At 42.8% G+C, this 144,179-nt stretch overlaps 2 protein-coding genes and 3 long non-coding RNA genes across 11 annotated transcripts; 3 read left to right on the top strand and 2 right to left on the bottom strand.

Annotated features, from left to right (window-relative positions):
* Positions 1 to 33,763: 33,763 nt before the first annotated feature.
* On the bottom strand, positions 33,764 to 43,442 carry LOC310660107. 2 transcript variants are annotated; one of them, XR_014503191.1, is made up of 3 exons: positions 42,975 to 43,442; positions 40,924 to 41,021; positions 33,764 to 34,768 (listed from the first exon to the last, which is right to left on the bottom strand). It is a non-coding gene; the product is annotated as an uncharacterized lncRNA (long non-coding RNA). The 2 variants fall into 2 exon arrangements; XR_014503192.1 differs by lacking the exon at positions 40,924 to 41,021 and having other exon boundaries at positions 42,975 to 43,105.
* NFIL3 (nuclear factor, interleukin 3 regulated) lies at positions 43,237 to 65,210 on the top strand. Of its 2 annotated transcripts, none has more exons than XM_083404157.1 (2): positions 43,237 to 43,374; positions 63,316 to 65,210. In XM_083404157.1, the coding sequence occupies exon 2, from the start codon at positions 63,515 to 63,517 to the stop codon at positions 64,901 to 64,903; it is 1,389 nt and encodes a 462-aa protein (XP_083260283.1). In that variant the 5' UTR covers positions 43,237 to 43,374; positions 63,316 to 63,514; the 3' UTR covers positions 64,904 to 65,210. The 2 variants fall into 2 exon arrangements, with proteins under 2 accessions (XP_083260283.1, XP_083260284.1); XM_083404158.1 differs by lacking the exon at positions 43,237 to 43,374 and adding an exon at positions 43,951 to 44,061.
* Positions 54,566 to 91,180, bottom strand: LOC310660076. Of its 4 annotated transcripts, XR_014503132.1 has the most exons (4): positions 83,519 to 87,002; positions 83,250 to 83,354; positions 78,425 to 82,470; positions 77,288 to 77,966 (listed from the first exon to the last, which is right to left on the bottom strand). It is a non-coding gene; the product is annotated as an uncharacterized lncRNA (long non-coding RNA). The 4 variants fall into 4 exon arrangements; XR_014503129.1 differs by lacking the exons at positions 77,288 to 77,966; positions 83,250 to 83,354; positions 83,519 to 87,002 and adding exons at positions 54,566 to 56,063; positions 91,042 to 91,180 and having other exon boundaries at positions 78,425 to 78,584; XR_014503130.1 differs by lacking the exons at positions 83,250 to 83,354; positions 83,519 to 87,002 and adding an exon at positions 91,042 to 91,170 and having other exon boundaries at positions 78,425 to 78,584.
* A 31-nt stretch (positions 91,181 to 91,211) lies between these two features.
* On the top strand, positions 91,212 to 124,710 carry AUH (AU RNA binding methylglutaconyl-CoA hydratase). Of its 2 annotated transcripts, XM_083404277.1 has the most exons (12): positions 91,248 to 91,560; positions 94,794 to 94,861; positions 94,944 to 95,031; positions 97,930 to 98,016; positions 104,169 to 104,261; positions 106,095 to 106,151; positions 112,469 to 112,656; positions 113,057 to 113,207; positions 115,790 to 115,840; positions 119,579 to 119,626; positions 121,098 to 122,259; positions 122,431 to 124,710. In XM_083404277.1, the coding sequence occupies exons 1-8, from the start codon at positions 91,281 to 91,283 to the stop codon at positions 113,081 to 113,083; spliced, it is 888 nt and encodes a 295-aa protein (XP_083260403.1). In that variant the 5' UTR covers positions 91,248 to 91,280; the 3' UTR covers positions 113,084 to 113,207; positions 115,790 to 115,840; positions 119,579 to 119,626; positions 121,098 to 122,259; positions 122,431 to 124,710. The 2 variants fall into 2 exon arrangements, with proteins under 2 accessions (XP_083260402.1, XP_083260403.1); XM_083404276.1 differs by lacking the exon at positions 113,057 to 113,207 and having other exon boundaries at positions 91,212 to 91,560.
* Positions 98,023 to 98,778, top strand: LOC310660169. Its single transcript, XR_014503267.1, has 2 exons — positions 98,023 to 98,680; positions 98,711 to 98,778. It is a non-coding gene; the product is annotated as an uncharacterized lncRNA (long non-coding RNA).
* Positions 124,711 to 144,179: the final 19,469 nt, after the last annotated feature.

Raw genomic sequence — 144,179 nt, 5'->3', positions numbered from 1 at the left:
CTGGACCTAATTGTCAGGGGTCCCTTTACCTTTACCTTTATATTTGAAAGGCTTTGGGTCCAAGTCCAGTTATTGGAAAACAACACTATACTGTATACAGGAGGACTCTCCGGAGTGAGTGCTTGTGGGCCCTGCTTTTGCCACCTACCATCTGGCCTGGGGCGGGGCCTGAAGCCTCACAAGGACTGCTTGCTGCTTGCTGCCTGCTGCCCAGGAGGACTCTCCGGAGTGAGTGCTTGTGGGCCCTGCTTTTGCCACCTACCATCTGGCCTGGGGCGGGGCCTGAAGCCTCACAAGGACTGCTTGCTGCTTGCGGCCTGCTGCCCAGGAGGACTCTCCGGAGTGAGTGCTTGTGGGCCCTGCTTTTGCCACCTACCATCTGGCCTGGGGCGGGGCCTGAAGCCTCACAAGGACTGCTTGCTGCTTGCTGCCTGCTGCCCAGGAGGACTCTCCGGAGTGAGTGCTTGTGGGCCCTGCTTTTGCCACCTACCATCTGGCCTGGGGCGGGGCCTGAAGCCTCACAAGGACTGCTTGCTGCTTGCGGCCTGCTGCCCAGGAGGACTTCCCTGAGTGAGTGCCTGAGGGCCCTGCTCCTTTCTGCCACTTACCACCTGGCCTAGGGCGGGGCCTGACGGGCCTCACAAGGACTGTTCCTGCCACCTACTATCTGGCCCAGGGTGGGGCCTCACAAGGACAGTTGTTGCCTCTGATGCTGCTACTGCCCAGGAGGACCCGGAGGGGTCCAGAGTTCTTTTTAACATGTTTTTAAATCTCCCTTTCCTTTTAGATTTTTTATATATGGGGGTGGGATGGATGTTTGGGTGGGCTTGGGAATTTGTTAGTTTTTGACGAATCTGTAATTTTGGCAGTTTTTATTTGTATTGTTTTATTGTTTCTGGGCTGTTTTTGTTTTTTGTACTTATTGTTTTAAGGTTTTATTGTGTTAGGCTGCGGAAGAATAACATTAATTGCCATCAATGGAGGCCACTATGAGGCTTGGGATTCCTACCGTGGAGGGGCGAGGGAGGTATGGCGGTGGGGGCAGATATTATAGGCGAAGGGGATCGAGATACGGATATGCTCGTACCCCTTCCAATCTGCGCCCCATCCCGAGAGACGAGGGTAGGGTGAGCAAGGATTACTCACCTCCGTCACTGGTGTTGTGCAATGCCAGGTCTATAGGCAACAAAACCGCCACCCTGCGAGATTTCTTTATCTCGCAGGGGGTCGACCTGGCTTGTGTGACGGAGACCTGGGTGCGCGAAGGGGCAACAGTTACCTTGCGAGAGATGGCGCCCCCGGGTTTCTCTGTCCTCCACCAGTCACGGACTGTGGGCCGGGGGGGAGGGGTGGCATTATTAATCCGGGAAGATTGTCCTTTCAGGGCTCTACCATCGCCATCGATCCCCGGCATTGAATGTGTTGGCCTAGTGTGGGGCTCCGAGGAGAGCTTGGCTGTCTGGCTGGTGTACCGGCCACCTAGCGCACCAGCAGCCACCCTGTCAGGCCTATTGGAGGCGGTGGCCGGCTGGGCCTTGGAGTTCCCTAACCTATTGGTATTGGGGGACTTCAACACCCATGCTGATGCCACTCCCTCCTCACAGGCTCTGGACCTGGTGTCTTCCATGGCGACACTAGGGCTCTCCCAGTTCGTTTCGGGCCCCACACATCAAGCAGGTCACACGCTGGATTTGATCTTTGGCGTAGGTATAGATGTGATCATGTCTCCTTCGATGAAGGTACCATGGTCTGATCACTACGCTCTGAAAGCCAGGATTGACTTTCCACCCCCACCCTGCTTAGGTGGCGAGCCAATTTGGGCTCGCCCGCAGAGGCTGATGGACCCTGATAGATTCCGCCAAGCCTTGCGGGACCTTGCTCCCCCTGGCGACTCATTGACTGAGCTTGTTGAGGGCTGGAATATCCAGCTCCTGGCAGCCATCGATGAGATCGCACCTAAGCGCCCTCTGCGACCCCGCAGAAACCGGGCTCCCTGGTTTACCGAGGAGCTCCGGAAAATGAAGCGGGACCTCAGACGGCTAGAGCGAGTATGGCGGGGTGCCCGTGACGGAGCCTCAAGAACATCTTATAGGGCTTTTATGAAAACCTACGAGATGGCGGTGAAGGCTGCTAAGAAGTCTTACTTCTCGGCCTCCATTGCATCCGCTAGCTCTCGCCCGGCGCAATTATTTAGGATAATCAGGTCTTTAACGTCCCTTGAGGGGCAGCCAAATTTAAATAACAATTTGACACATAGCTGTGAGGCATTTGCGAGCTTTTTTGCGGAGAAGGTCTTGTTGCTCCGCCATGACCTCCCTGCCAATTTGGATACAATAAAGGAACTGGAGGCCCCTCGACTGTCCTCGGGTCCAGTATTGGACCACTTCAACCGGATATCCCCAGCCGATGTGGACAGACTCCTCCGAGCTGGAAAGCCCACCACCTGTCCTCTCGACCCGTGCCCGTCTTGGCTGATTAGAGCGTGTCCAGACGAGGTGCGGGCCCTCCTGGGGGATATCATCAATTTGTCCCTTGGCACGGGGACATTCCCAGGAGAATTGAAAGAGGCAGTGGTGCGCCCGCTCTTAAAGAAAACATCATTAGACCCTTTAGATCTATCCAATTACCGCCCAGTTTCGAATCTTCCGTTCCTGGGTAAGGTGATTGAGAGAGCGGTTGCTGAACAGCTTGGTGGGTTTCTGGATGAAACATCGGCTCTCGACCCATTCCAGTCCGGCTTCCGCGCTGGTCATGGGACCGAGACGGCTCTGGTTGCCCTAACAGATGATCTTCGTAGACAGCTGGATCGAGGTGGGTCGGGGCTGCTGATTCTTCTAGATCTGTCAGCAGCTTTTGACATGGTCGACCACGAACTTCTGGACCACCGCCTTGCCGACGTGGGGATTCAGGGCACAGCCCTTCAATGGCTGCGCTCGTTTCTCTCTGGTCGGGGACAGAGGGTGGTGCTTAGGGGGGAATTGTCATCGCGCCACTCCTTGGTGTGTGGAGTACCTCAGGGTGCGATACTCTCCCCGATGCTTTTCAACATCTTTATGCGCCCCCTCGCCCAGCTTGTCCGGAGTTTTGGGCTGGGTTGCCATCAGTATGCTGATGACACCCAACTCTATCTGTTGATGGATGGCCATCCTGACTCGGCCCCAGACACACTGACCAGATGTCTGGAAGCTGTGGCTGGATGGCTACGTGGGAGCCGGTTGAAGTTAAATCCTTCGAAGACAGAGGTCCTGTGGCTGGGACGGGACGATATGGGATTGAGGGGGCAACTCCCATCTCTTGCGGGGGTGCAATTAGTGCCAGCACCGTCCGTTAAGAGTTTGGGTGTAATCTTCGACACCTCCCTTTCAATGGAGGCGCAGATTGCAGCTACAACAAAGGCGGCATTTTTCCATCTCCGCCAAGCTAAGCAGTTGGCTCCTTACCTCTCTCGCCCTGACCTAGCCACTGTGATCCACGCGACGGTCACCTCCAGACTGGATTATTGTAACTCGCTCTACGTGGGGCTGCCCTTGAGACTGACCCAGAAACTCCAGCGGGTGCAGAATGCTGCAGCGAGACTCCTTACGGGGTCTTCGCTGCGAGATCACATTCACCCGGTGCTATACCAGCTGCACTGGCTCCCGGTGGAGTACAGGATCAGGTTTAAGGTGCTGGTTTTAACCTTTAAAGCCCTATACGGCCTAGGACCCTCGTACCTACGGGACCGCCTCTCCTGGTATGCCCCACAGAGAAACTTACGGTCTTCAAATAAAAACATCTTGAAGGTCCCAGGCCACAGAGAAGTTAGGCTGGCCTCAACTAGAGCCAGGGCTTTTTCGGCCGTGGCTCCGATCTGGTGGAACACTCTGTCACAAGAGACCAGGGCCCTGCGGGACTTAACATCTTTCCGCAGGGCCTGCAAGACAGAACTGTTCCACCAGGCCTTTGGCCAGGGCACAGCCTGACTCCCTCCATTGGCAATCTTCGCAGAGCTCTGGCCCAATGGTTGCCAGTGGCTTGAATTAATTAATTTTATAATGAATGATTTTAAAGTGTTGTTTGTGCTGTTCTACTGTTGTTAGCCGCCCTGAGCCCGGCTTCGGCTGGGGAGGGCGGGATATAAATAAAATTTATTATTATTATTATTATTACTCTCTCTCCCTCTCTCTCATATCATAAAACAAAAAGATGTAAATATATCAGAAGATGGTGCATTGGTTAAATGCCCATTTAACTCTTGGGGTTTTTTTTCAATCCCATCTACCTAATCTAGCGTGTCACTGTTGGTAGACCCTCAGCCTAAATTGTCTATGATGGCAAGGTGCTTCTTCTAAGCTATTTTGGAAGGCCTTCAAACCAGGGACTTTTCAACCATCTAGAAATCCTTTTGAGTGAGCTCTGCTTATTTGCATCATTTAAGAACTAGGGCAGTCTGGACTGAAATGGAGAGACAGTCAACAGACTCGCCCAGGTGAAGCTTTCACAACACTGCTTTTAATCAAAGCCTAATTGCTGCTCATTAAGTGAATCCAGAAGCATTGGCTGATGTAAGACACTAGCAGACTTGAGAACTGAAACCTTCTGAGATCACAGCAGATCCAGAACGAGAAGGACATGGCCATATTTCCCTATGTATCTCAGAGCCATACTTGACACGGGCCCCCCAGATGTTGTTGGATTACAACTCCCATGACCATTGACTGTGGTGATAGGGCTGCCATACGTCCAGGAATTCCTGGACATGTCCTCTTTGGGGGGTCCTGACGCGGGTGGCGCTGTGGTCTAAACCCCTGAGCCTCTTGGGCTTGCCGATTGGAAAGGTTGGCAGTTCGAATTCATGCGATGAGGTGAGCTCCCGTTGCTCTGTCCCAGCTCCTGCCAACCTAGGTACTGCTCCGGTGGGAAGGTAAATGGAGTTTCCGTGTGCTGCTCTGGTTCACCAGAAGTGGTTTAGTCCTGCTGGCCACATGACCCGGAAAGCTGTCTGTGGACAAATGCCAGCTCCCTTGACCTGAAGTGAGATGAGCGCCACAACCCTGTAGTAACCTTTGACTGGATTTAACCATCCAGGGGTCCTCTCCCTTTACCTTTTTAGTACTTGGGCATCTTTAGCCTAGTTCTCACTTGCCACTCATTTGCAGGGGTGTTACCTGAGTACTGAGGGGTGTGGCCCTTCCCCTAGTATCAGGCATGCTCCCTGACCATATCTGCCCTGTTTGTGTGGCCGTCTGCAAGTGAAAAGCCTTTCCTCATTTTAGTGTAGTATTAGTATAATTTCAATTTATTACCTGCCGTTCGCTGTAAGATCCCAGTGCATCTAAGAGTCTATTATGCCGCTATTCACCATTAGGCCCCAGAGATGTTTACACTTGTAAAAAACATTAAACAATACAACAGAATTCAAATCAAATATAATTAAAACAATTCTTTGACTCCAACACAAAGAATAATATTTTAAATGGCAGCATTGAGTTGTTAATCAATTCTGCATAAATCTGACTGTAAAAAGCTAACAGTTCATTTCCTCAGCTGAAAGAGGTTTGCATTAATCTCTTTTCTAAAAGTGCATAATGAAGAGGTCAGATGTACCTCAGTAGAATGGGGGGGACTATGAAGTAAGCCCTTCCCTAGGTCCCCATGCTGTATATTATACTTGTACTCCGCCTGCATCAAATTCCATGCCAAACCATCCACTGACATCAAAAACTTATTGACAATGGCAGGAAATCGCTTTACTCTTAAACTATGAGTCTTCTTCTAGTAGGTCCGAACAAGAGATTTCAGAAGGCATCCCATTCGGTTCTGCTTTGTATTCATTGCATGCAGCACTGTTTCCTTTCCACTGCAATTCATCTCCCACCAAAAAAGAAAGCATTGTTTGCCATGCTGCCTGCGATGGTAAAGCTACATAACTTATATAATCAATTGCAATAGATTACATTGTTGTTGCTTGATTCCAATGGAAAGGGTGGTGTCATTAATTGCGTGGCATTTGCAGACCGAAAGCAACAACAAGAGCGAGAGCCGTTTGCATTCAGTGGATTCCCTTTCAGACATGGGACAAATATGTTCCCTTTCAGTTTCCCTTTCAGACATGGGACAAATATGTGGCCATTTCTGCTGCTGTTTCCATTTTTGTCACAGTTATCCCACACCCCTATCTAGGAGCCATGAATGGATAAAAAACAGTAAGATACCCCTGGACAGTTAAGTTATGGTTACCAGATTTTTTTCAATGAATCCAGGGAAACTTTTTTTTTTTTTTAAGCTGAGCAGCAACAGGGAGTCAGTAGTGGGGATGGTGAGGCAAAAGACTCTGGGCCCAAGCACACATGGATATTGTATAAAGGTGCAAAGCGCTTCTTTTGCACCCTGTGAAACATAAACGCGCAGAGTTTTTAAAAAACTGGGCAACGGCCGCCCACCCACAACTCCTGAGCCTCCCCCGATCTCCTCCCCCCTCCCCCCTTTGTTTTGCCTGATCTGGGGAGGCTCAGGAGTTGCAGGTGGGTGGGCGTTGCCCAGTTTTTTTAAAAAAAAAAATCCTGCACATTTATGTTTCACAGGGTGCAAAAGAAGCGCTTTGCACCTTTATACAATATCCATGTGTGCTTGGGCAGGATTTTTTTTTTAAAAAATGTGCAGGATTTTTTTCTGGGTCATGTGGCCAGCAGGACTAAACCACTTCTGGTGCAACGGAACACCGTGACGGAAGCCAGAGTGCATGGAAATGCCGTTGACCTTCCCACCGGAGCGGTACCTATTTATCTACTTGCACTGGCATGCTTTTGAACTGCTAGGTTGGCAGGAGCTGGGACAGAGCAACAGGAGCTCACCCCATTACACGGATTTGAACTGCTGACCCTCTGATCAGCAAGCCCAAGAGGCTCAGTGGTTTAGACCACAGCGCCACCCGCATCCCATGACTGGATAACAGCCCCACCAATGGAAGAGTGAGATTATAGCCTCAGGCCCACTAGCTGTTCTCCCCTATCACCACCCTTCTTTGGGGGGACAAAGCTTTGTGTGCCATGCAGTCCATTCTGGGTCTGGGTCTGAAAAGGCTGGAGACTTCTGCTTTAAACCACAGGTCTACATATAGCACAAAATACAGAACCACCCACATGGCTTTTACTAAGGCTGCCATACATCCGGGTTTTCTGATTTTCAGCAATTAGACAAAAATGTCCGGGGAAACTCGGACGTGGGGCAAGGGGTGATAATATTTTCAGGAAAAGCATTTAAAAATACAAAAAAGGCATGGAAAATGAGCGAGGTCCCAACTAAAGAAGAATGGCAACTTAAACTGATGGAATATGCACAGTTTGCAGATCTAACATACAGAAGAAAACAAGAACATATGTTTAAAGAAGACTGGAAAATGTTTATTGACTATATGGGGGAAATTATGTACACTTGAAAACACTGGCAGCATTAAGATAAATTCAACAGTATAAGTAAGTTTTGATGGATGTAATAATGGAATACTGAATGGTTTGGTTTATGAAAAATATGCAGGAATTTATGGTATGCAAAATGAACCATGGAAAGAAGAAGGGGAGTCATTGATATTTTAAGGTTGTTTAAATGAATATTCTAAAATGTAAAACAGAAAATATAATAAAAATTATAGGAAAAAAACAACAAAGGCCAAAACTCTAGATTTTGGGGGGAGATGCTCTCCAAAAAAGCTCAGCAACTTAGAGCAAAAACAAACCAAACAACAAAACTCAACCTCTTAGTCTGGGTTTTCACTTGGGGGAATAAGGCAACCCTACTTTTACAGAATGTCACTCTCAGTCGAAAGCTACAAACAGAGAGTTGGCATGAAAGATGTAGAGACGCTCAACTTCAAACGTTTGTACTGGTGCCAACAAAAACAGCACTGTGTGTGTCAGAATGCACGCATTGCATCAGTGTTTATTCAGTGCTCTTAAATAAAAATAAAACATAAAAAAAAAGTTGGGCCAGAGCCAGCCCTGAAAGAAGCAGGCTAAATACCAGGAATATTAGTAGTGCTGCCCACATTTCTATCAAAACAGAATTAAGAGAACTATGCTTAAAACGGGTTTTAAAGGTTACAAAGGGTTTTGAATGGGCTGTACTTAAGACTTGTCTTAACTCCCACAGTTGATTCTTGGGTGTGAACTGAGAAAGGAGTGTCAGGTGTAATTTTGAAGGCAACACAAAGGATTGGTAAAACAGGCAGCAGCTAGGCATGTCGGGTGTGGGTGTTCTTCAGTCAGAATAAGATTGCTGGGAATGATCAGGCCAAACATAGTACAGTGGTACCTCGGGTGGGGGCCAACCATACCTGGAGCACTTTACAGCATGTTATGGTCTAATAGAAAATTATATAAAAATGATTTATTGATGGTATCTAACACTGAGTAAGTTAGCAAAAATGTATAAATCAAAATCAAATAAGTGTTGGAAATGTAATGAGAATGAAGGTTCTTTTTATCATATGTGGTGGTCTTGTTGTAAGGTTAAAGCTTACTGTGAAATGATATATAATGAAATGAAAAGGATATTTAAAATAAACTTTGTAAAAAAAAAAAAAAAAAAAACACCAGAAAGCTTTTCTTTTGGGAATTATAGGGACAGAGCTACCTAAACTGTATAGAAACTTATTCATATATGCTTCTACAGCAGCAAGAATGTTACTTGCCCCAAAATGGAAAGAAGCAGAACTCCCAGCAAAGGAAAAATGGATACAACAGCTTATGGAATATTTAGAAATGGTGAAACTTACTGGGAAAATAAGAAATCAAGATAACAAAAAAAATTTAATAAAAGAATGAAAATGGTTTATTGAATATTTATAAATTTATAAATTATAAACAGATAAATCATTGACAGGCTTACAGTGGTACCTCGGGTTACAGACGCTTCAGGTTACAGACGCTTCAGGTTACAGACTCCGCTAACCCAGAAATAGTACCTCAGGTTAAGAACTTTGCTTCAGGATGAGAACAGAAATTGTGCGGTGGAGGCGCGGCAGCAGTGGGAGGCCCCATTAGCTAAAGTGGTACCTCAGGTTAAGAACAGTTTCAGGTTAAGAACGGACCTCCAGAATGAATTAAGTTCTTAACCCGAGGTACCATTGTACCTGCCAGGGTTTCAGACAACCTTACAGAATCACTGAACCCCTTATATTTCAACACCAAACCACCAATCATTTCCCAGTCATTAGGTAACGTTGTAAGGTAATGGTACACTTAGCCAATAAAGACACAAAACTAATTAAAACTAATTATTAGTCTTTGAGAGCAGCGTGAAGCTAGAAGCAGCTGTACAGGGAGCAGCCAGTGAAAAGAGTACATGACTCAGCCTTTCTTCTTAAATTCTGAGCACTGTCATGACACCTTTGCCATCAAGTCGATAACAGTAAAAGATGCAATAAAGGGAGAAGCAAAAATTCCGGAACATTTGCTTGTGCTTTTTGTACATTTAGTGTGTGAGTCAAATAAAAGACCCACCAAAATAAATATTCTTTCTTGTAACTTGAAGCCATTGCCTCGAGTCCAGGGGCACAGCTAGCTGCTCCTAGTGTGGGGCCCCAAGCAACCGCATCACTCCCAGGGCATGCAGCAGGCCAGGCCCCGCAGTAAGTGCCCCCCCGTGTTGTGCCATTTTGTCACACACCCCCCCCAGGGATGACACCCAGGGCTGCCCACACCCCCCGCACCCCCCTTCCTAAGCCCCTACTCGAGTCCTACCCTTCACAGCAGGAGAAAACAAGCATGCTTGTTTGTGTTTGTTTGTGGTGCGAGACGTAAGCATATTTTATTTTATTTTGTCACTTCATGTTAAGAGTCAGATATACTGCCAGGAGGGGATGCGGGTGGCACTGTGATCTAAACCCCTAAGCCTCTTGGGGTTGCCTATCAGAGGGTCGGTAGTTCGAATCCGTGCGATGGGGTGAGCTCCCATTGCCCTGTCCCAGCTCCTGCCAACCTAGCAGTTGGAAAGCACACCAGTGTAAGTAGATAAATAGGTACTGCTGCGGCAGGAAGGTCAATGGCATTTCCGTGCACTTTGGTTTCTGTCATGGTGTCCCATTGTCCCAGAAGCTACTGTTAGGACCATCATGAGATGTCCGCTAGCTTCCAACCACGGATACCAGCAGCCTTCAAGCAAGCAAACTTGCCTTATTGTCGCTCCCTAGCATCCCACTGCCAGAGGATTGCCTCCTTCCATTCACCAGTTTGCCTCCTTCAAGTGGAAGAAACCGGGGCAGTGCTGAATGTCACATCCATTGCCATATGTGTGTCCTGCTGGAAATAAAAAAGGGCTTTCCCCTTGGCCTGCCTTTATATCCACTCAGTTGCCAAGTGCTTTTGTGACATCACAAGAAACCCACAGCCAATGGCAACAGCTGAGGAGGCATCATCTTCATTGCTTTGAGCCTCACAATGGCTGGTGGACCTATCAGTGATTGTGTGCTTGTTTATTTGGGACACAGATGGCACTGTGGTCTAAACCACTAAGCCTTTTGGGCTTGCCGAACAGGAGGTTGGCAGTTCAGATCCCCACAGCGGGCTGAACTCCCGTTGCTCTGTCCCAGCTCCTGCTAACCTAGCAGCTCAAAAGCACACCAGTGCAAGTAGATAAATAGTTACTGCTGCGGTGGGGTGGTAAACGGCATTTCCTTGCGCTCTGGTTTCCGTCACAGTGTCCTGTTGTGCCAGAAGCAGTTTAGTCATGCTGGCCACATGACCCAGAATGCTGTTTGTGGACAAACGCTGGCTTCCTTGGTCTCCAAAGCAAGATGAGAGCTGCAACCCCATAGTCAATTTCAACTAAATTTAACTGCCCAGGGGTCCTTTACCTTTACCTTATACTACATTGTGGAGACGCGGGTGGCTCTGTGGGTTAAAGCCTCAGCACCTAGGACTTGCCGATCGAAAGGTCGGCGGTTCGAATCCCCGCGGCGGGGTGCGCTCCCGTCGTTCGGTCCCAGCGCCTGCCAACCTAGCAGTTCGAAAGCACCTCCGGGTGCAAGTAGATAAATAGGGACCGCTTACCAGCGGGAAGGTAAACGGCGTTCCGTGTGCTGCGCTGGCTCGCCAGATGCAGCTTGTCACGCTGACCACGTGACCCGGAAGTGTCTTCGGACAGCGCTGGCAGTGAGATGAGCGCACAACCCTAGAGTCTGGCAAGACTGGCCCGTACGGGCAGGGGTACCTTTACCTTTATACTACATTGTAGAAATGCAGGAACAATGGGCATGTGAGACGGATCAGTGGCAACGGGAAGGTTCCTGGAATTCTAAATCTCTGGTCTTCAATTGATATGTTGGGACCCACAACCCAATCCAAGGAGCACAACTACCACGCAATTAAGAAATGGGTCAAGGCGGGTCCTTGGTCTGAAAAGTTTTGAAGATACCTGTTTTAAATCATGTGAGACATTGTGCCAGCTACAATTGTGTTGAAGAAACAGAAACTGATTCAAGCTATGTACCAACTAGGAATGGGTGAATCTGTCATTTTTCATTTCTCTCAGTTTCTACTTTTTTCCAGTCAAGTTCAGTTCTGCACATTAGTTTTCATTAAAAAAAAATCTTCCTGGAATTCCTCAGCATCTTAGTGTGAATTTCTATTAATATACACATGTTTGTGTGCAATTTTGGCTACATTTTTTGGAAAGCATTTTCCAAATTAATTTTGTGTTTGTTATTTTTACTAATATATGCATTTTTAAGAAATAAATTTATTTATTTGGATTTTCAAATTAAAATTTTACAGAGATATCAAACATAAATCATAAAAACAAGATTCCAAGGAATCTCCTGGACTTCCATCCTCCCCTTTGTGTGTCCTATTATTAATCATTTCCTCCCACATCTTTTATGATAGTCCAAATTCTTTACATCTCCACTGTGTCCAGAATTCAACCTTAAACCACAAGTGGTATTCCAGTCCTGCTAATGATTTTAACTGTTTACAATGGTCTTCAAGATAAGCTATAAATTTCCCCCATTCCTTATTAAAATTTTGGTCTTCCTGGTTCCAGTCATCGGCATAGTCCATACTAATATGTGCATTTTGATGGGATTTTATTCTTCTTTTATTTTGGAAGGTGTGATTTAGAGATGTTAGCCTATAAATGTGAACAGAATCATATTTCCTCCCCATCCCTAGGCACCATTTGATGATCAGCAGCTTACCCAAGAAGGAATCAAATTATCGACAAAGTTTGTAATGAGAGTTGCATGGGCAAGTTATGGTGCCCAAGTTGACACTGTTGATAGAAATGATGGCATCCGTCTGCCTCTGGAGACAATGGAAGAGTGTGCCTTTGTGGGTGAAGTCAACCTGTTGGAGAGCTACAGCGCTTGCTGTGGCTGTAGTGGCCAATACAGCAGACATGAGGTCCAGCGCCGAGGGCCTTCTGGCGGTTCCCTCATTGCGAGAAGCAAAGCTACAGGGAACCAGGCAGAGGGCCTTCTCGGTAGTGGCGCCTGCCCTGTGGAACGCCCTTCCAGCAGATGTCAAAGCGCTAAACAACTACCTGACATTCAGAAGACATCTTAAGGCAGCCCTGTTCAGGGAAGTTTTTAACGTGTGATATTTTACTGTATTTTTGGTTTCTATGGAAGCCGCCAGAAGCTGGGGAGGCCCAGCCAGATGGGCGGGGTATAAATAAATTATTATTGTTGTTGTTGTTGTTGTTGCAGCTGGGGCAGATGAAGGCATCCAGTTTGCTGCTGCAGCAGGACTGTCCATGCCACAGCTGATATCTGTTCTCAACATGTTGCATGGGAGCTCTCAGAAGAAGAAAAATGCTCAAGACTCAGCAGCAAAAATTAAAAGATACCACAGCTTTTTGCTGGAACTGAGGCCAAACAGAAAAAGACGATGAAGATCAAAGAACACACATTTGTAAATTTGATGAAGGCAGAAGATCTGTGATTTTGGAAAATTATGAAGCTTTCATCCACTTTGTGGATGGTGTTTCTGGCATTTGATATATAGGAAATTCCAGCGTGGGCTTGTTTGCATTCCAAAGGAAATCACAAAACCCTCCGGAAATCAACCAGTTCCAAACATCATTACAGATTGTACAGAAATAATGAAGAGATCTGTCAAAATAGCCGAGGGTATGCTTATTATTCTGACTTATCATTTGCCGTTGCATTTACAATACAAGCAAATGAAAAGTCCCAGATTTGACATAATGTTTGGCAGATTTGACATCTGCATGGCATGTATCAAGGCTGCGCTTTTGGGAGAAATCTGGAGGCAGAAGTTGAAGTGCTTGCTGAAAGATCACTGAAGGGCTCAGTACAGGTGCCCACTTCAGGAGATGTAGCTGCAGCTATAGAAAATCTGTCCCAGTTGCAACATGCTTTCAGAAATAGTCAAGGAGCTTTGCTGTTTTGTGACACGCCTTCAGAATTCAAGCTCTGACTGATGAAACGAAACAGTGCATATGTGAAATTCTAAGTAAAACTGAGTCAGGGGTGGAGAAACTCCCTTACGAGAAAAGGTTACAGTATTTGGGGTTTCTTATTTTAAAGAAAAGATGAGTAAGAGGCAACATGAGAGAAGTGAATAAAATTTTGCAGGGTGCAGAGAAAAGGCTATAGAGAAATGTTTTGCTCCCTCTCTCTCTTGGAATGCGCTGGTGTCAGGGGTTCAGGAGCAGAGGCACAGGAAAGGGAGGAAATAGAGAGCGAGGGGGAGGAGTCCGAAGGAAATGTTAGCGATGACAGCGGTCCGAGGTCTCTGAGTCTTTCCAGCGAATCGGAAGATTCACAGAAAGGGGCTCCCATGGTCAGGGCAAGGGGGGTGCCTAGGGGGACACCCCAGGAAGAAGGGGCCAGAGGGGACTCAGAGAGCAGCAGTTGGAAATCAGGACCAGCGTCCACACCAGAGTGCAGTAGGGGGGAGGAGTCCCAGGCATCGGGATCAGGCGGCGCACTGCCAGCGGGAGGACATGAGTCAGGATTGGCCACGCCTCCATCGGGGAGCGAGGAAAAGGTCGAGAGGAAGGTTGAAGGCTGGGCGCGCGTGCCAAGTTCAAATGTACAGGAGGGCGGCACAGTTGGCAGCCCGGATAGGGAGCCAGGTCCCAAAGCCCGCCGAAAAGAGCGGGAGGAGTCAGGGGGGTCAACGTCAGCGTCAGAAGAATCCAGGAAGGAAGGGACCCCGGGGGGTAGCAGGACCCAGAGGAGAAAGGAGAGACGGAAGAGGTGGAGTAAGGCTAGGATCTTAAACTGGTGTACAGGGGGCGGAGATTCAGATGGAGCTTCGCTGATCTAACCCTAGACGTAGAGCTGGGGCGCTGCGGATTGATAATGGAAACTGTACTTCAATAAAGACTTTTGCACATTACTACCGGCTAGTGTTGGTCCTCTGTGAGCTGGGACCTGGAGCCAGCTCTGACAGCTGGCATCTGATACAGCAGAATGTTGGAAGGCTTGGGACAGACAAAAGGAAGTATTCAATGCAGTGCACAGTTCAAAGATGGAAGCTGCTCTCAAAACAGGCCACCAACTCTGATGGCTTCAAAAGAGGATTAGACAAATTCATGGAGGATATCAACGGCAACTAGCCACAATGGCTTTGCTCTGCCTCCACAGTTTGAGACAATAAAACTTCTGAGTGCTTGTCACCGGAAACCACAGGAAGAGAGAGTGCTGTTGTACTCAAATCCTGTACCTGCACAATTCCATACCTGGACAAAATCATAGCTGATGTCAGGGACCATGCTGCAGAGGGCTGCACTGGGGAGGAATGGTGGGAGCCTACCCCTCCCCCTACCCCTGCTCCTGCTCCAGATCCTGAATCTTCACAGGAGCCAGGAGGACAGTATAGATTTGGAACAGTGGTTTGCAGAGGGACATTGTTCAGAAGGCAGAAGCTGGGAAATACTGGATGGGGAACAGCTAGGAGAAGAGGAAACAATGGGAGAAAGAAGGTTAACAGATTCACTGTCTCTGGACAGCATTCCTCTGTCCTCCCCAAGGTCAAGAAGAGCTCAGAAAGAGGCAGAACAGAAAGCACACAAAGTACAGAGGGTACAAAATCAGATTACAAGACTAGGAATGACGTGGATTAATAGGGACATAAGGGGGTGGGATTCTTAATTGGGAGCACCGCCATTACTAGGATAGGAGATGTGTTCTTTGTTCTCTCACTGTGATTATTAGAGTTTCTAACTGGTAAGAAGACTCCTTTTCCTTTGTTCTGCTTATCTACTGCCATGGGCGGGTGGGGAGGCAATTCTGACAGCTGATCATGAAACAAAAGTTGACAGCAAGGTGTGCCATACACTATTGAGATAATTTAGGGCTAGCATTTACAGATGGCTCAAGTCACAGAAGAATATGAAACTACCCATCCAACAACAACAAAAACCCAGAGACACCATATTATCTGATACAAGTGAATCAACGGTGGTGATTGGTGGAAGAGAAGACTATTAAGTCTTTCCTGTCCTTTCCTCCAGAATCTGGTAAGCGGTTCAATTTTAGGAGTGAAAGCAAAGTCCATCTGTTGAAGACTGGTTTTATATTAACCTATGAGCAATGGCAATTTCTCTGCTGATTGATACATGTTCTTCCTTCTAAGAACAGCAAAACTCTAAGACTGAAAAAGAATGTGGTGAACCACATAAGAAGTTTTAAAAACTCGTGTAGGCAGTTCCTCATAATGAGTCATGCACACTGCTAATATGCAAGTAACATACCTAATTAAGTTCGTTACTTAATACATTCATAACTGTTTTACAAGGCGTACTGCTTGCACACTGGGAAGTCCTATCACGCTGTTAAGTACATAGACCATGATGAGTTATATGGCTGTCACACAGCACGCCTCTTGACTAAAAGGTAAATTTCACGAGAAAAACTAGCATTGTTCAGATTCAGGAGTTTCATAGAACAGGCCAGGAGGTGCCCATTTGATGGGCAAAGGCCCCTTTCTGTCTCCAGTAAACCCACACGGCCATGACTTCAGCATCGCCGTGCCCCACCCCAGTCCTATCCAAAGTCTAGTCTTAAATACATATCATTCCATGACAGCCATGGGCTGATTCAAACAGTCATACTCCAAGAAGATATAACCATCTTATGGGTCAGTACCACTTCAGCGCTGGGTGGCGCTGTGGTCTCAACCACTAAGCCTCTTGGGCTTGCCAATCAGAAGGTTGGCGGTTCGAATCCGTGTGACAGGGTGAGCTCCTGTTGCTGTGTTTCAGCTTCTGCCAATGTAACAGTTCAAAAGCACACCAGTGCAAGTAGATAAATAGGTACTGCTATGGCGGGAAGGTAAATGGCGTTTCCGTGTGCTCTGGTTTCCGTCATGGTGTTCCGTTGCACCAGAAGTGGTTTAGTCATGCTGGCCACATGACCTGGAAAGCTGTCAGTGGATAAATGCCAGCTCCCTTGGCCTGAAAGTGAGATGAGCGCCACATCCCCATAGTTGCCTTTGGCTGGACTTAACCGTCCAAGGGGTTCTACTACCTCAGCAGAAAAGTTGTTTTCAATCTTATCCAGCTGCGAACGTCGATTTCCAAGCCTTCTCTCTGTGGTGGTGAATCTAGACATATAACACTGTATGCTTTTGACTCTCCACAGGTAAAACGATCACACTGCAAACATTTTCAGCCGGTCAGTGTTTGAATTGCCTCAAATTGTGACCCTGTCTTCTTTCTGTCATCACATACCAGAATAATGAACTTACAGACTCCCGTAAAGAGGAGTCGGTGAGATATTTTCTGTGCTTGCAGACAAGCCATCTATTAAGGTTTTGGCACAAACCTCGTTTCATGGACATTTGCAAAATATATATATTTCTCTGTGAAAATATATCACCCGCTCCCAGATAATCCAACAACATGATTTTGCCAACTTCAAGGATGCAGCAGTGAGTATGAGGCCACCTATGTCCAAACTTCCAGAATTTTTATTTAACAGGATTTGAATAACACTTAATTATCAAAGCCTCCTAGCAGTTTACATAAAAGTTCCTGGTTCCACAGAGATCCCTGTAAGGAGGAGGAGCTCATATTTGCTCCTTTCACTGACGTGGATGAAAGACAGCCCCCTTTTGGTCCATATTGGTCCCCCTGCCCAACACAATGGCTAAGGAGTTATGGGCCTGATAGAGGCAGAATCCCACGTAGGCAGAGTGTCTGTGTCTGTGTCCCCAGAGTGCCAGAAAAATGACAATGCTTGGAATGCAAGCCAGAAAAGGGAAAGCCTGGGGGAAAGAGGGGGGTGGGAATATTGTTTAGGACAGGGGTCAGCAACCTTTTTCAGCTGTGGGCTGGTCCATTGTCCCTCAGACCTTGTGGTGGGCCGGACTATATTTTTTTGGGCGGGGTGTGAACGAATTCCTACACCCCACAAATAACCCAGAGATGCATTTTAAATAAAAGCACACATTAAATAAAAGCACACATAAAAGCAAGAATACTTATTGCAAAGTATTGGAAGACACAAGATCTACCCACCTTGGAAGAATGGCAGATGAAGGTGATGGACTATATGGAATTGGCGGAAATGACCAGCAGAATCTGAGACCAGGGAGAAGAGTTGGTGGAAGAAGATTGGAAGAAATTTAAAGACTACTTACAGAAATATTGCAAAATTAATGAATGTTAGAATGATGTTGGATTGAGGTTAAGTGGTTTTTAGTAATAATGTTATGAAGGAATATGTAAAAACGGATTGTTAACAGGTGAAAATTCAAAGTTACAATATATTAAGATCAAAGATAAGGATAAAAGTAAAGAGGGAAAGGATTTGCTGAATAAATAAATTGAACTGGAATACAAAGAGGGGAGGTGTGGGGAGGTCCGGGAAACAAGCAAATGCAAGATAAGTTATGAAAGATCGAATTGTTTTTAATTGTTTTTATTTTTGTATTTTTCTTCTTTTTCTTTTTCTTTTTGTAATGTTCTGAAAATCTTAATAAAACACTTTAAAAAAATAAAAATAAAATAAAAGCACACATTCTACTCATGTAAAAACACGCTGATTCCCGGACCATCCGCAGGCCGGATTTCTGAAGGCGATTGGGCCACATCCAGCCCCCGGGCCTTAGGTTGCCTACCCCTGGCTTAGGACAATAGTGGATGACTTCAGAGGCTACGAAGCAGAGCTGAACTAGCTTTGAGAGATGAGAAACTGTAGCATCGGAACTGATAGATTCTACGGGTAGTTTCTATCCTCTCCCTGCTTATGTGGTGGAGCAGAGGCTTAGTGATACCCACAAATGTCCACAGGATATTTTGGGGTAGGGGGCAAACACAGAAAATGGGGAGCAGGCTACTTTCTCACAAGCAATGAGAATAGTTCTTTACCACAGGTTCTACAAATGCTGGACACTCACTCTCCTTAAGAAATACCGTATTGGCTCATGTATAAGCCGCACCCGAATATAAGCGGCACCTTTAAAATTGGAGGGGGGTGGGAAGATAAAAAGAAAAGAAATACCCGAATATAAGTCACTCTATTCCTTGCTGCTCCTGGCTGCATACGGGGGGGGGGGGGGCTCTGTGTTGCTGGCGGCCTTTTCCCTTCCCTGCTCTCTCCCTTCCCGGCCTTGGGGGAGAGGATGGGGGGGGGCTGCGTGTGGGGCAGGAGCCACGTTCCTGGTGCTGTTTACCCCATGCTCCCCCCCCCCATTTTTTAAAAATTAATTTTCACAAAATTATAAACAAACAAAACACACAAACAAACATAAATCAGAACCTTATTAAAATTACACTTATTAACATTGTTAAGTGACTTCCTCACTTCCCCTTGGTTGAATTTCCATGCATATCCTTATAACGGCTTTCCAAATCCTAATTCTTATAAACTTAACTTACTGCATTAACATCCTTATATCTTTTCAATTCCAAATTGTACTTGTTAAACATCACTTAACTGACATAAATTCCTAAGCCAATCTGTTGCCTGCAAGCTATTTCCAATTAGTTTAACTTAACAAACTTAGCTAAATAATCGTTAAATTTTGTCCCTTCTTCCTGATGTTTGCCCCACGCTCCTGGCTGCATACCGTAAGGTGGCAAATATAAGCCACACTTTAACTTTTCACAGTCAGAATTTGGGGCAAAAAGTGAGGCTTATATTCAAGCCAATACGGTGAATAAATAAATGCTGGGAATCTGAGGATCATGGTTGATCCAGGGGGACAATTGCCCTGCTCCCTGTGGACACCCATGTTCATCCCTGGCAAGGTACTTTGTGTGTGCGGGGAGCGCACACGAGGAAATGAGAGATAAAAAGGGAACTTGATAGGTTTGTCGAGTTACAACTCCGTTCAGTATCTCACTTTCCTCCCCTTTAAAGCGAAGCTTGCAGGACCATCTGTCTGACAAGTGTGAATTAAGCCTGGGTCTGTTGCAGTTGGTTAGCTAACTTAATGATTCTGAGACCTAGAGCACAATTAAAAGCTTGAAAAATAAGAGAGTGGCAAAGGAGAATGAGACAGCTGCTTAAACTGGGGAAAAAGAGCAGCATATCGGATATTAAGGGTGAAATCCCGCAGTGCAGTTATGCCAGCTGAGGGCCCCTCGGATATTGCAGAAGCTCCACTGTGACAGCACAATGCCACTGACATTGCAGCTATGCCAATGGAACTCCCCCGATATGGCAGTGGAGCATTCCAATGGCAGAACCAGCCAAGATACACTAGGGGAAGGGCAGCCCAAACAGGAGAGAGACATGGGTGGGTACAGGAGAGGAGCAGACTTACACTACATCCCATGCTCCTCCTCCAGATTATGGCTGGGTCCTAGTCAATGGCACAACTTTAGGTCAGTCCTTGGATCTGGTGCAGGAAGGTTCCCTTGCATGTACTTCAAGGGGACGCCTGAAGTATGCTTGTGGAACATGGACCACTTATAAATGCCATCTCCAACTCCTCGAACGATTCAATCAACGGTGTCTCCCAAAAATGTACACATCACTTGGGAAGACAGGCAAACTAACGCCAGTGTACTGTGGTACCTCGAGTTACAACCGCCTCAGGTTACAAACGCTTCAGGTTACAAACTCTGCTAACCTGGAAGAGTTGCCTCGAGCTGAGAACTTTGCCCCAGGATGAGAGCAGAAATCGTGTGCCATCGGTGAAGCGGCAGCAAGAGGCCCCATTAGCGAAAACACGCCTCTAGTTAAGAACAGTTTCAGGTTAAGAATGGACCTCCAGAACGAATTTAGCTCGTAACTAGAGGTACCACTGTACTTGGAAGAAGCAAAGATCACCAGTGTTGAAGAAATTGTTCTTCAATATCAGCTTCGTTGGACTGGGCATGTTGTTTGGATGCCTGATTATTGTCTTCCAAAGTAACTACTCTATTCCAAACTTAAAAATGGAAAGCATAATGCTGGTGGTCAACAAAAGAGGTTTAAAGAATCTCTCAAGGCATTTTTTTAAAAAAAATGTAGTATAAACAATTGGGAAACAGTGGCCTGTGAATGCTCCAATTGGAGAACAGCCTTTACCAAAGGTGCCATGGGCTTTGAAGACGCTCAAACTCAGGACAAAAGGGAGAAATGTGTTAAGAGGAAGGCATGCTTGGCAAACCCTCACTGCCATCAACTCCCTCCTGGAAACCTATGTCCCCACTGTGGAAGGATGTGTGGATCCAGAATTGGCCTCCACAGTCACTTACAGACTCACTGATAAGACCATGTTCATGGAAGACAATCTTGCTTGATGGTCACCAAAGAAGAAGACTGCCATTCTAAGAGAATGAGGGTGAGTTCATGGTGAGTTCTGGCACCTCTTTTTCTAGATTTCTAAAAATCAAGTACCTAGTCCTTAAGTATACAACAATACATTGGTACCTCAGGTAACAGACGCTTCAGTTTACAGACTCCGCTAACCCAGAAATAGTACCTCGGGTTAAGAACTTTGCTTCAGGATGAGAACAGAAATCACGCGGTGGCAGCGGTGTGGGGGCAGCGGGAGGCACCATTAGCTAAAGTGGTACGTCAGGTTAAGTTTCAGGTTCAGAACGGACCTCCAGAACGAATTAATTTCTTAACCCGAGGTACCACTGTAGTCCAAAACTAGCAATGCCTGCTGAAGCTTGAGCAAGCTGCAGAGCCAAAAAGGAATCCTAGTGTGTCGTAACACTTTGTCCCTCCCCCTTACGACTAGCAGAATTCAGCAAAACAAGGTCATAGACGCTGATTTGCATGACACACACAGTTTCTGCAATTCAACTTTTACCTTTGCCCTAGAATTGGGGTCATCTTTGGGTAATGGTTGTAAGTAGTTTTGGGTCGCCCTGGGCAAAATAAAGTGACTAATACATTTAATAAATAATAATAGTATTTTGGCAGAAGGTTTAATTTTGTTTCTCAAGAAAAGGATATACAGTGGAACCTCGGTTTAAGTACTTAATTCGTTCCGGAGGTCCGTTCTTAACCTGAAACTGTTCTTAACCTGAAGCACCACTTTAGCTAATGGGGCCTCCCGCTGCCGCCGCGCCACCAGAGCACGATTTCTGTTCTCATCCTGAAGCAAAGTTCTTAACCCGAGGTACTACTTCCGAGTCTGTAACCTGAAGCGTATGTAACCCGAGGTACCACTGTATAGCTGTAGCTGTATTTTTGTTCATTCAATTGCTCCTATACAAGAGGCAGAGAAGCATCCTAAATATATTGATATGGCATGTATGGTGTACACACACACACACACACACAAAATGATATTGCTGTTATTTCAGGCAGCTCTTTAGAACAGACTTTACTACTGTGAGATTCAGAGCTGACTGTGTGCCAGCATGCGGCTTTCTTGATAAGGGTGGAAATATCACAAATAAGAGGCTTTGATTGCCTCCCCTCCCTCCTTCCTCATCCCTTGCCTCATCATCTTTGTATGAATCACACGGGATGAGTTGACAGCACGTCTGAGACGAAGATCCCACCAAGACGATATTAGCAGTGCTGCTTGCCCACAAGGGTTATTATTAAAAGCTACAATATTAGAGACATGTGCAGAGCTCTCATTCTTCCCCTGCCAACACTGGGGGGTGGGGGTAGGGGAATAAAAGGAAAGAGAAAGTGTTTTTTGCGGCATATTGGAACAAGCCCTGGGTTTTATGCAGCAGATGCTCTTCCAGCCACGCAGCATGGATGATTTCATAGATGAGTTTACTCATCGCCAATCACACAGGCTGCATCGCCCCCCCCCCTGCCAGCCAGCCAGCACTGAGTCATCACTCCTCAAGTGGAGGCTTTCAACGGCAAACTAGAACTCTACAGCTACAGTCATGGTGACCTTTTCTGTCATTCACCAAAACGATTCCCCCTCCCTCTGTTTTAGTTCCAAGCTAAACCTCTTGTGCTTTTAAAAAAAAATATTAAAAAAAAATCTGGGATTATTTCTGTAACTTGTACTGCCGTCATCAAAAGGCATTTGCCACCTTTCAGGATTCGTGCCTGAATAATTGCTTGCCTTAAAGGCACTCGTTCCTTCCCAGCTGCCTACGTATAAATCCAAAAATTATCAAGGCAGTAAACAATTTTCAAAATAAATAAACAGGAAGGAAGGAACGTGTCGCCTCGCTTTCGTGCTTTATCTAACTCTGTTTTGGGGAAGTGTTTCTTTTCCACTTGTTTTTTTTTTTTAAAGTAATGTTTATTGCTTTTCCAACACTTACAAAGAAGAAGTAAAAGGAAAAAAAGAAGAGAAAAAAAGAAGAGAGAAAAAGAACAATACAATACAATACAGTACAATACAATACAAAGACAATTTAAAATACATCAAACACATCCAATAATTTCAATATTTTATCTTTCATTCACTTATTTCCACGACCTCCTCATGCCTCCCTTTTTGTATTCCACTTCCATTAATTATTTCAGCAATTCCTTTCCATCTTCCTCTGTTTTCTATCCTGTAATCATAATACATTCTAACCTTAATTTTCCCTTTAATACTCTATTAATCTATTTACACTTAATTCCTTATAACATTTCTACTAAAGCCATGTTACTTCATTCCAACATTTTTCTAACATTCATAGTTTTACAATATTTCTATAAATAGTCTTTAAACTTTTTCCAATCTTCTTCCACCGACTCTTCTACCTGGTCCCGGATTCTGCCAGTCCTTTCCGCCCATTCCATATAGTCCATCAACCTTCTTCATATTTAAAGAAGAACTTTACTTTTCCACTTGGTGGCAGGACATCCGTGCTTGTGCCCCGAAATGAGTGTGACCTCTTGTACATCACACACAAATGTGTAGGACACATATAGGCACATGCAAGACCTGGGGCTCGCTCCTTAGCTGATTTGTGGAAATCAGCGCAATATGGGGGTTGTCGCCTCCTCCTTGCTCATCAAATAACCTGATGACCCAAGAGTGGGGGCAATAAACCTCTCCACCCATCCCAGTCCCATATTGGCTTTATTGCTTTTTCTCCTTGTCACTGCCAGAATGGGTGAGTCCTTTTGGAGTAATTTGCTTAGTGGAGGGCAGCTTGGGCTGGTGGTTGACAACCCCTGGACTAAACAAAACAGTAGGAATTATTTTTACTAACTCTGGTGGCAGTGGATTGGGTTCTCCACAAGCAGAACTCTGCTTATGCAATGAAACTTCCCTTTCCTCCCCTCTGTGGGATGGGTTTTAAAAGGTAGGGGAGAATATATTAATTTCAATTTATCCCTCCAGGCACCCATGTGTATGGGTTGAAAAGAGTTCCAAAATCCCATCCTAGGCAGCAAAATTGAAAACACAGGAATTAGGCTAAAAAACATTGTATTGAGCAAGTCCGGCTAACAAAGGATTCTGGCTTCCCCCTTCTTCCCCTGCTTAACAAACAATAAGGCAACAACTTGCAAAGTAAGCTTAAAAATAAGATTTACCAACTTTATAATCATGAATTGGTGTGTTGCAGTGGCAGCAGTAAAAACTATGCAGGCAAAATACTTATATGTCAGGGAGTGGCTGGATGAAGAGGAGTGTTGGGAGACACCAGCTGGGGAACCCTCAAAGGGAGCCTGAGGAGGAAGGCTTAGAGCCCAGGGAGTGGTGGTGGGACACTGAGGACAGGTCAGAATGAGAAGGAAGAGAGGAATGGTTGGATGCTGAAGAGGCAACAGGCTTTAGTGAGCAAGAGGAGCCGGGTGCAGAAAGCAGTTCAGAGTCAGCTGATGAAGCAGAGGAGGAGGGCGGACAGCTGCTGCAAAAGCATCGCAGGCGCTTGCTACTCGTACTGTACTAAGCTCCCCTACCCCTTTGTCTCCAAGGACACAGTGTGTGTGTAGCACAGGGATCAGCAAACTTTTTCAGCAGGAGGCCGGTCAACTGTCCCTCAGACCTTGTGGGGGGCCAGACTATATTTTTTTAAAAAAAAAAAATATGAACGAATTCCTATGCCCCACAAATAACCCAGAGATGCATTTTAAATAAAAGGACACATTCTACTCATGCAAAAACGCCAGGCAGGCCCCACAAATAACTCAGAGATGCATTTTAAATAAAAGGACACATTCTACTCATGTAAAAACAGCTGATTCCTGGACCATCCACAGGCCAGATTTAGAAGGTGATTGGGCCAGATCTGGCCCCCGGGCCTTAGTTTGCCTACCCATGGTAGCAGAACAATGGGCACAGATCCCACCCCCTGGTGTAGTTTGAGGCTGCTTGGAAAACATCCGGCTGGGGAGGAGACTTAGAGGGAAGTAGAATGCAAAGACCTTCAGTCTTAGCAACGGTTTTATAGGGGCCAGTCCTGTTTGTAGGGATTGCTGCCTTGTATGCTGTTTTCTTGAATAAAGAGATAGCTTTTCAGCTTGTCTCTGCGTCTTGAATGCCGAGCTGCATCTGACTGAGCCGTAACATTATATTTACAGTATAACCAACTTGTGCCTGAAGCTGGGGCAAGCACAGAACACTCATGGCTGCTAGAAAAAAAAGAGAAAAGAACAGGAAGTACTATATGCTCCTTCCTCTCCAGGCAGGCCAAATGACATCACACAGAGCCCTCTCTACCAATTGTGTTTCTATGGTCTGAGTTTTTGCCTGTCAACAATAAAGCTCTGTGGACTGAGCCCCTTCTCATGCTAACTAGCAAGAATATGCATTTCTTAGATTTGGCTGCTAATCTCCACACCCTCCCCGAAATCTGCTTCACTCCACAAGCAGAAGTCTCTTGTGTTAGTGGAACAGGAACATTGACTACTATCAAGGAGCACTACATATAAAAACTAGTCAGCATCGTTTAAGCAAAGCCTTAGAAAACCAATATTACATAAACTCTCTCAAAAAAAGAGAGAGGAGCATTCCATTTGTTTTTTTTTAAGGGGGGTTGTATCTTGAACTCTGTTTTTGATAACTTGTGGTTGGAAGCACAGAGTCTGCATGCAGGGAAAGCAAAGCAAAACACCAGGAGTCAGAAGCCAATTTATATCCTTTCGTCAGTCGAAATGAGACAGTACAAACTGTTTAACTCAGCTGTGGAGCTACAGCCAGCATGGCACATACAAACTAATCACTGTTCACAGTTGGTGTGAGATGATGTCTGTTTGCTTCTGCTTCCTGATTCTGGTGCACGGTGATCTGGGTCAAGTGGTTTAATCAGGCTGGATTGATGGGCAAGATGTGCTGCTTTCTAGCAGGTAGTTGGCGATGACTGTCTGCTATCTTGTAGCTCTAAGATTCTATTTTTAAAATGTATCCCAACTGGGGAAGAGCTGTAGATCGGTGCTGCGATGTGTTTTGTATCTTAAAATCTGAAGCCCAAATCAAATACGATATGAGTGGCATGGCAGTGATCCTGAAAAATGCCTAGGAGTGGGTGGAGCTGCATTATTTTAGGGCAGCCTGGTACATAAGCCCACAGAGTTGCTAGCCTACTCAAAAAATATATATATAAAAAAATGCCAGCCTGCTAAAAGTCCAGTAGCTTCATTTCCAGGGTGTAAACAGAGGCTAGCACCTTTTACAAGAATTGCCTTCTACCAAGTCAACTAATGGAGGAGAGTGTGTGTGATTCATTCCCTTGTCCAACTATTAGATTTCCTCTGCAGCTACCATGGGAATCAAGTGAGCTGGCAGAGAAAGGGTGGAACAATTCATCCCTCCTTTACCAATTTGCTAAACTTACCTGGATGGAACTCCAGGTCACCTATGCCAGGCATAGGCAAACTTGGCCCGCCATATGTTTTTTTGGGACTACAATTCCCATCATCCCTGACCACTGGTCCTGTTAGCTAGGGATCATGGGAGTTGTAGTCCCAAAACACCTGGCAGGCTGAGTTTGCCTATACCTGACCTATGCTTTTTAGTTGAGCAGGGCCGGCCCTACTATTAAGCAGAGTGAGATAGCCTCCTCAGACGGCAAGTTTTAGGTGACATGAAAAGGCCAGCATAATGTTTGTTATTGAATTACTGTTATATTCTTACTGCCAGGGAGGAGGAGAGGAGCTTGTGCCATTTTCTACCTCAAGTGCCAAAATAATTGGATTGGCCTCAGACGTCATGAACCTTGGCTTGGAGTGGCAAACAGAGCACCATTGGCTGCTTCAAGCAGCAAATGTCATGGTCCATCCCAGCAGGGGAGCTGTTAGATAATCTAGTGTCATATTTGTAAACAATGTTTGGGTGCTACCTTGTCCCCTCCATGCTTAGAGCAGCCACAAGGTGCAGCATGGCAGTGGCATAGCATGGGGGGTGCAGGGGGGCCCGGCCGCACTGGGCGCAACATCGGGGGGGGGGCGCGCTTGCGCTCGCAGCTCTCTGCCCCTACCTGGCTTACTCACACTCTCTCACTGCAGTGCTGGCTGTGCGAATCCGATCCGAGCCGCCGGGTCGCTGCCCACTGTGGTGGGGAGGGTGCCAGGTGTGCGGTGCGGTGCGGAGAGAGAGCGAGGGACTATCTGGAGGAGGGACAGTGCAGTGGGGGGGGGCGCAAATTACTTGCCTTGCCCCAGGTGCTGACAACCCACGCTACGCCACTGCAGCATGGCATAGGACCAAGTCCACATCGTAACACCAAACCATGTCATTCTCTGTCTGTAAAGAGGACATTTCCATCCATACTGCTAGGATGAAAAAGTTGGAGGAAATCTGCCCGTACTTCTAGAGACCAGCAATGTCGACAAAGAGCCCAGTTTCTCTCTGTCAGAGAATAACAACATTGTTTGATATCAGTGCCAGGCCACAGATTCATACTTGGACCATCATGTGCAGATTTGTTTGAAAGTTCTGGATTAAATGGACCATCGGTCTGGCTCAGTATAGTCTCTGGCTCTGATATATGGACCAAAACACCTTTGACCAAATGTACATAATTGCTTATGTTTGCAGTCACCATTTCCTTTGCCTCCCAACTGAGCCCAACTTCGGGTCCAATGGTTCATCTGATTTGTTTGGCAGAAACTGTGGCGGGTGTGTGTGTGTGTGTGTGTGTGTGTGCATGTGCTACTGTTCAACACACTAAAGCCAGATCTTCACATTTAGCCAAATTTAGTTAAACTCATATAAATAATGTCTATGTTCAAACAGAACAGAAGTGGTTCACAGGTCACTCACACTAGTATTCTCCCCCAGAAGGAATGCATCAATAGGACATGGAACAATCGTCAATTTAATTTTCTTTATTAAATTTATTTCTTTGGTTTTTCAGATTAAAATGTTACAGTCACATGTCCAACATACAACATAAAAACAAGATTCCAAGGAATCTCTTGGATCTCCCTCCTCCCCTTTGTGGGTCCTATTCGTAATCATTTCCTCAAGCATCTTTTATAATACTCCAAATCTTTTACCTCTCTATTGTGTCCAAAATTCACCTTTAAACTACAAGTGATATTCCAATACTACTAGCAATTTTAACTGTTTACAATGGTCTTTAAGTTACAATGTCAATTTAATTTTCAAAAACCCTAGAGCCCATTTATGGCGTCATTATTGTTGTTTTCATATTTCTGTTATCTGCATTATGATGTCACACTGTTCCACACTGTGCGTGTTCAAAAATGCATACCATATTTTTTGCTCTATAGGACGCACTTTCCCCCTTCCAAAAATGATGGGGAAATGTGTGTGCGTCCTATGGAGCGAATGCAGGTTTTCGCACTGACCCCTCTCGCTCCCCGGGCTTCGGGCAGCTATCCGCAAGACTTCGGAGCGCGGTGGGAGTTCCCGCCAGGCTCCGAAGGCTTGCGGATAGCAGCCTGAAGCCCGGGGAGCGCAGTGCCAACTCCCGCTGTGCTCCCCGGGCTTCAGGCAGCTATCCGCAAACCTTTGGAGCACTCCCCCAGCCCCGCAAGCTCCGGGAGCGGCAGCAAAGCTGCATGCAACCTTGCCGCCGCTCCTGGACCTGTTCTGGGGGCTGGGGTCGGGGGTAGCTCGGGCTTCCCCCGCCCCAGCCCCGCGGCTAAAAACGAAGTTAAGACAGCGAACGGGATCCATCCCACTCGCTGTCTTGGCTTCTGCCAAAGCTGTGCACAGCCTCTCCCGGCTGGAGAGGTTGTGTGTGGCTAAAGAGGAAGCCAAGACAGCCAGCGGGATGGATCCCGCTGGCTGTCTTGGCTTCTTTGCTCTTTGGGGCTGGGGGGGGGGAATAATAATTCCCTTTATTTCCCCCCCTAAAAACTAGGTGCGCCCTATGATCCGATGCGCCCTATGGAGCGAAAAATACAGTACGTCATTCACTATTTTTTTACTAAGGAACAGGCCAACCCCGGACACACGCACCCAAGAAAGAAAAGCAGGGTGCTGTATTTTTTTCCTAAGGCAAAAGATTATTATCAGCAGCAGACAGCATCTGTTCATCAGCAAGCACATCTGCCAGTTCACACAGATTAAATAATCACATTTCTAGTCATTATAATTTTTTTTAATGTCTTCTCCACAACCCCCCCCCCAAAACTGGCCTGGTCCCAGCACCCGAGAACGGAGCTGTGGCGCTAATTGCACTAATCCTTGTATTGTGTATTTACTGCTTTATTGAGTATTTTAATTATGGACGGTTATATTTTAATGTTTGTGCAATTAGCTTAGAAGCCCAATTTGGTATTAAGTGGAATATAAATTAATAAATAATAAAATTTCTGCATGCACAACATATAGAAACCATTGTCTGGTCTTACTGTGCCAATGTCATAGATGTTCTCAGGAAAAAAAGGACCAACTTGATTTCTTTCTTCCATTGCTGCATTTGTTTTGGAGGTTGATGAGGACATGAAAAGGCTCAGGCTTATGAGTTTAGGTGCTTCCAGATGGCTGTTTATTCTGGACTCTTCGTACAGACAAGTTTTTTTGCAGTATCCACACAATGCCAGTGTCTCCCAACAACAACAAAATTAAAATCTGGATTTTACCTTTCCAGGGAAAATTTGATGAATAACCCATTGCAAATTAACTGTTTGCAATACCTGAGCAACTCATTTACAATATTAAGCCCTCGTCTGTAAGCACCCTTTTTTTTTTTTTACAATACTTTTTATTAGTTTCCAATTACAACAATCCAATGATAGCCTCATTTTAGCAATGCCAGATTATAATACAATTACTAATCCCAATCATTCAAATGCCAAATTATAGAATTTAATTTAGGTGGCCTCCCACGTGCTAGAATTGATGGTTTGATGATTTACTTTATTTCTGCATCCCAAAATCTTTTTCATCTCAATTACCCTCCAATCAAAACAGCAATCCTTTATACAACAACTAAAATATTAATGACATCCATTCGTATTAAATATTAAATGATTATCTGTATTAAATTCATATTAAATATTTGTATTAAATATTAAATGATTATCTATAAGCACCTTTAGACACTCTTGATTCCACACTGCTACAGTGAGTGTTTGAAACCAGCTCTCTGCCCCTAGGCTGCTTGACATCCAAGGCCCTATTTCAAGAATTCACTGATATCTTTTGTTAGCCAACTTGAGACAGGTTGAACCTGACAGAAGCCTGTGGATAATGGCAGCATATGGTGATTTAAACGATGCTCCCAATTTTGTGGATCTCTGGAGGAAACCTGATAGGTGCTGAGGAACATCTGGTTCCAAATGACTCATTCATTAGAGATGATGTTCTTCAATGCGTTGTGTCCTCTGGCAACGAACGCATAGAAATTAAGGGGAGCGAAAGTGTCAGAGGGAAAATTACACACCAAGGGGGCATTTAATGGAACGCAACATGTATAGGTGATTATATGCAAATACCAGAAACTACAATGCCATGCAGAGTGATCTGAGCTGTCTGGTGCCAAAGGAAAAATAGTGGGGATGTTAGCAATCTACTGGTTTGCTAATCAGCAGAACAGAGTCATTCTTGGACATGAAATCTCTAGACAAATAGTGGTCACATATATCTAAGAAGGGGTAGGTTCCCATAGGTTTGGAAATGGACTGCATGCTGACTGGGGCTGATGGGAATTGTAGTCCAAAACATTTGGATGGCACGAGTGGCGCTGCGGGTTAAACCACAGAGCCTAGGACTTGCCGATCAGAAGGTCGTCAGCTCGAATCCCCGTGACGGGTGGAGCTCCCATTGCTCGGCCCCTGCTCCTGCCAACCTAGCAGTTTGAAAGCACATCAATGTGCAAGTAGATAAATAGATACCGCTCCAGCGGGAAGGTAAACGGCGTTTCCGTGTGCTGCTCTGGTTCGCCAGAAGCGGCTTAGTCATGCTGGCCACATGACCCAGAAGCTGTACGCCGGCTCCCTCGGCCGATAAAGTGAGATGAGCGCCACAACCCCAGAGTCGGCCACGACTGGACCTAATGCTCAAGGGTCCCTTTACTTTTACCTTAGACTGGTGAAGGCTATTTGAGAGGGTGTTTATTTTTCCAGTGGGTTTATAACAGCAAGCAAAAATCTCCTTTTATAAGTTACTGCAGTGAGTGCAAAAATGAACCCTGCTCTAAATTTGACACTTAAAAAATTATTTCAGGAACCTTTTTAAAAATACCACATTTTCCCGTGTATAACATGCCCCTATGTATAATTTGGGGACTCCAAATTAAGAAAACGGGGGGAGATTGCCCCAAATTGCTGAGGTTTTTTTTAAGGGGGAATTGACGAAAATCGCTCACCCTGGACTTACATCCTCCCCTTTGTGGGTCCTATTGTGAATCATTTCCTCCTGCATATTTTATGATAATCCAAATCTTTTACCTCTCCATTGTGTCCAAAATTCACCCTTAAACTACAAGCGTTGTTCCAATCCTACTAGCGATTTTAATTGTTTACAATGGTTTTTAAGATAAATTATAATTCCCCCCCCCCATTCCTTATTAAAATTTTGGTCTTCCTGATTTCTGATTCTTACCGTCATTTTTGCCATTTCGGCATAATCCATCAACTTTATCTGTCATTCTTCTTAGGTAGGGACTTTATCTTCTTTCCATCTGTGGGCCAATAACATCCACACAGCTGTGGTCACATACATAAATAGTATTTTCTGTTCCCTTGCGATTTCGGCACCTAGAATTCCTAGGGTGTTTTTTTTAAAGAAAAAGTTATTTTAAACATTTTTTTCAACTCATTATACGATATATCATTTCCCAAAATTATTTTACTACCTTACATTTCCACCAGTGATTTCCACTGTGGCTTTTGTCGTAATTTTTTTCATTGAGAGGCACCAATACAGTTCCTTGCTAAGGGCACAAGGGACCCTAGATGTCTGTGCTCATTCTCTGCCTCTAATCCAATGGTGGGGATGAAGAGAAACACACACACAAACAAATACTATCTACCGTATAGCTTTTTGGTTTCTTTCCATCTCTATTCCCAGCACTTCCTCTGAGTCACAGATTGAAGAAAATGGAACGGTGCCACTACACTGCCAGCAAAATATTGAACAAAATTAAATGAATCAGTTCAACCAAAAGGAAAAAAAGAAAGTAAACAAGTCTGTCAGATCTCTTCTGGATATATGGCAGCCTCACTTCCACTTTTAGTTGGAATTAGCCTTCCCATTTGGTTTTGCTAGGCAATCTCAAATCCCTTTCCATCCAGATGGATTCCTTTAGGAAAGTCTTTTGAGGACCACATTAACTCTTCCGAACCTGCTTCTCCTACACTAACTAAGTGTGTTTCAGGGCCCTCCTCCATCCCTGTCTTATAGGTAAAGTTAAAGGTAAAGGACGCCTGGATGGTTAAGTCCAGTCAAAGGCGACTATGGGATTGTGGTGCTCATCTTGCTTTCAGGTCAAGGGAGCCGGCATTTGTCCACAGACAGCTTTCCGGGTCATGTGGCCAGCATGACTAAACCACTTCTGGCACAACGGGACACCATGACGGAAACCAGAGCATATGAAAATGCCATTTACCTTCCTGCCACCACGGCACCTATGTATCTACTTCCACTGGCATGCTTTCAATCTGTGAGATTGGCAGGAGCTGGGACAGAGCAGTGGGAGCTCACCCTGTCGCGTGGCTTTGAACCGTTGACCTTCTGATTGGCAAGCCCAAGAGGCTCAGTGCTTTAGACCACAGCACCACCTCCTTCCCAAATAAACAAGCACACAATCACTGATAGGTCCACTCACCATTGTGAGGCTCAAAGCAATGAAGATGATGCCTCCCCAGCTGTTGCCATTGGCTGAGGTTTTCTTGTGATGTCACAAAAGCACTTGGCAACTGAGTGGATATAAAGGCAGGCCAAGGGGAAAGCCCTTTTCTATTTCCAGCAGGACACACCTGGCAATGGATGTGACATTCAGCACTGCCCAGGTTTCTTCCACTTGGAGGAGGCAAAGTGGTGAATGGAAGGAGGCAATCCTCTGGCAGTGGGATGCCAGGGAGCAATAATAAGGCAAGTTTGCTTGCTTGAAGGCTGCTGTATCTGTGGTTGGAAGCTGGCGGACGTCTCATGATGGACCTAACAGTAGCTTCTGACACAACGGGACACCATGATGGAAACCAGAGCGCACAGAAACAGTTTTCCCTTCCTGCTGCAAAGGTACTTATTTATCTACTCACGCTGCTGTGCTTTCAAACTGCTAGGTTGGCAGGAGCTGGGACAGAGCCATGGGAGCTCACCCCATTGCATGGATTCGAACCTCCGACCTTCCGATCGGCAAGCCCAAGAGGCTGAGGGGTTTAGATCATAGCATCACCCGCATCCCTGTCTTATATTGCTCATTGCGCAAGGATTGTGCCATTCCTCTGTTCAAAGCACACCACTGGCATTACATAAAAAGAGCAGTGGAAGCAGTAATGTGGTGCTTCATTTCCCAAACACCTGGGGTATCAAACCTGCTGTGAAGTCATGCCCTCTGATCCAGCATAATTTCTCCCCAATCTTTCATCCCTGATCAGATAGGTGACGGTGGGTATTCAATGAACAAGCTCCAGTTCAATCTCGTGTTCATTTTTCAGTCTCACTTCCGAAACATTGACACCTGAAAGCAAACTACTGAGATAGCTCAGTTGGTAGAGCAGGAGATTATTAATCTCAGGGTTATGGGTTCAAACCCCCACATTGGGCAAATGTTTCCTGCATTGCAGGAGGTTCAACTCGATGACCCTTGTAGTCCCTTCCATCTCTACAATTCTATGTTTATAAGTAATAGAGAGCTCTGACTCAAACTGAGCTCTAGATCTTAGGTACATCAAGCATGAAGTCCAATGAAAGTATGTCATATACATAGTGTTACTTCAAAGTGAATCAGGGTGACTCATTTTATGCTACCCCAATACAAGTAATGTTTCTGTGGAAATGAATGCAGGGATGGGGTGCGGGGATAAGAAGAGTGATGATAGGTTTGTCCAAAGCACACAGTGTCTTTCTCTCTCTCTCTCTCTCTTTCTCTCTTTCTTTCTTTCTTTCTTTCTTTTCCTTCCTTTATAATTTTCAGTTTTATACATTTCAATAATTTTACAATCATTTAGACATTTCAAAACTCGACTTTTTCCCCCCTCTTTCTGCGGTTCCTTAAATTTATTTTATTTTCTGCATATTCCAAATTAACTTAATTTTGCTCATTTATTCATCTACTTTAAATATATACTCTTATAAAACTATAGGTTATTATAATAATCCTGCCAATGTTCTTATCTGTTTACAGTTTATTTGTAAATATCAATAAACTATTTCCATTCCTTTAAAAAAAGTTTGTTACCTTGATTGCTTATTTTTCCGGTAAGTTTTGCCATTTCTGCATATTCCATAAGTTTTTGTATCCATTCTTCTTTTGCTGGGACTTCTTCTTTCCATTTTTGGGCAAGTAACATTCTTGCCACTGTAGTCGCATACATGAATAAATTTCTATACAGTTTGCGTAGTTCTGTCCCTTTAATTCCCAAAACAAAGGCTACTGGGGGTTTTTACAAACATTATTTTAAACATCTTTTTCAATTCATTATATATCATTTCCCAGTAAGCATTAACAAGACCACCACATATGATAAAAAGAACCTTCTTTCTCTTTACATTTCCAACACTTATTTGATTTTGATTTATACATTTTTGCCAATTTACTCGGTGTTAGGTACCATCGATATAACATACAGCATACAGTTTCTAATGGATGTATAAATATCAGTGTGCTTGTTTGTGTGTGTGTCAGCACATGCATGAGCCTGCTCTTCCGCAATCCATAATCATGGATATGTTGTCTGAATAAGGCTGTGGAAACACCATAATTCAAAACACATGACGTCCCCCCTAAGAATCTTGGGAACTATAGATAGTGGCATAGCATGGGTTACCAGTGTCCAGGGCCGTGCAGACGTGGAGAGGGAGAAGGGGAGAAATGGATGGAGTATTCATGCACATTCAACTGCCAAATGGCATCTGGGTCACCCAGGAGATTGCAGCTGCAAAGATAAGAAGAGTCATTCTGTTGTCTGGAGAAGTCACTTCCTGGTTTGCATGGAGAAGCCGTTTTAAATAGAGCCCAGTGGTGGAAGCGCACAGAGGCGGCACCGGGTGTCTAATTTTTGCACCCCTAACAATTTTACAGGGACTCAGGTGGCGTTGTGGGTAAAAGCCTCAGCGCCTAGGGCTTGCCGATCGAAAGGTCGGCGGTTCGAATCCCCGCGGCGGGGTGCGCTCCCGTTGTTCGGTCCCAGCGCCTGCCAACCTAGCAGTTCGAAAGCACTCTCGGGTGCAAGTAGATAAATAGGGACCACTTACTAGCGGGAAGGTAAACGGCGTTTCTGTGTGCGGCTCTGGCTCGCCAGAACAGCGATGGCACGCTGGCTACGTGACCCGGAAGTGTCTCCGGACAGCGCTGGCCCCCGGCCTCTTGAGTGAGATGGGCGCACAACCCTAGAGTCTGGCAAGACTGGCCCGTACGGGCAGGGGTACCTTTACCTTTACCTTTAACAATTTTGCACCCAGAGAACTGCCCCTGTGGACCCCATGCTATGCCACTGGTTAAGGGTACTAGGAATTGTAGCTTTGTGAGGAGTAAACAACAGTTCTCGTGATTCTTTGGAGAAAGCCATGTACTTTAAAGGTATGGTGTTCATGCAACCTAAGGCTACTATCTTGCTAAAGTAAGAGAGAAACATTTCAAGATAAATTGGAGACAATGCAAAGCTTGCATTAGGTGGCCAACTCCCAAGAGACTACGATCTACTCACAGAGTTACAAGCTGGCAGTGATCTACCCCATTTTTGGGGGGAGCCAGTGATCTACCAATGATCTGCCACAGATGTCCAGTGATCTATCGGTAGATCATGATATACCTGTTGGACATGCCATATAGTTATTTTATCAATGCCAATGTAAGATTTTCATGCCAAAAATTCTTAGGAACACACAATGCAAGCCCAAGGCACAGAAACACCCTTTGCTGGTTTCATCCCTGTGGAAATCAGTTTGGTTTGGCACCAGAGCTTCTTAGCCAGCTTGACAATTCTATCACATTCGTTACGAGTTCCAGATTACTCTTGACACATTCATCTGAATTTAAGTCTGGGGATCAGATTGCTTTTGCTGGCCCTGGCCCAGGTTCACATTTAGTGGAAGGTGCGAACGAGATTTCATATGCCCAAGCCGTACATATGTCGCGTTCATCTGCACCATTGGGGAATCTTTGCAGGGTTCCTGATCACATGATTGCAGTCTGTGCAGGCACAATTTGAACATACGGAGACCCTTTCCCAACTTTGGCCAAATGTGCGCACAAGGCAGCAACAGACACAAGTGGATGCAATGCTGCCTGCCTCCTGTAGGCACATTCATATGAACATGTAAATAGGGTTGGGTTAAGCTACTCATTAGGGATGCGGGTGGCGCTGTGCTGTAAGCCACTGAGCCTAGGGCTTGCTGATCGGAAGGTCGGAGGTTCGAATCCCCACGACAGAGTGAGCTCCCGTTACTCGGTCCCTGCTCCTGCCCACCTAGCAGTTCAAAAGCACAGAGAGTCCATTCTTATTGTCCTTTTGTAAGGTTCCATGTGCTGGGTATATAATCCAAGAGGGTATATAATTTAGAATAAGGTTACCAGATTTTTTTTCAATGAATCCGGGGACACTTTCAACTTCAGTAGGAATGATAGGATTTTGTCAGGGGACTGATCTGTAAATCTGGGGACTGTCCCTGGGAAACGGGGACGCCTGGTAAACTTAATTTAGACTATCCTGGGATGATTTCCTGAGTGTTATTGCAGGGGGACTTCCTGCTGAATGGCACCCATAGCTTTCAGCAGTGGTGGGTTTTGGGCTCTCAAATTTCAGCTGTGTTCTGTGTGATGCTAAAATTTGACATTGTGCTTGTGTCGCCCCCTGTGGCACCACGGCCAAGTGCGGCTGAACCAGTTATGCTACTCTAAAACTGCCTCTGCGATTATCTGACCACTATTACAGTTTAAAAGCCAATCTCTTTGCTTTCCCCACCATAGCTGGCTTATAAACAAATGTTATTAAATGAGTTTGCTCTTTAAAAATTATTCCACACATCTAGCGTCATTAGACAAATTGCTTTCCTTACTCCGGTGGTCAAGGGTGAAAGAAAGCCAAACATTTAGGTGCAAATTCAAAAGCACTTAATTACTGCAGTTCAGCGCTGCAAACCTTTGTTCGTCTTGAGTTTGTAATTCCCGGAGAATTACATGGCTAAATGATTTGTGAGGTTTAAAGGTTTGTAAATTCAGGGTGGACCAATGAAAAGCAAGCATACAACTTTAATAACCAGACACAATTCACCACTGCCATGTTAAATGTTAAAAACTATTGACCCTCTGGTAACTCAATATCAGCGTTGGCCACCTCATTTAGGGGGTGAAAATGTTTGCAAATTTCTCCCATAAGGTCTTTACTTTGTAAAGGTACCCCTGCCCGTACGGGCCAGTCTTGACAGACTCTAGGGTTGTGCGCTCATCTCACTCTAGAGGCCGGGAGCCAGCGCTGTCCGCAGACACTTCCGGGTCACGTGGCCAGCATGACAAGCTGCATCTGGTGAGCCAGCGCAGCACACGGAACGCCATTTACCTTCCCGCTAGTAAGCGGTCCCTATTTATCTACTTGCACCCGAAGGTGCTTTCGAACTGCTAGGTTGGCAGGCGCTGGGACTGAACGACGGGAGCGCACCCCGCCGCGGGGATTCGAACCGCCGACCTTCCGATCGGCAAGTCCTAGGCGCTGAGGCTTTAACCCACAGCGCCACCTGCGTCCCTTAAAAAAAAACAAAACTACTGACCCTCTGGTGACTCAATATCAGCGTTGCCCACCACATTTAGGGGGTGAAAATTTTTGCAAATTTCTCCCACAAGGGGTCTTTAAAAAATATGTTTCTGGGTGTGAGGAATTCAAATTTGCCAATATATTTGTGATTGGACAGTATTTAACTTGGTAAGTCAATGTTTGGGGAAGAAGCACATAAACTGCTTTTGGAAAACCAAAGAATTTTAACTTTACCTTCTGAAAATGTCAGGTAATGCTAAATAATTATAATAATAAATAAATATATTAATATATAAGTGCAAGTACTTTGCAATCATTTTTAATGATTTCTATGTACATTTTACTTACCAAGCAACACTAAATTATATCGATTTATATCAATTTAACAAAAATACCTTTTGAATTCCCAAGTCATTATACAACTTTTTAGCACCTATCATTTTTGGAATTTGAAAGTTGAAAAATTCAGCACACGTGAATTCAGCAGGTGGCCGGAGGCTGAGGTAAAATAGGAGTTTTGTTAACGGAGGGCTGAACACCAAATTTCTACTCACTGAATAACACTTTATTTTACTTTTTTTCGTTTCTGCCTCTGCCAGAGAAAAAAACTAAACAGCAAGCTTGAATCAGGAGATTCCTCAACTAAAGCTTGAACTGTTTAAACTGGTGATGGCCAATATTAACCAGCACATTGTGTGTTGGGGTGCTGTTGCTACTTTGCAACTTAGTGCCGTCAGTCTGGATGCTCTCTTATATGTATATTTTGTAGGTATCACAAATCCACCATATGTCCCATGTGCTTTCTTATCCAAAAGGAAATTTCTCACGCTTGGGGAAGTGGAGAGCACATATCAATAGATACAGGCTTTCCTTTTTCATTCTGTGCAGTTATTGTGCAATGTTTGATGTTTCTTCACACTCAGCAGCCCCAGTAAACAAGTATTGCCTCATGTACAGTTCAGTTACAATGTAACCATCAATTTATTTCGGCTTGCTACTAGTAAACATACATTAAGAGAACAAACAGTACCCATTTGGCTTTAGCAGTGTCCCAGATGTGGACTGATGCTATGTTTAATCTTATTAACAACTGTTAGACTAGGTCAATTTCCAGTTGGCTGTATGCAATAAATGCTATTTTGAGCCGTACGTCTTCTTATTCCGTAATGCTAGGAATCATTTTTGTTAGGGGATTTCCTGAGAAAGTTGGTTACCTTCAGTCATTTTAATACCAGTGTCTTGCCTCGGTAATGGACTGGGTGAGAGCCTACAAACTGAAGCTCAATCCAGATAAGACAGAGACACTGTTAGTGGGTGGTTCCCTAGACCAGATGGCTGGGAGGTCGCTTGCTCTTGATGGGGTTACACTTCCTCTGAAGGAGCAGGTTTGTAGCTTGGGGGTACTCCTGGATCCTTTGCTGTCACTCGAGGCTCAGGTAGCCTCAGTGGCCCAGAGTGCCTTCCATCAGCTTCAGCTGGTGGCCCAGCTACACCCTGATCTGGACAATGATAGCGTAACTACTGTTGTCTATGCCCTGGTAATATCAAGGTTAGATTATTGCAATGTGTTATACGTAGGGCTGCCTCTGAAGAAGGTTTGGAAACTTCAGCTAGTGCAGAATTCAGCTGCCAGGTTGCTCAACCGGTGCAAGACGGTTTGAGCATATTACACAGATCCTGGTCTGACTGCACTGCCTACCAATTAGTTTCTGGGCCCAATTCAAAGTGCTGCTTTTGACCTTAAAAGCCTTAAACGGCTCAGGGCTGCAATACCTCAGGGACCGCCTCTTTCCATATGAACCTACCCATCTTCTGAGACCCTATTTCATGTGCCTCCTCCTCATGAGGTCCACAGGGTGGCAACACGAGAACGGGGCCTTCTCTGCAGTGGCTCCCCGTCTGTGGAATGTTCGCCCCCAGGGAAGTCCACCTGGCACCTTCATGATACACTTTTAGGCGCCAGGCAAAAATGTTCCTTTTTAACCAGGCCTTTGGTTGTCCTGATCGACATCCTATGCCCTTTTACAATGTGTTTTGCGGGGGGCTATTGGGTTGTTGTTTTATTTTTATTATGTATTTTGTGGTTTTATATCTTGATTTTATTCTGTGAATGGTCCTGAGACCCCAGGGTATAGGGCAGTATATAAATTCAATAAATACCACTACTACTACTACTACTAATACACTAAATATTTGAGACACAATACATCTGTGACATAAATCCATAATGTTATCTAGTTATAAATATTGGTATCATCTCAGCATATAATTTTCATGAAGAGACTCGAAAGTAAATGCTACATGGTATATACAATGCTACATTTGTATGAAACTTCAGTATGATTTCTATTAGTTTGATTACAACATCCTTTCGCACAGTTTTGCTGGTTTCTGTTACGCTGCATCTTTTCTATCCTTCTTTAACAGAACTAAATTTAAGATCCAGCAGGCACCACAGGAACATCAGATTATTTATTTATTTTACTGCCAAACAATGTGCTCCTATTGAAAGTCAGTCAAGGGATGCTTTTGCAGCCTTCTGACTAGTCCTGGAGGTGATGATTCTAGGGGCAAATGTTGGCTGCAGCCAAAGGAATTGCAGATCTGCAGCCACAATTTCCATAGGTAAAGTTAAAGGACCCCTGGATGGTTAAGTCCAGTCAAAAGCGATTATGGGGTTATGGGGTTCATCTCACTTTCAGGCCAAGGGAGCTGGCGTTTGTCCACGGACAGCTTTCTGGGCCATGTGTCTGGCATGACTAAACCGCTTCTGGCACAACAGAACACTGTGATGGAAGCCTGAGCACACAGAAATGCCATTTACCTTCCTGCCACGGTGGTACCTATTTATCTACTTGCACTGGCATGCTTTTGAACTGCTAGGTTGGCAGGAGCTGGGACAGAGCAACAGGAGCTCACTCTTTCATGGGGATTCGAACTTCCGACCTTCTGAGCAGCAAGCCCAAGAGGCTTGGTGGTTTAGACCACAGTGCCACCCGTGTCATAGCAGCTGGTGGGAGGAATATTAGGCTGGGAGAGAGGAAGAAGATGGCGCGCTTCCCCTGCCATGCAAAGTCACCATCAGTTAGTCCTAATGAGCTGGTCTAACCATGCTTTTTTATAAGGCATTAGTGGCAAGGCTGCTTTATGCTAAATTACAGAAAAGAAACGAAACCCCTTGCTTAAAATAATGACTTTTCCCCAGTGCAATGCTGTTTAAGAGGTTGAATGGCCTGATTGGTGTCAGCTAAACCTATGCGTCCAAAATACGGTAATTAAATACTAAACATCATTTGGGATTGATTTGCAGTAGTAACTGAGAATGCTGAAGCTTCACATACCGGTTCCAATCCCTCGTCTACACAGTTCTTAGTAATTCATGGGAGTGATTCACATGCCAGATCCCATGATGGAAGTTAGTGCCTTCATGAGTCATTCTCTAAACACAAAGATGTACGAAAGCATCACTCAAAATAGATTTGCAGTTAACTTAATACACAATATTTGTGGGTCCAAAATGGGCTGTCTGTTCCTGCTCATTCCTGCTTTTCAGGTTGTGACAACCAACCCTTCAGCTCCAACTGCCATGCTTTCCTTAATGTTCTGAGGTTGTATTGAACTTTTGTGAGCCATGTCCCAGTGTGAGTGGGGAAGCCCCAAGACTGGGCGGAGGAACCTTGCATTGCTCATGCAAGCAAGGCTCCAAGTATGGGGTGTTTTTTTGCTTTATGACATTTTTCAAAATGGAAAGTTAACAGAAATGCAGGCCCAGATGACACCATCTTATTTTGTAGATTATCTTTTTACATTTTGGTGAGTGATTCACTGTACAACCATAGCAGATTGGGGTTTCATCTGCCTATTTTTTTTTAAGGGAGAAAAAAAGGATCCTATCACAAAATTAACAATATGCATTGATTTCCTAGCTCAGTGATGTGATGATGTTTTCATTCTGCAAATGTAATGGCTGTGTTGCGAGAAATTAGGTCAGTGGAACTTAAATTAGCAGAATCCTTCATCCTTGTAGTTCACTGAATAAAGACGCTAGGTCTACTCTCATGCATACATTATAGGCTTTTTCGCCTGTAGCATAAAGTGCCAGCTGACATAACAGCAGGAAACACACCAAGCAGTCTATCTTCAGTAGGCTTCTTTGGTAACCAAAGGTAAACCTAATTCACTGGCACATTACCCATCTGCCCTGCCTTGGTGGCAAATATGCATGGATAATGACAAACCATGCAGCGCAGCATCTTGCGCAATATAATTTCTCACTTGCAATATAATTTCCATCTCGTGTTTACAGGCACATGCTCCAATATTCTAGGTAGTGACATTTGGGTTCCTTTTGAAACTTAGTTTAGATGTTAAACAGAAGGATCAGAATATAAAACAAAAGCTCCATTTGCTCTCGTTTTGGTTGATTGCTTCTGGAGCTAACATTTTCTTTCACACGATGGGAAGCAGAACCAGTATCAAAGAGATATACCTTGTTACATGCCCATATCCAACACCCACCCATTTTACACGATGGTGGAATTTTAGACTCTGGACTGAATAGTTCTACAGAAAATGCCCCTTTAGATGGCAACTGTGTGTATTACCAGCCCTGAGAGCTGCCTTGTTTTGCAAGCCAACATCTATTCCTGCCCATTTACTTTTTCCTCCTTGAGCTCTGGAAACGCAAAGCATAATTCTCCCCCCCTTACACACACACACACGGGCATCTCTTTCCCTTCCCTCCGCCGCCGCTTTTCGCAATTCCGTTCCCAACATCTCGCGGCTGAACCACTTGGCGATCTTCTGAAATAGACGGAAATACTTGGCGATCACATATTTCTACGCGCGCGCGTTGGCAGCGAGTTCAGCGACTCCCTCGCGCGGACGTTCAAGGAGCGCAGCAACCGCTGGGGCTTTCCTTTTATGTTGCAATCGGGGTGGGTGGCTCCGACCCACCGGCGTCCTGCAATGCGACCCACAACCCTGCCCAGCGCGTTGCAGCGCCAGCCTGAGAGCCCAGCGACAAGCAGGAGGCCGAGTCTCCACCTTCACTCCAGCCTCTCCGGCTCTCCATTGGGCCATTACGTAAATGCCAGCAGCTTTCTCCTTTCTCCCTCCTCCTCCTCCTCTCTCTCACCCCTCCCCACCCCCCAGTTTCGCCTAGTTATGCAATACCCAGCAGCGCGCACATCCACTGTAACGCACACACAAACACATCGAGGGAGGGGAAGCGTCCGAGGAGAGAGCGAGAGGAAGAAAGGGCGGAGCAGGGAAGGGGGTTCACTTCGAGTCTGGCCCTGCCCTTGTCCCTTCCCCCCCACTCCGGGCGCATCCATTGGCCGTTCCCGGGAAAGCGGAGAGCTCCGATTGGGGCCCGGCAGCCGCCACTCACCGCCCAAGCTGGCATGAGGAGTGTGCGTTGTGAGGAGCGTACAGTATTGACCTACTAACACAGATCTCTCTCCAGCGGCGTCGGCTGCGTCGTCGGCAGAAGGCGCGTTCCTCGGCTGCGCCCGGCTTCTCCACTCTCTCCCGAGCGCACATTCTCCTCCTGGCGCGCGACGGGAAGGACGTCTTCGGGCTGCTCCTGCTCCTGCTGCTGCGAGGGTCTCTCTCTCTCTGTGCCCGCCTGCCTGCCTGCCTGCCTGGCCCCTGCCTGGTTGTAGTCGAGGACCTGCTCGCCTCTCGGCCCCTCTCCAAAGCGACCGGCTCCGACTGGAAGCAGATGCCGACGGGATCTCCGGCGAGCGAGGCGTGCGCTCGGCCCCTCTCGGCCCGAGCAGCTTGCCCAGGTACAGGAAGCTTCCGTCGGGGAAATTGCTCGTCTGAAGGGGGTCCTTCTCTCCCCCCACCCCGCCCACCTTCCCTCGGTCCTTTCCCGACGAGACTCACTCTGTCCTGGTGTGCGTTCACCCTTCTCTAGACACGGGTTCGCCGGAGAAATTCGACCCTCTCCATGCGCCCGTCTACCTAGCAGTAACTTTTCTCGCCCTCTGGCACGTCAGCGCCGGGACTCGCCGCCTGAAGGCGGCCGCTTTGATTGCAGCCCCCCTCGGAGCAGCTTCCCCGGCTCGGCTGGCTCAGAGCTCGGCGCTGCTCTTACATAATAAGATGCGTCCTCCGGGGTGGAGGGAAATCGGGACTGGGGAGCAGGAGGAAAGCTCAGAGATCTTGAAGCTCAGAGATCTTGCCACCATTCCTTCTTGTATGAGCAGGGATTTGTGGGGGTGGGGAGATGGATGGTAAGCGAGGACATGGATGGGAGGGTTGGCTGAAGGAATCGTTGACGGGCAGCAAAGGATTAGGAAAATGCCTTGTTAATAGTGGCATGCGCCTTGGAAGAAGTTATTTGAAACGCGCCCGTTTCCCCCTGGGGAGCATCTGAAGCGCCCGAGGGGCTGGCGGGGCTTGTTATTTCATCTCTCGCGCATTGCATAATCGGTCCACGGCGAGTTATTGGCGAGCGCTTCAGAGAGGAGGTGAGCGTGCAATGCTTTGGTAATTTTGGTGCAGCGTTAGGGAATACGGTCCCCATTTACACATCTCATCTATTTCTGGATATCTTAGGGAAGGTCTGCTTTTTTTAGAATAAAAAAAAAACCCATGATGAACTGGTGCTGCGCGTGAGATTCCTTGTTTATTCCTTACGCTGCGTTCTTTTAAGCTGCTAGAGAAAGGAAGACACGTAACAATCGCCTGATTCGGGGCTGTTCTGATGTATGTTATGTGTATGTGGGGGGTGGGGGGGGGGAGAGAATTCGGTTTATATTGGCCCGTGCCTTTTGCTCCCTCTTGGCAGCTGGTTTTCAGGCACCGCGTTTCCTGATCGTTCCTGGAAATGTTGCATTATGCAACCACGGCATTCGCTGGCGGCCAGGTTAGGCAGCTAATTACGCGATTTGATAAACCTCGCCACAAAGAAACTAGAGCAATCTCGGCCTTAAAATAAAACCACGATTTCCAAAGTCATCCCTCTTGCATCTCCCTCCCCTGTCGGAAAGTAGATCGCTGCTGCGTAAGTTGGAGAAAGGCAGCTCGGCTTGTTGAATGTGTGCCACGTCCCTTAAAACGAAAATTGTGCACGTCTATATTTAGCCCTATCACATTTGAGCAATTGTGGCTCCGTGGGCTATTTCTGGTCTTTTCTCCAGAGCTGTGCAAATAGACGTTCAAGGACATTTGCTGGCGTTTTCAACTCCACGCCTTGGGAGACGTTTTGATAAGGCTGGTATTTTTAGGAAGGCATTTCGCTCACACATCAAGTGGCTTGGTAGGTGTTGGCTTTCGTGCATGATTCACCCTCCTCCATAGAGATATACATACATACATACATACATACATAAGCTTATATATACACAAGCTTGTTACGCATTTCGGGAAAAAGTGAGAGGTGCCTCTGATCTCGTCGTAGCCCCTGCAATTTGCAACCAAGAACGACAAAGTCGGGCTGGCGCGGGGGGCGAAAGGCGGAGGCGGAGGGTGCGCGCGGGGTGCGGAGTCTTTATTTCAACATATGTGACGGTCGGCGTAACGTTGCAAAACACACACCCAACAACAATGCCCAGCCTGATTTAGGTCAGTAGCACATTTCAGATGGCCAGAATCCCAGCGTGCGATCGAAATCTATGCCACTCTCGCAGTCGTGTCGTTTTGCAACTATTAAACCCGTCTGGGTGGGGGCTTGCTTTTTTTTAAAAAAAAAGGGGGGGGAGAAGAGAAATCCTGATGCTGAATCATTCTAAAAATATAAGAAGGTTCAGAAATCCAAGGTTTGCGCGGGGGTGGGGATGGCGAGGAGCGCAAAATCGGGTTCGACAATTGTTGATTTTCTGCTAGTGGCTCTTTTAATGAGAGAGAGAGATACCGAGGTGTTTCTGTATTCGAGTCAGAGCTCTTGCCCAGATTAACAAGGGTCCCACTGCGACCCCTTAGAAGTAACCGGCGCGTAATTCGGGTGCGTTTGTGCGTTCAGAGGACTGCTAAGAGGTGCAGAGCCGGGAGGGGAAGAACTCCTTCTGGACTCCGGAGAGCCCGGCGCTTCTCCGAGGCCGGGGGCGTCGGGCAACGAGGGAGCTTGCGCTGCCTGCCCGCCTGCCGCCGCCGCCCGAGGGCTCTCGAGCCGCCTTAGGCGTTGGTTGTTATGACTGGGGCCGGAGCGCGCGTTGGAAGGGGCCTGGATGGCGCTGCCGCCGCGCTTTGCATTCCTTTGTTCTGCGAAGGGGGGGTGGGGGTGGAGAGAAGGCGAGGCAGAGCTCCGGGGGAGTGAGGCGGGGAGAGAGGGCGCACAAGAGGAGGAGACAGGCGGGCTGGAGCGGAGTCGGCGAGAGGAGTAAATAAGGCAGGAGAGCGGTCGTTTTGCACGGACAGGGAGCGCGAGCAGAACAAGCTGGCCCCGGGGAGGGATGCGGCTCCAGTCACGTAGTGTGTGTACTCGCTGTTGCAACGACGGGGGGCGGGCCCAAGAGCTCCTCGCTCTGGCTTCTCCACCCTCCCGGGCCCCGCTTTCTCTCCGCCCCTCCAGACTTGGCAACGGAGCTGGCAGCTCTCACGTTTCCTCCCGAAAGAGAGCGAAGGTTGGGCGCGCGCGTGTTTGACGGCGACCCCGTCCGCTTTTGCGCCTCCTTGGGCAGCCTGGAATGCTGCCCCTCCTTGGGCGCAATTGGCTGGCGAGGAGTTTTCTCTCCAGAATTTTTGCCCTTGCGCAAAAGCGAATGGGCGTTTGCGCGCGCGCGCTCATTACCTTTCGTGTAAACTCTGCGGAAAAGTCCCAAACACCCCATCGTGTGTATAAAGGATGCCTGTTTAGCTCCCCTATAGCACAGTGGCTTCTAAGTAAAAAAACAAAAACAAAAAAACCCCAGCCCCCCTTCCCCTTTCCTTGGCCCAAGCCTTTCCTCGGAGATTTTCCACAATTCTGACTTCTTAACCAGGTCCGTGTTATGGGGGCAATGGGGACAGCATTAATTCCTGTAAGGGGTGCGTACTGGAGGTGGAATAATTACTTGTTAAAACAACAGGGATGTGTGATGAGTCTCATATCCATTGGCAGATTCTTACCCCCCCCCCCCCAAAAAAAGCGAGGAGGGGATACTGCAGGTGGCATTTCCAGAAAGGAAAGGATTTAACTACTGTTGCCAATGGTGTTATTAGTTTGGTAATTTCCCTGCATATTCAAGAGTGCTGCTGGGTTTTGTTTTTTTACAGTAGCTATAAAGTAATTATTGCTAACTGCTGCCAGGAAAACAAGCTTTGCCGGCACACTTCAGTGCATTTTTACTCAGAGTTAATTCCTGCCCTATGCATGCGTACTTGTGTTGAGTAGAGCTTACTCCCAGGTCATGAAGGTTGTCTGCATACTTCACCTTTAAAACACACTCTTTCTCTCAAACCATGTTGGACACTGTAGTAGGGCTTAGCCATGTCTGGTTTTCAACATCGTGATTTATCACCAGCTGTTTATTGGATGTACCGATATATCATGATGTCTCAAAAAAGGATGGATACTATGTAGTGGGGAATGGGGTAATGTCTGGGCAACTGCTACTACTTAGGAGTCTAAAACAGATACATTTTTACTTACCTTTAACATAGTGTTGCAACTGTTATTTTGTAGCACAGAGCAACAGGGGTGGCAGGAATGAGAGAAGCGATGGCCGCTTCTCGCTTTTTCTCACATTGCAATTTTTTACATAGCACACACACACACATTGCTGTTCACAAGATATCGTCATGCCAAATATTATGAAGCTGTTACCACAATGTGGACTCCAAACAGATTTTGGACAATGCATCGATACATTGCCCAGCCCTACACTGTACAGTATTTTGTTAAGAGTTGCCAGGAATTGTAACCTGGTAAGGGGTGAACTACAGTGCCCAGAATCCTTTGAGAGAAGCAATGTGCTTCAACTTTAATGTTTAGCGTATACACAGCCTTAGTGTGCCGAGGACCAGGCAAATCCTGGGGGTTAGGCCCTAAAGGACTGGGGACTACGTATGGCAGCAGTTAGTGTAGTTATATGTGTTGCCCAAGTCAAAGCATTTCCATGATTTCAAAACAACTGTATTCTACTGGTGGAAGGAAGAAATGAAGGGTTGTAATACAGTGGCAGGGCATCTGTGGAGAGCCGCTCGTCTGATAATCTGGAGAGATGTTTCCAGCCAGTATAGATGGTTTAACTTAGTATGAGGAGCACCTTGTGATCAGAGAATAATTCCAGTGGTAAATGTTACACAGCCAAGTCATGACAGATGACCTCAGGTGTGTTACAGGTGTTATTAACCTTTGTAGCTATTACCACACAAGTGTATATAGTTCAGAAAAACTCCAGGAGCATTGCACTTATATATATATATATTTACTTTACCTCTCATTTTAAGTCTGTATTCTCACCCATTATAAGGATTAGAAATGTCTGGGTTATTTCCCCCTTTTATCGTCTGATGCTCCCTGTTTTTGTTGTAAGAATTCCTGGCAGTTTAACACCCGCCCCCCTCATTTCACAGAAATCTGGCAGTGCTGATAACCTTGCAAAGAAGTTTAGGAAGTCTTGACTTCAAATGCTTTGCCATTATGTCTCTGGGCTGATCCAAAGCTTGCTGAAACTGAGTAGGCAGCTTCACTGCTGACTTCATTGTATTGGTGCCAATCTGAAGGCTGTAGTTCTGAGTCAGGCACCCAAATAATGACATTGAAACAAATGTTAATGTGTTGCTATTTAAAAGCATGTATTTTTGGCTAAACCTTTAGGGCTAATTTTTCCAACCTTTTAGAGCGACAAGAGAGAAAATATGACTATGTCGCATGACTATGGCCACATTTTCATGTTATTTTTAAAATGGGTACCCATATTTCTGCACATAGAGAACTTGATGTAATCTGTCAGTGGGACATTTCAGAAGTTGAGAAACACATGTAACATACAGGCATACTAATCAAAGAGTTGGAAAACCTGAGGATTGAAGCAACAGCATGCTTGGACAGTGGTCTCAAGGCCAAGGATAATAATCCTGTGTACCACGATCAATTTGGCTGGAGTCACCGTTAGTCTGGAGATGGTGCATCACCACTTTTCTCCCAGCTCTGCATTGCCATGGAATAGATACACACTACCATCTCATCCCTATAGAAGCTTCCACAATGGTCTGTGAGATAACGGAGGATTTTGGTGATGCCACTCACTTCCTGCCTTGCCACTGTTAACGCTTTTCTTCATGCTCATTCCTGCCTCAACATTCCCCCCCCCCCCGACGCTCAGCTTTTGTGCCCATTGTAGCAAGGATTACTCGTAGTATAAATGTACAGTGGTACCTTGGGTCAAGTACTTAATTTGTTCTGGAGGTCTGTTCTTAACCTGAAACTGTTCTTAACCTGAAGCACCACTTTAGCTAATGGGGCCTCCCGCTGCCACCGGGCCGCAGGAGCCCAATTTCTGTTCTTATCCTGAAGCAAAGTTCTTAACCTGAAGCACTATTTCTGGGTTAGTGGAGTGTGTAACCTGAAGCGTATGTAACCTGAAGGGTATGTAACCCGAGGTACCACTGTACTCTAAAGCTATTTGCATGCTTAGAGGAAGATGCTGCACCTCACCACCCAGAATTACGGCATCCACTCTTCAGGAGTCTTAAATTTTAGTCCCTTACAATACCATGATTTCATACCTTTTCCTAATGGTCACAACCCAGCTGGCTAAGGGTAACTTTTGAGAATATATATTTTTAAAAATTCAGTTAGTTTATAGCTATTGGAACCATAGAGTAAAACAAAAGATTGATAGATTTCCCCATTTCCCCCTTGGAAATTCATCACAAGGTAGCAAAATTAGCCAATGGCATATTCACTGTAGGCCTGGCTAGATTCCCTTTGATCAGACATTCTTAAATGTGTGCTCAGGTGAGTTTGGAGCACGCAATGAACATAAACGTAGAGCCATATAACTGTGTTTACTTATTACCTAACTTCCTTAGTAGACAAAGCATTTTTTAAAAGAAAAAATGTGGGTTGCCTCATGTGCATCTCTTGAAAGATAATACATGTGTAGACAAAGAACCATGATGGGCAATAGGCTTCTAAAACGTCCTCACCCAACATATTTGCATTTACGCATGCAGTGTTGTGGTAAGATTAAATAACACAATACTTAGTGCATCATATAATTGATTAAATGGCTCCAGAGTGCTAGGTCAGTGGAATAAGCAAGCTGCAATCCTGTAGTCATTTTACCTAGCTGTTGTTTGTTGGCATACATCTGTCTTGAGAGACAATGGAATGTGCCTCTAGGGCAGAAGGTGAGGTCAGACCTATGGAGAATCACAGAGCATGCTGTGGCTGCAGAGACTGATAACTTGTAATACTGCCTCCCATGCAAGTCTGGGCAGTGTGTATGGAGGTCCTGGGCTGCCCGGATGTGAAGACCTTCTTGGCCTCGCTGTTGTGGTCCAAAGGAAGGCAGAACAATATATTTGGCATCAGCTTGGCTGCAGGAGTTGCTGGGAGGAGGCGTACAAGACACTCTCCAACTGTCTTAGGAACTCCACTCCAGATTTGTGTGTGTTTTTACTCCTTAGCCTTTTCTTCTCCCGAAGATATCCTGTAAGGCGGTAAACCCCATTGCACTCAATAGCATTTTTTTCTGAGTAAACATGTATTGTATTGTTCATACACCCAAAATCTGCCAGCATGCCATAGTGTATGAATGCAGCAGAAGGACATATCAAAATTTACTTAGGTCAAAAATTCTTAGATTTCAATTGTTTTCAAGTTGCAGGTTTTAATTGTTTCCATCAGTTGCTGGAAATACAGTGGTACCTCTAGTTGCAGACTTAATCTGTTTCGGGCTGCCATTTGCACCCCGAAAAGGCCGCAACTAGAGCGCCTCTTCTGCGCATGTGCGCAGCGTGATCAAGCGCTTCTGCATGAAGCATGGAGATCGCTTCTGTGTGTGTCGAGAGATGGCTTGTGCGCATGTGGCGAACCTGGAAGTAAACACTTCCGGGTTTGCCGTGTTCATAAGCTGAAAGTCCGTAACGAGCGGATTGCAACACGAGGTATGACTGTGATGAAATCAGAGTAGACGGATTTTTAATTTTTTTTTGAGTGATACATATGCTGAGAACTTTCAAATACTCAGTGGATTTATTTGTTTTATTTGTTAGTACCTCCCTACCCCCAAATGAAACACCCAAGTGACTTACAAAAAACAAATTAAATGAATTAAAACAACTTGTGCCCTTGCTAATTTATTTATTTAACACACTTGTATACCACACTTACTTATACTGTACCAGGCTGGTAAACAGCAAATAAGAAAACAATTCAAGGAAATGGCAGATAAAGTCTTAAAGCAGATTAAATTTGCTTAATATTAGCTCCGATGCTATATATTCTGATAACTACTGATTTACTTGACTATTGAATTTTCCTCAAGCCATGTCATAATTTATGTACTTGATTTAATAATATGTGGTGTGCACCACATACGTTTTGAGGATTTGCTGAGTATTCTCATTCGCTGTAGCTGGAATTGTGTCAATGTTATTGAAACAATTTCAGTTACATTTTAACTTTAATTTTCCTCCTGTAATTATTTATTCAGGGCAAAATGGATCACAAACAAGCTTCAGGGTTGTTTGTTAAATACACCCTTGACTTTTTATACAGAAGCCTCAGAGATTAGCTACAGATTAACTAAGGAACTTTCTTCAGGCATAGGAGATGCTTTAGGCATCCCTGGAAATCTTTATTCTGAGCCCAGCAGCACACACAGGTTTATTGATCAATATTATCCAGAACTTTAATTGGTGCCCTTTCCGTATGTACTAAAAAAAAAACTGGCCAGCACTTTGCCTGTGTGTATGTAATCCTGAATAGGGTTTATAGACTTTGGCTCCAAGATTTAAATAGTATTGCGAAGAAATTTATTCAAATCATGCAGAGTTCTCGTTATGTAAGGTTTCACCTCATTTTATTGCCACAAACATCAAATTTTGATCGTGTCTGAAACTGAGGCTGAGAAATAATGATTTGCCCAAGGCAACCCTTGGAGCATGATTCAGATGGGGGTGAAATATGGGCCTGGAATCAATTGGCCAATGCTGGCTCTCAGGAATGATACGGATCCTTTATTCTACCAGTTACTAAGGTGGTGCATTTGCTTTGGACCAAGCACAAGGCAATGCTTCAGAGACATTCAGCTTGCCTCTAAATTCAAAGTAACTTGGGTCCAAAGTTGCCCAGGGTGACGTGGGCAGGTTCTTTGGTTTCAGAACCATCCTGGAGCTTGAGACTGGTGTTTCTTCCCCACCGTGTGCAATTTTATGCATTCTTGTATGCCCCCAACCCCAAAATACATGGAATGTCAGGGAAAGTGAAGGAAAAGATGGTCTAGATTAATGATATATTAATATCCACAGCGTGCCAGCATGTTACACCAATGTATTAACAGGTTTCTTTCTATTTTTTATTTCCATCTATTATTTCAGGGATTGCTAACTAGTCTTCATACTGTCCAGTTTTCTAGAATTAGTATGTTTTAAGATCTTGGTTACGTGTGTGTGTGTATGTGTGTGTGTTTTAAGGCAACGGTTGGAGAGCTGTTAAAAAACAATGTGAGCTTACTCAGGATTCTTGCAGTTTATCTTCCCCTGTGAAGGAAAACAGTGCTAGCCATGCATGTGTAATCTGCAGGAAATCAATCACTGCTGCGCTTTTATCTTTCGCTTATTTTAAACTGGGCTCCCTTTGCTAAAGGTTGTGCAAACTTCATTTATGTAATGACGTTCTTTTTCCCCAGATGGCTGCCTTGTTGCAATTATTTTTCTCCTAATCTACGGTTATTATAACATCACAGTGATGCAATAACCTGAACAATGAAATGTTTTGTTGAGGGCTGTTGCATAAAAAAACATTAAGCAACAGATCTGACTCATCAGCTTACAGATTCTTCTTGATGACCTTGCTATCAGGTGCACAGCCTTTTGTGTGAGAGAAATCCTATGGGTCTTCAGGTGAAGCTTCAAATGATTTTAAACCATTAATACTTTTAGTTTGACCGTCACAAATTTATCAAGTGAAAACCTTGCTACTTTAATCAACACTGGTAGCCGAAAGCTATGGTGCGGATAACACCAAGGTTGCAGGTTTGATACCCATAGAGTGGTACCTCAGGTTAAGTACTTAATTCATTCTGGAGGTCCATACTTAACCTGAAACTGTTCTTAACCTGAAGCACCACTTTAGTTAATGGGGCCTCCTGCTGCCATCGCGCTGCTGGAGCACGATTTCTGTTCCCATCCTGAGGCAAAGTTCTTAACCTGAGGTACTATTTCTGGGTTAGCGGAGTCTGTAACCTGAAGCGTATGTAACCTGAGGTACCACTGTATAGGATAGCTGCATATTCCTGCTTTCTAATGGGTTTGGACTGGAAGATCGTTAGGGTCCCTTCCAACTCTACGATTCTAAGTAAGAAGCAATAGAAATTACATTTTATTTTTATTTAGAAAATTTGCAATAATAGTCTTCTGAGGCCCTCCTTCATGTGCTTCCTCCTCGAGAGGTCTGGAGGGTGGCAACACGAAAACGGGGCCTTCTCTGCAGTGGCTCCCTGTCTGTGGAATGTTCTCCCCAGGGAAGTTCACCTGGTGCCTTCATTACACACCTTTAGGTGCCTGGTAAAAAATTTCCTTTTTAACCAGGCCTTTGGTTGTCCTGATCAACATCCTATACCCTTTTAAAATGCAGCTCTTTTTTAGGGTGGGTGTTATTGGGTTACTGTTTTTATTTTGATTTTATATATTGTGCTCTTTTCTGTGAACTGCCCTGAGACCTCCAGGTATAGGGCAGTACATATGCTTCAGGTTACATACGCTTCAGGTTACAGACTCCGCTAACCCAGAAATAGTACCTCGGGTTAAGAACTTTGCTTCAGGATGAGAACAGAAATTGCACGGCGTCAGTGGGAGGCCCCATTAGCTAAAGTGGTGCTTCAGGTTAAGAACAATTTCAGGTTAAGAACGGACCTCCGGAAAGAATTAAGTATGTAACCAGAGGTACCACTGTATATAAGTTCAATGAATGAATGAATGAACGATAAATAAATAAATAACCAGGGCAGCCTTTGGCACCATCCCCCCCCCCCCCTTGTAGCCCTTATTCTGCCTTCCCAAAGCTGGGTAAGGAAGATGTTGGACTTTGGGGCCTTCTGTCTTCTTCCCAAAGCCAAGCTAGTGTTTCCTTAGCTTTGGGAAGGAGGTGGCAGGGCTCTAGGACCCTGTTTCGCTCCCCGACCCCCTGCACAAGGCAGTGTGCGGCCCATGGGTTGTGGCCCACTTGGCATGAGAAGTTGGACTGCCCAATCTAAACTGTACTTTCATTGTTCTTTGTCCAAATTAGCACTGAATTAATGTTTAGCATATTATGTAAGAGACCTTTGCTCTGCGAAATGGTCCTTTTGACAACCCCTGACTTGGGAGTGGATTATATTATGAAATACAGTGACAGTTATATCCATTGATGGAAAGGAGTGATTATTAGCACAAATTAAGTCTGTGAATTTGTAAAGAACGGTGTTATGTGAGATTTTTAGTTACATGACAATCAAGTGGTCCCATCTCACAACAGGCTATAGAATTGGCCTTTGGACAGTAGCATTTGTGATCAGTAAGTCTGATTGCTCCTGTCTTAACTCCATATCAGGTAGATTTCACCTGCAGTCAACAATGAATCAATCTGATCCACCATTTGTATTTTTAACTTTCTATGGATTAGCCCAATGGATTAACCGGAAAGCTGTGGAATTGCCCAGCATATATTTGCATTTGAAGTTACCCAAATGAAATTCTGGGAGCTGCAATTCTTGATGTAGTTTTGTATGACTTGTTGAAGTCAATAGAGTTTCTTGGCCTTCTTAAATTAAACATATGGTACACAGTAGTGCTATTTAGAAGGGATGTAAATATGTTAAAGCAAAAAGACAGGTCCTTAGATTTGCAAGTATTATCGTTCTTTTATTATTTATTAAATTTGTATTAAATCAGTGGCATCAGTGACCTCAGTGTGGTCATTTGAGAGTACACTAATTAATCCACCAGGTGCTGCTTCCACACAAACACCATAGAAATCAACTGGAACTATGAGATCAGTAGCTGAGGCATTGTGCTAAGGATAGCCTTTTGAGCAGATGGAAATGTACAAAGCTAAGCCAGAAGTAAGCCATTTGTTTTAAATAGAATAGAAACTTTATTTGAGGATCAGCTCTAAAATTCCATTATCCTTTCACCTGCTCTCGAGGAGAAAAACAACAAAGAGGAACTTTCATTAGAAAGAGCCCAGACTATTTTATGAGTGAAAAAATGCCAAATAACCATAGGAAAATGAGAAAAATTCAATACCCAACCCCCACCCCTGTGTGTGTGTGTGTGTGTGTGTGAGAGAGAGAGAGAGAGAGAGAGAGAAAATTACGCAACAGTTGTTCCATTGCATTCTTTGAAACAATATAATGTAAGTGAGGTGAAAACTGCCTTTTAAGACAATCCTGATCTGAAAATGGTGATAATTTGTGCAATTTATCTTTGGAAAGTATATTTGTTATTAATTAATTTGTAATTATTAGAACAAACAATAACTGTACTACTCATTCATGGTGACAATTACATCACTTTCCAGTTTTTCCTCTGGGGAAAAACAGAAATATTACAGCACTGCATGTAGCTCATATGCTTGAGAATTCCTTTGTGAATGTGATTTTCTAACACATATTAAGTAGATGACATTTTCTTCTAAGGGTTTCCTCTTTATTTTATTCTCATAGCTTGTATGGAGAAGAAATCTCTTGCATATGTGTGTTACTGACCTACAATTTAATTATATGCTGACCCTATAACCTCTGAACACTTCTGATGTGTGAGCAGTGTAACCTCAGCAGCAAAGGACCTTATAAAATTAGGGACTCGGGGCTCATCCAAACTTCCATTTGTCCCACGCTTACTAGGGATGGCTCCAAGTGGTTTTTATTTCGCCCTGCCTCTTTCTCTGGGAAACCTGCTGTTTACTGCTGAATTTATACAAACATCAATCTGCCTAGAAAGCATGGGCAAATGGAAGTGTGGCTTAGCCCTCAATCATAAAATGATGGCTGCATTTGTATGCCTTCCAATAACAAAATGAAACTCTGCATTGTAACATAAAACATTGCTTTTCCAATGTGACCACTAAAAGTCTAAATTTTGTAATTAAAACTGCTTAAAGGTACAGACCTGTTGCACCAGGCTTCCCTAGCAAGTAGTTTTTTTGTTACATAGAGTTTATCTTGTTAATAGCTGGTTGTGTCTCTGCTCCAGCTTTTGTCCCCACCTCCATATTAGGCATGATAATTCTCTTATCCACATTTCTTTGCTGGGCTTGCGATCTCACTTCTAAAGCAGTGTACTCGGCTTTTTCTCCCAGTTTATCTGAAAAATAGGAATGGCGGTGTTTCTCCTTTTTCTGAAAAGTGCAGAAATCGTATTAATGATAATGTATCACTTGCATAGCCTTTTTTTTTTTAAGAATAGCTCACCACAGGGTTATTAGAATGATGGACTCAGTAAGAATGAAAAAGCAGTCTACTTATTAAGCCGTCTTATTGAGTCCATCATCCTAATAGCCCTGTGATGGCAACTTTAGTTCTATTTTACAGATGGGCAACTGAGGCTGAGATGTTCTACAAACCTGAATTTGTGTTCAGTGTGAATAGTCAAAATAGGTGATAACACTCTCAGTTCAGCCAGCTGAGATAATACAGTCGTACCTTGAAGCCGAATGGAATCCTTTTGACTTCAAAACTTTCAAAAACCAAGGAGCGGCTTCTGATTGGCTGCAGGAAGCCACGGAAGCCCCATCAGACATTCAGGTTCCAATTATAGTTTGCAAACCAGAACAGTGACTTCCGGGTTTGCAATGTTCGGGAGCCAAAACGTTCGGGAACTAAGCTGTTTGACTTCCAAGGTACGACTGTAATTGTCTTGAACACAGGAACAATGGAAATTTAATTTTGTTGATTTAAAATGGGTCCGGAGGTACTGTCATGATAATGGTTGTAACACTGACTTAAAATATAAACTGCACTTTACAAGGCACTTATTCTTGAGAAAATGTTAACACCTGATGTTAGAAGGCTGAAGAGCAATAAAAAATGTTTCCCAATAGTAGTGCAGCTAAGTCATCAGCTCAGTTTAAAGGGATAGAATAGAATCAAAGAGTTGGAAGGGACCACAAGGTTCACCTAGTCCAACCTCCTGTCCTACAGGAATCTTTTTGCCCAATGTGGCGCTCAAATCTACAACCCTGAGATTAAGATTCTCCATTCTCTAATATAAAGAGTCTCTAAAATGTTGTGACTTCTGTCCTTTAAAGTGTGGAGCTTGGAACTGAAGAATAGCAAACTAAAACAACTTTGTTAGCTCCTCTGATGTTAATTGAAACTGTTCACATGCTTAGAACCAGATCTCTGTGTTTTGCCCCTTAGAAGTGAAAATTTTGTGTGTTGTGCAGGAATTAGTAAAGACTGCAAGGTCAGCTCCGTCAATAGAATCCATTAGAAACTTTCTTACTGCTTGGGTATTTATCAGCGTTGGTCTTGGGAAGTCACTTCTATTTTCTTTTACTCCAAGTGTTATATAATAATAATAATCTGATCCTTCCCACAGCCAATTCAAGTGAAAATAATACATAATAGCAATCCTATACTCAGAGGTAAGCCCCACTGGGTTCAATGAGGCTTATTTTAAGATAAGTGAGTATAGGATTACAGTCTGATTGTGCTTGTGGTGGAAGCAGGGAGGACAAGAGAGATTTCGACATATTCAAAGCTGGGATGCTGATAAGCTGCAGCTATATTGTTGCAAAAGAGAGCATAGCTGGTTTCCAAAGGCCAGTCCTTTTACATCCCCCTCCTTTGGCATCCCCCTCCTGAGATCGAACCAGGCCCCTACTCAAATACTTATCGAGTCACAATCAGGCCATTGCCATATTAAAAAAATAGGCATTAGTAGTATAAATCTGTGGTTACAATTGTATAATGAAGCAGACAGTGCTGTGTATTGATTGTTTCATTGGCACACAACATGCTACAAAGCAACTTTCAAAGTGTTTATAAAAGCACCTGAAATTTCAAGAGTGACTAATGTAAGGCAGCATTCAAAGGTGGTTTTAGACTCCCCCCCCGCCTTTTTTTTTTGAGGGAGTGATAAAATAGTTGCAAGATTAATCATAGGGGGAAAGGGCTGAATTTGAAATACAGTAGGAGTCATGACCGTACATACTAATACTTTCCAGAGAAATTATAAGAAATAGCCAAAGTAAAATTAGCTTGTTTTTATTAAATGCATTTTGATCCTATTGTCAGATGAAATTCTGACTCACACACACAGAGTGACTAACAAATAAGGCTTTGTCTTTTCCATTTGGATAAATGCTGGCTTAACAAACTGTTCAAGGGAGCTATTGATAAGGCTATTTAGCTTTGCCTGTGTTTGGAGGATTTACCATTAGCATGTCATATAGAATTGGGACCCTTTTAAAAGGCATTGTGTGAGAAACAAAACCACTTAAGCTCTGTGGCTAGTGTAAATATTAGTTTTTTTATCAGAAATTTAAACCATGTTAGCCTCAAGAGTACTTTTCTCATTGAGGAAGGAAATCGCACCTCAGCTTTCTTTCAATTATTTTTGGGTGAAGTTCCAGGGGAACAAAAGAAAAGCCCTCTCTTTGAAATAAAGAATGCAGTGTACAGCCTAAATCTACAAAACAGTGTGGACCATTGGTTTCTGTATCACCATAATGATAATGCTTGAGTTCCCCTTATAGTTACTAGATATTCCACACATTGCTTCAGTCTAATAACCTCAACGGACATGCTAGCTGGACCCCCACATCCTTGGGGCTTCAAGGGGACATTATGCTGGATGCCATGGCAGTTAAAGTAATTTTGCATAGATACTGGATAAATAAGGAAAAAATGCCATGTTAAAAACTGACATCTGATTCAGGTAACATCTGCAATTAATGGTGTTGGTTGCTATTTTGCATCTGCTTCATGTGGCCTAGGGTATGAAGTGGCCTTTATGTAAAATGTTAAAGTACCCGTTCCCCATTAGAGTGTTTTCTCCACAGGGTGCCACTGTCATGGTAAGCCCATCCATTTAAATAGAAGGCCATCCACATTTCACTTTAAGGAACCCAAGAGTCTGCCATTGCCCATGCCTCTATGAGCAGAGTTGCCCTTGTTTCTTGCAAACAGTTGCATGCCAGAGTCCTAAGGTAGTGCCAAGCTGTTGGATCCTGTAATATGTACTATGGAAGGTCCTTCAATTAGAGGGAATGGCATGTCAATGCATTTGGTACAGCTATAAAGGTAAAGGACCCCTGGACAGTCAAGTCCAGTCAAAGGTGACTATGGGGTTGTGGCGCTCATCTCGCTTTCAGGCCGAGGTAGCCGGCATTTCTCCACAGACAGCTTTCCGGGTCATGTGGCCAGCATGACGTAAACCACTTCTGGCACAATGGGACACTGTGACATAAGCCAGAGCATACGGAAATGCTGTTTACCTTCCGCCACAGTGGTACCTATTTATCTACTTGCACTGGTGTGCTTTTGAACTGCTAGGTTGGCAGGAGCTGGGACAGAGCAACAGGAGGTTACTCCGTCGCAGGGATTCAAACCGGTGACCTTCTGATCAGCAAGCCTAAGAGACCCAGTGGTTTAGACCAAGAGGCTCAGTGGTTTAGTGCAGAACTGTAGTGCACCAATGGCAAAAGCACCCTGTGGGCAGAGGAGAGACTACTTTGGCCTGCTTCACATTCTGTTGCATCCTTAGACTGTTTTCCTTGACTGATAGCTTATATATTTATTCCCATTTTGAGTAGTTTTTGAGTTATGAAAAAAACCTGCATTAGAATAACTTTTGTCATTTGGATACAGTGTCAGAAGTTGTTGTTAGACGAATATTATTTCACTAATTACTTAACAGTCTTGTCATTTATTGAGTGAGCCAACCTGAGTTAATACATTGCATTCATTTCCCTTTGGTATGAATTGCAGATGAGATTATTTATGCCTCGAATGTTGCTCCATCTGGTGAAACTGAGAACAGAAACATTGAAATAGGAGCTTTTAAAGTTACCAAATATAGAAGTATTATGTGGTTACAATACCAGAAAAGGCTGGTCCCCTTTAATAGTGTTTTGGATGTGGATTTGAGAACCTAGGCTTCAAATCTAAGGTTGACCACAAACTCATGAGTGGTCTTTGATATATTGCAGAACCTACCTCAGAATTTAATTTGAAAATGACAATAATTATTACATAGTTTATATAGGGATGCATTAAATAAGGACTTCAAGCCACTTCAGACTTTGACAATTCATTTTGAAACATTTGCTCTGACTTAGCAGTTGCACTGCCATTATAACATCCTTGCAATACCAACAAGATTGAATGTTTTTCCTTTTAAAAATGATGTTGGTGGACAAATTGGGAGATGTCTTCCTAGGAGTTTTTTTGCTGATGTTGCATGTCTTAGCTATAAAAGTACTATGTAAATAATTTATAATGTCTATCTTTAGAAAGATCTCTTAAGTTACTGTAGCTGTAAATTGCTACAGCAATGTTTTCAGATCAAGGAAGCAGGCTTAAAAATAAAATAAAATCAATGGTTTATCACCACCACCATCTGATAAAAAAGGTGCACTAGAGCCTGCTCTCCATAACTGACACCAGCCATTCTGATATGAATTAATTTGATAAATTAATACGAAGCATACTTTTAGCTTGTGAATGAGACCTGGTAAATTAGGTTTCATGCGGGCATCAAACTTGATATAGTTCTCTGCATACTTTAAAAAAATGTACATGGCTTTCCAAACTGATATTTAACTTTCTTCTGCCACCAGTACAATCTTTCAAAGCAACCAAAGTTTCAAAGCAGCTCTTGTACACTGACCACAAAAGAAAGAACTAACAAAAATAGCATTTATTTAGGAGAGCGGAACATAAATTTGGACAAATAAAAAGGAACAGAAAATAGTATTCCATCTAGCATACTGACTTATTTAATATTTTAGATTCCCTGAACTTGTGTAAAATACCTAGGACAGAAGTCTTACTTGTGCAGTTTTTAGCCTTTTCCCTTCTCTCCCTCCATCCTTTGTATTTAATACCTATGTAACGAGTGTGATCACTGGAGTTCCACTCATGCTGGAGAAAGGGAGCAGGGAGGTATTTCTGTTGATCCATCCCAATGCAGACCCTTGTAAAACTGCCCTGGAGGATTGTGGGATTCTCTAGATCACCCTGGGAGCTTTTCCTTGGGTCCCAGGGAGGGAATCAACTCTCTCTCCTTCCAGCAGAGAGCCTCTGCTAGATTTTGATTCCCTCTACAAATGAAAAGAGCTCATCTTCCGCTCTAGGAGAGAGACTGGGGGAATCAAACCCAATATTAGTTCATCAGAGTAGAATGCTACTCCATACAGAAATGGGATAGCATTACATATTAAAAGGACTTTGCCAGGTAATGTGGAGTTGACTGAATGAAGGAAACTGGCTCAACAGGGATATTGGAGGCACACAAAGGTCTTCTAGAAACTGCTTTTATACCAAGTCAGAGCATTAATGCATATAGCTGAGCAGACTCTACCCTGACTGGCAGTGCCTCTCCAGATTAGAAAGGAGTTTTCTCCAGCCCCACCAGAGAATGAATCTGCAAAACATATGCCCACAGCTCTTACCACACAGCAAATGGCTGTGTATGCTTATGGTGAAGGTGGAGAAATCTGAATTCTGTTGTACCTTCCACCATGGGACGTAGCCACAAATTTTGCTGGAGGGCAGGCTTTTGTTAGGGAGGGCAGAACCTCAGATCTGCATTTATTTTGAATGGTTATTTGGGGGACAGCTGCCCCCCAGCCCCCCTTGGCTATGCCCATGCCTTCCACGCTCAGGTACAACACCCGCACAGGAGAAGATCATACCCTTTGTTATGCAGACTGCAGAATTAACAGCTGAAACTTATAGAAAGCAAAGCCTCCTTTCTGACTCTTGGCAGGGGACCACGATGACTGTATTCATGGAAATGATGACAAGCAAACTGACTCCTGCTAGCCCAGCTATGCACACTTGCTCACTTGTTAGGAACTTTGATGTGTATTGATGTTACAGACCCATACGGGGCAGAATCAGTCACCAGCAATCCATTTAAAGTTTTCCAGTGAAAAGTGGAAGTAATTTCAGAATCACACGAATTACAGTAGGGGAGCATAGTAGGGAAAGTGACTAACTAAAATCTGCAAAACAGAAAGGATTTTCTGGAATTAATGGTGATTATCAGTATGCTGTCTTCCTTAAAGGTAAAGGGACCCCTGACCATTAGGTCCAGTCATGACTGACTCTGGGGTTGCGGCGCTCATCTCGCTTTATTGGCCAAGGGAGCCGGCGTATAGCTTCCGGGTCATGTGGCCAGCATGACTAAGCCGCTCCTGGCGAACCAGAGCAGTGCACGGAAACGCCGTTTACCTTTGCGCCGGAGCGGTACCTATTTATCTACTTGCACTTTGATGTGCTTTCGAACTGCTAGGTTGGCAGGAGCAGGGACCGAGCAACTGGAGCTCACCCCGTCACGGGGATTCGAACCGCCGACCTTCTGATCAGCAAGTCCTAGGCTCTGTGGTTTAACCCACAGCGCCACCCACGTCCCTTTTCTTCCTTATGTCTCGCCTATTAATTATATGCTCAATGGTTGGAGGTGCTACTGTGGTTTTAGCTATCCCTTCCTCCCCTTGCCTCCCCTTGCACTGTGGTGCTGCAGATAACAATTGCTGCTCCACACCTTGTGAGTTTTTAATTTTTAAGCAACCCACAATATGATAGCTAACCATGCCATTGATGTTACATGTTGTTAGGCTCATAGTCTGCAAAAAGAGCTGGCTTCTGTGAGTTAATTATAGCTGCTTCTGAGTGAAAATCTGTCCCATCCCAGCACTCCCCTGGCCCAAAGGCGATATGAAAGGCAGGCAAGGAAAATATAGTTAGGCTATACTGACCTATATATCAGTAATCCGTATGTTGCTATTCTTTTGGATGGAAAATGGGAAAGAGTAAACAATACAGATTAAATTCAAGCGAGTCATAGTTACACATTCCAGTTTGTGGTATGGCATGAGGTGTTTTCCACAGCAGAAAAAATCTACTTGCTGAAGCTAAGTTGGTCTGGGTCTGATCAATGCCTGGGTGGGAGATAGCCTAGGAAAGTATACCTAGGTGGATTCATAGAATCATAGAGTTGGAAGGGACCCTGAGGGTCATCTAGTCCAACCCCCTGCAATGCAGGAATCCCAGCTAAAGCATCCATGACAGATGGCCATCCAACCTCTGCTTAAAAACCCCCAGGAAAGGAGAGGAAGAAAGGCAAGATATTAAATGTATAATTAATTAATAGTAATAAGTCACTACAAGTGAATGTGGTTAGAGCTTATATAATTTCCCATTAACATTATCTTAATTCTTTTAAGGTATGCAAATACTATATACCTGTTTATCTGTTTACTAAGATATGCCCAATAGGGTAAAGCCATTCAGTGATTTATGACTTGAGCTTTCTTTCCTGAATAACTAAAAGATACTCTGAATAATATTCACACATACATTTTAAAGACTGTAAAATCAAGAAACTAATCATTATTATTATTCTTTTGTGTGCCACAGGTGTTTTCCGAAGATTGTAGGCTGAACCTACCCAGAAGCAATTTTTACCAAGACGACATGATGCTTGAAATGATGGAACAAATGGGAGAATGCTTATGGATTTAAAATTACTGTATTTATCCAGTTGTTACGGTTCAAGAAGTCCTAGAAGATTAATTTATCCTGTTACTATTTGCACACCTACTAAAAATTGCTTCTGATGCAGCTGAGAAAAATGCAGTCCATTAAAACAGAACAGGCACCCGCTGATACAAGTAGCAATGTGGACAAAATTATGGCACTTAGTTCTACATTAGGAGATGTATCTGATGACCTAGCTACTGGCGATGAAATGCTACTCAGTGAAGGAGGCATTTCAAAAAACAAGTCTTCAGCATGCCGGAGAAAGCGGGAATTCATTCCTGATGAAAAGAAAGATGCCATGTATTGGGAAAAACGGCGGAAAAATAATGAAGCTGCCAAAAGGTCTCGTGAAAAGCGGCGGCTAAACGACCTTGTATTGGAGAACAAACTAATTGCACTGGGAGAAGAAAATGCCACTTTAAAAGCTGAGTTACTTTCACTGAAGCTAAAGTTTGGTTTAATTAGCTCTTCAGCATATGCCCAAGAGGTTCAGAAGCTCAGCAATTCAACAGCTGTTTATTTTCAGGAGTATCAGAATGCCAAATCAAGTATTAACTCTTTCATTGATGAGCATGAACCACCAATGGTGGGCAGCAGTTGTATATCTGTCATTAAGCACTCGCCACAAAGCTCTTTATCCGATGTGTCTGAAGTGTCATCAGTAGATCATGCTCAAGTGAGCCCTATACAAAATAATTGCAAAAATCCTGAAAATAAGTTCCAGCTCATAAAGCAGGAGCCAATGGAACTGGAAAACTATGCAAGGGATTCACGAGATGAAAGAGGCTCCTATACAACATCCATGTACCCAAATTTCATGGGGAGCAACTTTAGTGGCTACTCACATTCCCCTCCACTGTTGCAAGTTAACAGATCCTCTAGTAATTCTCCAAGAACTTCAGAGGCTGATGACGGTGTGGTTGGAAAGTCGTCAGATGGAGAAGATGAGCAGCAGGTACCTAAAGGCCCAATCCACTCTCCTGTTGAACTTAAAAGCAATCATGCCACAGTTAAAGTCCCAGAGGTGAGCTCTTCTGCCCTGCCTCATAAGCTTAGAATTAAGGCTAAGGCCATGCAGATCAAAGTGGAATCATTGGATAATGACTATGATGCTACCCAGAAACTAACGTCACCAATTGATATGTCATCTAAAAGGCATTTTGAACTCGAAAAGCACAATGTGCAAAATTTGGTACATACTTCTCACACTCCTTTCTCTGTCCAAGTGACTAATATTCAAGACTGGTCTCTGAAACCAGAGCACTGGCACCATCAAAAGGAATTAACTGAAAAAAATCAGAGTGGCTGCAAAACGGGAGCGGCTGACGTTAAAGACAATTCCTACAAAGTGTCTGAGACAGAGAACTTGTATTTGAAGCAGGGCATAGCAAATCTGTCTGCAGAGGTTGCTTCACTTAAAAGACTTATAACTACACAACACATCTCTGCTTCAGACTCTGGCTAAATGACTACTGAATAAATGCTTATTGTTTCAAAGGATGTCATTTGCAGTAGATTGATATGTTTTGTATTATGCTGAATTTTCACTGGACTTGTGATGTCATTTCACTGTAATGTTCACATGATGTCTGATGGTGTGTTTTCGTGCACAGATGACTATAAAGACTAGATTGTCATGATCACTATGCCTTGTGTATAGTTAAGTAGCCTGTGCAAAGGCTGTATATAGTGAACATTATTTTTCTGTCGTTCTGTTACTATAAAGTGTGAAAGTTGCCAGTTCCAATAAACAATTGGTGACAAGCACAGAACTGGTATGTCGTCGGTCCATTTCCATTAACATGTCCTGAGAACCATCTCCATTATCTTAGTTATAGGTGTCTTGATGTATGTATTAGTTATAAGAGAGGGGTGTTTCCCTCCCACCCTGCCCGTGGCAAAGCCCTATCCTCCCCTATGCTGCTTGGGAAGTCTTTGAAAATTAAATGCCATTTCTGACACACAGATATGGGGAGATGGTGGAATAATACTGGTTTTCCTACAGGGACTGGATAACAACAACAACAACAAAATATTATTTATATTCCACCCATCTGGCTGGGTTTTCCCAGCCACTGTGGGTGGCTTCCAACAGAATATTAACACCACGATAAAATATCAAACATTAAAAACTTCCCTAAACTGGGCTGCCTTCAGATCTCTTCTGAAAGTCAGATAGTTGTTTATTTCCTTGACATCTGATGGGAAGGTGTTCCACAGGGCGGGCGCAACCACCAAGAAGGCCCTCTGCCTGGATCCCTGTAACGTCACTTCTCGCAGTGAAGGAACCGCCAGAAGGTCCTCGGAGCTGGACCTCAATGTCTGGGCTGAATGATGAGGGTGGAGACGCTCCTTAAGGTATACTGGGCCGAGGCCAGTATACCTGGGTCAGCACCAACACTTTGAATTGTGCTAAAACTGTCTGACAGAATGAGTGCGACAAGAAAGAAACTGTGTTCTCCAACCTATGTGGTTCTAGATATTTCCTAGAGGTTTAGAGATGCTCTTGTAGTCCAAGAAAATGAGAAGCTGAAACCTGAAGCCTTTAGCAGGCAAATATTTTAGTCATCATAGTTTTACTTGTTTTATTTTTATTTATGTTTTATTAAATTTGTATCCTACCATTCAAAAGAAGCCTGGCGTAGCAAACAACAAACAATGAAAACATCTTAAAAACAATTGCAATACGGATGTAGACTTGGAAAAATCTCAACTTAAAAGGCTTGTTGAAAGAGGTAGGTCTTGAGTAGGCACCAAAACAACAACAGAGATGGCAGGGAATTTCAAAGGATGGGTACCACAAAACTAAAGACCCAATTCCTTCACTGTGTGGAAAAGATCTCCTGGTAAGATGTTATCTGTGGGAGGCCCTCACCTGCCAAGCACAGTTATCAATTGGGTATTTCTTGTAATAGATTTTTGTTTTTTTGCAAAGAACATTTTTTTTGCAGTCTCCAGTAGCTGTTAGTGGCTTATTAAAACACCTTACTTATAGAAGACATCTTATCTATATAGTATGATGTTGCTCTTTGTAGGTATTTTAATCCCACTTTTCCATTTAGCCATCTATTCCTGCCTCCAATAAAACTCAGTTAATATTTTTGTTTAACTTACCAAAAATAGATACTAGTAATCCATTTTGTTGTAAGAGGTTTGTTTTCTACAACCAAAGGATTTAATTCACTCAAGAACGACTTGTGGTCTTTGTCATACAGTCTGTTGCAAACCTGTTTCAACAGGAACTTGACATCAAAACGAATTGCAGTATCGTGGGCCACATTCTTCAGAGCTTATTAGAATTCATGTTCTAGTTACTTTGTTTAATAGTCAGGGATAGTCTGGCTTTTAAGAGCCACTGCAGTCTTCCGAACCCATATTTTCCTTTCCTTAGATGATTTTCTGTTTCTTAAATAATATACTGTAGATTCTCCCCTGGTCCTCAAGTACACTTTCATCTTAAGAGAACGTTGACATATCCTATTGTAACAAAAAGAATTTTCGAATTCATCTGACATGATGATAATGGAAAACAAATCTATAAGAAACCTGTCATCTTTCCCCTTGGTTTCATCTGTTATGTAAAAATAGGCATGATCTGTGGTGACTGACTATAGCTTTTTCATGTGATCAGGTTAATGTTCTAAGGGTATATCCACATAGTGATTTATACTATCAATCCCTACTAATAACCTGTGCACTGGATATCCCTTCAACCGCACTTTCTAGGGTTTATAAGTTCCAGTGTTTCATAAACTAAGTCCGGAATGTATTAGTAGCGGTTGCTGAAACTTTTGGATCTCCTTCTATCTTAGGGGTGGGGAAGCTATGGTTTTCCTGAGGATGCTGGGCTCCCATCAGACGCAAGCAACTATAAGGTCCGAGTGAAACACTCTTAACGATTATGCCACACTGGCTCCCTTTAAAAAATCTATTAATACTATTCTGTCCCTCTATCATTACCTGACTATTTCAGTGTCTTTCGAAAACCACACGTGAATGGACCCTTCCATTTTTATTTGTTAACATCCCATCAAAGTTAGCGCCAAGGGCTATTTCACATTGTATTGCCACGTACAGAACTTTTGGTATCTCCACATATCACTTCATACGCAATGCATTTCAGTGGAGGCAGTTCATGCACTCATCCCCCAGTCCTCAAAAGTACAATAGTCAAACAGGAAATTCAGCGGAACAGAGAAGCACACATCTACGTATATGTAAATATAGTACGATGATTCAAAAGACCACAAGCCCAACTTGAAAACATAATAGAAAACAGTAAGTGATGAACCCAGAGTTTAGAAGTGAGTTTACAGAGTTTTAGTTTGGAATTTCTAGGTTAATCACAAGGCAAACCCAAACCTTTCTAAATTTCAGGTTCAGTTCAGTTAGTTTGGCTCCTTGCCCTTTAACACTTAGAGGTGCTAGGTACATTTTTGGTGGAAAAGACTGCTGCTGTGGCCTTCATTAGTTTCTGCAGCAACAATGGTGGCTGTCAGGATTGCTGAGCATTATGAGATTCTCAGGATACCTGGATTCTTAAAAATCCTGGTGCCTAGAACACTGTCCCCCCACTTAATGCAGGGGTTGTGTTGGAAAGTATTGGGGGGGGGGAGGTTCCTGTGTATCTGAATTGACAAAAGCCACATTTTGATTAGGTACTTGTGTATCACTTACACTTTGAGGTAACCCATGTTTTCTTAGCTGAAATGGTTTCAAAATTTCAGAGTTTCCTTTAGCTTATAGTAATGTATGAAAATGCATTTGGAAATGGGGGGAAAATGAAAAGAAAAGAAGAACTACCAGATGAATGCCAGTAAAATTAGTGGAGCCCTAAGTTTAAAATATGGCTTTTATTACCACCATATTGTCTTAAAAATACTTCTTACAGCTCATTGCACAACACGAGCTGGGTAACCACATGATTACGAGAAAACAATTTTCATTGCAAAAGTGAACTAGCATGAAAGTTCTGGTACAGAACATCATGTCCAAGGGTGAACTGATACATGGCCAAGTGCTGAAATCCTTATTCAGTGTAGAATTCTGAAATGAGTGCGTCTATGCTTGCAAGAGAACAGGAGAACTCAACTCTTTCCCAGCACAGGAATAACATAAAAAATAAAGGAATTACCATAGATTGGGAAGGAGTTGTGTGTGAAGGTTTGGACTTAATGACCATGAGGATCTCTCTTACAAGCTGTGTGCGTCACATGGAGATACAGTAAAGAACTGAATATAGAATATCATTCTAGAATCCTTAGAGGCAAGAAGCTACTAGTGCATTAAGGCTTCAATCCTAGACACATTTAGTGGGAAGGAAGCCCCCCTGAAGACAGTGGAATTTACTTCTGAGTAAACATACAGAGGATTGTATTGCACATCCTCCTCTCATTGCAGAAGAACAATAATCCATTATGGATGATAAGGCACCTGGAAAAGACTGCAAAAATCTAACCAAGTACTGTGGCAGCAATGCCAGAAGCAGGCTACACCTCGTTGCAAATTAGCTCACTAGGAATTACATGATGAAAGGGCATTAAGCTTATAACTTTTACAAAATACATTACTCATATCTTCTGGCAAACCACCCACAGATTCTCAGAAGCTTTGTGTCAAAATGCTCAACACTAGTTTTATTATATGGTGTACTTAATCTGCCTTGTGACAGTATAAACTTAACGACATGCAGATAAAATAATTGAATTTCCAGTGGTATTTATGGGACGAACCATAGCTCAGCCTTAGAGCACAAGCTGCATGCAGAAGGTCTCAGATTCAATTTCTGGTATTTCCAAGTTGGGCTGGGAAAGAACCTGGCCTGAAACTCTGGAAAAATGGTATCAATCAGTGTTGACAGGTCCGAGAGCCAGTGTGGTGTAGTGAGTGGTTAAGAGCGGTAGTCAATTAATCTGGGGAACCGGTTCGTGTCTCCGCTCCTCCACATGCAGCTGCTGGGTGACCTTGGGCTAGTCACACTTCTTTGAAGTCTCTCAGCCCCACTCACCTCACAGTTTGTTGTAGGGGAGGAAGGGAAAGGAGAATGTTAGCCGCTTTGAGACTCCTTAAAGGGAGTGAAAGGCGGGATATCAAATCCAAACTCTTCTTCTTCTTCTGAGATAGATGGACCAATGGTTGGTCTTACTTGGCCCTCAGGTAATTTCTCTGCAGCTTGAAAGAGGGAACAAGCATCAAGCTAATCACACTTGATGCAGTGTTCTAGCTACTAAGCTAGATTATTGTTATAACATACCCTCCAACATTTCTCTGATGAAAATAGGGACATCCTATTCAATAATACCTCGCCCAGTCAGATAGGCAGGGTATAAATATTATTATTATTACTATTACTACTATATTACTATTTATACCCCACCCAGTCACTCTGGGTGGCTTCCAACATATAAAAACATTTTAAAAATTAAACATTTAAAACTGCCTTCAGATTGCTTGGGGGTCTTCAGATGCCTCGGGCGTCAGATAACTCCATACCCTCCAACATTTTTCTGATGAAAATAGGGATGTCCCAAGGAAAAGTTGGACATTCTGGGATCAAATCAGAAACTGGGATGGCTTCTGTAAATCCAAGACTGTCCCTGGAAAATAGGGACAGTTGGAGGGTCTGTTATAATGATAGACTTTTCCCATCATACGCTTTCTGACTTTGATTTATTCATATTTAATGCCATGTATATTACACACTGCTATTCTTTATCACTATAAATGTTTTGCTCTTCACAAAGTATTGGGATCCCTGAACATTAGGTCCAGTTGTGACCAACTCTGGGGTTGCGGCGCTCATATTGCTTTATTGGCTGAGGGACCCCGTGTACAGCTTCCAGGTCATGTGGCCAGCATGACTAAGCCACTTCTGGTGAACCAGAGCAGCGCACAGAAACGCCGTTTACCTTCCCGCTGGAGCGGTACCTATTTATCTACTTGCACTTTGATGTGCTTTCGAACTGCTAGGTAGGCAGGAGAAGGGACCGAGCAACAGGAGCTCACCCCATCGCGGGGATTCGAACCGCCGACCTTCTGATCGGCAAGTCCTAGGCTCTGTGGTTTAACCCACAGCGCCACCCGCATCCCCTCCACAAAGTATACAAATATATAAACCTCCTGCATTGAACACTGATGATTTTTAGAAATATTTCTGCATTTTGGACCATTGCAAAATTATACCTCAGCAACTGGAAAAACTGGGTTGTTAAAGAATCCGTTCTTCAAAAGAAAGCACAGGGAGTCTTGTCATACCTTCTCAATAAAACTTAATTAAATTCAACTTAATTAAATACCTTAATTGAAACACACCCAAGTAATGGAGTTAAGCAACCTCCCCCAATCTAGTGTCTTTCTGATGTTTTGTACTACAATTCCCACTAGCCTTAGCCAGCATGTCCAGTGCTCAGGAATGGTGGTAGTAATACACAAACATCTTTAGAGCACTTAGCTGGGAAAGGCTGGGTTTGAAGAATGGATGCATCTTAGCAGGAAGTTTAATCTTGAAGCATGAGCTGACAATTAACTAACAGAGAAAAGGTGGAGGGGGGGAATAAGACAAAGTGGGAACTGTTGTTAAATGTTTGTGACTAAGAAGTGGGCAGGCAATGACTTGCGGTGGGGAAGGGAAGAATAGCACATGGCATGCAAGGAAGAGGACAGGTTGGAAGAGGAAATGTTTTTCTTGGATATGTTATGGTCTACTCGGCTGCCGGTTTATTTATATCATGAAAAGTGACCCAAGCCATTTTTTTCTTGCTCAACGTGCAAAATTACAAATGCAGATGTAGCAAGACCGTTGAGAATGCTGGGAATGCAAATGAAAATGCAGTTCCCCTGAGAACTGATGAGCTGCTCTAAGGGGAAATATATTTATATATAAATCTCGCACAAGAACACATACACAGTGCCAATCTATATGTAGTTTTAAGAATTTGACCCAGTATGTTTTATAGTGGTTTGAGCTAGTATATAAATCTTAAAGTGTACTTCTGTAAGTCCACCAGCTGTCATTTCTACCAGTACCCACCCTGTCCCAGAAAAAAACAAATTACACTGGCTGTTGAAATCATCCCGTTGTTTGTTTTAAGCATTAGCTGAGCACATTTCCCCAACTTCCACTAGTGCACTGGGAATTCTTCTGTTCTGATGTTTGACTAATTCTGGCACTTAAAGGTTATGGGAACTAACATTAAGCTGGGGGGGGGGTAAATGGCAACAAAAATGTAATGAAATCAGAAGGATTTCTCTCAGCATAGCTGATTAACTGCAACATTGGGTTGAAAGTTAAGTAAACAGAAAGGCATGGGAAAAAACTACACGAGGGAAAGTGGCCAGAGATGGCTATTTTTATTCCCACAAAACGCTTCCATTGCAAACTGTTGAATTCAGTGCAGTATTTGGAATAGACCCTGTCAAACTGAAACCACAAATACATGCAACACCTCAAGGTAGGAGGAGGAGGCACTGGGGGGAGTGGGGAGCCTTTGGTCTGTATGGCAGATGTCAGTGGAAGATGGACTTTGCGTTTCAAATGCTGTCAACACATCAGGTTGTAACATTTTTTGATCACCTGCCAACTGTTGCACAAGCATTTAAATCAATAAATAATTTTCTGCAACAGGAAGCATACGTCCATGTTCCCACAATCTTTTAGCAAGTCTTATCCCGTATGTTTCACAGATGTTCCCCTTAAGAGACTGAAAAGCTAGATTCGAGACAAATAAATCTCATGTGTGGCAATTTCCCTTCTAGTGAATAAAAACAGGTCCCTTAACAAATACTCATTTGACATAAACAAACCCTAGACTTTTGAAAAGTTTAATTTTGTTTCAGCTTTTCTTTTTAATAATATCATTATTCACCAGAAGCGGAAGCTTGCAGATGGGATTGTAGTATTATTCAAAATAAATTGTATCTTCCTTTATTTTATTAATTCTATATTGAGGGGCAATCAAAATATGTTTCTTTTCCTTATTGAATGGCAAAACATATTGCACTTTACTACTATATTCCGTATCTTCAAACGGCAACATTTTTCAAAGACCTGTTAGAAGTACTAAAGGGGGGTAGGAATCATGTACCACTTGACAAAGGTTGCTAGTAAGATTTTAGGCAGGGTAGATTAATCTGTTACAACTGCAATGTGACAATCTGGATTTGCAGCAACAAGATGAGGATGAGCTCAATTCCAGAACAAGATGATAACTAAGAAAGTTTACATTTTTATTTATTTACATCATTCTTACCTTGCTTTCAAATTCAGGGGACTGTACATGACAACTCCCATTTTTATTTTTATAAGTGGCACTAAGCCCCCTAAAAAGTAGCCCAACCCCCACTGCACAGAGCCCTATGTTTTCTAAAAGGAAAAAAAAAAATTTCTGGTGATACTACTGAGTTGATCCTCCCAACAACCCTGTGAAAGGTAGGTTAGGCTGAGAGAGAAACCTCAGCCTTAGTTAAACATGAATCAACCAGCTTGTCTTTTTAGACAGAGCATTGACACAACTGAAGAAACATCAAGAATGTGTTGAATTCCAATTGTATCAGCATTATAGTTAACAATATGCTCAGGTTTTTAATGTTCATTAAGTAGGAATGCTATTATTGCGGTGAGCCATGGTGGAAGACCACTTTGCCAAAGAATGATCAACTTGAGAAACCAGATGACTTCAAACCTCAGTTTTAATCATCTGGATCAAATGATGGTTTCTTTAATCAAAGGCAAACCACTGCTTCCTTCAGAGAACCAGGAACCTTCCTGTGCAAGAAATGTTTAGCAATGAACTTTAGACGGGTCTTCTGGTATATGAAAATTAACTAGGAAAGGTTTAAGAGCATATATGATGTCTGTACCATTCTGCAGCGTGAGACAGGAAACTCATCCAAACGCATTGAGCTGGTACCTGGAAACCTTTGGCTTGAGCTTTTAAATGCTTGCCAGTGTTTTTGCTTGAGGTCCTTTGCTATTTCCAAAGAACTAGGACTCACTACAAGCAACAGAATAGCCACTCACCCCACAGCTTTGGTGTACAAGCAAAATCTGTACCCATGCTATGGTTGTTCATACTCCCAGCCTTTGATAACGGCATTTTCTGGGATCAATTACTATACTTTTCCGTCTATAAGACTCCCCCAACTATAAGATGCCCCCTGTTTTGGGGGACTCAAATTTAAGAAAATGGCGGCGCCGGGGGGGGGGGGGATGGCTCAGAGTTGTTGAGCTTTTTTGAGAGGACTGGCCAGAGTTTTACAGCTTGGGGGGGGGGGTTGCCAAAAATCGCTCACATGCTGTCAATCGCCCGCGGTAGACAATTGCCCACTTGCCACAGTGACAGCCAATCGCAAACAGACCCTTCCTTAGCAAAAAAAAAATTCTTACCCGACTGAGAAAAGCTGTCCACTGGCAATTGTGTACGTTCCCAAAACAGCAGCCACCAATCGTGGCAGTGACAGCCAATCAACAGCAGTGTTTCCTGCAGAAGCCAATCACCAACCCAATTAGAGAAGCAGCAGCTATCCAAAGCAGCCCTTCTAGCAGTCACCAATCATCGCTGACAAGCTCCTGCTTGCAGCTGCAGCCAATCACCCGTCCACCCCATTCACTATCCTTGTATAAGACGAGGGAAGTTTTTGATCATAATTTTAGAGTAAAAAACCCTCGTCTTATACATGGAAAAGTACGGTAATATTTCTATTGCATTGCACATTAGAAAACCTTCACTGCTCTTCTTAGTTTCTCTGGATATGCTATGCAGGTAAGTTTAGGAGATTTGGTTCTTGATGTCTTTCAAATGTGAAGATAAAACAGAACTGAGCTTATAAATGTACTTTAAAGGTGATTTATGATGTGGAAAGCCAAACTGCATCAGAAAAGTTTTTCCCCCCAAAAGATCAACTAAGTCAGCTTCTTAATAATGTGTGAATATCTCAAGCTGCAAACTGAGATGCTTGTTTCTAAAAACCATTTGCAATTTTCTGAGCTCATTATTTTCAAAAGAATTCTGTCTCAGACAAATAGTTGAAATTCCACAGTATGAATCATAGAAATTTGAGGACAAAACTACTTAAGTCTCATCTTCTTTAACAGTGTTGGAATGTTTAGGGGAAGAGGGCAGGCACACATTTTCTCCAGTATTTAGCTAACCTAACCACAAGCCCACAAGACTTAAGTCACCAGCAGTTGCACTGAGACAAATACACAATTAAATGATCTCAATGGTATTTCTTTGAGCAAATGGTTTCAGGATTTCAGGCTTAGATTTAAATATAAAGTCATATTATCATGTTTCATCCTGTTCTGACGGAAGCTAACATGACTGTTAACTTGGATGGAGCCTTTCCATGTTTAAAGCCTATTGGAGTGCCAACAGCAGTAAGCACCACAATTTTACCAAGGTATTCAAGTCAGCATATGGGGAATTATACCATATTAGTTTCACAGCAACCCTGTGAGGCAGGTTAGATCGAAAAACACTAAGATGCCCAGTAAGCTTCATGGCTAAGCAGGGGTTTGAACCCAAGAGTGCATATAGATATCCTTTAAAAAAAATAAAGAAGAGGGCTTGCCATATTTTTAAAACTGATGTGGAATAAACAGAGTTACTCTGTCTTCTCAATGCTTTTGCTAGATAGTGAATCTAATGCTTTAAAGTCACTGGGCTTGACCTCCCCTCCCTAAGTGCTAGAGGCAGGTGCTATGCCTTTTATTTATTGAAATGCTGCTTACAAGTTTATTGAAAGTGATGTTTTCGTTTTGGGTTTTTAAATAAATTCCATTTAAAAACACACCCAGATGTGTGGAGACCAGTCTGGAATATAAAGATTTGGTCACAAAGGTGGCCTTAGGTCACATTGTATCAACTTGTTTTGGGGACATAGGGGAAGGAGATATTTTTTATTATTATTATTATCATCATCATCATCATCATCATCATCATTATTATTATTATTATTATTTTATATGCCACTGATCTGACCAGGTTGCCCCAGCCACTCTGGGCTGCTTCCAACAAATTATAAAACCACAGTAAAACATCAAACATTAAAAACTTCCCTATATGAGCAAGATGCCCTTGGTGGGGTCCCCTTCCTGACTGGACTTACTTTCTCCTCACCACTGCTATGGCTGCCTTTTTCCTGGCTTTTACCTTTAAGCTAAACCTGTACCACATTCCAAAGTGGGAGAGCAGAGCAACTGGAGGATGCTACTCAGGGCCAGCCCACCCATGAGGCAAGGTGAGGTGACTGTCTTGGGTGGCAAGATCCACAGGGGCAGCAGATTTAGCCTCCAAGGAAAGCATTGCCCGCTGCCGCAATAATGGTTACAGCATGCTCCTTGGAGGCCAGATCTGCCTCCTTGGCAGCCCCCCCACATGCCGCCTCTACAGTGGCCTCTTGGTGAATAGGAGGCACTGCTGGTCTCCTCTCACCCCTAGAGTTGAAATGCCCAGGGCTGCCCTCTGGGGTCTCCTGGGCTCTGCCCCTGCTCAGTGTGATTCAGAGTGCACCCACGCAAAACAGCCTTTGATGCATGCTTCAACCATCAGGCAAGTTTGACTTGATTCCCCCCTTGTTGCTACAAAATGTCTTGGGCTGGCCCTGATGCTATCACTACTTATTCTTGTCAGTGCTTCCAAATGGAAGGTAAACAGAGAGCAGGGAGAAGAAGAAATTATGACCAAGAGTCTTCGGGGTTTGCAAGGGCTCCTCTGCTTCTGTGTGGGGCCTTGGCAGTTGCCTGATGGTGCCAACATCTGACGCTGTCCTTTTATTGTTTTTATTTGATTTTACAGATACAAATTTATAACAAAACCAAATACATATCCATATGGAGAGATTTCTCTGAATCTCGAGACTTCCCCCCATCCCCTCCATGGGTCCTAATGTCAATGTTTTCAACTGCATATTATATCATAGTCTTATATTTTGACACTGGCCTTTTCTCATGTGGTATCCCAAGGTCTTTGGCAGAAGAGTGAAGCAACAACAACAGTGCAGTACAGTACATCGCAAGTGCTCTGGAGAGGAGAATCTGGCCTTCCAAACCTCTCTGCCAGTCCCTCAGGATACTCCCTAGACCAAACCCCTATTGGCCATGCTTCGCCTGGTTAAAATGTGCCTGTGAACTCTGATAATGCCTGGTGGGAAGACAGAGAAGGGGTTGTGTGACTGCATGTAGAAAGCAGCCTACTACGTAAAGCTAAAATTTACATTCATTGCTCCACCCAATTTTGCTTCTGGCCACACCCACCACTGGCATGTGACCCCCAGAAGGGAATTGAGTCTTCGGACTGAAAAAGGCTCTCCAGCCCGTCCTAGCACAGTACACAGCTAGTTTCTGCCCCAATCAAACAGAACAACTCTTCTTGATTCTGGAGAGAAGATTGCACTTTTTGAGTGCATTCACACAGGGGCTTCACCACTCAAAGTATGAACATTTGGATGCACTCAGGGTTGCTCAACTTCAGGTCCAGCATTGTCTTTAGCCCAACACAGTTGCTTCAGCAGATGAAGCACATCCTCCCTCTGTCGTGCATTGCAAAATATTATCTACAAAGTATCATAGATGCAAAATAATTCGGGTATCTTTCGTCTTGTGTATAGTTAGACAAGCTTTCAAGACAGAACTCTCCATCAGGCAAAACAGAAAGGTTAATAATGAAAAAGTGCCTACAAGTGAAACATTAGGAGCTGTAATTCATACCCAGTAACTGTTCAAACAAGGGTCTTGGCCCCTGAATAACACCTGCAGCTCCCTCTTCCCCCTGCCAGTGGAGATAAGAGCCTGGAAATGGTTGACATCAACAGTCAAAGATCAGAAAGGACTGCCACAGACAACTCCACATATTGGGGCAATTTTAATTTCTAAGCAGGTTTCCTGGCTGAAAAGTGGAACGGAATCAAATAGGATATTGAACAGCAATGGCCCTATTCCTAAATGAATTATATGCAAAGCAGGGTAGGTACACTCAATTCTTCCGAATAAATAAGCTAATTCATAGGAACAGCAGGATTTACCAAAATATCCCCTGAGCAAATAACTCTAAAGCCACGTTTAAAATGTTCAGTTCAGTAGCTGATACTGACCTGCTCAACCAATTATGCCTATGACTCATTTTCTCTAGACCAGAAAAATACACAGGATGTTTTTTTATGCATTACCCATACTATCTATTGTTGGGTAGTTCATATTGTACCGAGTGTAACCACTTCTGCAGATTTCATTTAAGGGGAAATTACAGTGAAATTGCTCAAAAATGGTGCATAAACACTGTGCATGGATAATATGCCACACTGAAAGTTTACAACAAAATTCATGTGAAAACCAATTAATCTACTCTTATTGCTCACAGCCTTCATTAACTTTAATAAGGTGTTTGGTGGTGTAAATCTAACTTGCCAACTGCTGCCAGAACCAACAAAATACGAGATCTAATTCCTTCCAAAGCAGATACAATTTCCTTCTCCCAGCTAGCTGCAAACTTGCCAGTTGTACCTTCCAGACAAAGGACTACGGATCCAAGCTGTATATAGAGACACAGGAACAGATGCTATGTGAAAAGTAAATATTTACTTCCAAGTTGTCTATGATGCTAACACTAAGAATCAATGTTTTAAAAGGGCTCTTACAAAGATCAATTCATGGAGGACAATGGCTGTTAGTGATACCGCCTGTATATTCCCCAACATCAGAGGCAGTATGAGTATCAGTTGCAGTTGCAAGGGGAAAATAGGATACTGCCACTAGACTTCCCATAAGCACCAGAGTTTAAACGGGTATACCCCACAATCTTTTCTTGAACATACACTAAACCAGCAATTTCAGCCCCAGAGTATTAAATCCTGGGCGCCATTGCAAGAATGTGTGGGGCGATGGTATATCCCTTTTTAAAAGCAGGGTAGAGGTAAATTTCAGCTCACAACAGCTATCTTCCTCGGTAAGGGTGGAGTTTATTAAGATTATTTGCCATTGGAGACTTACAGATCCTGATGGATTCCTGAATGCTTTTGAGAGATTTTCCAGTGGATAGAACAGGTGATCCTGTCAAGTTTCTCATCCTGCTGTAGAATGGGGAGATGTGGCATGATCGCTTCTGAGCACCCTCTCTGGTGTTGTGGAATTTGCAGTGCCTACTGGTATTCTAGGAAGTTGCATGTAACAAAACAGGACAGATGACGGCTAGAGCCTATGCCCTTTTCAAATGTGGGTTGTTGTTTTTTTTTGGGGGGGGGGCTTTATTGGATTGTTGTTTTTAATTTGATTATATATTTTGTGGTTTTATACTCTGATTTTGTTCTGTGAACTGCCCTGAGACCTCTGGGTATAGGGTGGTATATAAATTGATTGATTGACTGACTGATTGATTGATTGATTGACTGACTGAGAGAGAGAGCACACCAGTGGCATAAACCTTGATCTAAGGCCAACCGAGCCCTCTTTAGAGCACATAATCACACCTACAATATGGCAATAAGGGTAGCAAAAAAGTCTTACTTCAAATGCCTCTACTGTGTCCTCAAGTAATCATAAAATTAGTACAGTGGTACCTCGGGTTACAGATGCTTCAGGTTAAAGACACTTCAGGTTACAGACTCCGCTAACCCAGAAATAGTACCTCGGGTTAAGAACTTTGCTTCAGGATGAGAACAGAAATCGTGTGACAGTGGCGCAGTGGCAGGCCCCATTAGCTAAAGTGGTATCTCAGGTTAAGAACAGTTTCAGGTTAAGAACGGACCTCCAGAACGAATTAAGTTCTTAACCCAAGGTACCACTGTATTAATGTTTTAAATGATGAGTTTGGGGAAATTGTTTTGCTGATTTTATTCTGATATGTTACATACAACTTCACTATTATTATTATTTTTAAAAAGTGCACCTTATAAATAAATAAATTAGGGGGGAAGTAAATTAATTTGGGCCACTGTAATCCCTCAATCTTACCTCCCACATCTCTCATTACAGCTTTAGATTTCAATGATTTATTTATGACATTTGCATGGCACCTGATAACACAAAGCACTGGCGATTAAAGGTTCAGGGAATAGAAACAGATGTGACTAGTGATTTGATGGTGGTTTGGAGGAGGAAACCCATAAAAACATGCAATTTCAAGAGGATCTGTTTCATTGGATTTGATCTGTGTGTATATGTGTGCCTTCTCTCACTAACACCCCCTCCCTCCTAACCCCCTCTTTGCCTCATCCAGTCACTGTCTTCCTCCCCTATCCCCTGGTTTCCCAGATCCACTACCACTCAGTAGCTGTTCTTTCTCTTCAGCTACTGAAGTGCCAATCTGAGCCTTGAATAGCGCATAGAGCTGAAAGGGGAAGTGAGAAAAGGATTGGCAGCTCAGGTGCTGATCTGAGCTTTGAAGAGTAAATAAAGCTGAAGAGTATAAAAAACTGAAACAGGAAGTGGGAAGTGTTCCTCATACAACTTCCTCCTTTGGCTCGATACGCTTTTCAAGGAGGGAAAATAGTAACCAAGCTAAGACTTACTCCAGATGTATAGGGGATAGAACAGGCATATGCTGTCTCTCTCACGTGTATTTTGAAATTGTGGGTTTCTTTTTTAAAAAAATATTTATAAAGTTTTCCAATTTAACAATCCAATAAAAGCCACATTAAAAACATTCCAAATTATAAAATAACCAAAGTTCAAATATTATGCCAAATTATAAATCTTTGAGTGATTCTGAAATGGGTGCATTGCCCAATTTTCTGCAAGGTTTTGGAAGTCTACCAATGTTTTTCATGCACAATGATAAAATAACCCCTAATGTGCCATGTCCCTTAATACTTATTATAGCTTTGGAAATACAAACATTATATGACATGATAAAAATGCAAATACATTTCCATTATTATACCACTACATTGCACTTAAGAATCATTTCTGCAAAATATAGTATGTTCTCAAATAATAGCTCCAAAATTGGTTTTCAGTTGAAAAAAGTAACCCTTTAACAATTTGGTAAATATTATCTTAAAGTTCATGGCATCTAGTAGAATCCATTCACTCACTGTGAACTCAGTAATTGCCTACTCTTGTTGAATCAATGTAAAGAAAGCAGGAGAATAGAAATGTAATTATGCCATGCTGCAGTTTAATACGCCAGAAAAATCCTTGGTTGATTTGATTCCTATAAAAAGTTATTTCCAACAAACAATATTTATAAATTGTAATTGATTATCTCATAATATTATTATAAGACTGAGATATAAAAGGACAGATTTCTCCTCTCTCAATTCAGGGCAGTCATGTCTTCTGTGTTGTCTGAGATTCTTTCTTCCTCCACAAGGAGCTAACACTCTGAAAGAACCTATGTGGCAAGTCGTGTTGCTTGTGCTCGTATTAGTCAAAAGGGAATTGTTATATCATTTTGATGAAAACAGCTCCTTCCTATCTTCCCACTTACCCCACCCTCTGGCTCTTATTGTTGTTGCTATTTATTACCTGCCCTTCAGCCTCAAGTCCCATTGCTACCCATTATCCATACTGATGGAATCATCTCTCTTAGAAGATTTCTCGAACACAATACAGTATAGGGTACACAGGACCTGGCCAATGTTTTACTACCTGAGGCAACAGACTATGTGTTGTATCCAAGCAGCATACACAGAGTTCCACTCATGCCCCAAAACCTGCTCTAGAAGGTCCTCCAATCAATCCTCTGGAGTCGATCATGAGGGTGTTCAGGAAGATGTAGGGCAGAGAATAGAAGGGTGGAGTTCTATTGCATAAGCGGATCTCTGTTGTGCAACTGGAATTACAGCATTCAACAGAACCAAAGATACTACAATTCCACATACAGAAGCCAAGTAGGCTGGCAACTGATTTTTACTTCAACACCAAAAATAGAATAGTATCCTTCACAACATAAATGATATCCTTCACAACATGAGGGCAGCAGGTAAGTTTAGGGGATGCAGGACAGTTTGTCTTCCAGTAAAGGAGAATGCTACCCCACAGCATGTGCCACCTAAGGGGACTGCCTCACTTTGCCTAATACTAGGACTGGTCCTCAGTGTACACTTCAATCCTATTTAAATCAAAGCAATTTGCTTCTAAGCAGTGTGCTTGGGTCCAAGATACTAACACACTTAAATCCATTTCATTTACCCGTAAGCTGGGAATAAAAGTGCTAGGAAATTATTACCAAAATTGTTCTTTTGGGATGAAGAGTTTTAAAAGGCAGAAACCTTTAAAGGAAAAAGAAAATGTTCCAATCAACATATGGGGTTATTTAGTCTTAGAAACTCAGTGCTGCACTAAACAAAGGGAATAGACAATTTGAGGAAACAGATGCCTTTGAAATACACTAAAGAGGCAGAGTGCCAAAGGGGGAATGCCATGTGTGCTGCTTGTTTATGAATGATTGATAACAATTAGGGAATATGTTTCTGTCATAGGCTTGTTTAAACAAAGAAAACCGGAGAAGACATTGAAAAAGCTTGAAAACAGGATTGGGAAAGTCAGTCCCAGGGTAACAAAATGTAACTGAACACAACAAAGAAGCAAACTGCAGCGTTATTTCATACTTTCTTGGCAAACAAAAATGAATACATTCAAATACATAAAAGCTCCAGGTAGGTGGTATGATACTGAGAACTTTAATAGGAATTGCTAGTCAAGAGACAGCTCCTGGAGTCCACTGATAATAAGAAAAAAAGAACCCAGAAACCAGTTTCACAAAGGCACCAAATTTACACATTGTGAGATATGCATGAGTGGCTTCATCTGAATAGCTACCACAATGACTCAGAGGGTAAGCATTTCTAGCTATTACACATTTTCTCTCTTCAATGTCTATTAACATAACATGTGTTTATTGAAAGGCAGAATTACAGCGCCTCTGGCCCCAAGCACCAGTGGGTGGAATGAGAAGGGGCTGCGCTTATGAAAAACAGGTCACACTCACTCATCTTCCTCATCTTCTGTTGTTCCCAAAGTCCATTGCAGGGGATGTCCCCCTCTCATAGGAATCTCCTGGTCTTTCTTGATTCTGGTGCAACTGTTTATCATTACTAGTGTAGCAGGAACCCCCCCCCCCCAATCATTCAGTTTGTACAAACTTCACACACACTCACACTCACACACTACATAGGCTATGCTTCTGTTATAAATTCATAGAAAATCAACCATACATCAGATTTGCACTGTTCCACTTTTATTTTACTCCATGAAGGAAAGACTACAAAATGAGGAAGGTTTGATACAGGGCACCATAATCCCTTCACCATACCAGCACATCCACAGGAGCCCTGCCCAGTTGCTATGCCAGCTAGTGCCTGATGGTCCCAGACAGATGGTCCCTATGCCTGATGGTCCCAGACAGAAGACAATCAAGATCACAAAGAACTTGCATATGGGAGTGGATTTGGCACAGACTGGAACAAAGGACAATAATCAGCTCTTCCCTCTGGGGGCAGGAAACTGCAAAGTCCTCTCTGCCACCTGGAAAATGACTCATGGGGAGGGGGAGAAGGGAACCAGCCAGGTGACAGGACACTCAGGTTACCACCACCACCCCTCCCTGAACCCCTCCTTTCTGTGATGTATGCATGATGTTTCTGGGGGTGGGCTTGACCTACAGGATGGGAATTGCAAAAGTTTTTATAAGGCCTTGTACACCATTTTTCTGTGTCTTTCCTCTCTCCTGCAAGTGAGGGGAACACCCTGTTGCAACAGTTCAATAAAGGCCAAGCCTACAGGCTGCTGTTTTGCTCCAAGTTATCCTGGTTGGTGTCCTTGTTTTTGTCCAAGGGAGCCCTCGGATTTTTCCGGTAACACTAGTACTAGTTACTAGGGTAACACCTGAACTAGTGCCTCATTCTGTGCCTCACTGAACACATCAAAATGTCTCTCTTAGTAGTATGTTTCACAACCTTTCGCTGTAGGGAAAACAGATCTAAAATAATAATAATAATAATAATAATAATAATAATAATAATAATAATAATAATAATAACAACAACAATAATAATTTATTCCCCAGCCACTCTTGGCGGCTTCCATAGAAACCAAAAATACACTAAAATATCACAGATTAAAAACTTCCCTGAACAGGGCTGCCTTAAAATGACAGATTTTTGAGTCTGCGGGTCATTATTATGTAGCTGATTATGTTTGTTGTGCTTATTTGATATGACTTCATTCTTTAGGCTGCAGTCCAAACCTCCTTTGCACTGGGCTGAGGGTTTTTTTGGTATTGGCTGGAAGTATTCCAACACTCAGTAATGCTGACCTCCATTGGCTTCCAGTGCCCTTGTTGCTCTGCCAGTATGGGATTCCCTATTCTGTCCACTGAATGTGTGAGTGAGCAAAAATCCCACTGTTGGGATCTCTATCAGAGGTAGCACACAGAAAGCCCCCAAACTTCCATGGACTACAGCCCACTTTATCATTTGCATTTGATTAGTGGACTGAAATTCACAAAGGTTTATGCTGTAATAATTTGTTTAGTCTTTAGAGCACCTCAAAACCAAACTTTGTAATTTTTGTTGCAACAGACTAACATGGTTAACCCCCTGGATAATGTAGGGCTGTAGAAACCTTGCTCATCTTGGTACAGAGGTTTGTAGCGAGAACAAACACCATATACATGGTGTCTCTCGCCAAATATCTTTGGCAAGTGTGTTTTAACTGTCAATTGCTATCACATGCCCCAGCATTCTCAATACCTAATTTCACCCGTCTCCCAACCGAATGAACATAAAACTTTTCCACCCTCTTCTGTGGAAGTTATGTTCCAAACCAGACATTCCTCAGCTCTTGTCAATGTTCCCTTTGTAATCATGTTATAAGGTGTTCCTGCCACCTTTTTTATTCTAAGTTCAGGTAGACCCTGGTCCTCTTGTATAGGTCTGGCTTGCCCCCAAACATTCCAAGGGCCTAACAAATCCAAATTCCTCATCTTCCAATAACCACCTAATCCACAAATTGAGGACACTCAGCTATGCAGGAGTTCAAATGCTCAGTACCCAATATATTTATAAATTCCTATCTCAACTTAACACAGAGAGTGAGTGGTTAAAAAAGGTAAACGGAAGTTGGAATATGAGTGTCCCAAGACAGATGGATGCCATCAAACCAGGCTCTTTCCTTTGGTAGTTGCATGACAGCTATATAATTCACCAGCAAAACATTCCCTGTGACTGTAGCCCTGTGACTTAACAGCTACTCAATGTCTCCTTGCCGGGTAATAAATACCCTCTTTCATCAGATGCAGGCAGTTTCAATAATGTTTTAAAATTAATTTCTATGACTTCAGAAAATATTTACAACAAAATGACCCCCCCCCCCCATACTGGCTTTTAAATGAGTGGGATGAAATAAACCACAGTGAACAATGAAGGAGTTCTGTATATGGAAAACTCTGCTTTCATCCAAATCTTCTGACTCATACTTGAAATGCCAGTGCAACAGGAGGAGTTGCTGGGCATTTTGAAAACTGCAATGTGACACTAAAAACAGCAACATACAGCAGGCTTTTCTAGGGGATTATTCTCTGACAAAGAAATGTATTATTCACAGTGTGTACAGTATTATCAAGAATATTCAGTATACACAAAAATATGTTTTATTAATTGGTTGTATGAATACTTTATATGTTACAGCTGTAATCCCACTTACTCGGGAGTAAGCCGCATTGAACCCAATAGGACTTACTTCTGAGAAGGTGTGTATAGGATTGTGCTGTAAATTATATACATTATGCATTAATTTATTTGCATACTGTCATACTGTAACATTATGAGCAATGAATATTTTAAACTGCACATGCTTAGCTGCAATTAAACATTTTCCAACACCAAAGAAAAGTGCAAATAAAGCTGAAGTAGTAGGCAGCCCCATGGAAATTCACAACTTTGTTTCTTACATAGGAAAGGGTGCCATTACACATGTGCAGTGTCATTGTTGCCTTGCTAAAAACATCAATTATCCTCTGCACATCTATGGTCAGGGAAAGTGCTTCTATGCAAGAGGACCCATGTATGATTTCCAGACAAGACTGACTTCATACATGATATAACTTTTTGAATTCATACATTGTTTACACCTACACATCCATTGCCAAAAGAGCTAAACCAACACCCAAAATTTTTAAAATGTGAGGAGCATTTTGCATCTAGTTTCATGCAGTTTTTCTCCCTTCAAAAAACAACAAAAAACCACACTATTTTTATCCCAACCACCTTTTTTCTGTCAAGGAACAAAGCAGTCCAACCAACAGAAAAGAAACTATTGTTTCATTGGAGCCACAACACAGCAAAACACAGAAGAACATTTTTGCAATGCATGTCTCAGTCCTGAAAAGCAATAATCTCTGCTCAGGGGGCAGTGGGGGGGACAGGACAGGAGAGAGGGACTGGGGTGGCAAAGCTCAAGTTCTTTTATTTAGTGTAATCTTGGGGTTTTTCTGTCAGCATCACTTGGGGAAGTTCTCTTTCTACAATATTTGCTTGTTATGTTTCCTCGGTGGAGAGAGGTTGGGGTGGCCTAGGGTGTGTTTGATCATCTTTGGCTGGCTTCAGTGGTATTTGTTTGTGCGTGGGTGAGGGGGGTTGACGGGTTAAGTTAGGCATATTGAATCATATGCTGTCGGTGGGTTTTGAGCTCTTTCTAGTTTGAATGGGCATTGTTATCTTGGAAGGTGTTCAGTAGGGCCAGTTCGGGGGTGACCTGTTTAGTTATTTTGCTTATTTCTGGTATGACTGCACACACTCCTTTTCTGACTGGGTCCTCGATTACTTGGTTTGGTGGGATCTGCTGGTTCAGACACAGCATATGTCTGAGAAGTTGATCATGGGGAGGAGGTGCGAGGAAAAAACAGTTGTGACATTGATTTCTTTGGCAACTTGGAAGGGCTGTGGTGGGATACAGAAAGAGCAACCTGGAGCCCCACTGACCACTTAACTGCTCTCTTCTCCATCAGCTTGGGAGCTTTTCTGAGACACTTGTGGGGTATGATAGCATCCTTTGACATTTGAACATCTTTATCAAGATGCTAACAGATCTGTCTGCCTTTGATCAGTTATGCTTCAAGGGAAGCTCACTAGTCCTCTGATTCTTTAATGTTTTCCAGCCCAGATAGATGTTAACCAAAGGATTTCACAATAGTCATCTCCTTACAGGAGCAAGGAAGCATAGGAGAATCAGATGCACCACAAGAGCATCTTGGATGGGATGGCTTTCAAAGAGGGATAGACAATTGCATGGAGACCTATCAAAGACAACTAGCCGTGATGGCTATGCTCAGCCTCCCTTGTTGGAGGGAACAGTGCTTCTGAAAAGCACTTGCTGGAACCCACAAACTCCCCAAATGTATTTCACAAGGACCCTTTCCTTCCCTCTGCCCCAGTACCTGAGGGTCATCACATCTTTCCAGGGATTCGCCAGAACAAAGTATATGTTGGGGAAAGGCTTCCTCCCTGCAAAGAAAATGGAGGAACCAGAAGGCACCTGGCCAGCCATGCTAGCACCAGTCTGGCGCATGAGGGTGGGGGACACAGGAAGGAAGCATTCCTATAGTATAGGGCACTCAATTGGCATTTCCACCTACCTGAACTCTGAGCCTTTCCCCCTTGTTCTGGATTGCCTCTATCCTAAGGAAGATGCAAGGTCTGGCTAGAAGCCACTGGTGAGGAGAGTGTTCCTATGATTTCCAAATGTTTCAGGAGCATCTTTTTGTTCCTGTAGCTGCTTGATATCTTTTTTTTTAAATAATATTTATTGCTTTTTGAACAATTTAAACATTGCAAAACCAAACAAAAACAGAAAAATAAAAACCAATACAATAAAAAGACACTACATAACACTAAACACATTAAACAAAACAAAACAAAACAATTTAAAACACTCAAACAATTTCAATATCTTTCATTCACTTGTTTCACCAACCTCCTCACACCTCCCTTTTTGTATTCCACTTCTGTCAAATGTTTCAGCAATTCCTTTCCATCTTCCTCTGTTATCTGTCAAATAATTATCTTAACACATTCTAACCTTATTTTACTTTTAAAATTCCATTAATCTATTTATACTTAAATCCTTATAACATTTCTACTAAAGCCATTGTAGCTGCTTGATATCATAGCATGGCAGGGTTGGAAGGGATCCCAAGGGTCATCTAGTAAATGCAAGGATCCTGCCCACAGCCCGCCCTGGTTGGGCTCCAAACTCCAACCTACTAGTTACCATTGCAATTCTGCATAGTGTATGGAGAAAGGGAAGAGAGAAATGTGTTGCTTACACTCTCATAACACTGATATTAGATCCACACCATGCAGCCCTTTCAATAACTAAAGCCTAAGGGCCGTCACATGGAGCAAGCTTGTTTTCTCCTGCTCCAGAGAGCCGTAGGGCCTGAAGCAGTGACTCTCCTTCCTTGCAGGTTTTTAAGAAGTGCTTGGATGGCCATTGGCCATGGGTCATCTAGTTGAGATTCCTTCATCGCAGGGGGTTGGACTAGATGACCCTTGGGATCCCTTCCAACTCTACAATTCTATGACGCATCCAATGCACCTTTAAAGCACGACTTCCCCCGAAATGATTCGTGCCATTGTGGCTTCCCTCTCATAGACCTACAATCCCCAGAACTCCTAACAAACTATAATTCCCAGGATCATTTGGGGGAAGACATCTGGTTTTTAAAACAAGGATGGAGAACCTGCAGTTTGCTCACCCCCTTTTCCTAGGAAACAAGAGTGGGAAGCTCAAGTGCTTCTAACAGTATGGTTATACAGAGTAACATGTATAAAATATTGAATGTAATAAGGTTATTAAGCTAATAGTATCAGAATTATTATGGGAATGTTAAGGAGAGAGGGGGGAAAGATAGTGTAGAATTCTGGTGGTGAGTGGTGATTGGATGCGGATTTGAAAGGGAGTTTGAATATGAGGCAGTTGAGAGAAGTGGGTTCTGGAGGGGGTGGTTGGGCAACTAACTATCCAGTTTAGGATCAGTAGTCTAGTCATCATTTTTGTAATAAAGCAGTATATAAAATAAAGAGAATTTGAGGCCATAAGCTCAGGTACACACATCATCCTACAATCATTTAGTGAATCATCCATACAGTCTCCTTTGGTGAGGGTGCAGTACCTAGGATCTGGACCAAACATTGATATTTTGCTCTTTTCTAGTTTCATGGGTTTATGTTCTGTTTCTAACAATGCAATAAGGATGGGGGCTCTCTAAATACTGGGGGCTGACACACACCCCTTTTCTTCTTTAAAAAAAGAATAATTCAAAAGCACATGCATTGTCTCTTTCTTCAGGTTCTTCAGTTACATTTGTTGTGAGACACTGGTGTTACATGCAGTACAGGGTTGGGAAGAAAAGAGGGGGCAGACCAAACTATACATCAGACCAAACAAATCATAATACGTCTCCTACTTATGCCTGAGTTTAGGAAGAATATTTTCCCGTTTGGGGAGAAGGATATGGAGTCAGTCTGTACTATCCTGACAGGAAGAGGCCAAACCTTTTACTGCTCACCTCTCACACTCTCCCCCCCCCTTTTTTTTTCCATGGAAGGGGCTTTTTCAAAAAGGGAAAGTTTGGGCAACTCATGTCAAAATGGTAATACAATAGGGTTTCCTAAACTTGCTGCTTTAGGACTACAATTCCCATCATCCCTCACTACTGGCCCTGCTAGATAGGGATGATGGTGAGTTGTAGTCCCAAATCAGCTGAAGAGGAACCACAGTTTGAGAAACCCTGCTGACTTGAACAAACCCCACTGATTAAGGTACCTGATGAAGCCCCCAAAGCCCTCCTTCTTTATGCCTGAAATTAGGAAGAATATCTTCCAGTCGGGGTGCCAATTTGAATAAAGTAGGGGGGCAGGTAAGCCCAGCCCCACACAATCAATCATATGATGCAGCATGCATACACCACTTGAATGCCCATCAACTTTGGGGGGACCAGCCCCCTGACCTATTTTTTTAATATTCTGTTGGGAGCTGCCCAGAGTGGCTGGGGCAACCCAGTCAGATGGGCAGCATACAAGTAATAACATTATTATTATTATTATTATTATTATTATTACCGATGGGAGCTTGGCTCCTACGCTTGGGGACGGATGTGGAGTCAGCAGCTATCCTGACAGGAAGAGAGGCTCACCTCCCACATCCCCATTTTATTTTATTTTTCTTAACTGACTACGGAAGGGGCTTTTTTTCTGGAAAAGGGGAGTTTGAGCGAGTCATACAAAAACTGTATTGCGTCAGTTGATGTGGGGAAAACAAACAAAACCACGACTGATTAAGCTACCTGAGGAATGCCCAAAGCCCTCCTTCTTTATGCCTGAGATTAGGAAGAATATCTTCCAGTCGGGGTGCCAACTTGAATAAAGGGGGGGGGGCAAGTAAGCCCAGCCCCACACAATCAATCCCATGATGCAGTGTGCACACACCGTTTGAATGGTAATGCCCATCAACTTTGCAGGGACTGGCCCCCTGACTTATTTTTTTAAATATTCTGTTGAGCCGCACCAGAGTGGCTGGGGCAACCCAGTCATATGGGCAGCATACAAGTAATAAATACTACTACTACTACTACTACTACTACTAATAATAATAATAATTAGAGCCGATGGGACCTTGGCTCCTACACTTCTAGTTTTGGGGAAGGATGTGGAGTCAGCACATAAGTAATAAAATTGTTGTTGTTGTTGTTGTGACGACTGGGGTAACCTAGTCAGATGGGCAGCATACAAGTACAGTGGTACCTCGAGTTACATACGCTTCAGGTTACATACCCTTCAGGTTACAGACTCCGAAATAGTACCTTGGGTTAAGAACTTTGCTTCAGGATGAGAACAGAAATCGTGCTCCGGTGGCGCGGCAGCAGAACGGACCTCCGGAACGAATTAAGTACTTAACCCAAAGTACCACTGTAATAAAATTGTTGTTGTTAGAGCCGATAGGACCTTGGCTCCTATTATTATTATTATTGCTGGAGCAACCCAGTCAGATGGGCAGCATACAAATAATAAAATTATTATTATTGGTGGTGACGGCGGTGTTATTATTATTGTTGTTGTTACTGGAGCCGATGGGACCTTGGTTCCTACATTTCCAGTTTGGGGAAAGGATGTGGAGTCAGCATACAAGTAATACAATTATTATTGTTGTGATGATGATGATGGTGGCGGCTGGGGCAACTCTGTCAGATGGGCAGCATACAAGTAATAAAACTGTTGTTGTTAGAGCCGATGGGACCTTGGCTCCTATTATTATTATTATTATTATTATTGCTGGAGCAACCCAGTCAGATGGGCAGCATACAAATAATAAAATTTTTATTATTGGGGGTGGTATTATTGTTGTTGTTGTTGTTGTTGTTACTGGAGCCGATGGGACCTTGGTTCCTACGCTTCCAGTTTGGGGGGAAGGATGTGGAGTCAGCAGCTATCCTGACAGGAACAGAGGCTCACCTTCCGCGGCCCCATTCCCGCCCCACCCCCACCCCCAAAAAGTGACCATGGAAGGGGGCTTTTCTTTGGAGGACTTTGGGCGGGTCTACCAAAACCGCACCGCGTCGGCTGACGTGGATAAAAACGAACAAACAACCCCGCGACCGATTAAGCTACCTGAGGAAGGCCCCGTAAACCCTGGCTAACTTAAGGTCGCCGTTTCCTGGCGGGAAGCCCTGAGGAGACGACGGTTAACAGAGCAGAGACGACGGAACGTTCCGACTTCGCGCGCTCGGGTGAGGAGGGAGGGAATCACGTGCCGCCACGAGGCGGCCACGTGGCGAGCGCGCTACCAATGGGAAGGCCGGAGAGGCCGCCGCCGCCGCTGCCCGGCGCGCGCTTGTAAACAAGGCAACATGGCGGCGACTGTGGCGGCGGCGGCGGCGGCGGCGACGCTCAGCCTCCTGCAGCGTCGCCGAGCGGGTCTGGCCGCGGTGGCGACCGCCGCTTCGTCTTCCTTCTCCTCCTCGCCGTCCGCTTCCTCCTCCTCGCCGTCGTCTTCTTCTTGCTCTCCCTCGCGGCCTCTGAGGGGTTTCGCGGCCTTGCCGCCCTCGGCCGCGAGAGGCTACAGTTCTGAGGCGAAAGCGGGCGGCGAGGAGGAGCTGCGGGTGCGCTACTTGGACGACGAGCACAAAGGTGACTATGACGGGGGGGGGGGAGAGGGGCTGGATCCTCGTCGGCACGTGTCAAGGAATCCTGACGCCCCGGGAAGGAAGGAAGCGTGTATTAACGTAACGCAGAGGCGCTTCTTTTCCCCTCGGGCTCCGTTGAGCTCTGCCCGTTCGCACGCTGCGGAAATTCCTCCTGACGCGCCAACCGGCTTGTCAAATTAGAGATGATGACGTGGGGCGGCTGGCCCTTTAAATGGGGGGGGGGGCAGGGGCAGCGACGTGCGTGCCGGTTCATCTCCACTGCTCATGCGCAGTTCAATTCCCCCAAATGAGTTCGAGTGGATCCTGAATTCTGTCGTTGTGTTCGAAGGGACTTGTTTCATTTCATTTCATTTTCACTTCTTAGTTATCTAGTTCCCACGTACACATAGACACGAGCCCCAGGGCAGGATGTAAGTTCAGGATGCTAGTTGCACCTTATTTGGAGTCACTATTAGGTAAAGGGACCCCGACCATTAGGTCCAGTCGTGACCGACTCTGGGGTTGCGGCGCTCATCTCGCTTTACTGGCCGAGGGAGCCGGTGTACAGATTCCGGGTCATGTGGCCAGCATGACTAAGCCGCTTCTATTGAACCAGAACAGCGCATGGAAAGCCGCTTACCTTCTCGCCGGAGTGGTACCTATTTATCTACTTGCACTTTTATGTGCTTTCAAACTGCTAGGTTGGCAGGAGCAGGGACCGAGGAATGGGAGCTCACCCCGTCGCGGAGATTCAAACCGCCAACCTTCTGATCGGCAAGTCCTAGGCTCTGTGGTTTAACCCACACCGATAGCATTAGATTCTCATTTGGACTGCTGCTAGATATAGACCAGGCTTCCTCAACCTCAGCCCTCCAGATGTTTTTGAGACTACAATTCCCATCATCCCTGACCACTGGTCCTGCTAGCTAGGGATCATGGGAGAAGTAGGCTAAAAACATCTGGAGGGCCGAGGTTGAGGAAGCCTGATCTAGACCACTGTTTCCCAAACCTGGGTCTCCAGCTGTTTTGGAATATAACTATCCCTAATTATCAGGATCAGGGATGATGGGAATTGTAGTCCAAAAAAATCAGCTGGAGACCCAGGTTTGGGAAACACTGTTTTAGGCAGTCCTGTCAACCTAGCAGTTCGAAAGCACACGAGTGCAAGTAGATTAATAAGTACTACTGCAATGGGAAGGTAAATGGTGTTTCCGTGTGCTCGGGTTTGCATCATGGTGTCCCATTGCGCCAGAAGCAGTTTTGTCATGCTGGCCACATGGCCCGGAAAGCTGTGGACAAACGTCAGTTCCCTCGGCCTGAAAGCGAGATGAGTGCCCATAGTTGCCTTTGACTGGACTAAACCATCCAGGGGTCCTTTACCTTTACCTTTTACCTAATTCTATAGAATACAGTGAGACACGGGTGGCGCTGTGGGTAAAACCACAGTGCCTAGGACTTGCCCATCGCAAGGTTGGCGGTTCGAATCCCCGCGGCGGGGTGAGCTCCCGTCTTTCAGTCCCAGCTCCTGCCCACCTAGCAGTTCGAAAGCACCCCTAAGTGCAAGTAGATAAATAGGTACCGCTTTATAGCGGGAAGGTAAACGACGTTTCCGAGTGCTGCGCTGGTGCTGGCTCGCCAGAGCAGCTTCGTCACGCTGGCCATGTGACCCGGAAGTGTCTTAAGTGAGATGGGCGCACAACCCTAGAGTCAGACACGACTGGCCCGTACTGGTGGGGTACCTTTGCCTTTACCTATAGAATACAGTAGTTCTGTATTTTGCACATGAAAGCTGTAATATGGCGCACACCTTGGGAGTAAGCAGCTTGAACTCAATGGGATTTAATTCTGAGTAAATATCAGTAGGCTTGTGATTCAAATTTTCAATTCAATACTGTATTAAAATCTGAAAGCGTAATCTGGCCACTTGTGGGACAACTCGTAATAAAGGGTGAGGAACTGCCATCACTTTTCCAAGCTAATGTGGGATGGATTGTTGAATGAGGATTTGGAAGATTGGAGTCAGCTCCCTCCCTAACTGCACTTGAAGTTCACTGGGTGGCTTTGAGCCAATCAGTATCACCCAGCTTAATCTACCTCACAGGGTTGCCAAGAGGATGCACAATTATGTGTGCTGGCTTGAGCACCTTGGACGACTGGAAGGAAATTAAAGTTAGTGAGAATCACAATTTCCTAGTGATGTTCTTTGAACATGCCACAGCCTGATTGTACTGTCTTCTGCCACTTCAGTACTTTTATTGCTGCAGTTACTGAGGCAGTTGAGGATTCTGAACTCAAGGCATGATTAAACATTCCTATACCTTTTGACTTTCTTAGAGACTTGACCATTCCTGGTGCATTTTTCTTCTGCTAGAAGTAGGTGGGAGGATTGGAACCAAAGTACATAATGTAGAAGAAAGTTTAAATTCGAATGCAAGTTGTGTCCAGCGGTATTAGCTACTGAGAGGAAAACATACATTGTAGGCACAGTATTGGTTGAATAGTTGTTTGATTCAGAAATGTGGGGGAGTTTTGATTCTGTTGTTTGGGACAGTGTTCTTCTGTATTCATATGGAATAAAAGGACTCAAGTACACAATGCATATATAGGAGTAAATCTATGTGACCCCATCAAACCCACCACATAAAATGCAGTGATGGAGTTTGTAGACTTTGTTCCTAGGAAAACCCCTAGGGTTAGTGAAATAGTGCCTATTACAATCTTCTGTAACTAAAAGTTCACATACTGGAATTTTATATGGATGAATAGTTTTTTATGCATTTTTGGATTCATAGCCCAGTAGCTTGGCTAACATGGACAAATGTATTGCATATGGTCAGTGCCTGTTGCTTTCTGTTGACTTAACATTATCAACTCTGTTATTAGTGTACACAGTAGCTTTGTTGTAGTGATAAATAATTAGTAGTAAACTTAATTTTCCAAACATAAACTATTGTTAGTGCTTAAGAAGAGTGTTTTCAAATATTTTAGTGCACTAATTTCCAAAATCATACTCATAGTAGACTATAAAATCAATGGGTTTTAGTGGATCTGATTTAATTCAAGCAATTACTAACATAGATCAACTAGAGAGATAATCATGTTTCATGCTAAATAACAGTTATTCACACTAAGTAGGCTGGCTTTTTGTCTGTAGATAACATAGGTACATTTTTTAAAATGTGGGATAAACCTTATGCACACTACTGATTTCAGTTATTTTTTTCTTTCTGTATATAGGAATTGTAGTACTTGGACTAAACAGAGCACATGCAAAAAATGCACTTAATAAAAACCTTGTAAAAATGGTAAGTGGATGAATATTTAGTCTTCTATGAACATGAAGTGTTGAAAATAAGTGTTGATAATTTGCACACTTTTTCTCTATAGATGTCAAAAGTTATGGAAGCTTTGAAAAGTGACAAAAAAGTACGGACGGTTATATTCCGAAGTGAAGTTCCTGGGGTGTTTTGTGCTGGTATGCAAATTTAATTTTATTATCCATTTGGAAATACATAATCAAAATCAGTAGAAATGACTGAGACTCCAAAATTTATTTTAGCAAATTCAGCCTTTTTGGATTTTTATTTAATTATATAACATCTGCTGTACTCCTTAGAGAAATAAAGTGCTATAATTTTCAGTGACACAGAAGGTCTTAGAAATTTTTTTGATGGGGATGTTTCTATATGTTTGTTGTATAGTCGAGTATGTTTGGCAGTGTGTTGAGAGCACATATTATTTGGTCTGCAATGATTCTAAGCTAAGTTAATCAGTTTCTCTATTGATTAATACTAAATAAACTACATTTTCAAGTTTGCTCCCATTGAGTATTACTTATGGTCAAAATTTACAGTTATTAAAGATCAATAGCATTGATAAATACAGAAAATTCATCACAGTACCTGACATCAAGCATTCAAAACCAGAATGCATGCATGCTCTTGAACACTATCTCGTGCTATTTTCAGTTTAGCTAGTTATAGGAGAGAATTTTCATAGTTGTTTATACTGATAAATCTGTTGCACTTTTCATATGAAAAGTATTGTGAACTGAACACATGATTGCATACTTTTATTACTTTATAAATACCATGTTCATTGTGTCGTTATGAAAGTGTGCTGAGAGTCTGTGTTCAGATATGTATTCTGTGTTGCTGCTGTGACATTGTATACTAGTAGCTCTTTGAAGCTAGAAGGCTTGGAGAAAGCCATGTGTCCAAATGGGTCGCTGATAAATGGCAGTGCTATGGTGGCTGTGTGGTTGGTTCATTTTGCAGAGTGCACTTTGTGTCAAACGGGTGCAGTTTGTGCAAGTGCTCATCTGGGGACATTTGTTACCTACTGGAGGTGAATGGCATCTGTTTGCTGTGGTGTTGCTGAATAAGTTTGAAAATGGACAGAAAGTCAACACTTCACCAGATCATGTAATAGCTGTAGGACTGTTGGACAAAATCATGTAGCATTGGGGTGGGGAGAAGAGAAGTGAATATCAGGTATTAAGACTCTATTTAATTTCATTTTCATCTGATTAAAACCCTTTCATTACATTGTATACTCAGTTTTAGGTCATAGGAGGGGGGCTAATTTGAGCTAATTAATTGAAGGCTAATTAGCCAGCACTGAAGTAATGATGATTGCTAAGATAAGAAATGGATTGAGTTTTGTTGCTTTGGTGAAAGGGGCATATGCAGTGGTTTTGCTACGGTACAAAAAGCTAGCTTATTTTAATTTTAAAATTGGTTTTTAAAAATGTTGCCTGCTGCAAGTTCCTGATGTAGATATGATGTATTATTGAAAAATGATAAAAGCCACTTTTTCTTCAAGTTCTGACACATGCCTTTCATTTTATTTTTATTTTTCACTTGTTAAACATGCTTTTTATGTTCTCTTGGCAGAAGAAAAGCATCACTAGATTTTTTGCCATCTTTGGTTTTTAATATATGTATTAGCTATTTCAGTACTGTGAGTGGGATGATTATATGAAACATTTGAGTCACACTTAATTATGCGTACACGTGCATTTGGTCTACAAAGCATAATGTTTTTCCCCATTATGCGGACAAGTGGTTTGTTTTTAGACTAGGTAAAAATACTTCAGTAGCTGGTGTTCATTTCAGTAAGCTTTTTCTAATTGTAAGTGCAGAAGCTTGTAACAGCTGTTAGGGAGTGCTCTTCCTGAGGGAAAACTTTAAAAAATAAATTTGAAACAAAATCTGTTTTGTTGCTTGGATAAATTCTGTAACTTTGACACATACCTCATTTATACTTTAGGATGGCCTTGTTCTTTACCATTTATATTTTAGATTTAAAAAATATGTTGCCCACAAATGTACCCCTCTCAATATCATAGTGCTTGGAACCCTGTGGTCAGAGGTTGTTTTTCAGGGTTATGTGGTATCTACATGAAGAGTTGCATCCACCTGGTACTAATCTTGGTTTATTTTTTGATGACTCATTCTCCTCTCCATGACACCCTGCGACAGCCCATGACTCACCCTTATAGAAACCAAAAGGAATCTTTTAGTCCAGGGTTGAGATTTTACAGCTTTCCTGATGTTAGACTATGACTCCGGCCATCCTGAGATTTAACATTTAGGCTGTAGAGAGTTGGGAGTTTGGTAGCCACTGCAGGGCCAAGACTACCCCTCTCTGTTTTAGCTCATCATACTTCCTCCTGACAGCTGCCTTCACAAAAGGCTTATGGCAATTGCAATAAAAGGGGTGTATGGGAATTACCTTCTAATTGTTGTACTTGCTGAGTCCAGTGTGGTATTGTTTTACATCCCTTGTCATTGTGTTACATATGGATAGATTTGTTTAGGCCTTCTCTAAATGATCAAGAGTGCATCTCTTTTTCTTAATCCAGCATTGACAGCTTTCCCGATCTCCTTGGTTGCAAACTTCATTGGTTTGATGCTAATCAGGATTAGTGTTAGTTCAGGTGCAAAACTGCATTATGATCACCTCCCAAAAGCGTAGGAAGGAGTGACTTGACTTGTGAGAGTTGCATGATTGGCAGAAGGAGATCTCAAGGTGTTTTCAATATCCTAGCCATGTTTTGGGGATTTGGGTTATTATGCCTGTACCAGGCCTTTGTGTGTCATATCTGTTCCTTTCTTTTATCTCTCTGTGCCTAATGTATGTTAAGTTCTCAGTAAATTATTTATATAAATATTTCCAAGCATAATATGCACTGTTTGATAAAAAGAGGTGAGTCAGGAGCCCCTGATCTTGTCAGGAGCTAATCATACACGTAGGTTTTCCGGCAAATGCTCAAGTTGCTTTTCCTGAAAGTATAAATGATGCCATTTATGGTTTATTTGAGCTGCTATAAAACCTGAATATGACTGTAACCAGACAATGTCCTTTGCAGGTGCTGACCTTAAAGAAAGAGCCAAAATGCACTCTAGTGAAGTAAGCTCTTTTGTCTCAAAAGCAAGGGCAACTATTAATGAAATGGGTAAGTGAAAATCTCATTGATCATAGACAACAGTATATTATTAATAGTTTGTTTCGAGTCTCAGGGTTTGAAGGTTTTATGCTATATGAAATGCTCTGCCAGATATTATGAAATCATAATATGAGAGTTAATGGTTTATGCACAAAGCTTTGAAGTCTTTCCTTTTAGGAATAACCCATACTCCCAAAACTCCTTCAAAATGTTTACCTTAATAAAACAACCACTAATGTATTATTAAATGCTAGCTTTTTTACTTTTAAATCCTATTTTATGAGTGTACAGTTCTAGAACAATAAGAAATGTATAAAACTAATTCAGTATTGAACCTTCCTGAAATAATAGCAATGGAGAATGCATTACTATTTGGATAAGTTCTAATATTGTCCAATACTGGGGAAATCATTGCTTCAGAATCTCTTGCACTTCTGTAATAAGGTATTTTTCTGAAATAAGACTTCCAGCTCTTTGGGGTAAGATGCTAAATAGAATGTCCACATTCACAGGTTGTGTTGTTAACATGTGCCCAATCACACGCACACACTTGCATGGATGTATGGATATGTCATCTCCAGAAGTGTTTTTCCTCAGATCTTGCACCCAGAGTTACAGTGTGTAATAGGGAGGTTCCTCTATATGCATGTAGCAGTGAGTACATTCAAAGTGAGTACAAATACAGATGAGAGCCACACACAAGATGGTGCCTGAAACACAGCTTATAAGATTAGTTAGGCAGAAAAGAAAGAAGGCAGATAAACACAGAGGTGGGCAAAACTACTGTTGTCATATAAGGAGAAAGGAAAGTGCTAAGAATCTGGCAGGAGATGAGGGAGATCTAGATGCTAAGGGGCAAATTTGAAATGTAAATGATTCTGGGTTTGGGCCACAGGGAGGTGTAGGACAGAAGGTTAAGAGAATAAACAAAGGATCCAGTTTATAATGTAATTTGGTACTTCACTTGAAGTAACAGCAATTGAGAATTAGGAGGTACATATGCAAAGTCGGTAGACATTCAGATGAGAGCTACATAGGCAAGTTGTGTCCTGCAAAACTACAGTTTAATTTCTAAATGCTGAAAAGGAGATGTGGCTTGAAAGGGAACACAAGGCCATGTCTTGTCATCAGGTATCTAACTAAAGCAGAGAAAATAACAGATACAGAGGACAAACAAGGGTATGAAATACAGTAGGTAGAAAAGGAAGGCTGACTGAGACAAAGGAATAGAATATAATCTGTGATACTCTGAGTTTCCCACCAAAAGATAATTAGGTCATAGTAGAAAAGTATAGGCAGGTTCCATTTTTAAAATTGAAGAGAGATCCTAGGACGGCATCCTAGGCTTTCTTCGGGAGTTTTGTGTGCAAACTCTGGATGTAGTCACAAAGCTTTACTAATTCTACTGACTGGCAATTATCTTACTGGAACAGACAATACTTTCTTGACAGTATTCTCACCATTCTGTGAGTCACTATTCTGTGACCATATAAAAGCGTATACTTATGGTTACTGTGTGTAGATATATTTGCATATTTCTGGAGTTCTTACAGCCCCATAAGGAACAAAGGTAAATTCACCTCCTGTTTGATAGCTAGTTCACTGTTCACTTCCTCTGTTCTGCTGCATAAGTACTTGCTTTGCAGTTGCTTACAAAGCAAGGCTTAGGAGATGAGGTGTTCAGGAGTGTATTTAAAATGACAGCAAACCAGAAAACCTTGGTAACAGTATACATTCTTTTAAACTGCTTTTAAATTGTGTTTTTTAATTATTATTTTTTAAAAATAGTTTTTGTGTGTTTTGGGGAGGGTTCTTTGGCTGTTTCTGTTTATTTTTGATTATGTATTTTGTGTTTTTATATTGTAATTTTATCTTGTGAACATCCCTGAGAACTGCAGCTGTAGGGTGGTATATAATTTTTAATAATAATAATAATAATAATAATAATAATACTTTATGCCTTAAACTGTACTAAAAATTATACTAACAAGCTTGGGTTTTTATGAAGGATTGTTAGTCACTAGTACTCTAAATTGTACCACTCCTGTTGGAGCGATATTTCAAATGTTGCAGTAAGATGTTGTCTTTTTACGATGTATTTTCTCCAGCAGAGTTGGTTCTTGTTCATGCATCACTTCTCTAGATTGTGTATTTGTTATTTAATCTCTATTAAAAGTAAGCTGTTAGATTTTGTATGTCTTTAAAAAAAAAAATGAGTCTGCATCCACTATTCTACTGTTCATAAATGATGGAAGTTACTGGGTGAGTTTGGATGACCATGTCTGCTTAATAACTGGAGATAGGAGCGAGGCTTTTGGCTGTAAACTCCTTTGCTTGATAGAGGAGCAAGCAAGCAATAAACTATAGTTTCCTATTTTGCAACAAACCAGAATATTAAGCCAACATCAAACTATCATTTACTATTCTTCATCTGAAGCTGTTAACATTGTTTTCTAATTCAGACAAAATGGAAAACTCCAGAAAACATCTTGGCTTGTTCTACTCACTTGTGTGAAAGGAGAATGGGCCGTGTGTATAGCAAGAAGGCTAATTTATACCTAGGCTTGTTAAGTCAATATATGATTGTCAGAATGCAGCCTTTGAATACTTAAGATCCAAGCATTTTCCAACAATCAATATCTTACAATTGTTTGCTGTGTTGTGTTTTCCCTGCATTGCTACTTGATTTTATTTCTTGTTAAAGTACTGGTGTTTTGCTAAACATCACTTTGATATAAAAATAAGCATTTTGTACTGAGCTGGAAACTATAGATCCTGGACACTGAGACTGGGAGAAAACATCAAAGCCTGCTATTTTTGGTATTGCTTTTTACGCTAAAATTAGAGATGCGTTCTTTGCCGCACAGGAACACCAAGACTAATTGTCCACTTTCATTTTCTGCATTGAGATTTCCATTACTGATGCAGCTCTGCACTTAATGTTAAAACTACTTGGTAAAACGGAACATTAATAGATCATTCTGTTTACAAAATACAGTGAGGAAACATTGCTTATTTGAACCTCTGGAGAAATAATTCTTCAGATCAGTCCTGCAGTTAGTATAAATAAGTCAAAACACCACCCATGATCAACTCTGATGTGGGTTTTAAAGGAAAATTATTGACACCTTAAAATATTAGGGATGTTAAAAATGATGAAAAATAAAGGGGGTGGCGGAGAACTAGGCATTGTAAGTGCAGGGACACAGGACAGCAATTCAAGCGGGCCAAAGCAACACAGATTAAAATGCTAGAAGCCGCCAAGGCATGTGCTTGGTCTTAGAGAATGGCATTAATGTAGTGGGTTTAATGGAAAACTGGTGAAATGGAGAAAACCTGTGGGGCACAGTTATCTCTTGATATAAACTCTATAGGAAGGACAGAGAAGGATGTACTTGAGATTACCGTATATACTTAAGTATAAGCTGACCCAAATATAAGCCGAGGCACCCAAGTTTAGCACAAAAAACTGGGAAAACTTATGGACTCGAGTATAAGCCGGTTCACCACACCAAAAAACCTGGTGGTGGCAGCAGCAGTGGAGGAAGAACAAGGGGCCCAAAAGGGCTGCTTTTGGGCTGCTGGTCCCTCCGCCGCCAACTCTGCCACTCACAAGAGTGCAGCGCGTCTCCCAATTGCAGCTCCTGTGCCTGCTGCCCTTGCAAGAGGCAGGTGGCGGCGACGGGGCTAGCGGCGAGAAAGGGCTCCTTTTGGGCCGCTCATCCCTCCTCCACTGCCACCAAGCTCACTCGAGTATAAGCCGAGGGGGGCTTTTTCAGCATAAAAAGTGTGCTGAAAAAGTCGGCTTATACTCGAGTATATACGATATGTAGCTTTGTGTGTCAGAGAGAGCATTGAGTCCAAGAAGCTAGAAAAGCCAAAAGGGTCAGACTCCTCGCAAAATCATACCTAGCCCCAAGAGTAATTTAGTACTGGCAATGTGCTGTTGCGGTGCCTCTGATCAAAATGCTCAGGGAGATCTTGAGATGAAGAATGAATTCAAGGAAGCATCCCCAAAACGAAACATTGTAGTAATGGGTGACTCCAACTACCTTCACATAGACTGGCTAACATTTCTATATACAGTGGTACCTCGGGTTAAGAACTTAATTCGTTCTGAAGGTCTGTTCTTAACCTGAAACCGTTCTTAACCTGAAGTACCACTTTAGCTAATGGGGCCTCCCGCTGCTGCCGCGCCACCACCGCGTGATTTCTGTTCTCATCCTGAAGTAAAGTTCTTAGCCCAAGGTATTATTTCTGGGTTAGCGGAGTCTGTAACCTGAAGCGTCTGTAACCCGAGGTACCACTGTACTCTAAATCAGTGATGGCCAAATTTGGCCCTCCAGCTGTTTTGGGACTACAATTCCCATTATCCCTGACCACTGGTCCTATTAGCTAGGGATGATGGGAGTTGTAGTCCCAAAACAGCTGGAGGGCCAAGTTTGGCCATCTCTGCTCTAAATGATTGTGCCCAACCAGAGGGCAAAATTTGCTATACGTAGTGTCAGTTTGAGATTTCAATTTCCTGATTATTTGGATCAGTTTTAACCTCTCCTGCTGATGCAGAGGATGTGGTTGAAGGTGTAAAGGCAGCTAGCTGTGACTGCAGAAACATTCCTTTGTTAATAGTCTCTCTCTCTCTCTCTCTCTCTCTCTCTGTGTGTGTGTGTGTGTGTGTGTATCTAACTTAAAAAATAAGGTGAGTAGTACTGGATTGCGAATATACTCCCTTTTGTGAAATATTTCTATCAATGAGGATTAACACTGTAAAATACTTAACAGATTGAAATCTGTCATGGAACATTGGACTGTTTTCCAGACATGACTTTGATTTACTGCTGCTTCTAATTTAAAATATAATTCATTTATCTTTTTTAAATAAATGATTATGTATTGTGAGTTTACTGAACAAGCTAAGTTTTGTCCTCTTCCCCACCTAAAGGAGCAAACCCAAGTTTTTGTGAAATTAAATTGCAAAGGAAGTTATTCTTTTCAGCTCAAAGTCATGGTTTTTCCAGTAACGATATAAAATCAATAGTAGCTGGCTTTACCAACTTTGATTTTTAAGAGACCATTATTAACAAACTACAGTGGTGCCTCGCAAGACGAAATTAATTCGTTCTGCGAGTCTCTTCATCTAGCGGTTTTTTCGTCTTGCGAAGCAACCCTATTAGCGGATTAGCGCTATTAGCGGTTTAGCGGCTATTAGCGGCTATTAAAGGCTTAAGGGATTAGCGGATTAGCTGCTAAAAGGCTATTAGCAGTTTAGCGGCTTAGAAAAAGGGGGTGGGGAGCGAAAAAAAATCTCAAGACTCGCAAGACATTTTCGTCTTGCGAAGCAAGCCCATAGGGAAATTCGTCCTGCGAAGCGCATCAAAAAACGGAAAATCCTTTCGTCTAGCGGGTTTTCCGTCTTGCGAGGCATTCGTCTTGCGGGGTACCACTGTATTTTTGCAAACCTTGGGATTTGGCTACGTAGCCTCTCCTATGTTACAAGTAGGCAACTTCTCAGTTACATCCTCACCAGTGTATTAACAGATCCAGCAACTGTTTCATAGGAATGCTCAAGGATTTTGTTTGTTCTGGATTTTGAAGTGAGCTGACATGATTTACTCTTCCTGGATATATGGCAGATTGGAACATTTTTTTCCTTTGGTTTTTACATATCTCCGAACTTTATGATACAGTTCTTTTCTTTAAAAAGTATCAAAATGTGTATCATGAAATAATGCAAATTTTGTGTAGTTTTTAAACAAAGGCAGTTTGATGCTGAAATGGGATGCGATGAACTTATGAATGAACATGTGCGAAACTGACACAGACTGGAAACAAACTGATCATCCTTCTGTAGTTGCAGCTGTTGCTTATTATGGTGAAAAGCAGAGTCAACTGAATACTGCACATTCACTTACCTTGAAGTTTGAAATCATCCTACCATTCAGTGTTGCGTTGCTGTTAGCATTCTGAATGTCTTTGTGGTCAGAGTTTAGATTACAATTGAGATACTGTATAGAAAAAACAGGCTGCATAATTTGCCTACAGAAACATTTTTTCACTGAATCAACTTTGTGTTACGAAAAAATTGCCTTGGGGGATGAATGAAGTGCATTATGCAAATAATTCCATATCTTTGTTTTGTTAATTGTTGTTTTACCTTTCAGCTAACCTTCCAGTACCAACTATTGCTGCAATAGATGGCATTGCATTAGGTGGCGGCCTAGAATTAGCTTTAGCCTGTGACATAAGAGTGGCAGGTAAGGCTTTCTCTTTTTTTACAGTTAACACTCAATATTGTAGGAGGTTTGTTTAATTGTTACCAAGGAGAGCTTGTTTTTTCAATACTGAATTAATTTTACGTAATTTTGAACATTAAGATGATGCAGTTCTTAAGCTTAGCGTTTTTCTCTCGCTTTGTTAAAGGTTGCCCTTTCATTAGGTTCTTACTCTTTGGAGAGCATCTGGAGTAGATAAACTCACTGTGGTTGGTAACTTTTGGCACTGTAGGTAACAAGCTAGTTAGAGGATAAGGGGGGCAGGCTTAATGGTGCAATCCTGTATATGTCTATATGGGAATAAGTCCCACTGAATTCAATTGGACTAATTCCGATATAAAAGGTTATAGCATTTCAGCATAAGATGCTGGCTGGAAAGCCTTTCCCAGGCAGTTGTCTACCTGAATTGCCACATATTACTTAGTTGTGGGGGGAAACCCAATGAGACTGCAGTCCTGTACATGGAATAAGTTCCATTGAACTACTTGGGGCTTGTTTCTGAGTAGGCACGCACAAGATTAAGCTGAAAGTGCTCTTAGTGTTTCCCTGTAATTCATGAGAGGAGAAAGAACAATGAAAACAGCACCAATACTGCTAGCTGTTCCTGCTTCACCAGCTAAAAATGGTCCCTTTCTCCATCCCCCTGGCATACCATTTTTGCATCATTAAAATATATATACTTTTTTGGCAATGCACATAAAACTGCAAGTGCATATGTTAAGTAAGTAAGTTGTGAGTTACCTGTACTCCTTTCATTGTTTTGGCTTCTTTTGTGTCCTTTTATAATTAGTTGATTGTAAGTCCTTTGATAACAGTTAGAGATACTTGGTTCTTAGACAGTTCTATAAACTGCTCTAAACTTGCAGATTAGGGAAGACTACAAATGTAATCATTAAGGCGTATCCCTTGACTTTTAAAAATATAATCACTGATCCTGCCCTTTTTATACTATTCAAGAATAATAGAATTACCAGAATTATATCTGGATCCCTGGACTCTTCCTGTCAAGGAGCACAAAATAAGTGGGATTGTCCCATTTTATTCACACACAGTTTTATTTATTAAAGAGATTTCTTCCCCTCCATTTCTCACAACTATAATGTGAAAGTACATTAGGTTGAGAAGCAATGTGTTGCTCAAGGCTACCTAGTCACCATTACAGCTGGGTGGGGATTTAAAGTTAACCTACTTTTAACATGTTACACTGGCTGCCAAAAGATCATGGCAAACACTCTTCTCTTAACAGATCCTGAATAGGATGCAAAATACATAGCCATGCTTCTCTCTTATGATGGAGATTATTACTGTCCTGTTAGCTAGTCTTCTGCATCCTGCCCATGTCATATGTGTTTCACTTGGTTCACTTGTCAAGCACATCTGCCTTCTAGCTTGCTATACATATTGTCCTCTAGTCCAAACAATCCTGAGTAGTTGTACGTATATATGGGATTGCACTCTTCCTGTATTGAAGAAGCCTGGACTAATGAACAAAATACATCCTGTCTGTCAGCACTGATGTTTAAAAAGAAAATATAAAGTGTATTTCACAAGACGCTTCCAACTTACAAGCATATTTATTCAGCATGGTGTAATGTATGCATATTAGGAAGTTCCTGCCTATTGATATCAGGCAGGTGCCTTCGCTGTAATTTTTTATACATAAAAATATATAAATGCTTCTTTAAATATTTTTTTTTAAAAAAAGCAGATTCAGTGCATCAACCGCTTATTTCGTATAGGCTTCTTTTTTCTAAAGCCACATGCAAATTTTATAAGAACTAACATTGGTCTGTTTATTTGTTTGTTTGTTTTAAGCTACTTCTGCAAAAATGGGTCTTGTTGAAACGAAGTTAGCTATCATTCCTGGTGCAGGTATGAAATCTTCTCATAGTAATATAATAAGCTTCGGTTGTTATGTGTGTCTTTGGTTTTGTTGGTAAATTAAACCTTTTAAAAATTAAAATGTATTTCTTTTAATATCCTTTGAAACACATCGAAACTATCTCTGGGGTGTTTAAGCAAGGTTTTAGAAATCAGCTTATATTTTACACAGAAACTAACTGGTCGCCTCGTAGGATGACCTATGTTAGGAGAAAGACAGGGAATATGTGTCCCTGTTAATTTTCCTCTGCCTCTCAGCAGCTTTTGATACAACCAGGGTATATTTCTGGAGCAGTTCGCTGAGTTAGGGCTGGGTGGCACTGCTTTGTGGTGGTCCGGGTCCTACTCAGATGGTCATTTCCAGAGAGTGATGCTTAGGACGTGCTGTTCAGCCCCAGGATAGGTTAAGTTTTTATCACACATTTTTTTAACATCCCTGTTGCTTGGATTCGAACCGCCAACCTTCCGATTGGCAAGCCCCAGAGGCTCAGTGGTTTAGACCACAGCGCCACCTGCTCCCATAAGATGTTGTAGACGAAAATTCTTTATATTTAAATCAGTTTTAGGGGGAAGGAGAACTAGTTTTTGAAGTGAAGAATGGAAATTCACTAGAGAGAGATGATCAGTGGAATCCTGGGCATGTAAGCACTTATCAGGGTTCTGTGTTTTTCTGATTATTATTCCCTTTGGCTGCATAGATGTCCATTACTGGTGGCTAGTTGTTGTCAATATTAAAGGTGTGGTACCAGCTGCTTTATAGAATCACTGACTATTGTCATCTTACTACAGTTTGAAGAAGCATTAAGTCAGTTATAATCCTGTTTAGTTTTATTGGCTAAATGTAAGAGAGAGAGGGAGCGTGCTTCTGTTGTGTGTGTGTGTGTGTATATATATATATATGTATGTATGTAGAAAAATTTGGAAACATTTCTCTTCTCCCTACTACAACTGAAGTGTGTGGCATTTTACATTTATCAACCTGACCTATGAAGAGTTTGAGATCTTAATTTTTCATTTTCAGATAATAACAAAAATCTGTATTATCAAATTGAAGTTTGCATATTTCTGTGCAAGATCCAATTAACTGTAGATTCTGGCATCAGAATCTGAGATTTATATAAGGGCTTATTTTTGCAATAAAATGTTGTTTCTCAGCTTTGCCAGTCTGCTGAATATTTGGTTTTGTTTGAATTTAAAATATTAGGTAATAATTATTTTATGTTTCTTTTTAAATAAATAGCCTCCAGGGAAATTGTTAATAGTGTAGAAAGCAGATGTTTGAACAGCCACCCTGGTTTCCAAGTAATTAAACTAAGTATGCACATTGTTAATAGAAACAGGTGGATTAGTTCTGCTTCTGTAAATTACAGAGAACTGTGGTTTGTACATCCTTTTTTTAAAGAAGTAGTTAAAATAAGACTTAATTCAAATGAATCTCTTTGTAATTCGCTTGATAAATATTTCTAGAGCTGATGCATCAGAGACACAATATGAATATTGGAGAACAATATTAAAATCTTGGTTTTCAAAGCCTAATCTAATGCATAGTATTTTGATCTGTCACTTGGTATGTGTGAACTAGGGTCAATATATGCTGAAGTTGTAAACCACTTTGTATATATATATTTATAGAAAAGTGGTATATAAATATTTTTAATACATTATCTAGAAAAACTTTTAGATATGAGTTGTACTTTGTAAGTGAGAGACTGTTAATCTGTAAATGCTTCTGGCCTTCTGGCAAGAAGGACATCTGGCAGTATATACCATATCTTTTGCTCTATAAGACTCACTTTTTTCCTCCTAAAGAGTAAGGGGAAATGTGTGTGCGTCTTATGGAGCAAATGCAGACTGCACAGCTATCCCAGAAGCCAGAACAGCAAGAGGGATTGCTGCTTTCACTGTACAGCGATCCCTCTTGCTGTTCTGGCTTTTGAGATTCAGAATATTTTTTTTCTTGTTTTCCTCCTCCAAAAACTAGGTGTGTCTTGTGGTCTGGTGCGTCTTATAGAGTGAAAAATACGGTATTTCCTTTTCCAAACTCTTGCTTGCACTGTGGTTAGAGTAAGTAAGATACAGCAGAAGTCTTCATGTACTACTCTTAAACCAAATGTGAAAGAATTTAGCCTCTGTGCATGCAGGAGGATTGGGGAGAAAGGCAGGCTCTTAATGTGCATTTGCTGAGATTTCGGGGGGGGGGGGAGTAAGAAACATAATGATTTGTTCCTATTGATAGTCTTTTCTACCTCCCAAATGAAAGCAAGCCCCAACCCCACCCAAGCCTATGGAAATGGCAGATGATGGCGGGGGTGGGGGTGATGGGAAGCAATTGGTGGAAACCACATTTGGAGGTTAGCTGGCAAGCCAAGGTAATATTTGTAACATCCTGATTATGAAGCTTTTGAATAAGGGTTTATTTCTACACATTTGTGTGTAAAAAGTAAAGTGAAACATTTTTCAAACTGCTGTGTGCTTATCTGTATACTAGTAAATGTCAACTTCTTGAGTAAAGTAAGACCAGCTAGTCGGACTTGTTTCTGCTTGAATTATATCAGCAGCATCTCTTAAATGATATGTTATTCCTTAATGTTCGCAGATCTGTCATTATGGACAGATGCCTGTGTTCATATTATTCACCATGCTATTCCCACAGATGTCTTGAGAACAGTGGACTTAATTATTATTTTTCTAAAACTTTTTCTCAGTAAAGCAATTTTTGTGCTTTTGTAAAAAAATGGGTTTAGACTCCAAAATTGGATTATAGAAAAGTATTTTAAACAAGTTATTGTCCCTAAAAGTAAAAATTTGAATCATTGATTTTTGAGGCTGTATGTTAGAATGTGAAAATAGTATAAAATAGCTTTTTCTAAGTGATCAATTAGAATAGAAAGCTTTTGTGTGTGTGTGTGTGTGTGTGTGTGTGTGTGTGTGTGGTTCAACAGCTGCTTACAGGATGCTAGTATTCTGCTACATGAAGACTTTCAGCTAATCTATTCTCATAGGACGATTTTCCGTTCTTTTCCCACCCCATTGAAAGTAGGTCACTGGTTTGGGGCGCTGGTCCAAGCTATGAGATTTATTTGGTGGTCAAAACACACAGTCATAGAAATAATGATGCAGCAAGGCCACTTCTTATTTCATGAACATAACACCAAGTGCCCTAGAAATAATTTAACCATTGGCCTGTTACTAATTGCAGTCCATCATTGCTACATGTCTGGAAATAGTCGTCTTGTTAGCTGATTATGTTCCATCTTTGTATACTCTACATAGGGTATTTGAGTCTTATGAAAGAATCATTCTTATGGCAGCTTATAAAAAGCAGCCAGCTGCTTGATTAGAGCAAAATTATTGTTAGTGATGCATAAGATTTATGCTCTCACTATATTTATCTTGGGAAAGTGTTCTTGATGCTTTTTTAAACGTATAGATGCAGTATTAAGAGTGGTTGGAAAGCCATAAATTACACAATACTGTATTGAACAAAATACTGTATTGAGCACAATACTGTATTGAACACAACCTACCTTGTGGAATTGCCTTGAGTTCCTCACCACTCATTGTATTAATTAGCATGGTACATATCAGAGGTGGATTTAGAGCAGCAGTACTGGTTCCGCTGCTTTGGGTGCTGAGGCTAGGGGATATCGCAACTATGACATAGTGGTACTATGAGTAGAAGAAATACAATATGTTGTTTATTCCGTAGCTACGAATTTCTTAGTTGTACTTTTTACTTGAATTATAACTTGTACAATGGTACCTCAGGTTAAGTACTTAATTCGTTCCAGAGGTCCATATTTAACCTGAAACTGTTCTTAACCTGAAGCACCACTTTAGCTGATGGGGTCTCCTGCTGCTGCCGTGCCACCGGAGCACGATTTCTGTTCTCATCCTGAAGCAAAGTTCTTAACCTGAAGCCCTATTTCTAGGTTGGTGGAGTCTGTAACCTGAAGCGTATGTAACCCGAGGTACCACTGTACTGCTTTAACTTTTGATTTATTTTTGAATAGCTGTCTTTAGTTGTATGCCCTACTGTGCTTTTCTCCTTAATGTGCCTTAACTTCTGGTCAGGATTAGATTTAGGTTTACTTTCATGGAGAATAATTTGAGGTGCTTAAAAACTGTTCATATACGTATTTGGTGAAAATTAGCATGATGGAGCCCAGACTTGTGAAAGAGTTGAGTGCCCAGATGCCAGTATCTTCCTACATACACAAAAGCATAAGGCTTCCCTTAGACCAGAGTGCCTGGGGAGTGGTTAACCAGTGGCTTTCCATTTGTTGCTGAATTACAACACTTGTCGCCCAGGCCAGCATGGCCAATACTCAGGAGTGATAGGATTGTGGTTCAGCAACAGCTGGAGGGACACAGGTTAGCCACCCTGCCCTAAAAATCTGTAATCTGCCTACTCTAGGACTTTCCAGTGTCAGTACGAACTCTACAGTGACTGCAATATTGCAAACCTTACTAAAGGATTTGCCACAATCTGGGCTGGGAGTGTGTCCATCAGAACTCCCACCTGAGAACTGCCATGGAGGTACTACAGGAACTGGAAGAACGTGGGACTGTCCTAGTCTGCAAAAGTGCTTTCTGCTTTGTAGGAAAAAAAGGAATGAAAAGGAGAGAGGAGTTTGCAGCGTGCTTGGTACCAGTTTCCAAGCCACAAGTGAATATTACGGGGGGGTTGGGTCCTGTTTTTCCAACCTGCGCTGTTCTGGGAGGAAGGAAAGAAGTTTAAAATGGTTAAAATGTTGAGGGATGTTGGGGTAAATATTTGATTAATTGGCTGGGCCAGTTACAGTTAAAAGATTATTATCCAACTCCATTGTTTCTTGAGATGGAACTCAACAATAATATTCCCCCAACCTCTAAATGGCAATGGTGCAGAGGATTTGGATGTCCACTGCTTCTTTTATTTCCGTACTTATCCTAATTGACTATTTAGTGGATTAAGAATTAGTGGAAACCTAATTGTCATGCTGAGGCAATACAAATGTTTGCCACAATTGGAAACTTGCACTTTTAGGTTTAAAAATAAAGTAGCATTGTTTTAAAGAAATATAGCCTTCCTATTCCATTCAGTAATGTCGCACTATTAAAAAATTAACAGTACTCATCTGCAATATCTTGATGGATTGTCTATTCTAAGTACTGTAGTTACTTTCTATACTGGGTGTAACTTCCTTTTTCTGATTGCGGTTGGCAGGAAGTACACACTTTTTATACATTATCACTGCAGATCATGCAGCAGATACACTATCAGATTGTGCTTGATTGAAGCTGATATGACTCTTTAGAAGGCTTACTGGCCTGTTGCTTAATAATAACTAGAATTTGCACCTGTATCTGTTGGGCCAAATACCAGCTTCTGTGTTTCTCTTAATTATTGATGAGAGAGCTGCTTAATGTATTAAAAATGAATAGGTGAATTAATCCATAGGTATTTATTCTGGTACCACATCAGTGTCTTTGTATTTTGTTTGCTTTCTTTAAAAAAAAAAATCTGTGCTAGGATGTTGGTTGCTGGGTAGTTGTGACCTGATAGAAGAGCTGGGCATTGCCATTCCACACATATAGGGAGATTCAAGAATGAGGCTAGGAGATTTTGTGGCTAAAGATTCCATTGGCTTGAGCTTCTCTTCGAATGCTGATTTGCTTCTGCTTGGTGTCATAGGGGCATCTTGCCCATTTTGTTGGATACTTCTTCGTTTGTTCAGACTGAGAGCATAGACAGAATCCTTGAAGAGATCAAGCATATCCTGTGTGTACTCAGGCCATGAGGCAGGACTTCTGAACCTGTGAAGTTTGCTTTGAACCAGGTTCAAATGACCTGCAACATCACCAACTATTTCTGTACTTAAAATTCCTCCCCTTGGAAATTTCATGAATTATTATGCATACCGTTCTAGGGAGGCCTCCTTCCATTGCAAATATATTTTGTTTCCAGTAATATAAAGGCTCATTTACCATTTTGACAGAACAACATGATTTTCAACTTCTTGTTCCTGTATAGGTAACAATAGTCTAGACTGCAAGCTGCGCCTGTTTCACAGATTTTTGTATATTTTAAGTATTTTTGGAAATCTGAGAGCGGGTACCTGTTGGCTGGTGAAAGTGGACGGATGAAGTTTGGCCAGTTGAGTGTAATGTGTAGCTGGGTTCCTTTTAATTATTGTACGCCATTCTGATAACCCTTATAGTGCCCGATGTGGGGTATAAATGTTTGTTAGTGGCAATACTTGGTTAAGCTAAATTACTGCAGAATCAACGTTTGCACTTCCTCTTTTGTTTTTCCTAAACCACAGGAGGGACGCAAAGGCTACCACGCACAATTGGAGTATCTTTGGCAAAAGAACTTATCTTTTCTGCACGTGTAGTTGATGGTGAAGAAGCAAAATCAATAGGATTAGTCGGTCACGCCGTGGAACAGAATGAGGCAGGAGATGCTGCTTATAGAAAGGCGTTAGCTCTGGCAAAAGAATTTTTACCTCAGGTACAATCCAAATTGAGAGAGTTGTTTAAATGAGCAATTACTTTTCATTGAAGTGGAGTGGAGAAAAGAACTGGGGGAAAGCTAAAAATGTGATTGCTACAAACTATAATTAAATACCATAATTATTAAACAAACAGAAGCCCAAATTTATCAGTTCCTCATGGTACTACTTGAGAACTTTCTTAAGCATTTCCTCCTTCTGCCATTATTATACCTGTGTTTTAAATCCATATGTATTTTTGTTTGTTGTAACTCTTACAAAGTTTAAGGCTAAATTTTAAAGATTACTGTTATGTTTAAACCTTCCATGCATGTTATCCATGCCTAGCCGTGTTTGTTTCTATGAGGCTGTCAGTAGAATTCTCACTATGGCAATTTTTTGTTATTTCTTTGTCTCTAGAATTTCCTATTCAGTTTTCCAAACTAAAATCTACAGATTCTCTGCATGAACAAAAAGTATTGAACAGGCACTTTGTAATTGGAGGCTCAAATTCTAAACACAAGCAAATTCCATTAACTGATGGGATTTGCATGCATGTAAATGTGTTTAGGTATGTAGCTTTACATATTCTTTAAAAAATGTATTTTATACATATTTATAATGAATTGTCTATTTCGTTACTTTCTGGTCTTGCTGTACAGAATGGCATTGTGGTTGAAAATTCTACTATAATTCACATGACTCAAGAGAGCACATTTAAGGATTCCTCTGCATTATCAATTTTGCTATATCTACCAGTTGTTTTCCACCAGATACATCCCATTCACAATTCAAATAATGGTAGTTGCTCTTTACGTCACTTTAGTAATGCTTTGCCAATGCTGAAACCAAAGTAAAGGGTTCATTTGATAGTATACTGACATTTCCCAGTTTCTTCTGTTTGTCCAATTCGCTCGTAACCTGTTTTGATCTATAGCTTGTGGTTAGCGAGGAGAGAGCTTAACCACAAGCCGAGGTTAAAAACAGCATGCTAAAACCAAACCACTCAGCATGTCATGGAAGTAAAAATTGGACGAGCAAAGTGGCTGCAAGCTTCTCCCTGAGAGCCTGTAAGTTTGTGTGTTGCGATAGACCATAGTTTGGCTTACCATGATGTGCAAACCAAGCCATTGTTTCCTGTATTTGTCCAACTGTGTTAATCAACCAGTGTGCTCAAAAGCATTTGTAGAATAACCTGGATCTGTAATGAGTACATCTAACAGTTTTTGTCCCACTGAGACAAGCAGTTACACTTGATTCTGGCTAATGCTGGTTGTAGGAAGTAATTTCCAAATCTGTGGCTTGCTTTATGCTCCTTCCTGTCTGATAGTGTTTAATGAAACTTTGCTATCGCGGCAAACTTGTGCAATCTAAAAAGGCATGCAGTGCACCGTGCTAAGGTATTATGAATGCTGAAAGTAACTGAAAATAGGAGGTTACGGCATGGAACATGCCCACTTGGTCAAAGAATAGCTCAGATCATGTATGGAAAGAACACATTGGGGGAGATGATGTGAGAATGACGTCTGAGATTCATAGAATGTTATGCACTAAAAGTAACCAGAATGAGAAAGATAGTTACAAGATAATAGAATTGATTAATACACTTGTAATTTATGAGCTGGTAGAGTGTTTAGTTTTTAAACTAAATAAACGTTCACTTCCTTTTTTTAATTTCAGGATATTTATGCCACTTTTCAGAGTAAATAGCCTCACAACTCACAAGCTGTATGATAAAAGCAATTCAAATACAAAACAGTATGTGCTTGAGCTTAACTAGCAGCATAAAATACAGACTAGTCCAGTTTAACAATCCAGATTAAACCAATTAAACACTTTAACAGCAGCAACTTACCGTACTTTCCTGCCCTATCTAAATACACGTCAAAATTGAAAAGCCTTTGGAGTCTGTTTAAATAGGGAAGGAGCCAAACATAAAGGTTCTGGGAGGAATTCCACAGATACTGGGCCACCATATAAAAGGTCCTGTCTCTTGTCCCTGCTGATTTGCAATGATGACAGGTAGGTTATCATGTGCCAATCAGGTATTTGACCAACAATGCCAATACATGAAATTGGGCTCCAAAGTGAACAGGTAACCAATGAACCAAACACTTTGCCTTGAAAAGCCTTCAGCTGGCTGCATTCTGTACCAAAGGAAGTGTATTTAAAGGTAGCCTCACATAAAGCACAATACAGTAGTCATGTTTGGAGGTAAGCTGGGCATGAGTTTTTGAGGCAAAGTCCTCCCCCTTTTCTAGTTAGAGTCATATCCCAAGCTAGTAAAAGGCATTTGCAGTCACCAGCATCCACCAATGGTGCTGAGTCCAGAAGACCTCTGAAGCTAAGTACAGTGGTACCTTGGTAGTCGAATGGCTTGGCTCCCGAACAAATTGGCTCCTGAACGCCACAAATCCAGAAGTGAGTGTTCCGGTTTGCGAACGTTTTTCGGAAGCCGAACATCCGATGCAACTTCTGAAGCTTCTGATTGAGTGCAGGAAGCTCCTGCAGCCAATCAGAAGCCACGCCTTGGTTTTCAAACCTTTTAGGGAGTCGAATGGACTCCCGGAATGGATTAAATTTGAGAACCAAAGTACCACTGAACTTGATTTTTCAAAGAGAGTGCAGTCCCATCCAATTGCCAACCTCTAGGCCAGTTTTCAAATACTACTGAAGGAGTGTTAGCTATATATATTATAATGGTTGTGGAAACACTAATGGAAGAGTTTGTGCAATGTTAAATTGGTATGTTTGATAGCAGTTCTTACAGCTCTTATGTTTACAAGAGCTTGTGTAAACTATCCTACAGGCCGAAAATCATATTTGGATTTAGTTTCATTTTCCTCATACAGTGCTCTGGCATGAGATATAAAAAAGCACTTCATTGAATGGCAGAAACACCCAGTACGTAGAACTGTTGAGCTCAAGATGCCAAAATTATGAGGTCCCAAACACTTACCCCAAAATGTGCTTGTGTTTTGTGGTGTTTTCCAAAACGTATGGCAGAGTAGTGAAAATCTGGCTCTTCTCACAGTAATCAATAGTACTATCAGATTCTGAGAATGCTAAAGTGAGCCATTAAGCCATTTTTCTTTTATTACAAATCCTCCTTTGTATGTGGAAAACTTAAATTGAATATATTTTTAATTTTAGGGACCAGTAGCAATGAGAGTTGCAAAACTGGCCATCAATCAAGGAATGGAGGTAAGAGAACATGTCCGTGCCTGCTTAGTTATTTAAAACATTTATGTTACCCAGCTCTTCAGCAAAAAAAGGCTTCCAGAACAGCTTCCAGAGAAATAAAAAGCAAGATGATCTCTGATCTCATCCTTGCAGTATAGACATGACACAGAATGAAAGAGGAAAAAAGCAAACTCTGGAATCTTATAGTTATATTACGGGGTAAAGTAGATGTGACAGAAGCCCAATCTGATGTTGGTTAAAGCAGATGTGGGGAAATTGTTTCAAGTGCATTAGTGGTAGGGAAGTATGCCAAACATTTCCTTTGAAACTGCTTCTCCCATCATTTTTCTTTGGCGGGCGTTGCTTATTGTCTCTGACATCCATTGAAATGGAAGGTTTTGGCACTTCCTCGCTGCCCACCTTCGCAGCAACTTTAATTCTGACCTACACACTCATACCCTGGGGATTGGCGGCAAATTTTGACATGCATCTATCTTCAGCCTTCAGGTTTAACCAGAGTCCTTTTTGTTGGGGATAACCCAGACTGAAGTTCCTGGGTGTCAGAAAAGGTTATTTACCATATTTTTCGCACCATAGGGCGCACCGGACCTTAGGACGCACCTAGTTTTTTGGGGGGGAAATAAAGGAAAAAATTTTTATTTCCCCCCCAGGTGCGCTGCACCAATCCCGAAGCTTGGGGCGTGCAGAGCTCAGCGCGCCCCAAGCTTCTGGGTGCCGGCAAGGTCTCTGCTAGCTGTGGGAGAGCCGCGCGGCTCTTCCACGGCTAGCGGGGTGCTGCGCCAATCCCGAAGCTTGGGGTGTGCGGAGCTCAGCGCACCCCAAGCTTCTGGGTGCCGGCAAGGTCTCCGCTAGCCGTGGGAGAGCTGTGCGGCTTCGTGCGGCTCTCCCACGGCTAGCGGAGCGCTGCACTAATCCTGAAGCTTGGGGCGTGCGGAGCTCAGCCCCCCCCAAGCTTCTGGGTGCCAGCAAGGTGGGAGAGACGCGCTGCGCCTCCCCGCTGTCCCTGGAGCTTGCGGGGCAGGCGGCAGCGAGAAGCGCTCTTCTCCCCACCGCCTGCCTTCAGACCAGGTCCGGGAACAGCGGGAAGCGCGCTGCGCCTCCCCGCTGTCCCCGGAGCTTGCGAGGCAGGCAGCGGGGAGAAGCGCTCTTCTCCCCACCGCCTGCCTTCAGACCAGGTCCGGGAACAGCGGGAAGACGCGCTGCGCCTCCCCGCTGTCCCCGGAGCTTGCGAGGCAGGCAGCGGGGAGAAGCGCTCTTCTCCCCACCGCCTGCCTTCAGAGCAGGTCCGGGAACAGCGGGAAGACGCGCTGCGCCTCCCCGCTGTCCCCGGAGCTTGCGGGGCAGGCAGCGGGGAGAAGCGCTCTTCTCCCCACCGCCTGCCTTCAGAGCAGGTCCGGGAACAGCGGGAAGACGCGCTGCGCCTCCCCGCTGTCCCCGGAGCTTGCGGGCAGGCAGCGGGGAGAAGCGCTCTTCTCCCCACCGCCTGCCTTCAGAGCAGGTCCGGGAACAGCGGGAAGACGCGCTGCGCCTCCCCGCTGTCCCCGGAGTTTGCGGGGCAGGCAGCGGGGAGAAGCGCTCTTCTCCCCACCGCCTGCCTTCAGACCAGGTCCGGGAACAGCGGGAAGACGCGCTGCGCCTCCCCGCTGTCCCCGGAGCTTGCGGGGCAGGCAGCGGGGAGAAGCGCTCTTCTCCCCGTCGCCAGCCTTCGGATCAGGTCCGGGGACAGCGGGATGGCGGCGTTCTGCCTCCCCGCTGTCCCCCGACCTTGTGGGGCTGGCGCTGGGGCTCTCCTGAAGCCTGGAGAGCGAGAGGGGTCGATGCGCACCGACCCCTCTCACTCTCCAGGCTTCAGCGAAAGCCTGCATTCGCTCCATAGGACGCACACACATTTCCCCTTCATTTTTGGAGGGGAAAAAGTGCGTCCTATGGAGCGAAAAATACGGTATGTATGCAACAACTGTGGCTCGTGTTTTGTTAGCCCCCAAATGGAAAGTGAGCGAGGTCCCAAATAAGAGGATAGGCACCTTAAGTTGACAGAATATGCCCAACTTGCAGACTAAACATATAGAATAAGAGAGCAAGAAGAATATACATTTAAAGAAGACTTGAGAAACGTTTATTGAATATATGGAAAATAACTGTACAGCTGAAAACGCTGGCAGCAATAAGATAAATTCAACAGCGTAAAGAATTTTTTTGGCTGTAAAAGTGGAAAACTGATTTTGAATGGTTATAGTAAAATATGCAGGGATGTATGATATGTAAAACGAACCAAGGAAAGAGAAGAAGGGAAGTCATTGGGTTTTTTAAAGTTTGTGAAATGTTTATTTGGAAATGTAAAATTGGCAGTTTAATAAAAACTATTATAAAAAATTAAAAGAATTAACACCAAGTAGCAGCATTATCTTAACTTTCACAGAAAGTAGTTTTTAATAAATCTAAAATAAAGGTACCTATGAAAAGAACTCTGTTCCAAAGCCTTTTGTGATATCATGTTGCGGTGCATAAACACACTTTTATGTGCTCAGCACAGTTATTTGTAAGATTTTCTTGAAACCCAAACCCTCAAATTGATTTCCTAAACTGCTTTTTAAATATCCCTGGGTCTAAATGGAGACTGCTTCTTGTTGCATTACATTTCACTGTCTCTCACTTACCTTTGTGCGGTACCTGCTCATAAACACTGGACTGCTGGGCTCAGGTTTTCATTATGTTGTTATTGTAAGGTTACCAGATTTCTTTCAATGACTCCGGAGACACTTATTGTTCGCTATGTACATGTGAATGCTGAGAAAACTGTATCTCTGGGGACTGTCCCCGGGAAACAGGGACGTCTGGTAACCTTATTTATAGAACTGGGGGAAGGGTGTCCCCCTAAACTCTAAAATTAATAAATGCTAGGGCTTGGAACCATTTGCAATATGAAGAGAGAATATAAGCTGCAAAGGAATTCCTGGGTAGCCTAGTCAAACTAGGGCTGTTAAGAGAACCATTGTGAGTCATTTACAAGACAAGGTGTGAACAGAGACTGGAGATTTGAAAGGTTGCCAGGGTAACTGCTCTGGCAGAGGGCAAGGGGCTATTGGGAAGAAGGGAAGAAGGGGGAGAGCCATCTTGGCGAGGGAGAAGGAAGGGCTGCTTGCAATGTTTTGGGCCATGTAAGATCTGGACCCCCTCCATGCAGACTGAAGGTGTAAATATGTGGATAAAACCGTATTTCTTAAAGCGTGATCGTCTCTGTCGTGTCTTCCATTCTCCAAAGGGACACAGACCCTGTGTGGGTGCCTGAGATTTCATGCACTCTTGGCACAACTTGGACAGGCACTGGGCTTTTCTAATACAATTTCTGTTTTTGTAAAATAATACTGAATTTACCAATTTTACCTCCAAATTGGATGTAGTAGACATAATGTAGGATCATAAAAAATAACCAGAACACAGGGTCAAATGTTTAGCTTCCACTAAAATTAGCCATTTTTCCATACCCGCTTGTGTAATTTCAAAATAGTAAAATGCTGAAGGAAAATGTCACCCTGCAATGAAGATCAAATATGCCAAAGCCTGGTATGTGCAAACTCGTTGTATGTAAACATGAAATTTGGACCTAAGATACTGTAGAAATGTTTCTCAAGATAGTTACTTTTGTTACTTTTTTCTGATAATTTGTTTTTTAAATGTCACCAGCAGTGATTATGGTGTAAAAATCTTTTTACTACATTTCATGTATCGGTTTCATAGGTGGACCTGCTAACCGGTTTAGCAATTGAGGAAGCTTGTTATGCTCAGGTATGTACCTCAAATTTGTGCAAAAAAACAAAACCCCAAAATGAAAAAAAAAATATCCACCTGTGTCAAAGATTGTATTTCTTCATTTCTAAATGTAAGTAGTCAGTGAGTTGCATTTTCATTCTCATAGGCCTAATATAAAGTTTACATTTACCATTGATAGTGCTAATGTTTGCTAATTCAGATCTGGAAATACCTGTCAAGCATTCAATATTTTTGTGAGAATAATAGATACATTGTTTATGCATTATGCTGAATGGATGCATCACACACTTAGTGTCTCCCTGTTAAAACGAATGGTAAATATTCCCATAAGTTACTAAAGCTGGGTAGGGCAACATGGCGCACCTCAAGTGTTGCTGGACACCCTATTTCCACAACTAGCATGGTCACCAGGATTTTCTGGGCCTAGAAATTAGATTGGACCTCTGCTGCATCCACCAAATTTGCATGGACAGTTTTTATTCTGTCTTGCAGGTGGGGTGGAGGCCAAAAATAAATCAAGAGTCACAGACAAGTAACAAGCTGTCTGACAGGGTGTATGTAGGTGAAACATTCTGTACTAGAATAAGATTAAAATAGTTGAATTTCTTTCTGGTCAAAGGCACAAGAGCCCTACTCTCACACCATGAAATTTGATGCATTTGGCAGGTTTAATCTATTCTGGAGTGCCTGCAAATTCCACCCACATCTGTCAGAAGGGGGAAATGTCATAGTTCTTTTTTGCTCTCCATGGTGGGAAACAGACCTTTTATCTCAATGAAGAAGGTGCCTCATATGTAAAATATGACTTGAATCAGACAGAGCACAGAGTGACTGGGAATATAGACTGAGCACAGAGTGACTTAGGCTGCATTCTGAAGTGACAGGTACAGATCTGAATTTTTTGGCCAGAGCGCACCCCTAGAATATACATTCAGGCTTACTTCAGTCATGAGCTGGAGTTTCTTGGCCAGAGTTCTTCTTTCATTCCATAGCAGTCTGGCATTGTCACCTTTACCATGCATGCAGATTTACCCCTAAACTAAGCTCAGTAATGAGGCTAACTTTTGTTTGTACTGGGTTGAGCCAAAATCAGCTTCTTTTAGGTAAAAACTCATTCTGTGTCAAGTCTGGAAAATTTCACAGTCATGAAAGTTCTTAACTTTGCAGCAGGTACCAGATTTAGGAAGCCATTTCTCAGCCTTCACGCTTATGGCAAAATAAGTGTTTGCATGTTCCTTCATCAAGATAATCTTAGTGTAGAAAGAGCATATTGGGAACTGCTCTCAATGTGCTAGCCCTTCCACTGGTTTAAATCAGCAAAAGAGTGACTACAGAGAATTGTGATTGATTTATAACAGCTGCAGGTTTCCTTAGCTTTCTGAATGCATATTATGAATTGAACTTGACAGCTCTTGAGGGTGAAGGTGCGTGAAAATGAGACTTAACTTTAAATGTGGGCACTGAGAATGATTTTTGTTCATTCTAGACTATTCCAACAAAAGACAGAATTGAAGGTCTTCTTGCTTTTAAAGAAAAAAGACCCCCTCGCTACAAGGGAGAATAGAAAAAACAACAACAACAGCAGCACATATGCCTTTAGAAAAACAAATGAAATACACATACTACAGGAAAGACTTTCCAGCTGTGTTTTTTTTTTGCCTCAGAACCTGGAATATCGCAACCAGGAAAGTAAATGTTAACCACCGATACTTTGATCTATAATGTATTCAGATGCATATTTACCCTTAACAATTTCTCAAAACTTCTGTGTGTATTTACGAGGTCATTGAGTTATACAGCACTTTATTCCATATATTTGAATTGCATTCCTTATCAGATAAATATATTGAATGCCTAATGCAGACAAAGCTGAAGAGAACATCAGATGTACAAGTCTTCTGCTGTTGAAACAAAAAAATAAAATTCTGCACACCCAAACATGTGAAATGGACTGCATAAAGTTTCTAAATGAAACCTTCTTTAGATCAAAAATACCATTCTTGTTCTCTACTTGAATGTATAAATTAGTTAGCTGAATTGATGCGGCAAAGCAACTGGGTGATCAGCGGTTCATATAGTCTGTTGGTATATGAAATCCATTTGGAAACTTTATTGTGGTGTTGCACAGTTGTAAAAGGGTGATTTGCTATGTTAATACCATTGTGCTAAAGTTCAGCTTTAATCCAATTTTAATAATAAAATAGGCTGAACTTAGATTTCCTCTCAGAGCTATTTGAGTGCAACACGACATAGGTCATGAATTGTGGTATTTTCACGCCTGATGCCAAATGGACCTTGGAGCTACTTTTTGGCTAGTAGTGTGCATGCATGCATATTGTCAATGTAGAATAAAGAGCCTCATAGAATAATGTTAAAATATTTGTAAGGTAAGGACTGTCTTATACAAACACAAAAATCATAACCACCATTATAGCTTGATAGTAAACATGTCTACTCCAAAGTTGTCACCGGAAGGTTTGCTTAGGGCCATAGCTAAGTGTCATGTGGAAGCACATTTCAGTTGATGTTCTACATGAAATAAGCTAAGGGGAAAATGAAAATTGTGAAAAGCAGTTCTTTTGCAGCATTGTAGAAATCATTTCTACATTTGGGGTTCCGTTCAACTGAGTCCTACTCAGAATAAAAAGGTAAAGGTACCCCTGCCCGTACGGGCCAGTCTTGACAGACTCTAGGGTTGTGCGCCCATCTCACTCAAGAGGCCAAGGGCCAGCGCTGTCCGAAGACACTTCCGGGTCACGTGGCCAGCGTGACATCGCTGCTCTGGCGAGCCAGAGCCGCACACGGAAACGCCGTAATAGACCCATTGCAAATCATTAATCTTTAAACTTATTCATGTCCGTTAACTGGTGGGAAGGTTGGCCCATTTCCTGAGATAATCAGGACCCGGACTATTTGGTAAATATGAGAACTGGGCAGGAATGGCATATTCATTTGAAACGTTTCCTTTAAAAATGTATCTCATTAAATCCTATTTAATGTTTACAAATGTATTCCTTGTCATCAAGACCCACAGAAACATCGCTGTACGCATTCTCACATATGACACGGAAAAGTTCAAATAGGGCTGCCATATTTGATCTCTGCTATTTCCATAGTGGCTCTGCATCTGAAAGTAACTGGTGGTGAAACATTTATCTACAAATATATATTAGAAACCTGCTAAAGACCGTCTTAGAATAATGTAACACCCAGCGCCCTAATTAGGAAGGTGCCTAAGTTCAAATATATTTAGAACTTATGGTTCAACGTGGACTGTTTGTATCTCACTTCGTAAACAATGCTGCTAATGCTAATAAAAAGTCTCAGCTAACGACATCCTTTTTAAAAGTTACACAATAGCAGCAGGCACAGAACTAGAAATGCCTGCTCAACATCTCTTTGGAGCAGGTCAATTTTGTGTCCTCTGAAAAGCTGTAAGAACTATATCACTTCAGATGAGTTGTTCCCTAATCTTGGGGGCATGGGGGGGGGTGCGTATTTAGAGCAGGGTCTGACTTGGAGACCGTATATAGGAACTGGGTTAACATGGGGAGAATTTGTTTTCAAAGAATATGCATCCCAGGGCATTGAGGATTTCAAGGGGAATAACTCACTGCTTGAATTCAGCCAGGAAGCTAACAGCCAGTGCAGTTGCTGTAGAATAGGATGAATTGTGTTCCTGCCGCCCTGTATCCAACAGGAGCCGTTAGTGACGTTTTGTGCTAGATGAACGTACAAGACAATCCAAGCCACGCATAAAGTGCATTACAGTAGATTGCTCTAAAGGGTATGAAAGCACAGATTGGTGCGTCAAAATCCCTCTCTACAGGAAGGGGTGTAGCCTTCGTAGACAGATAAAGGCGATAAAAGCTGCTCCTGAGTAACACCTGCTTCCCAAGGTGGGAAATACAACCCATGGGCACTTTATGCTGCTAATCTTATTCAGAACAGTTAAAGAGAACTTGCTCTGGATTCAGTTTTATCCTTTTTAACCAGATCAGTTAAACCACTGCCTCCGAGCATTGGTTTAAAACTGTTTGGCCGATACCCAAAGTTGAATGCTAAGCCTTTGGAGTGAGACTACTACTGCCCCCGTTGTGTAATTCTTACCTTCTAGAATAAGATTTAATTTATTAATATGACTTATTTCAAGTATTTCAAAGAAACTTATCATGTGGCATTGTCTGCTGTTAGAGTAACATGGCATGCATGTGGTTACGTTTTAGCTGTATGGTGGTAAAAGCGGATCAATATGAAATGCAAGAGCTCATTAAAATTAACCTTCAACTATATAGCTATATGAACATTGATTATATATGGTACAGTGGGTTTATCATTTTGCTGGCTGATGAATCTGCTAGGAAGATCATTTCATGCATTATAGTTTTTAAAGTAAAAACTGGAGCAGTTCCTGACAGTTAAACAAAGCTCCTTATTTTGTTTTGTCTCTAAAAAAATTGAAATGCTATTCTTAATGTGCAAGTTGTAATTTAATATGATCCTGCACTCAGTTATGCACACTTAAGTACATTCACTTAAGTGGGACTGAGCCTGTCTAATTGATGCAGAAATAATATAAATTCTGTGTGGAATGTCTCTACTTATTTCACCAAGATTACTGATAGGATGTCAAAACATTGACTAGATAAAGTGAAACTTTTGGGCATTGTCAGAACACTTGTGTTTTTAATTATTACTGATTTTAATATAAGGAAATTATTTGTCCATTACATTTATTTTTCTCAGGGGAAATTGCCTTTTTCCGGTACTTAACTACCTCCTGCCCATTTCTTTGTATTTGCTTGTTGCCTTTGTTAATTCTGATTGTTGCTGAGCATAAAAAGATTGTAGTACTTACTGAAACTAGTTTCAGAGGAAAAACCACATAGAAAATTCATATTATATTAAAGGGGATGAAATTATATCAAATCACATTCATACTGATTTATTAGTAGTATTGCTAGCAACCTTTTTCATAAAACTATAATTGGAGGAGGTGCTTCTCATCATAAGAACACGTTGCCTGCTTTCTTATTCAGCTACTGGATTTCAGTGTTTCCAGGTCATTGTATTTATTAAATTTTATTTCTGTCTTCTCATCTTTTGCCTGTGCACATCAGACAGTAGTAATTTGTGTATATCTCCCTTTATTTTGGTATCTCATTCACTGTGAGTAATAGGTGTGATTAGCCTATTGGCATGAAAATCATGTTTGTAAATAGTACTTCAGCTCCAGTGATCCTGTTCTATGAATAAAATGCGCTTGGTACTGATTCTCTTCTCGCACATTTGCAGACACTGATCTTGAGACAATTTCAGAGGTGGAGGTTAAATGGGATGGGGGAGATTGGCAATTCCTTTGCAGAAACAGAAGTTACTTGTGCTCCTATAGCTGAATCTTTGAGTTGAAGCTATCTCCTTAAAGCAGGCATGTTGTTTCAACCCTAAAAAAAAGCTCAACAACTTCAATCTTATGGGGTAAAAAAAGCTGAACAATTTCAATTCTAAAAAAGGTCAACAACTTTGGTCGGCCCTCATGGCCCTTCACTTCATCAAATCTGGCCCTCTTTGAAAAATGTTTGGACACCAATGCCTTAAAGTGAATATTCCCGTAATACATAATTTTATAGTGCATTCTAAAATCCCCCATTGAAATAAATAGTCTCAAGTAGAATCTGCACATGGGTTGTTAACCACTAACTCTTCTTTTTTGCTGTTTATAAGTTTCATCAAGTTACAGCATGAAGTCACAGTCCTGTAACCGTTCCCCTTAATGCAGATATTCACATGTTCTCAGATCATTACAGTCAAACTTTGGGTCCCGAACACCTCCGTTATCGTACGTTTCTGCTCCCGAATGCTGAAAACCCAGAAGTAAGTGTTCCAGTTTTCTAATGTTTTTTGAAACCCAATCGTCCGACACGGCTTCCACTTGAGTGCAAGAAGTTCTTGCAACCAATCGGAAGCCGCGCCTCAGTTGTCAGACGTTTCGGAAGCCAAACAGTCTTCCGGAACGGATTACGTTCGACGACCGAGGTTTGACTGTATATAATACTTCACCCCACTCACACTTGATAACAGACACACAAACACACCAGACAGGACAAAAAGAAGATGTGGGGGGCTGCACTTTTTTTTTTCCAAATTCCGACCGTGAAAAGTTAAAGTGTGTCTTAAATTCGTGACCTTACAAAAAGTGGCTTTTACGATATCCCTGCTGAAACAGGCATACGGTAAAACGGAACAAAAAATGTTTTCTTGCTGATTTGCGAGCTTGAGACTGTTCATTTGCCATTTATGGGTGAGAGTGCCTGTGGAATTGTAGCAATTAAATAGCGATTTGCAATTTTAGCGATTGTACAGTAACTTTTGTGGGCTTAGAGATCAAAGGCTTAAATTGGCTTGGAGTTACAATCCTACCAACCACAGCCTGTAACCCAATTATAAGGGAGTGGCTTATATTCAGGTATTGTCCTTTTTTCTGTTCCCTCCTTGACTTTTGAAGGTGCAGCTTATTTGTGGATGTGGCTTATATTTGGGCCAATACTGTACCTGGTATATATTTTGCAGAATTGCTGTGAGGTGCTGCAATTTAATTGATTCCTCATTCAAAGATCACCTTGAGCCTTTTGGTCAAGGAGACCATAGTAGTTCTTCCGTAATAAATTACTCATGTCCAATATCACCTCCTCAGTTAAATGTTCTCTTTGATGTACAGAGTAACACCACCTCTTAATATGCCCTTCCCTATTCCCCCCTTTATAGTTTGTGTCCAGAGAGAACAATGTCCCACTGGTTGTCTCCACTCCACCAAGTTTCCATTATGCCCAGTATATCTGTGCTCTTTTCTGTGACCAAACACTTTAACTTACCAATATTGGATGGCTGGCGGCTAACAGATTGGGGTTGAATCCTGACAAGACAGAAGTACTGTTTTTGGGAGACAGGGGGCGGGTGGGTGTGGTGGATTCCCTGGTCCTGAATGGGGTAACTTTGCCCCTGAAGGACCAGGTGCGCAGCCTGGGAGACATTTTGGACTCACAGCTGTCCATGGAGGTACAGGTTAATTCTGTGACCTGGGCAGCTGTCTACCAGCTCCATCTGGTACGCAGGCTGAGCCCCTACCTGCCCGCGGACTGTCTCACCAGAGTGGTGCATGCTCTAGTTACCTCCTGCTTGGACTACTGCAGTGTGTTCTATGTGGTGACCTTTGAAGGTGACCCAGAAACTGCAACTAATACAGAATGCGGCAGCTAGACTGATGACTGGGAGCGGCCGCTGAGACCACATAACACCTGTCTTGAAAGACCTACATTGGCTACGTTTCGGAGCACAATTCAAAGTGTTGGTGCTTTAAAGCCCTAAATGGCCTCGGTACTGTATACCTGAAGGAGCGTCTCCACCCCCATCGTTCAGCCCGGACACAGAGATCCAGCGCCGAGGGCCTTCTGGTGGTTCCCTCATTGTGAGAAGTGAGATTACAGGGAACCAGACAGAGGGCCTTCTCGGTAGTGGCGCACGCTCTGTGGAACACCCTTCAGATGTGAAGGAAATAAGTAGCTATCCTATCTTTAAAAGACATCTGAAGGCAGCCCTGTTCATGGAGGTTTTTAATATTTAACGCTGTATTGTTTTTAATACTTGATTGGGAGCCGCCCAGAGTGGCTGGGGAAACTCAGCCAGATGGGCGGGGTATAATTAATAAATTATTATTAGTAGTAGTAGTATTTATTATTGGCTTGGAGGCTCAGTGTATTCAGTTTGCAATCTAACCATAAGTGTGTGTGTCTATCCATTCCAATGGGACAAACTGGTACAGTCTTATGGCAATAGTCACAGGCTGTAAAGGTATATCAATCAGTGAATCAGATTTCTGCATATTTCTTAGCTTTGTGCAGGTAGCCCACGGCATGTCTGTGAATTTGTAGTTAAAGAGTATTCACATTGATTTAAAATTGCATTTTTTTATTCCTTTTGTTCTTTTGTGTTTTGCTGTATTACAACTCGAATTCTATGGAATTCAAACTATGACACAATCAGATACAATGTATAAGACATAAAATAACCAATTAAAATACAATTAAAATCTTACGACATCTAGCCCAGTGCATTCCAGTTGTTAAAACAGGCAGAAAAATCATCTGCGAAGACCCTTAGCAATTTTCAAGTGGTCTGTGTTGGTGGGGAGGAGAAGGGGGGAGTTTGAGAACTCCCAAACTACTGTTGTGTTGCTTTTGAGATTGTTCACTGACGTTTTGGGAAAAAAACATGCTTTCTTTGCTTTCTAATTGGGCCATGTCTCCTCAGGTGTTTGTGCAGAATTGTCTTCTGCAGGGGAAAAAAGCCTTTATATTTCTTATAATTATAGCATGCTTGTCTGAAAGGTTTCGCAAATGTTCTTTTCGGTAATACTGGTAGGAGATTAAGTAAGAGCTTCTCGCTCGTGTTATTGCTCAAGACCTTCAGATGCCATTGTTATGTGCTGAGATTTGATGTCCCATGCATTCCTTTGGCGGCATTTGTTCCTCTGACCTTTATACTCGTTTGGCTCATCGAGCGCTCTTGTAAAAATGCATGTGTTTTCTCACACACAAATGCCAGGAACCACTTGAACTGCATATTTGATTCCAGCTTTAATGGGAGACATTCCTAATGGACAACAGTAATACAGCCAAGCCAAATTGGCCACGGTTTTATGTTTACTATGGCAGAATGTAAGAACTTCAAAGCTCCTTTGTAAGACTTGAAAAGAAGACAAGTTTCTCCTTCATATCATCAAGCTTAATTACTGTCAATAAGCCACAGTTGGCAAGAACAGCACATCACATGTTTCCAGTTCTGTCTTGGGAAAGGTCAACACAATTTTTTATATATATTATGCAGCCATGTACTCTGATCACATAACACGTTTTAGAAAGCATTATGCAATATTATGCTCCTGATTAACAACTGCTTGCACAAGAAGTTTTTCATTAGCTTGAATGTTTGTATCCTGGGAATGATTAACTTTGTGACATAACTCACATAAATATTGAAAGCTCAGACAACTTCAGACTCATGTTTCAGGAATAGCCAAACACTTTTCACTTGGTAGTGTACGTGATTAAAAACTGTTTTCAGCTTCAGAGGTGAAAAATAGGGTAACCCATTTCAGGAAAGAGCAGAGATGATTTATTTTTAGGGGTCAAAGTGACACACATGCTTTAAAAAAATAATAATGTTGAAAACAGCATTTCCTTGGTTCTGCAAATGTTATCAATTTTCTCCAACAACTCAGATTTTTATTGTTCTACTGCCAAACTTAGAAGTAAAAGTGGCTCATATATATTCAGTGTCAATAATCACTTTTTATCTTGGGACAAGTACGTACAAGCATTGGTCAAAACTGGTCAAAGGCTGTGTGTTTGTTACTGGCCCTTAGTAATGCGAAAGAAAAGCAAAAACTTTTGAATACACTGAAGAACAGACCCTGCATGCTCAAAAGTATCTGATTTTTAAAAAGAGCAATTTGGTTGTTCTCAATCATAAGCTGAGCAAGATTAATTCATTAAATAAATAAATAAATAAATAACTCCTGATTGGAAGTGGCAAGTTTGCTGAACTTTTGCCAGAACCCATCTGACATTTGCTAAAATATTGTGTTGGAATGAACCATCTCCCCCCCCCCCCCCCTTTACACGCCATAGTGTAAAATCAGATTTTGGAAATGTTTCTATACCATCAGAAAAGTTTCTATACTATCAGCAGGTTCTGATATGAGTACAGTTCCTGAATGGTGCAGCAATAAAATTTCCAGCGCATTTGCAAAGCTAAGCAGGTTCTGGTATGGTTTCAACTTGAATGGGGGACTGCGTGTTGAGAGTCGGACTAAATGAGCCTTGGGGTCCCTTCCAACTCTTTGATTCTGTGAAGTAGAAATACTTTTGGCACCACTAGTGAAGTCTCATGTAAAATATTTTTATATTGCAGAGCAAGTAGCTTCAAATTTCATATAATAGCAACATGGAAATAGAAGATAACAGTGTTTGAATCTTGGGAAAATACTGTATCTAGATTGTGTTGGTTAGCACAATCTATTAGCAGAGGAGGAAGCTACATGCTTCTTAGCTGATCACCCAATTCGATGGGCATCCTTCACATCTCTTCAGAATACAGTACTGCTTTTAACCTAAAAGAGGTTGTCTTATACACTTTCCAGCCCTGTGTTTGTCTGGTCTGGAAAATGGTCTGCTGCAGCAACTCTCACTAGAATGAGTAATACATAGTCGTGTGGGTTGTCCATCGGAATTAGTGCAGCCGTTTGTGAAAAGGTAAACGACTTGAGTAAGGATCTGACCTCCATATTCTGCTGGGGAGAGGCGGTTCTGCTGGGAGAGGCGGTTTAGGAATGTTACCATATTACCTCATGTGTTCCATTCCGCAGGATCAGCTCAGCCAAAAGCAAATAAAAAGCTAAACATTGACTTGGAGTGTGTTCTCGGGAACTTGAGCAATGTCTTTTCCTCCATTCCAGTGTAGTAACGGCAGCGAGTGGAAAGGAAGGAGATTCTGTTACCGCAATCGTATCAGTGCTCCTTATTTGCCTTGAATCTACGTGCGGAGCCAGCTAGGCTTTCAGCTGCGATGACGAAATGTCATGCCTTTCTTCCTGGAATAGTATGCAGATAAGAGGCCACTGGCTATGTTGAGGTTTCAGATGAACTCCTCTCAGGGTTTCAAAACAGCGTGTCACAATTTGATCAGGTTTCTTTAGCAACCGGTTCATTACATTTTGTCTTCAGGACAAAAGGAGAGGAGAGAAGGAGCAGTTTGTGTGCTCATTCCTTTGTGGTTTTGCGGTTGTCGGCTCGCAGGATGTGACTGTGGAGACTTTTAACTTTTACATAATCTCAACACTGAATTACCGGCTCTTGGGAATCACAAGCGAAGAGAGAGCTGTTGCATTCAGGTACCGCTTATGGGCTTCTGTTGTTGTTGTTTAGTCGTTGAGTCGTGTCCGACTCTTCGTGACCCCATGGACCAGAGCACACCAGGCACTCCTGTCTTCCACTGCCTCCCACAGTTTAGTCAAACTCATGCTGGTAGCTTCGAGAACACTATCCAACCATCTTGTCATCTGTCATCCCCTTTTCCTTGTGCCCTCCATCTTTCCCAACATCAGGGGTTTTTTTCCAGGGAGTCTTCTCTTCTCATGAGGTGGCCAAAGTATTGGAGCCTCAGCTTCACGATCTGTCCTTCCAGTGAGCACTCAGGGCTGATTTCCTTAAGAATGGATAGGTTTGATCTTCTTGCAGTCCATGGGACTCTCAAGAGTCTCCTCCAGCGTTTCTTCGGAGATTATTCCATTTGCAGTTGAGAGTCATCAAGAGATAAATGTACTACTGATGGTTTAGTTACATCCCACCTTTCATCTGAGGAGCTGAAGGCGGTGAACACTGTACCCCGCCCCCTCCTCATTTTACCCTCAAAACAACCCTGTGATGTAGGTTGGGCTGAGAGACAGTGGCTGACAAAAGGTCACTGCCCAGATCTTCATGGTGGAGTTGGTATTCAAATCTGGGTCTTCCTTGCTCAGCACACTAAGCAGTGCAACACACTGGCTCCCCACTTGTGTTTGTGCAGCGAGCATCAGAATCACTGCCTCCTCAAAGGGGCTTTGGGATGTTTTGGAGTTTGCTGTGTAGCACAAACGCAAATCTGAATTATGTGGACAGTTGATTGGAAATATTTACAAAGAGAGCATAAATCAAGAAGCAAAAGAAAGCCAAGCATTAGTTTTCCAGTTAGCCCATGAAATGGGTACAGTTGGTGGATGCTGTCTTCTACAAGTTTGTCTGTAAACACCCATCCATTTCTGTAGCGATCAAACAAGAAACATTTCCAGTAGATTTGACCCAAAGGCTTTTTTGCCTGTATGCCGCTTTCGTTAGTAAATTTTGGTGGTAAAGACAGTGTTAATGGCTGCGACAGTAGGAGCTCCCTTTTGTATTCCCGATGAAATGTGGGTATAGGAATTAATATGTGGATGCAGACTCAGTCCTTAAAGATAGTAAGTTCCTAACCTGTCAGGAAGCAACACCATTTAGGGCTTCTAAAGCAGGCATAAGATAAGAGATGGAGGAAAATGTAGACCTGAATGATATTAAGGACCTCTCCTTGTAGGCAGCAATCCCATTGTCATTAAACGTCAGTCCTCTCAGTCTTTACTCCAAAACTCAACAGGATTTCAGATCTTAATGACCTTGGCAGTTGATATTTTCGGATGACCTATAGAAGTTGAGTACGTTGCGACTTACTGGTGAGGAAAGATACTTATCAGTCTTTTATTGCTCTTCAATGTATGGAGTCCATTCTTCTGAGCATGATTTTATGAGTAGAAGCAGATGGTAATTAGAAAACAAAACCCGAAACACCCCCTCGTTACTATTTTTGTCTCATTATTTAAAAGAATAAAAAAAAGTTGGAAGTTACTGTACTCTGCAAAACCCCACTGTCAGCACATTTCTTTCTTGAGTCGAAAACAAATCTGTCAGCAATTTACGTTTTCTATGAGTACTTGTGTTTTCTTTCTTTAGATAGTTTCTTTAAATAAAGTGCCTTTGTAATGGAGTCCATTTTTAAGCGTTAAGCGTCAACAAATTGCCATCTGTCTTGTAAAGGCTCTCTGTCATCTTGATGAGGTCAGCACTCTGGTTAATGTCGAGGAGCAGCGACGTGAATTAGACTTCAAAGTCTGAAGGGCCTGAAACCGACATCTTGAAGATGGATGCAACAGATTTTCAGGCATGCAGCTATGAAAGCCGAAGCAAAGTAAATTGTAGACCTTTGAAAATCCTTTACACCCTCTTTTGGTAAAACTGTTGAGCAGTTCTCAGAGTGTTTGATGACAAATTCAGCGGATTATCTATTAGGTACCTAAATGGACGTGTTATATTAAGGCAGGGGTCGGCAAGGCTTATGGGGCATGGGCTGAATCACTCCTGCGGAGGTCCTCCGTGGGCCAGACTGACGCAGCACGACGCTGAAAATCGTGTCTGCGCATGCCCAGACACCGAAAATCGTGCCTGCACAGAAGCAATTTTCGGTGCCACGGACATGCTCAGATGCGATTTCCAGCATCTGGGCATGTGCGGAAGCGATTTCCGGAGCTGCGGAAGAGAGTTGCTGCGCTGCACCGGTTTAGCACAGCGCGCAGGGTGACTCAGTTTGGGGGCAGCTCATGGGCCGGTTAAGCAGCCCTCATGGGCTGCTTCTGGCCCATGGGCCTTAGGTTGCCGACCTGTCTCTTAAAGGATGTGTCCCCTTTGCCATCTTATGTGGGCTGACTTGCCTTCTTAAGTGGTAGTGGTGGCAGATTATCAGGTCAGTTGGTTGGCCATCACTTCTTCCTGTGCTGCTTTCTTCCAGGTCAATGCTTCATCATAACTGGTGACAAAGAAAGCTGACCAACGAGGAGAAAGTTGGCTAGTATTTCCATCTGACCTAATTATCTGGATCCCAGGCAAATGGAGGAACCAACAAAGCCTGGGCTACCCTTCCACCACATATCATCATGCTGTATCTCACAGTGCCACCTGTCTATGGTCAAACTAACTGCAGCGTGACGACATTCTTACGTTTTTATTACATGTAAAGATAAGAATACCATTTAATACTTAGCTGCCATTGGGTGAAGCAGTAGCTGAGTGGCAGAGCATCTGTTTCACATGCAGAAAGTCTGAACTTCAATTCTTGGTATTTCTGGGTAATGCTGGGAGACACTCCTGCCAGAAAAACTAGACGGCTGCTGCCAATCAGTGTACAGAATATTGGGTTACATGGGCCAAAGGTGGGGCAAATTCCAGCTAGACCTAGGCTAGGAATGGTGGAGAGGGGCTGCAATATAAACACGAGGGTGGATTTAATTCATGCTGCTCTCTACTGCATGTCTGATTGTACTAACTCCTCAAAGTCTCCCATCAAAATAGGGGATCATCCATTACTGCAGTCAGTGAGCCCCCCCCCCCCCCCCGGTTCTAAACATCCTCCCACAGCTATTCAGCTAGTAGTTAGGGGAGATCAGTGAAGAAAATTGCTCGTCAAGTGTTTTAAATGTGTGCCCTTCATGTCCTAGGGCACCTGCACTGGTGCCTTACAGTCATTAGTAATATCTGTTTAATGAGCATTCCATCCATTGCATCTGCACAATACTTAGCCTGGAATTGATGTGCCACTAATTTATCATGCAGAAAATTAGAAAGGTTAATTTTCATCACTGCAAGTTCAAATGCTAGAAGACACGCACACACACAGGAGAGAGAAAGAGAGAGATTGATTTGCTGTAATCCCAGGAACCAGCAATCTTTGCTCTCACACTGAGCAGGTTGTATCCTAATGTTCCCCCTTCGCTGTCAGAGAAAAGAGTCCTTATTTGGTGCACAGCTTATAATGAAAACACAGAGATGTGTTATAGTTGGACCTTAACCCAAAGTGTCTAGTCTTGCTCGCCGTTTGGAATTCTTGCCTTCTAAAGCAGCAAATAAATATTGGGATATTCGAGATCTCTCGGAGTATTAAAGGCCTTTGCAGTCGGCAGCCTGGCTTATGGCTTGTTTATACTGATGCCTTACTGAAATCCAAACAGGTCATGTACGGATTGCAGAACTGCTGTCTTTGTAATGGCACTTCATTGCTCCTAATAACTATGGGGACAATAGTACGACGGAAAGAACTTCACAGTGCTAGAGTCCTGCTGCTTTGCAGATTTATTCCACTCGTTATTTGTGCCTGTAGCGAGGAAAGGCGAAAGGGAACTGAGCCGTATACATGATTTGGTTGGGAACGGTGGCATCTTTCTTAAGCACACAGTTTCCAAAGTTGAAAGCAAAAAATACAAGGATCTAAGCATTTTTCTGCCTGCCCCTTCTGTTCTATATAATATGGAAGAAAGACAGGCACATAGTGGACAACGCAATATGTGCTGCCCTTTGCCATTGGGTCCCAGCAACCAGTCTTGGTCTACTGGAAACCTTAATGGCAGAACTAGCCACGTGATCCTGAGTGAGAAGCCAAACTGACAGACAAAGCTCTAGATCTGCCTTTCTCAACCTGCGGGTCCCCAGATGTTGTTGAACTACAACTCCCATCACCCCTAGCTAGCAAGGCCAGAGCTCAGGGATGATGGGAGTTGTAGTCCAACAACATCTGGGGACCCACAGGTTGAAAACCGCTGCTCTAGATGAACAGATCAAGTCAGTAATGATACACTGGGCAGAGGATTTGGGACATAATATCCAGATGGTGGATTGGGAAAGGTTATGGAAAACAGATTTGGAATTTACAGCATATTGTGCATTGGGGGGGGGGGACTATGAAAATGATGTACCGGTGGTATTTGACCCCTACTAAATTGGCAAAAATGCATAGGACAAGTACAAATATTTGCTGGAAATGTAAAGAAAAAGAAGGTACCTTTTATCATATGTGGTGGACTTGTAAGGTAACAAAAGCTTTCTGGGAGATGATATGTAATGAAATGAAAAAAAAAATGCTTAAAATAACCTTTTGTAAAAAAAATAAAAAGCAGAAGCTTTTCTATTAGGAATCATAGGTTCCAAAGGAGCAGAAGAGACTTTTTACGTATGTGAAGAAGAAGAAAAAGAGTTTGGATTTGATATCCCACCTTTTACTCCCTTTAAGGAGTCTCAAAGCGGCTATCACCCTCCTTTCCCTTCCTCCCCCACAACAAACACTCTGTGAGGTGAGTGGGGCTGAGAGACTTCAAAGAAGTGTGACTGGCCCAAGGTCACCCAGCAGCTGCATGTGGAGGAGCGGGGAAGCGAACCCAGTTCACCAGATTACGAGACTACCGCTCTTAACCACTACACCACACTGGCTCTGCTGAGGACAACAGCTACTCAGATGCTAAGAAAAAGTCCCTCCCAGAGAGGAATGGCAAACTAAGCTGATGATCTATGCCCAGATGGCAAAACTGGAAAACTCAGAAATCAAGAGGACAATAACTTTATAAAAGAATGGGGGGGGGGGGGTATAAATTATTTAGGAGAGCACTGTAAGCATATGGAAACTAGCAGGATTTTTGTCACGCTTGTAGTGTAACAATTACCATGGACAATATGGTTTGATTGAAAAAATTGGAGTATGGAAGAATATGCAGTAATAAATGCTTAAAATGGGACTCCATGGAGGGGGTGGGAGGAAGTCCTCAGATTCAGAGGAATCTCTCTTCTTTTTTTTCTCAAAATTTTTTTATTGGTTTCCAAAAAAATTTAAATAAACAAACAAACAAACATCTTAACTGTTCTTGATCCAATCTTAGTAACATTGTTAACTGGCTTCCTCAAATCCCCCTGGCTGAATTTCAGTGTATATCATTGTAACAGTTTTCCAAAACCAATTTTCTCATAAAATTAACTTAATCACTTAACATCTTTCTTTGTTTTCATTTTGACTTTAAACATATTATTCTCTAACATCACATATTTAAATCCTAAGCCTATCTGATATTTGCAAGTTTTTACAATTAAGTTATCTTAACATATTTAACTAAATAGTCTTTAAATTTCATCCATTCCTCCTGATACTCCTCCTCCTCCTTCTGGTCGCGGACTCTTCCAGTCAGGTCGGCTAGCTCCCAAAAGTCCATCATCTTCATCTGCCATTCCTCCACTGTTGGGACTTCTTGTGATTTCCAATTCTTAGCTAGAGGAATCTCTTTTTATGGATATGTTGTGTGTGTGTGTGTGTGTGTGTGTGTGTGTGTGTGTAGAACTTTGTAAAAAGTCTTTGTAAAACCAAATAAAAATGATTCTCCACCCAGAAAAAGACAAATAAAGCTCTGGAGGCAGGGCTCATATTACACAGCCCAGTGGGCTGATCAGAGGGGGGCAATTTCCCCTCCAATCTGCCCCAGGCCCTCTCCTGCATAGAAGCCTTGCACACTCATTTTGCTTTGAGGGGTATATCGTGCCTTTCTTGTACCATACATATTTCTCTGCATTATTTTCCATGTTTTTCTTTTATTGTTCTTGCACGCTCAGACAACTCCCTGATAACCCATTCTAAGGTGCCAGGCTCGTCTTATGTGTTATGGGAACCACCAGGCACACTGCATTGCACAACCCAGTTGTGTTGCAAAAGCAATCCTTGCCGAGTATTTCATAATAAGGAAAAGTGATGTTGCAGAACTCACTTGCCCTGAAAGTGCTCTTTGTTTCTGTATGAAGAACATCATAAAGCACCAGTACGGCATGTCAGATTGTGTCAGGAAAAACAGGTTATGTTCCTCCGAAATCTTCCACCTAAAGATTTATTTATAGAGTGGATTCCTTCCATCTAAGCAGCAGGCCTGATGGTCAACTATATGTGTGGAAGAACAACAACAATTTTATTATTTATACCCCTCCCCTCTGACTGGGTTGCCCCAGCCACTCTGGGCGGCTTCCAGCACATATAAAAACATAATAAAGTGTCAAACATTAAAAAATTCCCAATACAAGACTACCTTCAGATGTCTTCTAAAAGTTGTGTAGTTCTTTATCTCGACATCTGATGGAATGATGTTCCACGGGGAAGGTGCCACTGCCAAGAAGGCCCTCTGCCTGCTTCCCTGTAACTTCACTTCTCGCAGTGAGGGAACTGCCAGAAGACCCTCAGAGATACGGTGCCATACGGAAAGGCATCTGACTTCTCAGGATGCCATAAATCTACCCCCAGAAGAAAATATACATATCCCTGATCCCCAGGTATAGTGATCCATCAGACCTGGAGCACAAGAAAAACACATCTAGCAATTGTGAACAAAGGACATTAAACTGGGTCTTTCCCTCAAGTTAACAGCGTGGCCCTTCTTGTAGCAATTCCCGATGCCTCAGAAGAAAATGAAAACTTTTCTAGACCAGAGTGAACTGCAGGGGGGGGGAAGTCACACAAACTTTCTGAAAATTGATACTACTCTTGAATCTGTTCCAGCTTTGTTTCAGTGTGTGACACTTTTTAGCCTAAAGGGATTAACAGAAATTTATAGTTAGTTGCCAGTTTTAGTACTCGATGATTACTTTAACCTAAATAGCTCAGCCCATCTTTTAAGTGTTTTATTTTTAATACTCATGGTTAAATTCCTGCCACTGATGGTGCAAGGAGCCGGCTTACAAAGGATGAGGTCACTGCCCTATCTGTTGTTGTTTAGTCGTTTAGTCGTGACTGACTCTTCGTGACCCCATGGACCAGAGCACACCAGGCCCTCCTGTCTTCCACTGCCTCCCGCAGTTTGGTCAAACTCATGCTGGTAGCTTCGAGAACACTGTCCAACCGTCTCGTCCTCCGCCGTCCCCTTCTCCTTGTGCCCTCCATCTTTCCCAACATCAAGGTCTTTTCCAGGGAGTCTTCTCTTCTCATGAGGTGGCCAAAGTATTGGAGCCTCAGCTTCACGACCTGTCCTTCCAGTGAGCACTCAGGGCTGATTTCCTTAAGAATGGAGAGGTTTGATCTTCTTGCAGTCCATGGAACTCCCAAGAGTCTCTTCCAGCACCATAATTCAAAAGCATCAATTCTTCGACGATCAGCCTTCTTGATGGTCCAGCTCTCACTTCCATACATCACTACTATTCACGGTGCCACAATGCTAAAGGCAGCTCTTCAGAGGCCAACAAGCATACATGCACAAGTATAAGAAAAACTACAGCTCTCTTCCAGGAAATTTCGCACGTAACCAAACATGACCTCACACCTGATCCTAATGTTGCACTCCTCTCTATTTTTTATTGTGTTTCTGACTGCCTTCCAAAGATTTGGTTGTACATCCTATTGCAGTGGCTAAATTAACCATTGCCAAGCACTGCAGAGCTTAAAACTTGAACTTTGGCTCTAATGGAGAAACTGACTTGTGAACTTTGGGCAAGAAGAAAGGAACACACAATAGACACATTTTGCGCCTTATGGTCATATTTTATGTCAGATGCTATAACAAAGAGTATGGTTTTCGCCCATAGGTGTCCTGCCAGAGTGACCATGGAGAGGGAGGGAGGGAAGCTTCCTTATGTTCTGTACTTACCTGCGGAAAGAAAGAAAGAAAGAAAGAAAGAAAGAAAGAAAGAAAGAGACCAAACTCCAAAATCCACAGCTGGGCATTGCCTTTATTATGACCAACCAAAATGTTACAAAATACAAAAAGGAACTCTTCAGCAAGCAAGATGTTACACAATGCAGGAGGTGAAGCAAAAAGCAAGAAAAGCCATGAAGTCTGTGTTTATAAAGAGGTAAAGGTAAAGGGACCCCTGACCATTAGGTCCAGTCGTTGCCAACTCTGGGGTTGCGGCACTCATCTCGCTTTATTGGCCGAGGGAGCCAGCGTACAGCTTCCGGGTCATGTGGCCAGCATGACTAAGCCGCTTCTGGTGAACCAGAGCAGAACACGGAAACGCCGTTTACCTTCCCGCCAGAGTGGTACCTATTTATCTACTTGCACTTTGATGTGCTTTCAAACTGCTAGGTTGGCAGGAGCAGGGACCAAGCAATGGGAGCTCACCCCGTTGTGGGGATTCGAACTGCCGGCCTTCTGATCGGCAAGTCCTAGGCTCTGTGGTTTAACCCATAGCGTTAAACTGTGTTTATACTCAGTCTCAAAAAGGACATTACAGGGGATGGTATCCATGCCCCCCAACATTCCTTAGATGAAAACAGGGAGATTTGTCACTCCTCAATGGCTTCGCTCACAAGGGTCATAGGAACGTGCAAGCCCATTCACCACGACAAGGTAATGATCCAGCGAGTGAGGGCTGGAATGTAGCCTACTGTACAAAGGCAAGCATCTCACAACCTTGGGTGTATCCACTTTTTCCTGCCCACCCCTGACACAGAAGATTGCCCAAGAAGCAAAGCAGTTGTCAATCAGGAGGCAGGGGGGGGGGAGATCCCCCATCCCTGCCTTAAGCGAAGGGCAAAGCTTCCTGGTTAGGCACAAAGCAGAGATTTGATATTCGATTGACAACAAGCACTTTGAAAGTGAAGGTTAATCTAATTCTTTTTGTGCTGTTGACAGGGAGCCAGATTTTGGGCTTGTAATCTATAACTTTAACCTTCTGGCTTGTAAACCAACATTTCTATTTCAATTTAAAAAATGGCGATTGACCGCAAAGCAGTGAACACTCCTTCGCTAAAAACATGTTTTATGGATTGTGGCTTGTGGCCTGGGTGTCTAGGCTTTTATTCATTCTAAATATAATCTCGGTGGTCTTCCGTGTGGTTGTCAGTTGAATAAATAACAGGCAAAAAGGCGCAGAATCAGGGTTTACATCTATGAATTAGAGAGGACAAAACAGACACCCTCTGAATTACAGGAGAAGAAGTCTATTGAAGAGTTATTCTGGTGTAAAAACAACAACCCCAAAACAAAAATAAGGGATCAAGCTTTACACATTGCATGCGGAGATAAAAAGAAACGTCTGTGAAACTGGAACTGATAATTTATTGTATTTGTGCTTTATTTGTTTTCTGCATTTCTTCAGATACTCTTGATAAGAGAGCAGCCCTTTGCATGAGCACAGCCTCTGCAACTGAAAACACACAGACTGTGATCTAGAATATCTGCAACTAATTCATTTGTCTTCTATGAGAAGAGAAACTTCAGCATGCATTTTGGCATCCTCTTACTGAATATTCCAATGTTTCATTCAGTCAAGAAGCACACAGGAGTCCAGAGTACAGTACACAAGTGTATTGACTGCCCTTACACATGAGCAGGTTTTGATTTATATAATTTTTTGTGACAGTACTTACTGGTAGGCATTCCGGGCACCCTGTTGTTGTCGTTTTTGCTGCCAATGGCAGCCATTTTGGGCTGGCACCCATTGGACGTTTATCAAGATATAGAATCATAGAGCTGGAAGGGACCCCATGGATCATCTAGTCCAACCCTCTGTAATGCAGGAATAATAATAATAATAATAATAATTTATTATTTGTACCCCGCCCATCTGGCTGGGCCTCCCCAGCCACTCTGGGCGGCTTCCATAGAAACAAAAAATACAGTAAAATATCACAGATTAAAAACTTCCCTGAACAGGGCTGCCTTAAGATGTCTTCTAAATGTCAGGTAGTTATTTATCGCTTTGACATCTGATGGGAGGGCATTCCACAGGGCAGGCGCCACTACCGAGAAGGCCCTCTGCCTGGTTCCCTGTAGCTTTACTTCTCGCAGTGAGGGAACCGCCAGAAGGCCCTCGGCGCTGGACCTCAGCGTCCGGGCAGAACAATGGGGGTGGAGACGCTCCTTCAGGTATACTGGGCCGAGGCCGTTTAGGGCTTTAAAGGTCAGCACCAACACTTTGAATTGTGCTCGGAACGTACTGGGAGCCAATGTACTGGGAATCTCAGCTAAAGCATGCATGACCAATGGCTGTCCAACCTTTGCTTCAAAAGCTCCAAGGAAGGAGTGCACCACCTCCGGAGGGAGTCTGTTCCAAACAGCTTTTACTGTCAGAAAGTTATTCCTGAAGTTTCTTTGGAATTTCCTTTCTTGTAACTTGAATACATTGGTTCCCAGAGGAGGAATAAACAAGTGTTCCCCATCTTCCGTGTGACGGCTCTTAAGATATTTGAAGATGGCTACTGGCACCTCATTGAGTTGCAGAGCTGTTAAGTTGGAAGAGACCAAAAGGGTCATTTAGTGCAACTACATACATGTAAACTCAATTTAAATTGATTGGGGTATTATTTTATGCAGACAGCATGTTTGTATCATTTGAACGTAAAACACGTGTGAGAAGAGGGAGTGTCAGTCAGTGGCCAATTAATGTATGCTGGCCAACCAACTTTAAAAAACTTCTCTTGCTAGGCTGGTTTGCCCAGACCATGTATTTTTGAACAGTGTTTTTTACTCAGAAGAAGGCTGCTTTCTTTCAAATGCTGAATCTCAGCATTTGAAAGAAAGCAGCATTCGTGTGAGTAAAAAGCATGATTCAAAAATATATGGTCTGGGCAAACCAGTATACATGATGTAAGTTTTCCAAACCAGACCCTTCAAGCCCTGGTGGTGTGGGGGGGGGGGGGCAACCTTAGACAGACTGCTCTGTCCAACCCTCTGGATTCTCCCCAAGCCATCTCCTTCCTGAGCTCCTCTTGCTTGCCCCATGGGAGATGCAGAAGTGTCTTGTGTGTAACTTCCACATGTGGACGTTGAAATGGGTCAGAGTGGAGGGACAATATTTTTGCATGAACTCCGTGTAGCCAAAAATGGTGGAATGAATAAAGAGCATGTGAAGAGGACAACAAGAAGGCAGGCACTCCTGAAATCAGGTGCTGGGTCTTTGAGAAAGCTATTCCAAGAAGGTTTATAGTCCCCCCCCTCTCCCCCCCCCCGGCAACTCCAGTGTCTGGTTGGCCACTGTGAGAACACAATGCTGACTAAAGGGTCTTGTGTTTTAACAACTGGGCTCCCACACCCTCCAAGTGTCCCTATTTTCCAGGGATAGTCCCAGATTTACAGAAGCTGTCCCACTTTCTGATTTGATCCTGGAATGTCCTGCTTTTTCTTAGGACATCCCTACTTTCATTGGAGAAATGTGGGGGTTACAGTGACCCGAGAGCCAAGGAAATAAGTAACTATACAAACTTTAGAAGCCATCTCAAGGCAGGCCAGTATAGGGACATATAGGTGTTTTTTTAATGTTTAATGTTCTGTTGTGAGATTATATATATATATATATGTTGGAAGCTGCCCAGAGTGGCTGGGGTATCCTAGTCAGATGGGCAGGGTATAAATAATGAAATTATTATTACAATGGAATAGGACATCCCTATTTTCATCAGAATCACCAAAGAATTGATGCTTTTGAATTATGGTGTTCTTGAGAGTCCCATGGACTGCAAGAAGATCAAACCTATCCATTCTTAAGGAAATCAGCCCTGAGTGCTCACTGGAAGGGCAGATCCTGAAGCTAAGGCTCCAATACTTTGGCCACCTCATGAGAAGAGAAGACTCCCTGGAAAAGACCCTGATGTTGGGAAAGATGGAGGGCACAAGCAGAAGGGGACGACAGAGGACGAGATGGTTGGACAGTGTTCTCTAAGAGACCAACATGAGTTTGACCAAACTGCGGGAGGTAGTGGAAAACAGGAGTGCCTGGCGTGCTATTGTCCATGGGGTCACGAAGAGTCGGACACGACTAAACGACTAAACAACAACAAATTTTCATCGGAGAAGTGTTGGAGGGTATGGGCCCCTCTGTAGTCCTATTTCTAGTAAAACAATGGACTGAGTGATGTAAAAAAGGACCCCTGGATGGTTAAGTCCAGTCAAAGTGCCTATGGGGTTGCAGTGCTCATTTCGCTTTTCAGACTGAAGAAGACATTGTTTGTACACAGCTTTCCGGTTCATGTGGCCAGCATGACCAAACTGCTTCTGGCGCAACGGAACACCGTGACGGAAACCAGAGCGTATGGAAACGCTGTTTACCTTCCCACCGCAGCGGTACCTATTTATCTACTTGCACTGGCATGCTTTCGAACTGCTAGGTTGGCAGAAGCTGGGACAGAGCAACGGGAGCTCTCCCCGTCGCGGGGATTCGAACTGCTGACCTTCTGATTGGCAAGCCCAAGAGGCTCGTGGTTTAGACACCCGCCAAGTGATGTAAGGTGAGGCAGATCTGGGCCATAAGAAGAGGGAGGCTCTTTGCCACCTCTCGTACTCTGTGTTGAAACACGAAGAGACAACTTTGGTTCTCATCTGTCATGAATTAGGTTAATGTTTGCTCTGTGAATTAGGTCATGCAGGCTGATAGCTGCTGCCGTTTCAAAAATGGCATCAATCATAACCTTAGTTGTCTCTCAGCCCTTTAGGCAACTTGCTGCAGAGTCCCAGCAAGTTTGCTGGGCTTTGTTTCATTAACTGGGACAGGCGAGAGCTTTCATAATGTACTTAAAAGGCATGTGGTTAATTGTAACAATAATCAGGCAGCAAAGCACTTCAGCGTTATTATATAAACTATGTTACATCAGCTTGTTGATAGCTCGGTTTAGATGGGGTTTTACACGGTGAATAGAAACGACGCTCAGAATTGTTCTCATTACAGTCAGCCACAAGCACAAAAATAGCAAGAGCTGACAAAGTCTTTATTGTACAATAGAAATGTTATCACTCTGTAAAATCCCGATCTGCAAGCCATTTGCACAGGAATATCTGGGCCAGAGCCAAGCCAATCTTCTTGACTTCAATAGGACTCCGATTCAAACTGGCTCCCATTCAGATACTTTTTCTTAGCTCTTTGCAAGCATGAACTCTGGCCTTGCACAGTTACCCCTCTCCCCTACCTCCTTAAAAAATAATAATGAAATAAATCAAATTCGTTTGTTGTGTTAGAGCTTTGTTTGAAGTTGTCAGCTGACACAATATCTATGTTGATTGTGTTCCAAGTTTCTATTTTTGGACAGTTGGCAAATCTTTCGTCAGACATAGGTGTGGTGAATTTTCAAGGAAGCGCGAGAGTTCTGCTTTTATTAAACAGCTTTAGGTTTCGTAACAGAACTTTCAACTCGCTTTAAAGGTCTGGCTGCTTTAGGGTTGTTGTGTGGT

The sequence above is a fragment of the Podarcis tiliguerta genome, assembly GCF_965153285.1.
Source record: "Podarcis tiliguerta genome assembly, chromosome: 11".
NCBI classification, from domain to species: domain Eukaryota; kingdom Metazoa; phylum Chordata; class Lepidosauria; order Squamata; family Lacertidae; genus Podarcis; species Podarcis tiliguerta.
This window is presented reverse-complemented; position numbering and strand designations above follow the sequence as displayed.

Excerpts from the sequence above, each read along its gene's own strand:
- NFIL3 (XM_083404157.1), top strand. The coding sequence starts at position 63,515 with ATGCAGCTGAGAAAAATGCAGTCCATTAAAACAGAACAGGCACCCGCT.
- AUH (XM_083404276.1), top strand. The coding sequence starts at position 91,281 with ATGGCGGCGACTGTGGCGGCGGCGGCGGCGGCGGCGACGCTCAGCCTC. Across the intron at positions 91,561-94,793 it reads CTTGGACGACGAGCACAAAG|GAATTGTAGTACTTGGACTA; the intron begins GTGACTATGACG and ends TTCTGTATATAG. Across the intron at positions 98,017-104,168 it reads GGCAACTATTAATGAAATGG|CTAACCTTCCAGTACCAACT; the intron begins GTAAGTGAAAAT and ends TTTACCTTTCAG.